Source organism: Salvelinus fontinalis, chromosome 8 (assembly GCF_029448725.1).
Source record: "Salvelinus fontinalis isolate EN_2023a chromosome 8, ASM2944872v1, whole genome shotgun sequence".
In the NCBI taxonomy this organism is placed as follows: domain Eukaryota; kingdom Metazoa; phylum Chordata; class Actinopteri; order Salmoniformes; family Salmonidae; genus Salvelinus; species Salvelinus fontinalis.
Genome location: NC_074672.1, coordinates 24927503 through 25034646, shown reverse-complemented (window position 1 = coordinate 25034646; position 107144 = coordinate 24927503). Strand labels below are relative to the sequence as shown.

The 107144-nt window shown below is 43.7% G+C and overlaps 2 protein-coding genes and 1 pseudogene across 5 annotated transcripts; 1 reads left to right on the top strand and 2 right to left on the bottom strand.

Moving 5' to 3' along the window:
• Window positions 1-8423: 8423 nt before the first annotated feature.
• LOC129860946 (leucine-rich repeat-containing protein 38-like) lies at window positions 8424-26974 on the bottom strand. Its single transcript, XM_055931905.1, has 2 exons — window positions 25083-26974; window positions 8424-11556 (listed from the first exon to the last, which is right to left on the bottom strand). The coding sequence occupies exons 1-2, from the start codon at window positions 25708-25710 to the stop codon at window positions 11309-11311; spliced, it is 876 nt and encodes a 291-aa protein (XP_055787880.1). The 5' UTR covers window positions 25711-26974; the 3' UTR covers window positions 8424-11308.
• A 2230-nt stretch (window positions 26975-29204) lies between these two features.
• Window positions 29205-103639, bottom strand: LOC129860945 (ephrin type-B receptor 2-like). 4 transcript variants are annotated; one of them, XM_055931903.1, is made up of 15 exons: window positions 103251-103639; window positions 64683-64747; window positions 62463-63147; window positions 42140-42295; window positions 39790-40125; window positions 38747-38871; window positions 38494-38656; window positions 38173-38346; window positions 37773-37895; window positions 37171-37418; window positions 35662-35877; window positions 34767-34916; window positions 34311-34504; window positions 33789-33944; window positions 29205-33081 (listed from the first exon to the last, which is right to left on the bottom strand). In XM_055931903.1, the coding sequence occupies exons 2-15, from the start codon at window positions 64737-64739 to the stop codon at window positions 32973-32975; spliced, it is 2892 nt and encodes a 963-aa protein (XP_055787878.1). In that variant the 5' UTR covers window positions 64740-64747; window positions 103251-103639; the 3' UTR covers window positions 29205-32972. The 4 variants fall into 4 exon arrangements, with proteins under 4 accessions (XP_055787878.1, XP_055787876.1, XP_055787877.1 ...); XM_055931901.1 differs by lacking the exon at window positions 103251-103639 and adding an exon at window positions 86919-87131; XM_055931902.1 differs by lacking the exon at window positions 103251-103639 and adding an exon at window positions 86919-87131 and having other exon boundaries at window positions 37773-37886.
• LOC129861448 (putative beta-lactamase-like 1) lies at window positions 93601-102408 on the top strand (annotated as a pseudogene).
• Window positions 103640-107144: the final 3505 nt, after the last annotated feature.

Genomic DNA, 107144 nt, shown 5'->3' with positions numbered 1-107144 from the left:
GTTATGTTGATGAATTAAGTTGAAATAACGAGGAAACTATGTTGACAAAACTCATCTTTGGCCGAAGTAGATGTCCAAAGTAGAATATGGAGTGGGTGTGTTTGGAGTGGGTGTGTTTGCCAGGAGATGTATCTTAATAAGTCAAGAGGAAAGAGGAAAAGATAGCTCAGTGCCATCCATTGAGGTTTTAAGACACCCTTGAAGAATGTAGCCCATAACTTGGTATAATTTCATTCTTTTAGGTTTTCATTTTGTCTTTTACCATATTTTTATGATTGAAATGTTGAACATTTTATGATATTTTTTGTAACCTTTGTTTTTTATTTTACTGTAAATTGTTTCAAAAGGTGTAAATGCACTTGTAAAAAAGTTTGATTTGATTCTCCTACCACATGCTGCAATAAATTGGCCTGTGCAACGTTGTCACTGGAAAAAGTGTCCAGTTTGTGCTGTTCTATAGTAGGTTTACAGAAATGCAATCTTGTGCGACCAAGTGCCAATTCTAATCCCAGGGCAACATTTACGTCTGGACTAACACCATATCTATTAGATTCCCATGATTCCCCCATCATCCATCCATCCATCCCTACTGTCATCATCTACAATGACTCCCGTTCTAGGCCCCACTGTGTTTCAAACCTCTTGCATAATTACTTGGCTGGCCTGATCCCAAGAGTTCATCAGATAACATATACACACACAGACACACAGACACACAGACACACAGACACGCACACACATGCATGCACACACACAAAACCTACATCTTAATGATTTCCTACTTACTTTGGCTGTAGTCGATTCACCAGGAAAGGATATAGTTCCCTTACTAAGATACTAAATGATGTTAGGTTGAAAATGGATTGGTGTATTGTTTCAAATAATGTCGTTAAATTAGTTATACAAGGGCTGAGACATATAGATAAGAGTAAACAGTGTAATAATCACATAATTAAATACAACACATTAATTATAGCATCTCTATGGTAATAACCGCACTAGGTCTCCCCTATAGTATATTCTGCAAGCATAACCCCCCATGTTTCCCCATCTCCCATCACCGTCCAGCAGAATTTAGTCCTGGCAGATGTGAATCTTCGCACAACACTACCCCCATAAACCCCACCCCCACTCACTCCACAGGCTGGTCCTGTGCCACCACATAATCCAAGGCAAACCCACAGGGTCAAAGTAGGCCATCTGTTCCAGCTCACAGATCTGTAACCCTCCACATCTGGACACTGCACGAGGCGAGGCAAGGGGAAGATGGAAGGCCCACTCACCCTCACCCAAACTGGCCCTAATGGGAAAGGATTGATATTGCTCTCATTTCTCTCTCTCTCTCTCTCTCTCTCTCTCTCTCTCTCTCTCTCTCACACACACACACACGCACACGCACACGTACACGCACGCACGCACACACACACACACACACACACACACACACACACACACACACACACACACACACACACACACACACACACACACACACACACACACACACACACACACACACACACACACACACACACACACACACACACACATACCAGTCCTGTCACAACAGCTCTCTGATTTCTTAATGTGTTATTTGAGATGATTATAATCAAATCAAATTGTATTTGTCACATGCAGCAGATGTAGACTTTACTATGAAATACTTGCTTACGAGCCCTTACCAACGATGCAATTAAAAAATTATAATAGAAATAAAAATAGTAACACAAAAGGAATAAAATACACAAGAATGGAGCTATATACAGGGAGTACCAGTACCAGATCAATGTGGAGCTATATACAGGCAGTACCAGTACCAGATCAATGTGGAGCGATATACAGGCAGTACCAGTACCAGATCAATGTGTAGCTATATACAGGGAGTACCAGTACCAGATCAATGTGTAGCTATATACAGGGAGTACCAGTACCAGATCAATGTGGAGCTATATACAGGCAGTACCAGTACCAGATCAATGTGGAGCTATATACAGGGAGTACCAGTACCAGATCAATGTGGAGTTATATACAGGGAGTACCAGTACCAGATCAATGTGGAGCTATATACAGGCAGTACCAGTACCAGATCAATGTGTAGCTATATACAGGGAGTACCCGTACCAGATCAATGTGGAGCTATATACAGGGAGTACCAGTACCAGATCAATGTGGAGCTATATACAGGGAGTACCAGTACCAGATCAATGTGGAGCTATATACAGGGAGTACCAGTACCAGATCAATGTGCAGAGGTATGAGGTATTTGAGGTAGAAGATACTGTATGTACATGAAGGCAGGGTAAAGTGACTAGGCATCAGGATTGATAATACAAGTCAAATAAAGAACAGAGTGGCAGCAGCACATGTTTGTGTTGTGTCAGTATGCGTGTGTATATGTGTTTGTGTTGTGTCGGTATGTGTGTACGTGTTTGTGTTGTGTCGGTATGCATGTGTGTTGTGCGTGTGTGCGTATTTACATTTACGTCATTTAGCAGACGCTCTTATCCAGAGCGACTTACAAGTACATACATTCATACTTTTTTTGTACTTTTTTTGTATGTATGTACGTATGTACAGTATTGTATGTGTGTGGGTTTTGTGTGAGAATGTAGTGTGTGTGAGTAAGTGTATATTATAGTGTGTATATTTAGACTTGTGAGTCAGTGTAAGGTAGGGTCAGTGCAAGTAGTCCGGGTAACCATTTAATGAACTATTTAGCAGTCTTATGGCTTGGGGGTAGAAGCTGTCTCAGAGCCTGTTGGCCCGAGAGCCGATGCTCCGGCACCGTTTGCCGGACTGTAGCAGAGTGAACAGTCTATTGCTTGGGTGGCTTTAGTCTTTGGAAGTTATTGGGCCCTTCCTCTGACAACGCTTGACATAGAGGCCCTGAGCTTGGCCTCAGTAATGTACTGGGCTGTCTACACCATCCTCTGTAGCGCTTTGCTGTCGAGGGTGGTGAATTTGCCATACCAAGCGGTGATGCAGCTAGTCAAAACGCTCTTGATGGTGCAGCTGTAGACCTTTTTGAGGATCCGAGGGCCCATGGCAAATCTTTTCAGCCTCCAGAGGGGGAAGAGGCGCCCTCTTTACGACTGTGTCGGTGTGTGTGGACCATGTTCAAATCAAATCAAATCAAATCACATTTTATTAGTCACATGCTTTGTAAATAACAGGTGTAGACTAACAGTGAAATACTTACTTGCGCGTCCTTTTCCAACAACGCAGACTTAAAGATAAAGATAAAAAATTATATTATAAAAATTGAAATAGAGGAATAAATACACAGTGAATAACGAATAACAATAATGAGTATAAATAGCATGACTGTATACAGGAAGTACCATTACCGAGTCAATCTGCAGGGGTAAAAGGTAATTGAGGTAGCTATGTACATATAGGTAGGTGTAAAGTGACTAGGCAACAGGATAGATAATAGACAGTAGCAGCAGCGCATTTGGCGAGTGTGAATGTGTGTGTGAGGCATCAGTATGCATGTGTGCAAGTTATGTGTGTTGGCGTATGTAGTGTGTTTGTGTGTATGTGTGTGTTGGGGTGTTAGTGTCAGTATGTGAGTGTGTGGGTAGAGTCCATTATGTGTGCATAGAGTCAGTGCAAGAGAGTTAGTGCAAAAAAGGGCCAATGCAGGTAGTCTGGGTAGCCATTTGATTAGCTATCTAGCAGTCTTGTTTAGCAGTCTTATGGCTTGGAGGTAGAAGATGTTCAGGGTCATTTTGGTTCCAGACTTGGTGCACTGGTATCGCTTGCCATGCGGTAGAAGAAAGAACAGTCTATGGCTTGTGTGGCTAGAGTCTTTGTTAATTTTTTGGGCCTGGTATAGAGGTCCTGGATGGCAAGGGGCTCGGTCCAGAGATGTACTGGGCCGTACTCACCACCCTCTGTGTCACGTTCGTCGTATACATAATGAGCGGGCCAAGGCGCAGCGTGAGTAGAGTTCCACATATTTATTAAAGTGAACCTTCAAAAAACAACAAAGAATAAATGAACATGAAGTTCGTAGCGCACATAGCACTAAACCAAAACGAAACAATATCCCACAAACGCAGGTGGGAAAGGACCACACTAAGTATGATCCCCAATTAGAGGCAAAGATCATCAGCTGCCTCCAATTGGGAACCATACTCACACCAACATAGAAATACAAGACTAGAACACCCCCTGGTCACACTCTGACCTATTGCACCATAGAGAACCCCAAGGGCTCTCTATTGTCAGGGCGTGACACTCTGTAGCGCCCTGTGATTGGGTGCCTTGTAGTTGCCGTACCAAGCAGTCATGCAGCCAGTCAAGATGCTCTCAATGGGGGTGTGCTCGCCCCTCTGTTTCCTGTAGTCAACGATCAGCTCCTTTGTCTTGCTGACGTTGAGGGAGAGGTTGTTGCCCTGGCGCCACGCTGCCAGGTCTCTGACTTCCTCCCTATAGGCTGCCTCATTGTCATCGGTGATCAGTCCTACCACGTCGTGTCGTCAGCAAACTTGACGATGGTGTTCGAGTCGTATGCGGCCATGCAGTCGTGGGTGAACAGAGAGTACAGGAGGGGACTAAGCACACACCCCTGACGGGTCTCAGTGCTTATAGTTAGCGTGGCGGATGTGTTGTTGCCTACCCTCATCAACTGGGGGCGACCCGCAAGGGAGTCCAGGAAGTCCAGGATCCAGTTGCAGAGGGAGATGGTCAGTCCCAGGGTCCTGAGCTTGGTGATGAGCTTGGAAGGGACTATGGTGTTGAATGCTGAGCTGTGGTCAATGAACAGCATTCTTGAAAACCTTTTTTAAAAACACAATCCACCTGCATTGAAGCCGCTCAACTATCCAAGACCCCCCACAGTCCGCCCCCAAAAACCTCCACCTCCATCCCCCCTCCCCCCTGGGGTGTCTGGGATGATGATGTGAGCCATGATTAGCCTTTCAACGCATTTCATGGCTATAGACGTGAGTGCTATGGGCTGATAGTCATTTAGGCAGGTTACCTTGCAGTTTTTGGGCACGGTGACTATAGTGGTCTGCTTGAACAGCTGGTCAGGGATAGGATAAAAATGTCTGCAAAGACACTTGCCAGCTGGTTCGCACATGCTTTGAAAATGCGCCCTGGTATTCCGTCTGGCCCGGAGACCTTGCGAGTGTTAACTTGTTTATAAACGCTTTACTCACATCAGCCAGGGAGAGCAAGATCACACAGTCATCTGGAACAACACGGGCTTTCATGCAAGACTCAGTATAAAAGGCATTTAGTTCGTTTGGGAGTTCTGCATCACTGGGCATCTCACGGCTGGGATTTCCTTTGTAATCCGTTATAGTCTGCAAGCCCTGCCACATATAACGAGCGTCGGAGCTGGTGTAATAGGATTCTACCTTCCTCCTATATTGTCCTTATATGGTTGCATTATGTTATCATTTGTTTATCTTGTACATGCTTCGCACTGTATCTTGGTGATGTGATGTGACCCACAGTAATGTGCAACAAAAGCCTAAAGCTTACAACAGGCAGAAGCTCCCTTTCAGCACATAACAGGCTTGAATGTATACAACCTGTTGTTCCATTAATCACACTTTAACATGGGATTGCGTGTACACAGAGGTGTATCAGAAATATTGGCAATGTATAGCATAGGAAAGAAGATCATGCAGGTTGTGTGGGCTCTGGCATTGTGCTTCCTTCTTGTTCTAACCGCTGATTTCAATCATTAACACCGTACTGGATCAATATCATTATCACCGGATTTTAAACTTAAACTGGTTCTAAGTAGTTTGTCACTTATTGGTGTGTCTCGCCCTGACCATAGAGAGCGTTTTATTCTCTATGTTGGTTCGGTCGTGGTGTGACTAGGGTGGGTCATCTAGGTAATTATATTTCTATGTTGGCCTGGTATGGTTCCCAATCCGAGGCAGCTGTTTATCGTTGTCTCTGATTGGGGATCATATTTAGGCAGCCATTTCCCCTTTGTGTTTTGTGGGATCTTGTCTATGTATAGTTGCCTGTTAGCCCTATTGTTAGCGTCACGTTCTGTTTTGAGATTTATTGTTTTTTGTTTTGCTGTGAGTTTCACCTAGAAATAAAAAGATGTGGAACCCAGATCACGCTGCGCTTTGGTACAATCATTATAACGATCGTGACATGGTGCTATGGCAGTCAATCTTGTCATGGCTTTTGTTACAGTGTCCTGAACCTCAAGTCACTTCAATCCCTTTTATGGACCTTAGAGAAATTATTTATACTGTTCAACTCACTAAAGGTGTAGCATTACTTCCAATTTTCTCTGCAATTAACCCTGCGGTGTAAGCTACAGTGGGGGGGCAGTGACGTAGCAATTTTGAAAGCTCTTCCTCAGTGGTAGTTTCGGCTTCCGAACTGGCCTCCAGCCATGTAACCATGGTGACAACAGGAATTCAGAGGATGCGGGAAAATCCAAATGTTCTGCTGTTCTTTCCCCCCTCCTCTCTCATCCGACTTCTATCCATTCTGTATGGTGACTCAGCTAGCTGCATGGCACTGGCAGGAAGGCTCACCCTCCCTCCACTCTCATCTTCATCAGTGGCGTGTTGGTCGGAGGTCTGTTCTGACATCACACCCCACTGTTGATCCATTTGTTTTGTTTGTGTCCATGCCCACAGGGTACAACTGGACTCCGTCCAGTTGTTTTACAGCACACAAGACAGTGTTGTTCATCTCCCTTCGCAAAGACTCTCTAACAGCACGCTGACTCCCAGTGCATGATGCACTATTTCCGTGTGTATAATACTGTAACATCAAGCTGGAGCATAAGACTTGTTGAATATATGTCATTTTTATGATGTTATGAGTTCGATACCACGAAATGAGAAATTTTACAAACATTATCTTCAGAACAATATACACGATTGTGTTATTGGGTTAAACAAAACCTAGAAAATGATAGGCCTATAGTTAATGTTTGTATTTATATTAAGTGATGATCACTAAATCTCTTATGTACAGTTAATCTAGAATTGTTACTGCACTGTTATGACATGGGAATAAGACCTGGCCCTGAATGGAAATGAAAACATCCTTGGCAGCTCTTCAAAATGAAATTGAACAGCTAGTGTTCAAAAACAGCACAAACTTCTATGTCTCTCTGTTCTGTGGCGTGTGATGTGGATGCAGCTTTAGCATTATGGCACCTGTGATTATTGGACCGAAGAAACAGATTTAATTGAGTGTAAAGGGTACCCATATGAGTCCTTTGGTTGGACAGTGACAGCAGCTCCTCACATTGAAATGTTTGTGTACATCCAGGAGCCTGGACTAAAGCAATAATGGAAAAGTGTGGGCCACTATTTCAAGCAATAAAAGTGTCAACACTTTTCATACATTGATTGTTTTTACTTGTTTTGTTTAACAGAGAAAAATATAATTGTATTATACACTGAACAAATATATAAATGCAACAATTTCAAAGATTTTACTGAGTTTCTGGATTTTGGCAGGAACTGGAACGTGCTGTTGTACAGTACATGATCCAGAGCATCACAAACATCCCAAATATGCTCAATGAGTGACATATCTGGCGAGTATGCAGGAAGAAGAACTGAGACACTTTTCAGAAGCTGTGCATTATCATGCTGAAACATGAGGTTATGGCGGATGAATAGCACAACAATGGGCATTAGGATCTCGTCACAGTATCTCTGTGCATTCAAATAGTCATCGATAAAATGCTGCCCATAACATACCTCCACCGCCACCATGGGGCACTCTGTTCACAACATTTACATCAGCAAACCGCTCGCCCACACAACGCCATACACGCTGTCTGCCCGGTACAGTTGAAACCGAGATTGATCCACGAAAAGCACACTTCTCCAGCATCCCAGTGGCCATCGAAGGTAAGCATTTGCTCACTGAAGTCAGTTACGACGCCAAACTGCAGTCAGGTCAAGACCCTGCTGAGGACGATGAGCACGAAGATGAGCTTCCCTGAGAGGGTTTCTGTCAGTTTGTGCAGAAATGATTTGGTTGTACAAACCCACAGTTTCATCAGGTGTCCAGGTGGCTGGTCTCAGACGATCCCGCAGGTGAAGTAGCCGGATGTGGAGGTCCTGGGTTGGCGTCATTACAAGTGGTCTGTGGTTGTGAGGCCTGTTGGACTTACTGCCAAATTCTCTAAAACGGAAATTCCTGCAGTCAGGATGCCAATTGCATGCTCCCTCAAAACTTGAGACATCTGTGGCATTGTGTTGTGTGACAAAACTGCACATTTTAGAGTGGCCTTTTATTGTCCCTAGCACAAGTTGCACCTGTTGCATCATGCTGTTTAATCAGCTTTTTGATATGCCACACCTGTCAGGTGGATGGATTATCTTGGCAAAGGAGAAATGCTCACTAACAGGGATGTAAACACATTTGTTCACAACATTTGAGAGAAATACGCTTTTTGTGTGTATAGACAATTTCTGTGATTTTTTATTTCAGTTCATGAAACATGTGACCAATACTTTACATGTTGCATTTATATTTTGTTTAGTATACAATGTTGGTTCCAAAGTGTACTTATTAGCCGGGTTGTTATTGCAAATGAGAATTGGTTCTTTATTTACACACCTTGTTATATAAGGGTTAAATCAATCAAATACAAATATTCTACATACCCTGAGTGTATAAAACATTAGGAACACCTTCCTAATATTGAGTTGCACCCCCCTTTTGACCGCCGAACAGCCTCCATTCGTCGGGGCATGGACTCTACAAGGTGTCAAAAGCATTCCACAGTTGTGTCAAAATGGCTGGATGTCCTTTTGGTGGTGGACCATTTTTGATACACACGGGGAAACTGTTGAGGTGAAAAACCAAGCAGTGTTGCAATTCTTTACACACTCAAACTGGTGCACCTGGCACCTACTGCACTACCATACCCCGTTCAAAGGCACTTAAATGTTTTGTCTTTCCCATTCACCTTCTGAATGGCACACATACACAATCTATGTCTCAATTGTCTCAAGGCTTAAAAATCCTTCTTTAACATGTCTCCTCCCCTTCATCTACACTGATTGAAGTGGATTAAGGTGAAATCAATAAAGGATCATAGCTTTCACCTGGATACACCTGGTCAGTCTATGTCATGGAAAGAGCAGATGTTCCTAATGATTTGAACACTCAGTCGGCAGTGTACTGTACATCCTCATTCAAAGAAACAAAAAGGTTATGTGAAATAAAAGTTCTAAAAGCAAAGTTCCAGAGCATAATGTGTTTATTTTACTGCTTCATTTTCTCTCTCTCTTACATTTTGTAACATTGCACTTTGCAACCCCGTGTTTATATTTTTAATGTGTTTTTTATGGTGCATCAGAAAAAAAGCCCTTTAATCTGTTTTTGGGATCTCAAATCTCATTGGTAGGTTACAAGCGCCAGAGACAGATATAGTTTGACAGACAACCTCTCAAAACTCAGGTCTTGAAGCATCTGTGAGTATGCTGGTTTTCATTTATGATCTCCCAGTCGTTTCAGGAAGCCAAACAATACACATGCCATCATTGACCTATAGCATTCATTCATCAATTTCACCTGGCTGCTACTAGCTGCTGGTCTATTGAGGTTGGCTCCAGTACCCAGTCGTAATAAAGGCCGACATAGGAAAGGACCGCTAGGCCCAAACATCAAGGATGATCAAGATATTGAAACAATTAACAGATTTTAACCTTAGCCCTGTTAGCTTGGAATTAGAGACTTTGCTCACATCGGATGTAAAATCCCCATACAAACAAGATACTTAATTTGTTTAAAAAAATACAAAATCTGTATTAATATGTCAAATAAGTGTCAAATGTAAAATAAGTTACATTATGCCTGAAACAAGGAAATAGATTGGTCCATTTACAGGTGTATAATATAATGATTTCCATAATTACATTTATGGGTGATAATTGGCAGGATATTTTAGCATATTGTTCTATATAGTATACTGTACCTAACGTGTGACTGCTTTTTAGCCAAGAACACATTTATGCTAGCCTGAGTGCCAGTCTGTTTCTGCTCTCTTGCCTACTCCTTTGGGTGTTGTAACACCAAACACTGTCAGGCTACATTTGTGCTCCAAAAACAGATATTGTATTAATGCCCTCCATATTTACTATTTTTTTGCATTTTTTGAGTTTGTGTCAAAGTTTAGTGTAACATCCATGCTATCCCATTTCTGTGTTCTATATTGTAACAATATAATCTTCTCATTCGGACTGTTCTTTGGTTAACAAAGGTTACGTAGGTTGCTACTCAAATCAATGCAATTGACATACGTGTGCATTAGACTGCTGTGTGCCGGTCCCTTGTCCTCCTCTCTGTCCTTTTACCTCCCAGATCAAGCCAGATCTTAAAGAACCCCCTGGCAGCAGAGGAATAGTCCTCTTTGAAAGGGTGGTGTTTGTAGGCCAAATATAGTACAACTACGATTTCAAGAGAATGCTGAATGATCTCTCCAAAGTAAGGTACAGGTTTATGATCATAATTTGATCACTCTTTCGTTACTAAGATTTTTCCTGCACCGCAGGAAAATGAGCTTTGATATATTTGAGCTTTGATATATTTGATATATACATAAATTCACTAAAGACCCAAAGTAACACACAGTTATATTAACAGTATTGCACTTTCATGTAGCCTACTTTTGGCCAGCTAATAGCCTAACCACCGATCAAGCAACATTATGGACTAAATGTTCAAATCCTGTAGCTGCAGGATTATTTTGCTGTGACAATATAGTGTAGGTCAAATGAAAATCCTACATCTGTAGTAAGGCTGTGTTCAATCAATGAAACGCACACTCTTAGAAACCTAAAAGGGTTCTTCAGCTGTCCTCATAGAAGAACCCTTTGAAGAACCCTTTTTGGTTCCAGGTAGAACTCTTTTGGGTTCCATGTCAAACCCTTTCCACAGAGGGTTTTACATGGAAGCCAAAAGGGTTCTACCTGGAACCAAAACGGGTTATCCTATGGGGACAGCCGGAGAACCCTTTTGGAACCCTTTTTTCCAAGAGTGTAGTACATTTCGTACTTCAGTGATAAGAAAACGTGTATCATTCAAGGTTATTTAACACAATCTTTCCGAACATGGTTTAACCCCTCCTGGTGTGCTGCTGACTGCCACCAATGCAGAGCACAGGAATTCACATGGTAAGAGCGTTCTTGCACAATTCCTAGGCCATATACTCCCTCCTTGTTGTCCATGCCTTGCTCTCCCATTGTCCTGCCCTTCTTCCTGGCACTCTTACGAGGCACCTAGTCGGATCTGCTATGTCTGCACTGATACTGAATCTGGTCCCAGATCATGCTTTTTCTTCACCTCAGTCATTGCCCTCCTCCTCGTCCGCCTGACCAGCTTTGCCCAGTCGCTGGAAGCAGTGGACCATGGAGGCCAGGAAGAAGCTGGCTATAATGGCCACCACAGAGACTGAGATGCCCGAGAAGATGACAATGAGGATGTCCGTAAGAGAGAGGTAGCCCCGGCACTCCCGGAAACTGGCCTCAGAGAGCAGGCTCAGGGACATAAGTCTCCCATCCATGGGGAGGGAACACTGCAACCCCTCCATACCTGAGAAAGAGAGAGAGAGAGAGAGAACAGGATATGATGTCATCAGTCTTGAACACAGTCACTCTATGGACTAATCTCAAATCAACCCCGGCCTACACACAGTGTAGATCTAAAATGATTAGAAATGTATAAGTAACAGCTTAACAGGTAGCAGTGAAGGTAACAGCTTCATTCTTCTATCCAGTCCTTTCAGATATAATGCATGGTGGAGCTGACCTCCCCTCAGATGAATGAATAAATACACAGGGGATTAGCTGTCCTGCCTGCTCACAGTACTGTGTCACTCAATGTCACTTTCAACTGTTGAAAAGCATGCTGACCATACAGTTTGGAATGGCACTGTGGTTGAAATCCACTAAAAATGTCTCCTCCGTGATATCATCTTACTGTAACAATTTACAGTAAGTGAGGACACTGAGGGAACAGTTGGGTGCCATTGTTTTGCCTCAGAGTTGTTTAATATATTAGCTATAGCCCAGTACGCCTACAGTAGTAGCTACTGTGCCTGTTCATGTGTCTCACCATTTCCCACACATTGAGTCACATCAAGTCTAAAAACCCATCCATTTGATCATTTGTCTTTAGTTTTCCCACTTAAAGAATATAACGATTACGAAAAGCTTGTCTCTTGGCAGTATCAAGTGACTGCATTACCATACATCAACACCTACATCAGGGTTTCCCAAACTTGGTCCTGGGGACCCCAAAGGGTACACGTTTTGTTTTTTTGCCCTAGCACTACACAGCTGATTCAAATAATCAAATAATCATCAAGCTTTGATAATTTTAATCAGCTGTATAGTGTTGGTGCAAAAACCAAAACATGCACCCCTTGGGCTCCCGAGGACCGAGTTTGGGAAACTCTGACCTACATGTACAGTAACACACACAGAGCTGAAAGGCCTAATGCATCTAGAGAAGTGTGTGGTCTTAACACATCTCTGTTATAGCTAGGCGATTTGGAGATAACACAATGCTTTTAACAGTCATATAAATACATGTGTTTAGTGCCAAGCTACATTCCTGGTGTCGGAGATTGGTCTGATCTACGAGGCTTCGCTGAACACCTGTCACAGACACACACATCACCCCTATTACATAATTTCTTGATATGATTTGACCTTGGATCCCTCCAACTTTGCATTTTTCACCCCTCCGAGGCAAACATCAATTTGTGAAATTTCTACTTTGCGATTAGATCTATCTGCTTTAGTTTTCACAGAAGAAGGAGAGTAATCTCTTCTCCAACCAGTGTGTCACTAGCAGACACCAGATGACAGATTTAAAGGGGAACAACACCTGGGTATTAATACAACAGAGACAGATGCATTAGTGCTTGAGAAGAACACTACTCAGATTAAATTCTTTGTCCATTGTTATCTTGTCTGTTTTGGAGAAAAACCATCACAACACTTGAAGAGTTTAATTACAAAATGCTATATATCCATTTTCAGAAATGTTGGTAAATTAGCTTTTATTGTTTAAATACATTCTGAAAGACATTGGTGTGTTTTCTTCACTATCTAATTATGTAATGGGGTTGTTCAATGACAGACATGTATTTGTTTAAAATGTATCACTTGATGGTTTCATTTCAGAGAGACAAATAATAATGTTTTTTTTTGCTAAATGCTATAAGTAGTCCTGCTAGGTTTCACACAGCCAAATGTACAAAATAACTACATTTTAATAAAAAACTGTGTAAATGATACATCTGTGACATCAACATTTAAAACATGTTAAACCAGATCCGTATGTAAAACATTTACATTTGACATTTTAGTCATTCAGCAGATACTCTTATCCAGAGCTTCTTTCAGTAAGTGCATTTATCTTAAGAAAGCTAGGTGATACTACCACATATCATAGTCAAATACACAGGATGCGAACAGTGCATTCCAGCTAAACAATGGATTTTTAGCTAGCATTTTGCAAAAAACATTTTCATACACCTAAAATCTATGAATAAAGAAATTTGAGAACAATAATATTTTATACACAGGTGAAGGTACCCATAAGCAATCATTTCTGACGAAAACACACAAATGTGAAAGATTGATGGCAATAGCATTTTGGAAATAAACTCTTCATGTAACGGCAGCCTTCCTCCTCTTCGTCTGAAGACGAAGCTCTGGCGGCTCCTGAATGGCGTGCGGCTCTGGCGGCTCCTGACTGGCGGGCGGCTCTGGCGGCTCCTGACTGGTGGGCGGCTCTGGCGGCTCCTGACTGGCGTGCGGCTCTGGCGGCTCCTGACTGGCGGGCGGCTCTGGCGGCTCCTGACTGGCGGGCGGCTCTGGCGGCTCCTGACTGGCGGGCGGCTCTGGCGGCTCCTGACTGGCGGGCGGCTCTGGCGGCTCCTGACTGACGGGCGGCTCTGGCGGCTCCTGACTGACGGGCGGCTCTGGCGGCTCCTGACTGACGGACGGCTCTGGCGGCTCCGGACAGACGGGCGGCTCTAATAGCTCGGGACAGATGGCGGCTGAGCAGACGAGCAGTGCAGGCGGCGTTGGGCAGATGGCCGACTCTGACCTGCTGAGGCGCACAGTAGGCCTGGTGCGTGGTGCCGGAACTGGTGACAGCTCTGACAGCTCGGGACAGACGGGCGGCTCAGACGGCGCTGGGCAGACGGATGACTCAGATGGCGCTGGGCAGACGGATGGCTCAGATGGCGCTGGGCAGACGGATGGCTCAGATGGCGCTGGGCAGGCAGGCAGCTCAGACGGCGCTGGGCAGACGGGCAGCGCAGGCGGCGCTGAGCAGACGAGCAGTGCAGGCGGCGTTGGGCAGACGGCCGACTCTGACCTGCTGAGGCGCACAGTAGGCCTGGTGCGTGGTGCCGGAACTGGTGGTACCGAACTGGAGACACGCACCTCAAGGCTAGTGCGGGGAGCAGGAACAAGGCACACTGGACTCTCGAGGTGCACTATAGGCCTGGTGCGTGGTACCGGCACTGGTGGTACCGGGCTGAGGGCACGCACCTCAGGGCGAGTGCGGGGAGAAGGAACAGTGCGTACAGGGCTCTGGAGACGCACAGGAGGCTTGGTGCGTGGTGCCGGAACTGGAGGTACTGGACTGGAGACACGCACCACTAGGCGAGTGCGGGGAGAAGGAACAGTGCGTACAGGGCTCTGGAGACGCACAGGAGGCTTGGTGCGTGGTGCCGGAACTGGTAGTACCGGGCTGGAGACACGCACCACAGGGAGAGTGCGTGGAGGAGGAACAGAGTTCTGGAGACGCACAGGAAGCCTGGTGCATGGTGTAGGCACTGGTGTTACTGGGCTGGTGCGAGGAGGTGGCGCCGGATATACCGGACCGTGCAGACGTACTGGCTCCCTTGAGCACCAAGCCTGCCCAACCTTACCTGATTGAATGCTCCCCGTAGCCCGACCAGTGCGGGGAGGTGGAATAACCCGCACTGGGCTGTGTTGGCGAACCGGGGACACCATACGTAAGGCTGGTGCCATGTACACCGGCCCGAGGAGACGCACTGGAGACCAGATGTGTTGAGCCGGCTTCATGGCACCTGGCTCGATGCCCACTCTAGCCCGGCCGATACATGGAGCTGGAATGTACCGCACCGGGCTAAGCACACGTACAGGAGACACCGTGCACTTTTCCGCATAACACGGTGTCTGCCCGTACTCCCGCTCTCCACCTGACTTCGCCACACTCCTCTTTAGCCCCCCCCCCCCCCCCCCCCCCCCCCCCCCAAGAAAGTTTTGGGGTTTCTTCTCGGGCTTCCAGCCACGCTTCCGTGCTGCCTCCTCATACCACCGCTCCTGGGCTTTAGCTGCCTCCATCTCTTCACGAGAGCGGCGATATTCTCCAATGTGAGCCCAGTGTCCTTTTCCCTCCAGAATTTCCTCCCATGTCCAGGAGTCCTGTGTAGTGGGCCGCTGCTGCTGCCCGTAGCTACGCTGCTTAGTCCGAGATTGGTGGGTGGTTCTGTAACGACAGCCTTCCTCCTCTTCGTCTGAAGCTCGTGTTCAACATGTTTATAATAAACAAGACGAAACTGTGAACACTTACAAAATAACAAACGTGGCTTACCGATACAGTCCTAGCTGGTGCAGAGAAAACACAGAGACAGGAAACAACCACCCACAAAATCCCAACACAAAACAAGCCACCTATATATGATTCCCAATCAGAGACAACACAAAACATCTGCCTCTGATTGAGAACCATGTTAGGCCAAACATTGAAACAGACAAACTAGACACACAACATAGAATGCCCACCCAGCTCACGTCCTGACCAACACTAAAACAAGCAAAACACATAAGAACTATGGTCAGAACGTGACACTTCACTTATAAGTTAGGGTTCAAAAGGTTTTGTTATTGTTTTGTGTTCAGTTGCTATATGACGTGTAAGAATGCATAAGCAGAGCATAAAGTATGAGTATTATAGCAGCCTACCCTAATTTGAGAGGATGAAAATATACAGTCACATGATTTCTTACTGCATGAGAATAACAGAAGTGTGCAGAACAAGGACGATACTGATATTTGCGCTCTGGTGATTTGATAATATCGTAATAAGATACAGTAATACACTATAACAGATAAGAATGTAACAGCACCAAATGATATCGTCAAATTGTGAGGATAGATAGATTATACTGTGAATGATTTGACTTATAATGACAAGGGGCATCAACGAGACTGGTTTGCTTGTAAACTAACCCAATCTATTCCACTACTATGAAGTGTTAAATATTTGTTAAATTTTCAATCAGTATTCACTGTTTTTGAAAGAAGTATTTGAATAAAACATTACGTAATCAAAAAGCACATATGGCGTACCTCAGTCATGTTATAATAAAAAGCAGTTTGGGGCGCTTCCATTTTATCCTGCCTGTGTCTGTAGCTGCTATGGCCAGCAGTCAGTAGACATCATTATCAAGTGTGTGTGTGTGTGTGTGTGCATGTGTATGTATGTGTGTGTGTAAGTGTATATGTGTGGTGAGTCACAGTTAGACCAGAAGGGGTTTTCCACATGCGGAGGGACTCAGTGACCTCATCGCTCGGTGAAATTCCAGTCACGTGGTTTTCCTCTCCTCCTCACCGCGCAGCACAACAAGCAAAGCTCACCCCAGACACTGGCTCTTCTGCTCACAATTCAATTCAATTTAAGGGCTTTATTGGCATTGGAAACATATGTTTACATTGCCAAAGCAAGTGAAATAGATAATAAACAAAGGTGAAATAAACAAAAAATGAACAGTAAACATTACACTCACAAAAGTTCCAAAACAATAAAGACATTTCAAATGTCATATTATGTATATATGCAGTGCTCTCTCTCTGTGTCTCTGGCTCTGTCTCTGGATCTATTCTTGTCTCTGCACGCCACAGCCATAGTGTCTTGGTATGGAGAGGACCAGAATACTACATTGTAAATAGATGGACAGAGTCCGCATGGTTTCGGTGTTGGTGGTGATGGATGTGGGGGTGGGGAAGGGTTGAGTATGCCTACATTGTCTGATGCTGCCTATAGACTTAACATCGTCAACAAAATCACTGCATCATATTTGACATGAGTATGCATAGTTTCCTATATTGATGTGTTATATACAGTGCCTTCGGAAAGTATTCAGACCCCTTGACTTTTTCCACATTTTGTTACGTTACAACCTTATTCTAAAATACATTAAATCGTTTTTTTCTTCATCAATCTACACACAATACCTCATAATGACATAGCAAAAACACATGTTTTTTTGTTAAATTATTAAAAATCGAATTTATTAAAATGATAAAAAAATCTAAAATCGAACGGAAAAATCTAATTTGCATAAGTTTTCAGACCGTTTACGCAGTACTTTGTTGAAGCACCTTTGGCAGCGATGACAGCATTGAGTCTTCTTCGGGTATGACACTACAAGCTTGGCACATCTGTATTTGGGGAGTTTCTCCCATTCTTCTCTGCAGATCCTCTCAAGATCTGTCAGCTTGGATGGGGAGCGTTACTGCACAGCTATTTTCAGGTCTCTCCAGAGATGTTTGATCGGGTTCAAGTCCGGGCTCTGGCTGGGCCTCTCAAGGACATTCAGAAACTTGTCCTTACGCCACTCCTGCGTTGTTTTGACTGTGTGCTTAGGGACGTTGTCCTGTTGGAAGGTGAACCTTCTCCCCAGTCTGAGGTCCTGAGGGCTCTGGAGCAGGTTTTCATCAAGGATCTCTCTACACTTTGCACTGTTCATCTTTGCCTCGATCCTGACTAATCTCCCAGTTCCTGCAGCTGAAAAACATCCCCAAAGCATGATGGTGTCCCCAAAGCATGACCATGCTTCACCGTAGGGCCAGATTTCCTCCAGACGTGATGCTTGGCATTCAGGCCAGAGAGTTCAATCTTGGTTTTATCAGACCAGAGATTCTTGTTTCTCATGGTCTGAGAGACTTTAGGTGCCTTTTGGCAAACTCCAAGCGGGCTGTCATGTGCCTTTTACTGAGGAGTGGCTTCCGTCTGGCCACTCTGCCATGAAGGCCTGATCGGTGGAGTGCTGCAGAGATGGTTGTCCTTCTGGAAGGTTCTCCCATCGCCACAGAGGAACTCTAGAGCTCTGTCAGAGTGACCATCAGGTTATTGATCACCTCCCTGACCAAGGCCCTTCTCTCCCAATTGCTCAGTTTGGCCGGGCAGACAGTTCTAGGAAGAGTCTTGGTGGTTCCAAACTTCTTCCATTTAAGAATGATAGAGGACACTGTGTTCTTGGAGACCTTCAATGCGACAGACATTTTTTTGGTACCCTTCTCCAGATCTGTGCCTTAACACAATCCTGTCTCGGTGCTCTACGGACAATTCCTTCAACCTCATGGCTTGGTTTTTGCTCTGACATGCACTGTTAACTGTGAGACCCTATATAGACAGGTGTGTGCCTTTCCAAATCATGTCCAATCAATTGAATTTACCACAGGTGGACTCCAATCAAGTTGTAGAAACATCTCAAGGATGATCAATGGAAACAGGATGCACCTGAACTCAATTTTGAGTCTCATAGAAAGGGTCTGAAAACTTATATAAATAAGATATTTCTGTTTTTGATTTTTAGTACATTTGTAAAAATGTCTAAAAACCTGTTTTCACTTTGTCATCATGGGGTATTGTGTGTGGATTGCTGAGGATTTTTTAAATGTTATAATAACGCTGTAACCTAACAAAATGTGGAAAAAGTCAATGGGTCTGAGCACTTTCTGAAGGCACTGTATATATATATATATCAGCTGCCATGCTACTATATAGTTGGAATTATATTTTAGTTTGTGCCTGTGCGTGCTAGTGCTTACCTGCATATGTACATGCGTGCTTGTCTGCATCCATGGGTTCATGTACTTTGTGTGTGTTTGTTTATGTATACGTTTGTGTGTGTGTCACTCTTAGAGCAATACTGTGAGGAAACATTAGTCTAGACCAGGGATGTGCAACTTCGATGGGGCTGGGGTCCACAAAAAAATCTGAACTCACTATGATGGGCCACAGTGACTCGTGGGTCTGTATACCCTCATCCATACCCACACATGCAGTCTGAGCTGGCCGTAGACTTTTGGGGACCTAAGTGAAATTTGGTTGGGGAGCCCCCCCACCTTGCGACCAAACATTTTAACGCCCCCCCTCTTGACAGCGGAAAGAAAGAAATTACGTTTTAGAGTTAATTTCCTGCAATTTTAGCCATTTTGCCATGGGCGTAGAGAAAATGTTGCGGTTTTAAAGAAAATTTGCTGCAATTCTACACATTTTGCCAGGGGGACTGTAACGGCTTTCTTCCATAGGTGAAGGAGAGGACCAAAGTGCAGCGCCGCTAGTGTTCAACATGTTTAATAAAAGAACAAGTGAAACTGTCACGTTCCTGACCTGTTTTCGGTTGTTTTGGTATGTGTTTAATTGGTCAGGGCGTGAATTTGGGTGGGTAGTCTATGTTATGTGTTTTCTATGTTGGGTTAATGGGTTGCCTGGTATGGCTCTCAATTAGAGGCAGGTGTTTGGCGTTTCCTCTAATTGAGAGTCATATTAAGGTAGGTTGTTTCACATTGTTTGTTGTGGGTGGTTGTCTTCCGTGTCTGTGTATGTTGCGCCACACGGGACTGTTTCGGTATGTTTGTTCGTTCGGTTTTTGTGTAGTCTGTTTTTTCCCTGTTCGTGCGTTCTTCGTGTTACATGTAAGTTCTTACGTTCAGGTCAGTCTACGTTGTTTTGTTATTTTGTAAATCTTTCCAAGTGTTTGTTTTCGTGTTTCGTCGTTTGTCTAATAAATCTTTATGTATTCACAACCCGCACGTTGGTCAAATCCTTGCTACTCCTCTTCGGATGAGGAGAAGGAATGAGGAGAAGGAGGAAGCCCGTTACAGAAACACTACAAACAACATACAAAATAACAAAATGTGCAAAAACCGAGACATACCTATCTGGTGCAGACAACCACAGAGACAGGAAACAAACACCCACAAAATCCCAACACAAAACAAGCCTCCTATATATGATTCTCAATCAGGGACAACGATTACCATCTGCCTCTGATTGAGAACCATATTAGGCTGGACATAGAAACAGACAAACTAGACACACAACATAGAATTCCCACCCAGCTCACGTCCTGACCAACACTAAACAAGCAAAACACATAATAACTCTGGTCAGGACGTTACAGGGACAGAGAGAAGATTTTGCAATTGTATAACTAATTTCATGCAATTCTACTCATTTTGCCATGGAGTAGAGAGAAGAATTTGCAATTTTACAGCTAATTCGACTCATTTTGCTATTGGGTGGAGAGAAATGTTAGCAATTATGAATATGATATCTGATTGAGGGTGACTAAAAAAATCAATGGGGGCTCCCCAGTCGGTAATTTGACCATGATAACTACAAGTTTAGATAGCTGGCTAGACTAACTCAACAATCAAAACATTTTAGCTGACATGGGCTAATTGACTGACTATCAGTGACTCACATAAAAAGTGAAACTGCTGATGCACAACCACATTTCTAAATTGCACCTTGTGTACTGTACTATTCTAGGGGGGGGGGGATCCGCGGGCCTCAGTTGCCCATCCCTGGTCTAGACAATATCAGTGTCAATGGTAAGCTGTCGTCAGTATCAAATGAATTGTAGTAAAACATGTATGCTGATTGTTCATCCTTGACTCAACAGCACTAGAGAACAGCACTCTATAGTATGATTATACAGGTTACCGCTTTGAATCATTCACACACATTCACCTAAAGGCACCTTTGTGAAATATCCTCAGCTACTGTGTTTTAAAGGGGCAATCTGCAGTTCAAACAACAAAGTGGTTATATTCTTCAAGAATCAATGAGTATATATCATTTTTTTTTTTTAAAGCTGTCCCAATCGCAGATTGACCCTATTACTGAGCTTAGTTGCATCTTGATGATACAGTACCTGAGAGCAGGCTACAATGTGTATGTGAAACCAGCACTCACAAAATCAATGAGTAAAGCTCAATAGTTTGTAAATGTCTATTTATGTTCTCAGATGCTATACAGATCAATATAATCTCAATCTGGAACTGACAGAGCAATGCCCCTGATGCTAGATAGCAAAGTGGGTAAAAGAAAGATGTTACTGTTTGGGTCAGTGAAATTACAGTGTCCAAGAGCAAATTTCGTTTTTGACTTATTCCACAAAGTGACTGCGCTTGATTGAATGGTTCTGTGGAAGCGTCCCGGACAGCAAGTGATCCATTATCCTGCGCCCTCCAGCCCCCAGTTTGTTCACAGTTCTAGTTCACACATTGATTGTGATTAAGCCTCAGAGGGTCAGGAATTTAGTAATAAGCGAGTAAAGGGCTTGTTTAATCCATCAAATCTTAATTTCTTATTAATGAATATACACTCCGATCCATGTTTCTAGTCTGCTGCTTTGTCTGAATGATGACAAGATTATCATGGCATGAAACTAGTTTGTCGCCAAGGCAATGGGAAAGATTAAGTCTGCCTAAATGTAAAATATACTGTACATCCACATGTCCTTTAGGATAACATACAGTAGAGATTTTCTAGGGTGAGCCCTACTTAGCAAGGAGCCTAAAGTTGATAAGGCCTATAGCCTTCTGAGACCTGAAAAAAAAGTGTCTGGGATTTCAATATTTTTTCTATAACATAAGTGTTTGGGGTGAAAAATATATGTAACTCCAAAAAATGTGGGAACAAATATTGTTATTTTTATTGTAAGTGCAAAATTGTCCTCTGTAGTGGTCATTAGGATGTAAATATACACAAATTAATATTATAGTCAATGGGTACAGTACTGTAGGTGAAAAACATAGTTGTGGCATCCGGGTGTCCACTACAGAGGACATTTCTTGATAAGCTCTTATTTAGCTCTTATTTAATGTGAACAAAATATGACAAAGTCCTGACAACTCACTTAACTATTGCTGAAATACTCACTTACTAGAAAACATTTTAATATCAAACTCACAAAAATTATAATTAATAATTACACACACTTTTCACATTTCCATAAAATGTGCTAATTTTAACGGCAGCCATCTTTTAAAGAACCAGGAAGATAATGTTGTCAAGGTCACACCCCTACACGTGATATCATTGAAAAGTCCAAAATGTCCTCTCAAAGGGACAGCAGGAATTAATATGGCCTCAGAGACACAGACCAAGAACTGATGTCCACTAGAGAGGACAAAAATAAATAGCTGGGTTTCAGGAGAACAGAAGAGCACTTAGAAAGCACCATAGTGGTTGTGTGTGTGCTGTATGTGTCTGGGCTGACCGAAGGCTAGGCGCTAATGTGCCACACAGAATGTTGTTAGTATAACATTGTGTTCTGCCACGAGTCCTGGTCACAGCTATTGAAAATAAATCCACTGTGAAGATTGTTGATGTGCCAATTTGATAATTCATATGATCCATAGAACATCCTGTTGCTTTGATTAGCGTACTGTAATAACATAGGTTGCCTCCCACTTGGCACCCTATTCCCTATATAGTGCACTACTTTTGACAAGAGCCCTATGGGCCCTGGTCAAAAGTAGTGAACTATAAAGGGAATGGGGTGCCATTTGCGACACACTTATGGCCCTAGTTCCAGCTGAAATAATATTGATGTGTCTCATTTGGACAGACCTTAATAAACTTGTAAGGACATGTATTTAGTAGCACTAGCCAAGCTCTATTGGGAAGCAGTTAAAGGGATACTTTGGGAATTTGTCCATTTTCCTCAGAGTCAGATGAACTTGTAGATACCATTTTGATGTGTGTGTCCAGTATGAAGGAAGTTAGAGGTAGTTTCGCCAGCCAATGCTAACCAGCATTGGCGTAATGACTGGAAGTCTATGGGTATCTGCTAGCATGCAGTTGGACTTCCACGCATAGAATGTCTGCTCAGGTCATTTCTCAGCACTGTGCACCTGCATACAATGTGATGTGTTACAATAGCTCTGGAGAATGACAGTGAGCATTATAGAATGCTGTAGTATCTGGGATCTACATCTGTTTATATTAGTTACTATGCTGTTACTAAGCAGTGATGCATTACGACAGTGTTACGTTATTACACCTAATAGGAAATGCACATGCGCACTAGTGTGCCCGGGAAAAGTAGAGCACGAGAGGTTTTGACTAAACGAAAACTAACTGTACTCCCGTCTCCTGCCTGGTCATTTCTCCACAACATAAATATTACAAATGCGTGCAATGACCTGTCAGCACTGAAAACAAGGAAGATTTCTGTAAACCTTAATAGACATTAATAGCCTCACTGTCCATACTAAACAGTACATAGAGTGGATCAGAAATGTTTATTGTTCGTAATTAAATAAACAATGCAGGTATATTATGATCTATCAAGTGATTCAGATCCTATTGAATGTGATGCCCTAGCCTCATATCTTTTTCATCTTGAAGATCTTACTCGTGATCTACTCCCTTTATATTTTGTCAGACAGTGTATGAGGATGTAAACAATAAACAGTCTTCTTGTTGTGATTTTAGAACGTGTGCGCACAAACACACACCCACACGTAAACACATGCAAACACACACACACAAACACACACACACACACACACGTGCAAACACACACGCAATCTGAGAACAGACTCTAATGAGGCATATGGTTAATTCATTATTCAGACACAATCTGGTATCTTGAATCTGTGACTCTCCACTAGTCTACCACAATTATCTTTCTGCTTTTCTCATGCTTACCAAGATGTCTCAGAGTGATCTTATTCATAACGACATTGACTCGTCCATATCTATACAGAATTATCAGTAGTATGAGCAACAAGCTGCACTTGAAATAAATAAAGATGAGGTTGATAGCCAATAGCTGTTTAAATGATAGACAATTGAAAACAAAGAGGAGGAACCATAAAGGAGATGATTGTGGACTACAGGAAAAAGAGGACTGAGCACGCCCCCATTCTCATCGATGGGGCTGCAGTGGAGCAGGTTGAGAGCTTCAAGTTCCTTGGTGTCCACATCACCAACATACTAACATGGTCCAAGCACACCAATACAGTTGTGAAGAGGGCACGACAAAACCTATTCCCCCTCAGGAGACTGAAAAGATTTGGCATGGGTCCTCAGATCTTCAAAAGGTTCTACAGCTGCACCATCGAGAGCATCCTGACTGGTTGCATCAGTGCCTGGTATGGCAACTGCTCGGCCTCTGACCGCTTGGCACTACAGAGGGTAGTGTGAACAGCCCAGCACATCACTGGGGCCAAGCTTCCTGCCATCCAGGACCTCTATACCAGGCGGTCTCAGAGGAAGGCCCTAACAATTGTCAAAGACTCCAGCCACCCTAGTCATAGGGTGGCTGTTGTCTCTGCTACCGCACGCAGGAGGTACCAGAGCACCAAGTCTAGGTCCAAGAGGCTTCTAAACAGCTTCTTCCCCCAAGCCATAAGACTCCTGAACATCTAATCAAATGGCTACCCAGACTATTTGCATTGCCCCCCCCCCCCTTTACACCGCTGCTACTCTCTGTTGTTATCATCTATGCATAGTCACTTTAATAACTCTACCTACATGTACATATTAACTCAACTAACCGGTGCCCCTGCACATTGACTCTGTATCGGTACCCCCCTGTATATAGCTTCGCTATTGTTACTTTACTGCTGCTCTTTAATTACTTGTTACTTTTATTTCTTATTCTTATCCGTATTTTTTTAAACTGCATTGTTGGTTGGGGTTCGTAAGCATTTCACTGTAACCTGTTGTATTCGGCGCATGTGACTAATACATTTGGATTTGGTTTGATTTGATTTTGATATGTTTATAGATATTGGGCCAAGTAGAGACATTTAATGTAATACTAACCACTGTTACATGCATTACACTATCTGTCTTTCAGTGTACTGTGCAGTCTTACATTATTATTCTATAACTGATTGGCTTAAGGTTTGATAGCTTATAAATAGTTTGAATCAGAAACGAGTGGGCTGCTGGATTATGACAAAAGATTGGTTTTCTATGTCCTAGCACAGGCAAAGATGGTAAAACAAATACGTGCTGTTAAGCAGCTTACATACCCATTGGAAGCTTGTGGCAGTTCTCCGTGAGCCACACAAAAAGTTTGGCAAAGTGACAGTTGCACACCCAGGGGTTGCCCTCCAGGCGCAGCACCCGGAGTGAGGTTAGGGGCTCCAGCACCCCCACATCCAGCCCCTGCAGGCCGTTCCTCTCCAGCTCCAGCTCCCGCAGCGAGGTTAGCCCCAGGAAAGCATCCTCTTCCACCAAGCTAAGGTAGGGGTTGTTCCCCAGACGCAGCTTGATCAGGCTCCGGGACTCCACAAAGGTCCCTGACTGGATCTCTGTCAGGTTGTTGCTACCCAGGTCCAGGAAGACTAGGCGAGATGAGGTGCTGAGGGTGCCGGGCTCCAGCACCGACAGGGAGTTATTCCTCAGGTCCAGGTAGACCAGATCGCTGTACAGAACCAGGAAGTCCGAGGGGATCCAGGGAATCCAGTTGTCGGAGAGCAGGAGGCGCCGGACGTCCAGGGGGATGGGGCTAGGGAGGCTGGTGAGACCTTGGCCCTGGCAGTCCACGGTGTGGTGGTCCGGACACAGGCAGCTGGACGGACAGTTGTGGCCCCGAGTGAGCAAGGTGGAGGAAAGCAAGGCAAGGAAAGGCTGAAGCCAGTTAATGCATGGTAACATTGTCAAGGGGGTGCGAGGTGAGAGGGAGAGCAGGGGTTTAGGTAGGGGAGGAGGAGGTTGGGAGGAAGGGGGTACAGGACAGGACAGGGCACAGGGGAGGGGGTAGAGATCAAGGGGTGGGAGATTAAGGAAGGGGAGGGGGAAGCAGAAGAAAGAAAGGAGTCAATGTCCTGGCGCTGGCATCTCTCTTCCTCTTGTTGTGTAGTCTACAAAGGCTAAGCCATCGAGCGGCGAGAGAGATGCGCAACGGTGTTTTCAAGGAGATCATGTAGCAAGCGGTCTGGATCGAAAAGCAGCCTGCTGGCTTTGAGGGAATAAGGGGAGGAGTGAGAGAGAGGGAGTGAGAGAGAGAGAGCGAGAGAGAGAGTAAGGGAGGGGGGTAAATAGAAACTAGCAAACCAGAGACGTGCGCTGGGGAGGGTGTGTGTTGGGAGTGGGGAGAGCGGGGGACGGGGGGTGGAGGGCGATAGGGTAAGCCAGAAGGTGGTGTGAGTGTGCAGGAGGGTCGACCCTCAGAGTCTCATTACTCCTTCGTCAGAACAATTAACGAGGGACACCATCTGTGAGTCAGAAGAAGAATATACTGTGAGGATCTAAACATTGGAAGGCTAGACTCACTGAAACCATGGGTATTTATATCCAACCATATGGGCTGGGGAGCTACCGACAGTGACTCGTGTCCAAATGACATCAGATAACTCACATGTTGTGATGATGTCACATGGCTCGCAGAATCCCAGGAGGAATATAATCCTGATGACCGTGATCCTTGGGAATCATCATCACATACATCTCCTCCTCAACTGTCCTCTGTCTCACTGTGCTGCACGATCCGGCCATCCCAGCTCTGTTGCCATGACAACATGCTCTAAACATCCACCGTGGTGTGAAGCTGCCTGTGCAGCACAGGCGAATATCCCAAAAGTGTCATATTGAGGAACGCCATCACATGACAGCTTGCCACAGTGGGGTGATGCGTTTGTCTCGTGCCTTTCCTGCGCAACAAGCTGAATGGCTGTCTCATACAATCCACTCCTGTAGCTTTAATGCATGTCCAATACATACACAGTTAGAAAAACATACAGTACACACACTACAGTTTTAACACATCCACTGCAAAAGCCAAGTGGTCCTCAGAAATACTGAACCTTAAACTAAGCAATGTGTTCCCAATGGCAGTTACCTTACCAACGGCAGCTGATTTGCCAGCTGTTGTTGTTTACATGCTATTTACCTTTATGCTACAATACAGTAGTCAGACACCATGTCCACAGACCCGCAGTTACAGAAACAGAAACAGAATGTATGCTATGTCCACCAAGAGCATTTCTTGATACATCAAACATGCTTGATGGGAATAGCATGTCACAGATATAACCGTGGGAAGCAGGTGTGCTGAGGGTGCTGCAGCACACCCTGAAAAATATCAATAAAATAAAATATACATTTGTAAAAAGCAGTTTTTCTTTTGAAAAAGTGAGTTTTTCCCCAGTTTGCTACCGGGCCTTGGTATAACAAATATACAGTCACTAGTAAAAGTCTACACACCCCTTGCACAATCTTGACATTTTACAGCCTTAAAATGAAATAGAAAACGTATTAAATTAAATTAAATTCCAAAGTGGAAGAAAAAGTATATTTAAAAAAATCTTAATAAAAAATGTTTAAAAAAAAAGATGTCTTGATTTCATTTTTCTTTTGATCCTGACAAACTCCCCAGTCACTGCAGGTGAAAATAATTTTGAACGTTAGGGAGGGGGTGCACCTGGAGTTGGAGGTCCCTATAAGAAGGGTAAATTCCAATGAATCCCAGTAATGGAGATTATGTAAATCAGCTAACTGTTAGCTATGCTGTTGTTACAATGTAATTAGTCTTTACCTGTGATTGAAGTTTGTTCTGCTGCTAACATCTGAGTTGTAGTTTCTGCTTGTGCAGCAGTAGGAGGATGTGTGCAGTGCAGCTGAGTGAGCACTCCCGTGTGGGCAGAGGAGCGGGGGAGGGGACATTTTCCAAGATTCAAAAATGTGAAATTAGCGAATTTCATGGGCAATTCTTTATAGAACAGGAGAAAAATTAAACTAAAAGTTGAATAAAAATGGAAAGGGCACTTCACTTATAGGAGGGCAACAGGGCAGGTGCTCAGGCACCCCTAGAGCCATATCTGTGCACGTGCTTGCATCAACATTAATCACTAATTTCCTTGGCACCAACACAGAAATTATTATTGTTATTGACTAGTTGATAAGCCAGTATTCTTTAGTGTAATTGTAGGGAGCTTCCCTGCAGAGGCCATTAGGGCCATTAATGTGTTTCCCCCGATGCAGTTCAGGTTTAGCATGTAAATAAATGTCAGTGTAACCTGATGTGTGGCACCTTGGGTCGGGAACAGCTGCACATACAGGGCTGGGAGGGAGGGAGATGCCATGGAAAAGCATGGCGCCTCACTTTCCAACGGTCATTTTCAAAGTGACCCAAGCATCCAAGACAGTGGGGTTCAGCTGTCACTTCTTTAGTTGCATGTTGGCAGGTGTGACTGTGCCCGCTGGCTGTGTACCCAGCCTGGGTGCCAGACAAGGACAGAGAGCTAGGGCTCTTAGGGGGAGTGCCACTGTGGAAAGTTAGACAGACATCTTGTTCTTCTTCAAAAAGAAACCTGAGACCACCTGTCAGTCGTTCTGTGAGTTCGTGCGTGTGTCCAAACATCACACCTGCCAACTGTGAGACTTGAACAAGGTTGGCAGCTATGTGAGTCATCTTTTGTGATATCTGACTGAAGTCTAGCTACATTCTGTACTATCAAGAATCAGGATCGAGCTGCAGGAATTTGACAGACAAACAGGCAGGCAGGCAGGCAGACACTGGGCAGTTGGGCTTTTGAGGGTGTAGTACAATGTGCCTTCTGAGAAATGGGATACACTTACCCAGATTATGTTTCTGAAATAAAGGAATCCAGAAGTACTTGATCACAAATGTCTTCAGCTGAAGAAATCTCTAATCTAGCAGAGAAAGTTGCACCCACGTCCGTTACATTGACAGATGTATGTATAGATCTGGATTCGTGCCGAGTTTGTTTACATTTGATGGTAAAGAATGACCGCACTCTCTCAGAAAGCACACATGACCACACAATGACCCAGTGAGTGAAAGAAAACTGTTGATGTACAACTTCGAATCAAGCCTTCTAATTCTTGTATTTGGAAATGTAATTTTTGCATTGGCAAATGCTCACCAATGCAAAAACAAACAGACAAGCAACTTGACTGTTGACATTGTTGGACAAATATCCTAGAGTGGTCTCTACTTCCCTCTTGTGTTCAATGTGTTCTTTACAGTCTCAGGACCAGTTATTTTACAGTGGAGATAACACACAAGTAGAAGACATGGTCAAATATAGAAAATAGTAAGGGATAAGATCTTTATTTGATTAAATATAAATGTAATGCAAGATAAGGGGAAAAGTTTTTGAAGACAATAAAAGTACTTTGAGACGGAATGTAACCAACATTTTATTATTATTATTATTGAAACAGTTGTACCGGCTTTCAGTTTGTTGTTGTAGATGTTGTTTTCTTTTGTTTTGTCTTTTTTTATAAATAAAATAGACAAATAACAGTATTACAAATAATTAAAATTGTTACATCCTTCACAGGGTTACAGTCAATGTACATTTATACAGAAAACAAAACGTCCCAATGCAATCACAGTGGTTAGGACTGGACGGGGAGGGGGGGTTGGTAGACCAAGGACGGAGGACAAAAGTGAAAGAATGTGAAAAAGGTACTATAACGGTATAGAGGTATAGTAACAGGACAGTTTTAACATGGGACCAGCATAGGGAATGAGAGTTATTTTTACACACAGAGAATGACAAACTTAAATGTGGTCATATAGAGAGGGCACAACTATATTGACTTGAGGTTACAGTAGAAGCGTTCATTTTGGTTTCTTTTGTTAGCAAATGGCACACACTCAGAGATGGCAGGCTCTTTCTGAGTGTATTTGTTGACAGAAGCAAAAAATAAACAAATAAAGATTTGTTTGATTTGACAGTCTTCCTTCATTCACAAAATTCAGATTGTGTATAGTACATTGCCTCCCCACTTGTTATGCTAGGCCTATAAAAACAAAGTAAATGAGTGTCTGGGGCTATCCTATATGGTCAAATAGCAAAGCTTCCAACACATTAACGCACAAGCTGTACCTTGATGAGAAGCTATGCTAAACAACAGATAATACATAATAAGAGGACAATGTATCTGTAAAGAACTGCAGTATTTGGAAGAACATATCCCTATTTATTGAAGTGGGGAGTGTCTCTTTTCCCCAGAAAAGCAGAGTTTGTTGGTTGGGTAGCAGTAGTATAACATTTTAATAACACTGTTGTCTCATTGAGGTGTCTCCTAATTAGTACCTTATTTATAACTATTAAATGCTATGTGAGATGCCCTATGGAATGGCTGATTGTGATTTATCCATGAAGTGCTGAGACAATGGAAGCATGCAGACACTGTAGCACTCAAGGAGCAGAGGTTGCAATATCCTGGTTTTACTTGTCTAGTATGTTTTGGCTGCTTAGAACAACACTCTTTTCAAAAACATTTAAAACGTTTTCCTGCTGATCCCTGAACCTCAAGTTCAGTACGCTATGGACGGAGTATCAACGTGTAAACTTGTTGTGATTTGTGCTGGCACAATAGGAGGAAGACGTATACCCTACCTCTCAGTACAACAAAAACTGAAGCCCGCCTTTTTAAAAATCTTTCATCCATTTCTTTAAAAAGTCCCCACTTTTCTCTGAGACGATTCATAAACACGTGTTCTAGCTTTTTAAATAGTAACGGAAACAGTATATACATGTCAAGAAGCAGGCAGTGTATGACCCCAGATTACATGACAATTCACAGCTCCATACTATCAAAGGTGATCATATGTGGCAGTATAAAAACAAAAAACAAAAACTAGTTAAAAACAAACCAAATGAGCACAGTGTTCTGTGAAGTCTTTTAAATACCATCAGGCTCCTTTTCTGATCATTTCCCACCTGTGGAGCTTCAGAGGCTGCCATTTTGTTTAAGTACAGTATAGAACACCTGGCTGCATAACCTAAGGCAGGCATTTTGTATGTACCATAAAGGGGAGGACAAGTGCTTTTTCATGACAGGACCAAAGTATATTGGTATTCACATGAGATCCTTTAAACATAGCGGAGGGCAAAAGGAAAGCGTAATCTAAACTTTGCACACAACACTTTTGTAATGGAAGAATTCATGGTAGCGCCCATCCTACTTCATCATTAAGGTGCACATAGAAACATAAAAAAAATACTCACTGAGTCACTGAAGCAAAGATTGCACGGAGAAGAACTCCAAAACAGTGAAAATGACCGACATGGTTCAGTGGCTATGGCAACCTGTGATTCCCAGAAGAGAGAGAAACAACTGAGAGCCCCTAGGCTTTTGGGGACCCTAAACAATATTTGGTTAGCTGACATGGGCTAATTGAGTGACTGTCACTGACTGACAATATAGTGACCTCCAAAATATTGTGACACTGACACATTTTTGTTGTTGTTTTGTCTCTGTACTCCAACCTTTTGAATATGAAATGATACAATGACTATGAGGTTAAAGTGCAGACTGTCAGCTTTAATTTGAGGGTATGTTTCATATGTTTCTCAACACTTCTACATTAATGTGGATGATACAATGATTATTGATAGTCCTGAATGAATCATGAGTGAGAAAGTTAGATGCACAAATATCATACCCTCAAGACATGCTAACCTCTTATCATTTCATATAACATGGGAGGTTAGCATTTTTCGAAGAAAGATATATTTATGCTTCTGTAACTTTCTCACTCATCATTAGTCACAATTCATTCAGGACTATCTATAATCATGGTAGCCTCCACATTAATGTAGAAGTGTTTAGAAACATATTCTATTCTTATTTACAATAAAAGCGACTCCAAAATGACACAATACAATATTTACCATAAATTTCTATTGGGCACAAATTAATCTGAAACACAACCAAAACAAATAGCAAATGCTTTAATAAACATATAGGTGAATATCTCCCAATACTTTTGGTCCCCTAAAATGGGGGGAGGACTATGTAGAAAAAGGGATGTCATTTCTAAACGGTTCACCTGATATGGATGAAAATACCCTCAAAATAAAGTTGACAGTCTGCACTTTATCGTTGCATTGTATCATTTCAAATCCAACGTGCTGGAGTATAGAGCTAAAACAACATTTTTATTTTTTATTTTTTAATATCCCAATAATTTTGGAATTGCTGATGCACAACCAAATTCCGAAATTGCACCTTGTGTAATCTACTTTTCTAACTCTCCACAGTAAGTTGAGACCCCGACTGAGAACCCTAGCAACCATGGGGCCTTATGTGCAGCGCATAGTCTGCAGGCAGAGAGTCAAGTGCATCTGATATGTAACAGACAATGACATGCACAGAACATTACATTTATATTATGGTTATTTTGGGCTGTTGAAAGTAGTATGTTCAAAGGTTTTTAAAAAACTTTCAAAACGTATTTTCAAGAGATTAGAAGTGTAGGTACTGTAGGTAGCAAACAGAAATATAATCGCCACAATTTTCTAACTGTCAAAAGAGAGAATTATTCACAAGAACGCTGAGTCTGATTCTTCCAGAAGATGAGTAATTTCATTTTACATCCATAAATGGAACTGTGGAACTGTATTGTAGTCTGCCATTTTTCCATCCACTCCGTTCAGAGTACTGGTCATATTGTTGGAGTCGCTGATACCCTCAGAACCTCACTGTGAAAGATGAGAGTAAAGTCCTATGAAGTCTGGTCCCAACCTTCTCTTAATAGCCCTTTTAAAGGGCAGTCTTGTTGTTGAGTTTCAGTCTGGGGACTAGTAGAAATCATATCCAACTAATAGACTGTAAACAGTATCCTACTACAAACAGATTGAGGGGCTGCAGCTGTGCACTCAACACAGACAGGCTGCAGTTGGAGACCGGACACAGTCTGGACACAGTCGTAGGCTCAGCACTAGAGACAGACTTAACATACGAGAGGGGTGGTGGTTGTGGACTGAGCACGGCTGCAAACTGACCAGACTGATCGTACAGTACGGGCTGTAGACTGAACTCATGGGAGGATGGTCTAGAGAAAGGGGTCTGATGGGGGTGGAGGGTCACAGTCTGACAGGGAGACCAGGCTGGGGGTCCAGTATAGTCTGGTGTCCTCCCTGTCTAGATGTCAGAGGTCAGACCTCCACAGAGGTGATCTGGTTCATCTGGGCCCGCATGGACTGGACACTGTTCAGGATCTTCTTTTGGTGGCCTGCTAGCGTCACTCCTACTCGGAGGATGTCCCTGTAGAGAGAGAGAAAGCAGTCAGCAACACAGCAGTCTATGACACATTTAGCACAGTCTATTTTTTTAATATTTTTTTAATTTATCCGTTATTTTACCAGGTAAGTTGACTGAGAACACATTCTCATTTACAGCAACGACCTGGGGAATAGTTACAGGGGAGAGGAGGGGGATGAATGAGCCAATTGTAAACTGGGGATTATTAGGTGACCATGATGGTTTGTGGACTGGATTGGGAATTTAGCCAGGACACCGGGGTTAACACCCCTACTCTTACGATAAGTGCCATGACCTCAGAGAGTCAGGACAACCGTTTAACATCCCATCCGAAAGACAGCACCCTACACAGGGCATTGTCCCCAATCACTGCCCTGGGGAATTGGGATATTTTTTAGACCAGAGGAAAGAGGGCCTCCTACTGGCCCTCCAACACCACTGCCAGCAGCATCTGGTCTCCCATCCAGGGACTCACCAGGACCAACGCTGCTTAGCTTCAGAAGCAAGCCAGCAGTGGTATGCAGGGTGGTATGCTGCTGGCTGTGAGGCCAGATTTAGCACAGTTAGCACAGTCTAGAACAGTTTTAACACAGTCTAGGTCTACTACACATTTAGCACAATCTATGACACATTAAGATTAGTCTAAAACACATTCAACACACTCTAGGACACATTTAGCAGGGGGAGGGTGTCTGGGGATGTTAACTTACTCTGTGGTCATTTGGGAGACAACATCGAAGCTGGTGAACTCCTCATTGGCAAAGTTCTCCTTGTACTGGCCCATCCTGATGGCATCCAGCCACTCATCCACGGTGCTGAAGCTGGAGAAGTCAGGCGTGCTGCGGTCTAGCAGAGGTAGGTGAACACTAGAAACAGGAGAGGAACCCGGTGAGAACCCAAACAAACCCAATGACAACCCATTAAGAACCCAAACAAATCCATTGAGAACCCAGTGAGAACCCAAACAAATCCATTGGACCCAGTCAGAACCCAAACAAATCCATTGAGAACCCAGTGAGAACCCAAACAAAGGAGTAAAGAGAAAGAAACAGTGAATCAAAGAGCCTCAGATGAAACAGTGCATGAGTCTGTACTTTACAGCTTCCTTTCCTTAAGTCCTTTGGACTGGACTGGAGAGTCCACTAAAATGTGTGGTCGGCATTGTGGAAAGGAGATGAGGAAAGGATGGAAACTATTTAAGATGACTGAGACACAGCCCGTGAGTGCCTTACCTTGATGACAGCGGCGTCATGGCCTTCAGACTGTTGGGGTTGCGGATCATCTTGTCCAGGTTGTTGACAATCTGGCTGAACTTGGGCCGGTTGTTGCGGTCCTTCTGCCAGCAGTCCAGCATGAGCTGGTGCAGGGCACTAGGACAGTCCATGGGCGGGGGCAACCGGTAGTCCTGCTCTATGGCATTGATCACCTACAGGGCATTGGCACAGATTGATATGAAAATTAAGAGGCCTTGGCCTAAATTGTTGGTCTTCCCATGTGGTTTTAATACAGCCTGAATCAAATGTATAGTGAGACTGTCTCAGTCTACCTCTCTCTAAATGTGTCTCTATGTCTCAATTGCTGCCTCCCCCCTTTTCTCTCTGTTTTCTCCAAATGACTGCAACAATCTGCTTTAGGAGTAAATATTGTAGGTGAAACGATGATGATAATGACTCCTCCTGGATACTCACATCTTGATTACTCATGTCCCAGTAGGGCCTCTCTCCGTATGACATCACCTCCCACATTACGATGCCGTAGCTCCACCCATCACTGGAGGAGGTGAACTTCCTGTACTGAATGGCTTCCGGGGCGGTCCATCGGATAGGGATCTTCCCTCCCTGTAAAGACAGACAAGTGTTCCGTACCAATTCTCTACCCTTCAGCCAGAACCATGCACTTGGTCACTCCCCTCATGCAACTCCCCTCATGCATTTAGAAGTACTGGATTGGTGCAAGTATGCCTGAATGGAGTTACATTTTGGTCATTAAGCAGATCATCTTCTCCAGAGTGACTTAGTTTCCACCATATTTCTTAAACCAGACCATTTATTTTAAATCTATAAAAAGTACTTCAGTGCACACTTCAGGAGAAGGGTAGAAAACCAGACTGCAGCCGGCAAATAAAGCATTGGTTGTGGGTGGATCTCAGTAGTCTCAAGAAGTGGCGTTGTTTCGGTGTCTTCTTCTGCACTGATCTGATAGCACTGGACAGGTAAAAGCAAATCCTTTGTTGAGACACTGATATTGCTTTCCTGTGTCCTATGCTTGCAAATCAGTGGTGATGAAAGGAATGAGCCAAGAAGAGGAAGCCACATTAGACTATTAGGATGCATCCTGCATGTATAATCTCAAACCTGATACATTTCCATACTAGCATACCACTTGCATGCCCAATACATTGCTTCATAATAAGTGGTATTCTAGTGTGTATATTGGAACCATAGAAATATAATCTATTCCTATGATTGGAACAGAGCCATACTCACCAGGACACTGGTGTTTGTGGGGTCTAACTTGCCCAAAATACATTGCTTCATACTATATAGTATGGAAGTATGGATATTGGGACAGAGCCACACTCACCAGGGCGCTGGTGTAGGTGGGATCTGATGTGTCTTCCTCCAGAAACCGCGAGAGCCCGAAGTCAGACACCTTACACACCAGGTTACTATTGACCAGGATGTTGCGGGCAGCCAGGTCCCGGTGCACGTAGTTCATGTCATTTAGGTACTTCATGCCTGCCGCAATGCCACGTAGCATGCCCACCAGCTGGATCACCGTGAACTGCCCGTCATTTTGCTTTAAAAAAAACACTGAAATGTTATATTGCTATGCTATGTTATGTTATACTATGATATGCCATATTGATATGTTAAGCTATATTAAGCAATGTTATGTTATGCTATGTTATGCAATGCTATATTATATTGTGCGCTATATTCTCTGATATGTGTTACACATTCCAAAAAATGTGGCTGGTTCTCATATTAGTTCCCCTAACATTGTTAGCCACACAAATTTGAGCATCTGGTTGATCCTCTCACCTGGATCTGTGAGCTCACCGGATCTAACTAAGCCCACTCTACACACCTCACACCTGGGCCAGCCCGGGAGGGACCCACCAGAGCTAATCATAAACCAAAAAGCTATTAAGTGTAGATGTGAAGGAGAGACAGCCACTGTGTTCTTGAATCCATTGGGTTCTTGATATTGAAAATACAGTAGTTGAAAAATCTGTATGGTTACTGTGATATTTCATATGACCTACAATGCTTCACGTCTAAATATAATTTTGATTCTATTATCTCTGAAATTCCCTCATGAGATTAGGCAGAGATCTAGCCTTTAGGTACTCCTCTCATAATTTCCTAATCTAGTCGCCTTTCCATTTGTTTGCACTGATCCAAAAGACAAGACAGGTGAAAGCCACCTGATGTATTTTAACCTGATACATGTCTGGAAGAAGGAGGAAAGTAGAAAAGGAGAGGAGGTCTCTCCAGAGTATTGAGATGCCCAACTTTGAGGCCCACTGACCTACATATCTAGGACTTTCATTTGGGCCAGTTTGCTACATCTTTCGTAAGGGAAAATCCCCACTGGGCACAGACGCCAGCTCAACATCTAGTTTTGATTTACATTTGGTTGAGTTGTCAACAAACGTGAATTCAACGTGAAATCAACCAAATACCTTACACACCAGGTTGCTATTGACCAGGATGTTGCGGGCAGCCAGGTCCCGGTGCACGTAGTTCATGTCATTTAGGTACTTCATGCTTACATGTTTTATTTGTCACATGCACTGAATAAAACAGGTGAATGAGTTAAGACAATATTTACTAAATAAACTGAAGAACTTAACATTTCACCATATCATTGGATTAGTTCAAAATGCTCTTACATTGATGACTTTTTGCAAATCCAATTACTTTCCCATGTTGATTCAACGTCATCACATCGATTTGTGGGGTTTAAATGAAGTGGAAACAATGTTGTGGAAATTGCAAACTTCAGAAGCCTTTTTAAACCTCAAATACACTAGGAAACCTCTCCTGTAACAAGGTAATCAAATTAAGATCCTACATCTGTACTGACCCTGAGGAAGGAGTCCAGCGATCCGTTCTCCATGAACTCAGTGATGATCATGACGGGGGCGCTCTTGGTAACCACGCCCTCCAGGTGGATGATGTTGGGGTGGTCAAACTGACCCATGATGGATGCCTCAGATAGGAAGTCCCGCCTCTGGCGCTCTGTGTAGCCCGCCTTTAGTGTCTTGATGGCCACCAGGATCTCTCTCTTCCCAGGGAGACGCAGGTTCCCGCTGCACACCTCCCCAAACTCTCCTGAACAATAACAGGTTCAGGTTTCAGATATACTGTCCATCAGCAAAGGACTCTGATACACCACTGTAAGATTTATCCAAGTGCTATGACATGGGACTGTAACTTGGATATCTTAAATGTACTGTAAGAAAATCTTCCAAGACGTATTATTGGGTTTAATCCACACTGTATATCAATATAACATTTTATAGGCAAGTTTCCCAGACACAGATTAAGTCTAGTCAAGGACTAAAAAGTGCTTTCAACTGAGAATCTTCATTGAGAATGCTTTTTAGTCCAGGACTAAGCTCAATCTGTGTTATTATGTATATGTACAGTATATAGGGTTTTCACCTTCACCAGTTGATTTTTTACCTGCGCCAATGACTTGTTCGATCTTGACACAGGAGGTGTCAATCTCTTTGGCAAACTCCCTCACTGCCTCGTTGGGGTCCTCATAGGTGAAGGGGTCAATATAGATCTTCATTCCTGGAGACACTTGGAAGGAGAAACAGAGAAAAAACAGAGGATATGCATAATATACAACCTGGGAGTACGTATTGGCTACAGAAAACAGTAGCTGGAACTTTGCCTGGGTTAGACCTGATACAGGTGGTTAGATACAGTAGTAACCTTTAACTTCCAGTATTCTACATCTAATGGAAATGTCACCACTCTCCCCGGGATGGTAGTGGTATTCCTTAACAAATGTTTCACTCCACTATTCAACCCATTTCCCATGGATAGAAGGTTGTCTGTAAACCATGTTACTCACTGTGGCCACTGGTGTAGTGCTGGACCTTGTCTGTGTATTCAGATTCTGTTCTCTCAGAGCTTCTTCGATTGCAGACGATGACCAATACGACGACAGCGATGATGAAGACCACACCTGCAGCAGCTGAGCCAATGATGAGGGGGAGCTTCTCCTGAAAGCTGGACTTGTACTCCTCTGCAAATACACAACAAAACATACCCATTCCTCTTATTAACGTCTACAAGGTTGGCCTACTCTGTAATGTTGAACTTTTGGGACTACACCATATACTCGGCAAGATAATTCAAAAGTGTTTGAAAAACACTGGTTCGAATGGCATACCTTCGGTCATGGTCTGAAAGTACATCTTTCCGCTGAATCGTCCGAATCCGGCCACAGTTCGAGCCCGTACCTGGAAGACGTATATAGCTCCGGGCTTCAGGCCACGGATGACTGCTGTGTTGGTCTGACTGCGCACCACCGATGAGTTCCACTCTGCCATGTTCTGGAACACACAGACACACACACAAAGGGTGTAAGACTGGATCTGCTCACTGTTTGAATTACAGCAGTAAAACCTGTCAACTGACTTTACCTTATCATAGTACTGCAGCTCATAGTCCAGTATGAGGCCGTTGGGCTGGTCCGGTTGGGACCAGGAGAGAGTGATGCTGTCAGGTGTCCGGCTCACCTGGTGCATAATCGACACGGCCGATGGTGCTGTGAGTGAGTGAGTGAGATAGAAGGGTTAAGGTTAGTGACATTACTACAATACTAGGAAGAAGCTTTCAAATCCCCTGGTAATCAAGAACAAGACTAATGATGCAGCAAGGAACAAAGAGCCAGGAACATCAGAGATGGTTTATTGAGTATTATTACAGTCACCCATTCACTGAAAATACGAATAGTAATAATGTATTTGTTTTCACTCTGGTGTGTGAAATATTCACTCAGTAGGCAAACACACAGACACACACACACACACACACACACACACACACACACACACACACACACACACACACACACACACACACACACACGGTCTTTCCTAATGAGGGCTTAATTAGGGCATGTTTATGTAACATTAGTGCTTTCGCTTATACCCTGTAAAATCACAGGGGCTCATGGGAACCTGAGTTTGCTCTTTTCACAGTCCCATCCCAGACAGTAATTAGGACTGACAGCTAGTGCAGTGGAGAAAATACTACAGTGTTAAGGGCAGAGAGTAGAAAGTGTATAGCCTGACCCTAATACCAACACTACCTAACACCCAGTCCATTTGAAATTTGAACCTCAACAAATAACGCTGTAAATCATGTCTGAATACTGCATTTCAAGTGCCCTAAATGCAATTGAACTCACTCAATACTAATAAGGGTCACACATCTGTCACTAAATTGTTCAGGCAGACATCATAAACATTGCTTAGGCATCCTTACACAGACATTGTTCATTGGTACTACATAACATATAGGTTTACTTATACAAAATACCATCAAAATATCTAAACCCATATTAGGTGTAATATTTCCTGTGCCACTCCTTATCAGACTGGACACACTCCTGATAATATCTCTTCACTGAACTTCACACAGTACTTTGAGAGGAGAGTGAATGAATTGCTTTCTTCCTTACCAGCCTGGTTGGTGGTGATGTTGACTGAGGAGTAGTGTGGTGAGTAGGGGCTCTGGTCGGAGACCCCGTTGACTGCCTGGATCTCAAAGGTGTACTGCGTGTGGGCCAGCAGGTCACTGATGTGGACGCTGGTCTCCGTCAGGCCCAGTTGGCGAGGGATGAACTGGACGTTGTCCCCGCAGCGTGTACAGCCTCCCCGGCCCCCTCCACAGCTCTTACAGATTATGTTGTAGACCACATCCTTGCGGCCCCCGCCATCGCGCGGCGCACTCCACTCCAACCTCAGGGACGTCTCGTTCACGATCGAGATTACGTTCTGGGGCGCGGAGGGGATGGCTGTCAGAGGAGAGGGGGGAGATAAAGAAGAGTTCAGGGAGGATCAGTGATGATGAGGTTTATACTCCAGACAGTGGTCATAAGGAGCTACAGGGGATTCAGCGTCTGATTCCAACCCAACCCACACCCTGTACTATAGCTCTCCAGCATCAGGGTTGATGACCACTTGTTAACTCTGTAATAAATTAACTCTGTGTGGTTGGAGTAGTATACAGTAGGTCACAAAACTAGTCTCCACATTTCAATATTCGGACACCATTTTTTGTGTTTTTGTTATTTTATAAACAATACAAAACATACACATGCAAACATCTACTACATCACTCCTGCCCAGACCCACTAGTACACCCCCCCATCTCTAGCGCATGCATCACTTCCCAACCACATGGCCTGAAACTGCATTTTGTTTCTCTCTGCAGCCCACACACTTTTAATATTTAAATAATAAATCATTTGATTTTTCCTTTGTGATAATGATGGCAGATTGATAGATTTCAAAGTTTTTAGTATATGTTTTTTCAAGATGAGTGCTGAGAAGAGAATGGTCCAACCCATTGTGTATGTCACCAGACCCCAATATGACATGTCTTAAAATATGCAGACAGACGGATTAAAAGGTTAATACTTCTAACAGCCAAATTTCTAGCTCCGCCTACAACTTCCGGACTTTCTAGAATTCCCTGAAAGCATGGATTATTGAGTCATCATTAGTTTTACACTTAAGACATGTCTCTGTCATTGTGCTGCAGAATTTGTGAATTTTGTATCTTGTATAATAAATTCAATACATTACTTTATACTGGATTAAGCGTACATTTTCCTTAACTTTCCCTCCATCTTGTGCCAACATCAGTTATTTTTTAGTCTTGGTTTCAAATGTTTATATTTTTTTCCTAAGAGACAGTCAGTTGGATATGCTCTCTGCAAGGTTGTATATATCATATCATATGAAGATATTTTTCTGACTCAAATAAGATTACCTCAAGGTTGCTCTGATGTCCAAAAGATTTCAAATAGAAATGTTGTGATATGTAACTTTTATTCGGACACTAAATTCTCCAAAGTATTTGCATGAGCTCCATTCAAGTCCATCAGGCTTCAGATCAACTTTTCTATAGAAGGAAGAGAGAGCGATGAAAAGAGCAGTGTGGTAGTTAACTAGCGTCCTGGTGGAATCTGAGAGACACAAAGAATGCCCCTGCATGCTCATTTCTGCCTCTTCAATTAGAGAGAGACCGCTGAGGGCCACATCTCCATTGTGGCCCTGGCTACATCCCAAATGACACCCTATTGCCTTTTTTTGTGCACTACTTTTCATCAGTGCCCATAGGGTATCCATAGGGCTCTGGTCAAAAGTAGTGCACTATAAAAGCAAAAGGGTGCCATTTGTGACCGAGACCACATTTTCACATTCAAAACAGCTGCCCCCTTCATAATGGACAGGCTTATGCAAATCTCTCAGGATATTTTCTGAGAGACTGGAAGAGAATGGAAGGGACATTCCAACAGTTCAGTGCTGTTGGAATGAAACATAACCCTTGCTTCACCCTTGGGCACCTAGAAGAATGCATTTTTATGTGAAAATGTACGAGTGGAGCTGGAGTCTTGGTAAAAAAGTAAAAGTTGAAAAGATTTGGCTTGAGGTTAGCACTTTTGTTTGTGCTCATTGCATTATGTACAACATATATCAGAATCCTTCTGTCTTTGCTTGACAGGTGCTTTTCTATAGTGAATGCCACAAGGCCTGCATTTACACGATTAGGGTTGAGCTGATGGATTCTGTTAGTAAATTCATAGACAAAATGAAAATGCAATTCAACAATTGATAATGTCCCATAATGTCCTGGGAGCATTTGTCAATTAATTATTTAAAATGTGAATGTTGATACAATTCTTATATACACAAAAGCCTACTAAATAGACTGCTGTATGATAATCTCTACTGTGTCTTTCCTTAACACTGTGTAGTACCACCCATGGAGAGTATGTGGAACTGTAAGGACTAGAAACCTACTGGTGCAGGGTATCTGCGGGGGATCCGAGTCACTGCGGTAGTACCCGTTGCGGCACACACAGTTGGTGGCCCCCTCGTTGGTGGTGCGACTGTTGATGGGACACTGGAGACACAGGTGGTCCCCCTGGGAAGACTTAAAGAACCCTGAGCCACACGCTGCAGATGAGAGAGTGAGAGAGAGGGAAAGACAGAGGGAGTTAGAGAGAGAGAGAAAGATATAGAGAGAGAGAGAGTTAGAGAGGTTATGAATTAACTTATTGTACTAAAGTGACATAAAATGGCATACTCCAGACATTTTACAGCATGACAGCTTGAGAGAAAAAAGGTACAGAGTCGATAGAAAGACAAATTCCCAGACATATAATAAAATATTGGTCTTGAAATGCACAGACATAATAAGCTTTGGCATGTCCTTCTTCATATGGTTAATAAAATATAACATCCAGGAGTCTGAGGCTTGTTGCTATTCAGGTTTTTGTCTCATGGCATTTGAAACTCTGGAAGAACAGAGCGAGGCATAGTCAAAGAGACGTTGAAATCTGGAGGTCTGGAATTGAATGGCTATACCATAAAAGTCAAAAGGTGTATAACAGGGATAGAGAGGGATAGGGGGAAGTAGAGTGGAAGAGCCAGTATAAGGGTTATACATATTCTACAACTGTGTTGAAATAGGGTTTAAAGAGAGAGAATGGGATCAGTAGCAAATCTTATTGGGATCGGTAGCAAAATATTACCACTATAGGAGGCTACTACTCTGAGGTTACTACTCTCCATCATATATTCTCCTCCATGATTTCCTACAATGTCTCACTGTACACTTGTAGTTTGTGTAGAACCCTTTGTTCCAAACAGCACATACTGCTAACCAATATCCTACAAAAACCATGGAGTGTGTCGTCTGAAGCAGGGGTAAGTGATCTTTAATTTTTTGTTTTATTAAACCTTTATTTAACTAAGTCAGTTGGCCATCCCCAGCTTCCAATTGGCTCATTCACACCCCCCCCCCCCCCCTCCTCCTCTCCCCTGTAACTATTCCCCAGATTGTTGCTGTAAATCAGAATGTGTTCTCAGTCTACTTACCTGGTAAAATAAGGGTAAAATAAATGTGTAAAGGTTACTGCAGCCTCCAGCTTTGCAAGCTAATCCAATCAAGATGGTGTGAAAGTAATTAGATGCCTGACTGGCAGTTCCTCAACTTTCTGGATTTGTCCCAAATGGCACCTTATTCCCTATATAGTACACTACTTTTGACCAGGGCCCATAGGGCTCTAGTCAAGAGTAGTGCACTATAAAGGAATAGGGTGCCACTTGGGACATATTCTCTGACTGTCTGACACTGGCAGAGATGTGGTAGTCTATCCCAGACCTCTCTGGGGTGCATTTATCCAGTCTGTGTCATGCCAGTGGGAACAGATATATACAGTAGCATATTTATTATACCCACTATCACCACATTATTCTCTTGTATTGAAAGAGTGTTTGCCTCTTTTAAAACATGTTTCATCTTGTTGAATTCATTTAGGTTTTGTCTTATTTCCCAAGAGGTCTAAACACTCCCTAACAAACCCACTGGGCACAGACGTCAGTTCAACGTCGAGTTTTGATTTACATTTGGTTGAGTTCTCAACTAACGTTAATTCAATATGAAATCAAAAAAAAAAAAACCCTGTCATTGTATTTAGGTTTAAAGTTCCTTAATTAAGTTGATTACTTTTTCCAATCAGTTTTCCAAGTTGATTCAATGTCCTCACATTGAATTTTGTTGTTGAAATTACATGGAAACATCGTTGATACAACTAGTTTCTGCCCAGTGGGAGGTATCTCACATCACCCCTATTTGAATAACTGTCCTGTCTTCCACTTCCACAATGAGAAGCTCTAGGAATCCTAGGCGGTCAAAGGACAGCCAGTGTGACGAGACAAAAGGAAGAGTCTGTTGGCAGAGGGACCCAGGGAACCCCCATGGCTAGACCCAGATAGAGAGGAGGAGTGAAGGGGGAGAAAATGAGAGGGGATTGACAGTTCTATGACAGAGAGTCATTCAATAAAGATAGAAAGTTGCACACTCAAATATAGTATGGACCAATGTCATCCCAGCCCCTATGAAATTCTATTTCTACCACGACACCACCCTCCAGAGACAAATGTGTTATGAATCCTACAGTACAGTAATGAATAGCAAACTAAAGGCTCAATAACAACCATCATTAAATCTTGTGGAGAGCTACTGACATATCTGAAATGGGTCATCTGAGGCTGGTGGTGGAACATTGATTTTGCCTGTTAGAAATGGATGAGCGTACCGTATCACCAAGCATTCATCGCTCTCTATCAAATTAATTTCAGATACTGTAAAATATGGATAGAAGTGGAGGGGGCTCAACCAACAACTCTGAGGTGCAACCACATTTTGTATCATCCACTTCTTATATCCCTCCCTGCTGCTCCCCCTATGGACATTCCCTCTGGGACATTCTAAGAATTTCACTGTACCCTGCAATTACAAATACCCTGTGCATGTGACTAATAAACAAATAAACTCATTGTCACGTTCCTGACCTGATTTCCTTTATTTTGTCTTTGTTTAGTATGGTCAGGGCGTGAGTTGGGGTGGGCATTCTATGTTATGTGTTTCTATGTTGGGTTCATGGTTAATTAGCCTGATATGGATCTCAATCAGGGGCAGGTGTTTTACGTTTCCTCTGATTGAGAACCATATTTAGGTAGGCTGTTCACACTGTTTGTTTGTGGGTGATTGTTCCTGTGTCTGTGTATGTCGCAACACACGGGACTGTTTCATTTTTGTTTGTGTATGTGTTCTTTCCTGTTCGTGCGTTTTGTTCTCAAGTTCAGGTCTGTTCACGTCGTTTGTTATTTTGTAGTTTATTCAAGTGTTCTTCGTGTTCGTCTTTAGTTAATAAATTCATTATGTATTCAACCAACGCTGCATATTGGTCCGATCCTTCTCGCCTCTCCTCGTCAGATGAGGAGGACGACTTAGACGAGCGTTACAGAATCACCCACCAATCAAGGACCAAGCAGCGTGGGAAAAAGCAGCAGCAGCGATCGCAGGATTTCTGGACATGGGAGGAAATTCTGGACGGTAAGGGACCCTGGGCACAAACTGGAGAATATCGCCGCCCTCGTGAAGAGCTGGAGGCAGCTAAAGCCAAGAGGCGGTGGTATGAGGAGGCAGCACGGAAGCGAGGCTGGAAGCCTGTGAGTCAAGCCCAAAAATTTCTTGGGGGGCGGCTACAACGGAGTGTGGCGAAGTCAGGTAAGAGACCTGCGCCAACTCCCCATGCTTACCGTGGAGAGCGAGAGTACGGGCAGACACCGTGTTATGCGGTAAAGCGCACGGTGTCTCCTGTATGTGTGCTTAGCCCGGTACGGGTTATTCCACCTCCCCGCACTGACAGGGCTAGATTGAGCGTCTGGTCGCGTCTGGTCTCCAGTGCGTCTTCTCGGGCCGGCATACATGGCACCAGCCTTACGCATGGTGTCCCCGGTTCGCCAACACAGCCCAGTGCGGGTTATTCCACCTTCCCGCACTGGTCGGGCTACGGGGAGCATTCAACCAGGTAAGGTTGGGCAGGCTCGGTGCTCAAGGGAGCCAGTACGCCTGCACGGTCCGGTATATCCGGCGCCACCTCCCCGCCCCAGCCCAGTACCACCAGTGCCAACACCACGCACCAGGCTTCCAGTGTGTCTCCAGAGCCCTGTCCCTCCTCCACACACTCGCCCTATGGTGCGTGTCTCCAGCCCGGTACCAGCAGTTCCGGCACCAAGCCTCCTGTGCGTCTCCAGAGTCCTGTGCGTCCTGTTGCTGCTCCCCGCACTAGCCGTAAGGTGCGTGTCCTTAGCCCGGTACCTCCAGTTCCGGCACCACGCACCAGGCCTACAGTGCGCCTCAGCCGGCCAGAGTCTGCCGTCTGCCCAGCGGCACCTGAACTGCCCAACGCCATCTGAGCTGTCCGTCTGCCAAGCGCCGCCTGCGCTGCCCGTCTGTACTGAGCCTTCAAAGCCGCCCGTCTGTCCTGAGCCTTCAGAGCCGCCCGTCTGTCCTGAGCCTTCAGAGCCGCCCGTCTGTCCTGAGCCTTCAGAGCCGCCCGTCTGTCCTGAGCCTTCAGAGCCGCCCGTCAGTCAGGAGCCGCTAGAGCCACCCGTCAGTCGGGAGGCGCCAGAGCAGTCCGTCAGACGGGAGCCGCCAGAGCCGTGCGCCAGACGGGAGCCGCCAGAGCCGTCCGCCAGACAGGAGCAGCCAGAGCCGCCCGCCAGCCATGAGCAGCCCGAGCCGTCAGCCAGCCATGAGCAGCCCGAGCCGTCAGCCAGCCATGAGCAGCCCGAGCCGTCAGCCAGCCATGAGCAGCCCGAGCCGTCAGCCAGCCATGAGCAGCCCGAGCCGTCAGCCAGCCATGAGCAGCCCGAGCCGTCAGCCAGCCATGAGCAGCCAGAGCCGTCAGCCAGCCATGAGCAGCCAGAGCCGTCAGACAGTCCGGAGCTGCCAGAGCCCTTCAGACAGTCCGGAGCTGCCAGAGCCGTCAGACAGTCCGGAGCTGCCAGAGCCGTCAGACAGTCCGGCGCTGCCAGAGCCGTCAGACAGTCCGGAGCTGCCAGAGCCGTCAGACAGTCCGGAGCTGCCAGAGCCGTCAGACAGTCCGGAGCTGCCAGAGCCGTCAGACAGTCCGGAGCTGCCCCTCAGTCCGGAGCTGCCCCTCAGTCCGGAGCTGCCCCTCAGTCCGGAGCTGCCCCTCAGTCCGGAGCTGCTCCTCAGTCCGGTGCTGCCCCTCAGTCCGGTGTTGCCCCTTAATCCAGTGGGGTTAATTTGGAGGGTGGCTATTAGGAGGAGGTTACGAAAGCGGGGATTGACTATGGTGGGGTGGGGACAACGTCCAGAGACACAGCCACCACCGTGGACAGATGCCCACCCAGACCCTCCCCTAAAGTTTTAGGTGGTGCGCCCGGAGTTCGCACCTTGAGGGGGGGGGGGGGGGGGGGTTCTGTCACGTTCCTGACCTGATTTCCTTTATTTTGTCTTTGTTTAGTATGGTCAGGGCGTGAGTTGGGGTGGGCATTCTGTGTTATGTGTTTCTATGTTGGGTTCATGGTTAATTAGCCTGATATGGTTCTCAATCAGGGGCAGGTGTTTTACGTTTCCTCTGATTGAGAACCATATTTAGGTAGGCTGTTCACACTGTTTGTTTGTGGGTGATTGTTCCTGTGTCTGTGTATGTCACACCACACGGGACTGTTTCATTTTTGTTTGTGTATGTGTTCTTTCCTGTTCGTGCGTTTTGTTCTCAAGTTCAGGTCTGTTCACGTCGTTTATTTTTTTGTAGTTTATTCAAGTGTTCTTCGTGTTCGTCTTTAGTTAATAAATTCATTATGTATTCAACCAACGCTGCATATTGGTCCGATCCTTCTCGCCTCTCCTCGTCAGAGGAAGACGACTTAGACGAGCGTTACACTCATCTAATATAATAAAATACAAATTAAAGAAAAGGTACAACGCTTGCTCAACATTAAAAACATATAATTGTATTTAAATCTGTAATCCTTAATGGTGAAACAACCACGCCTGTTTGCGATATTGCAAAGACAAAGAAGTTAGTGCAAACACCAAACAGTTTTTCCCCTTCTGACATTATCGCATGCGCAATAGAAGGGCACAATATGTACTGCATTTTTTTACCATGCTGCGAGACGCTCCTCAACAAAAACTTATAACAACGGTGGTGGGGCGGCACTTCATCAGAACCATCATCAGGCCGAAATGTCAAGCTATTAATAGTTGCTTAAATAAAATCAGGTGTTTTTAATGGTGAAGTACTATGAAATACAATGGTATTGTACAATAATAATTAAATAATGTGTCTGAATGGCTCGATCAGAACTAGGGCTATGGTGGTCATGAAATTTTGTCAGCCAATGATTGTCAAGCAAATAACTGCCGGTCTCACTATAATTGACCGTTAATTAATATAAACACATTTAGCATCTCCTGGCTTCCACGCATAGCCTACAAGCTAACCGATGCAGACCTTTGGAACATCTACATTTTAAAAAGTCTAATAAATCCATGTAATATAGCCAACACCTTCACAATAAATCCATGATTTATTTTAAACAGGTCTAAAGAAACATGATATGAAGAAAATGTCTATTTGAGAAGAACAGAATAGCATACTCTGAGTTGTCCTTATGTTAGGCCCTGATCTGGCTATGCCATATGGATGTGGGCTACACTAGTTCATTTAGCAGTTCTATGGCATTATATTATTTTATCCAATTGCGAGGTGCATACTGAAGATATTGGAATAAGTGTCCACACTTACTTTTTCAGCCAACAAGATGAGTAGGCCTAACGAACAGCAAAAGCACTAGCCTCTGTCAATCTACTATCTCCCATAGTACAAAAGTTGACCTATTGTATTCTGTGAGAGAAATACATATTCCTCCGTCCATAGTCAGATGCAATAGATCCCAAATTAATACAACCACTAGCATCAAAAAACCTGTTTTAAGCAATGTGCCTCGTGCAACAGATGAGAACATTTAGCTTAAAATGTTGATAAACTATTAGGCTATTTCTTCACATTATAAGTGCAGCAATGCACACATGGCAGTAGGCTATATGCGCGTATGTTCCAGTAGCAGGAAAACACCATTTTCAAAAGTGACCACAAATGCGATTATGCATGTAATGGTTTTATTATAAAGGTGCATTTTTATGGTGAAATGATCTTCCCCAAACTTGAAAGTCACGCGCTGTGTATGTATGCCAGTTAGGCTCTACAGCCGTTGTAAAGCAGATTAATGTGCTTCATTTTATGAAGTTACTTGGCCACTTTAATTGTGATACATATTTTATCTAAATATTTTAGCAGCAGCATACCACTCTGCATCCCACTGCTGGCTTGCTTGCTTCTGAATGCTAAGAAGGGTTGGTCCCTGGATGGGAGACCAGATGCTGCTGGAAGTGGTGTTGGAGGGCCAGTAGGAGGCACTCTTTCCTCTGGTCTAAAAACAATATCCCAATTCCACAGGGCAGTGATAGGGGACATTGCCCTGTGTAGGGTGCTGTCTTTCGGATGGGACGTTAAACAGGTGTCCTGACTCTCTGTGGTCACTAAAGATCCCATGGCACTTATCGTAAGAGTAGGGGTGTTAACCCTGGTGTCCTGGATAAATTCCCAAGCTGTCCCTCATACCATCACGGTCACCTAATCATCCCCAGCTTATAATTGTCTCATTCCTCTCCCCTGTAACTATTCCCCAGGTTGTTGCTGTAAATGAGAATGTGTTCAGTCAACTTACCTGGTAAAATAAGGGATACATTTTGGTATTTTTTTTAAAGGCTACATGAGGTGTGTGACTGATTTGCAAAAAAAAAAAGAAGCATGCTGTTTTCCATTAAGCTGGGCATCATTCACAAGTGATAGGCTAATATTATCACACTATTCTTAATTTAATCTTGTCTTTACATATACTAAATAATATGTGTGTGAAATTTGTTTTGATATATAATGGACCGTTATCATGCACCTGCCTCGAAACAGGGGCAGCGGAAAAAATGTCTATGCACTTAAATAGCAAATGGAGGATGCTTTTCCTCCAGGTAGGATATACTCCTGTTGTAAAGAGAAGCAATGTACTTAATATTAGGACATTTTAGCAATAAATATAGTAGGCCTAGCCTATAGAAAGCTGATGGGATCCTCCTCTTTTTAATAACGGCCATCACTCGGTATTCTCACACAATTGCATCGCCTATAGAAATGTTGAGCAATGGGGTATCAAGTGTGTAATTAGATTTTCGATTACAGGGACAATAGAGTGTGGGGTACCAGGGAAGTTAGTAAGTTTGGTAGGCTACTAATGACCATCAGCAGCATCAGAGCTTGGAGAAGCCTAATTACCGTGACTAAACGGTTACGTGGAATTTGACATGACACGTGACCGCCGGTGGGGCGGTAATACGGTCACCGTAACAGCCCTAATCAGAACCTTTCTGCTTATCGGCGCACACACACAAAAAGCAGTTCCATATACGGTTGTGAAAAGAGCAGTCTTTAACATCAAGCTGATTGTACTTTTATGGCTCAGCAGTTTCATGCCCTGAGTAAAGAAATAAGTAGTGTTAACTGTCCATTCAGGGAACACCTCCTCCGTTTTTCATATATCTATTCATCTGTGTTTCCCTTTAATATTTCAGTATTCTCCGGCGCCTGAAATACCGGTCTCAAGAGGTCATTTTCCTGCTTCCTTTGTCACCTGTAATAAGAACCCATTTATTTTTGCTGTTATTGTAAAAAAAGACTTGTGATTTTTACATCTCTTACTAGTGTACTGTGGTGTGAGTGTGTCTGTCTGTCTGTGTCTGTGCACGCCTGTAAGTGTGTATGTGTATTGATGCATGTGTACATTGTGTACAGTGTGTGTGTGTGTACAGGTGTGTACACTAACGGGTGAGTGATCCGTAAATGTGTGACCACGAGAACGGTGTCAAATCATATTAGACGTAGAAACAGAGGCTTTGGCATTCCCACTGAAGTAAGGTGTGGCGAGTAGGTGTTAAAACATGGTTCCCTTCAAAACATGAGAAAATAGAGTATCAATTCGGAGTAATGAAAGCTATTTACACAGGCTAAATAGTCAAACAGACAAATCATATACACTACAGTGCATAAAGTAAACCAACGTATTGTATTATACCCAAGGTGGCTTAGCAGTTCAGACGTCTTTTCCGTATTGTCTTGTCGTGTCCTGTATATATATATATTTACACCTTTTCTTCACATATCTTTTATTTATTTTATTATCCAAGAACTCAACTACAAAAGCTTTCCTGCAAAAGCTTTCCTGCAACCCGCTTCACCAATTACAATAAGTATTATTTACCTCAATCTGAAAATCCATCGTGGAAGATAGCCAGGGGCTAATTCAGAAGCTAGCCTGAAAGCTAACCAGAAGCTACTCCGATAGCTAGCCAGAAGCTAATCTGTAGCTGCCCCGAAATTAGCCGGTTTGCTAGCTAGCGTTGGTGTTTCAGCTGCCCACGTTTTGCGGTCATCAGCTATTCCTTTAGCTCGATAATCTACCGGCACTTTTGTGCAACGCGACTCGGACCGGAGCATTCCGGGACTTTTTTTCTCTCAGTTTCCCCGGATTCCAACCGCAGGCTCTGGACACTTGCACCTTGATTTCGCAGCTAGCTAGCTGCATACCGTGTGACTATTGGCTTACGTCGACCCCGGAGCAAACTCAAATCATGCTGGAGCTAGCCAGCTGAGGAGTTCCATCACCATCCGGACCCGTTTCTTTTGTTGCTGCTGCAGATACGGAACCCCACCGGGCCTTCACGACTGACTGCCGACGTTATCTGCCCGAGGGATTTATCCAACCGGCAAATCCGTCCCGACGTTACCTGAACGCTCACCTGAGGCCCGCTAATCGTTAGCTGTCCTATCGGCTGCTATCTGAACAAAACCCCACTACACGGAACCTACCGACGGAAACGCACGAGGTATCTACAAACAGACCTCCATCCTATGCTGTTACCGATAGCCATATACCCGGCCAGCTGTCTGGATCGCCACGACCCCAACCAACCTCTACTCACTGGACCCTTACTGATCACTCGATTAAGCATGCCTCTCCTTAATGTAAATATGCCTTGTCCATTGCTGTTCTGGTTAGTGTTTATTGGCTTATTTCACTGTAGAGATTCTAGCCCTGCTCTCTATACCATATCCAACCTCTCAGTTCCACCACCCACATATGCGATGACATCACCTGGTTTCAATGATGTTTCTAGAGACAAGATCTCTCTCATCATCACTCAATACCTAGGTTTACCTCCACTGTATTCACATCCTACCATACCTTTGTCTGTACATTATTCCTTTAAACTATTTTATCGCCCCCAGAAACTTCCTTTTACTCTCTGCTCTAGTAGCTCTAGGCGACCAATTCTCATAGCTTTTAGCCGTACCATTATCCTACTTCTCCTCTGTTCCTCTGGTGATGTAGAGGTGAATCCAGGCCCTGCAGTACCTGGCTCCACTCCTATTCCCCAGGCGCTCTCTTTTGATGACTTCTGTAACCGTAATAGCCTTGGCTTCATGCATGTTAACATTAGAAGCCTCCTCCCTAAGTTTGTTTTGTTCACTGCTTTAGCACACTCTACCAACCCGGATGTTTTAGCCGTGTCTGAATCCTGGCTTAGAAAGACCACCAAAAATTCAGACATTTTTATCCCCAATTACAATATTTTCAGACAAGATAGAACGGCCAAAGGGGGCGGTGTTGCAATCTACTGCAAAGACTGCCTGCAGAGTTCTGTTATACTATCCAGGTCTGTTCCCAAACAATTTGAACTTCTACTTTTAAAAATCCACCTCTCTAAAAACAAGTCTCTCACCGTTGCCGCCTGCTATAGACCACCCTCTGCCCCCAGCTGTGCTCTGGACACTATATGTGAACTGATTGCCCCCCATCTATCTTCAGAGCTCGTGCTGCTAGGCGACCTAAATTTGAACATGCTCAACACCCCAGCCACCCTACAATCTAAGCTTGATGCCCTCAATCTCACACAAATTATCAATGAACCTACCAGGTACCACCCCAATTCCGTAAACACGGGTACCCTCATAGATATCATCCTAACAAACTTGCCCTCCAAATACACCTCTGCTGTTTTCAACCAAGATCTCAGCGATCACTGCCTCATTGCCTGCATCCGTAATGGGTCAGCGGTCAAACGACCTCCACTCATCACTGTCAAACGCTCCCTGAAACACTTCAGCGAGCAGGCCTTCCTAATCGACCTGGCCGGGATATCCTGGAAGGATATTGATCTCTTCCCGTCAGTAGAGGATGCCTGGTCATTTTTTTAAAATGCCTTCCTCACCATCTTGAATAAGCATGCCCCATTCAAGAAATTTAGAACCAGGAACAGATATAGCCCTTGGTTCTCTCCTGACCTGACTGCCCTTAACCATCAGAAAAACATCCTATGGCGTTCTGCATTAGCATCGAACAGCCCCCGTGATATGCAACTTTTCAGGGAAGCCAGAAACCAATATACACAGGCAGTTAGAACAGCCAAGGCTAGCTTTTTCAAGCAGAAATTTGCTTCCTGCAACACAAATTCAAAAAAGTTCTGGGACACCGTAAAGTCCATGGAGAATAAGAACACCTCCTCCCAGCTTCCAACCGCTCTGAAGATAGGAAACACTGTCACCACCGACAAATCCACTATAATTGAGAATTTCAATAAGCATTTTTCTACGGCTGGCCATGCTTTCCACCTGGCTACCCCTACCCCGGACAACAGCACTGCCCTCCCCTCTGCTACTCGCCCAAGCCTTCCCCATTTCTCTTTCTCCCAAATACAGTCAGCTGATGTTCTTAATGAGCTGCAAAATCTGGACCCTTACAAATCAGCCGGGCTAGATAATCTGGACCCTTTCTTTCTAAAACTATCTGCTGAAATTGTTGCCACCCCTATTACTAGCCTCTTCAACCTCTCTTTCGTGTCGTCTGAGATCCCCAAAGATTGGAAAGCAGCTGCGGTTATCCCCCTCTTCAAAGGGGGGGACACCCTTGACCCTAACTGCTACAGACCTATATCTATCCTACCCTGCCTTTCTAAGGTCTTCGAAAGCCAAGTCAACAAACAGATTACCGACCATTTCGAATCACACCACACCTTCTCCGCTATGCAATCTGGTTTCAGAGCTGGTCATGGGTGCACCTCAGCCACGCTCAAGGTCATAAACGATATCGTAACCGCCATCGATAGGAAACAATACTGTGCAGCCGTATTCATTGACCTGGCCAAGGCTTTTGACTCTGTCAATCACCACATCCTCATTGGCAGACTCGACAGCCTTGGTTTCTCTAATGATTGCCTCGCCTGGTTCACCAACTACTTCTCTGATAGAGTTCAGTGTGTCAAATCGGAGGGTCTGTTGTCCGGGCCTCTGGCAGTCTCTATGGGGGTGCCACAGGGTTCAATTCTTGGACCGACTCTCTTCTCTGTTTACATCAATGATGTCGCTCTTGCTGCTGGTGATTCTCTGATCCACCTCTACGCAGACGACACTATTCTGTATACTTCTGGCCCTTCTTTTGACACTGTGTTAACAACCCTCCAGGCGAGCTTCAATGCCATACAACTCTCCTTCCGTGGCCTCCAACTGCTCTTAAATACAAGTAAAACCAAATGCATGCTCTTCAACCGATCGCTGCCTGCTCCTGCCCGCCTGTCCAACATCACTACTTTGGACGGCTCTGACTTAGAATATGTGGACAACTACAAATACCTAGGTGTCTGGTTAGACTGTAAACTCTCCTTCCAGACCCACATCAAACATCTCCAATCCAAAGTCAAATCTAGAATTGGCTTCCTATTCCGCAACAAAGCATCCTTTACTCATGCTGCCAAACATACCCTTGTAAAACTGACCATCCTACCAATCCTCGACTTCGGTGATGTCATTTACAAAATAGCCTCCAAAACCCTACTCAATAAATTGGATGCAGTCTATCACAGTGCCATCCGTTTTGTCACCAAAGCCCCATATACTACCCACCACTGCGACCTGTACACTCTCGTTGGCTGGCCCTCGCTTCATACTCGTCGCCAAACCCACTGGTTCCAGGTCATCTACAAGACCCTGCTAGGTAAAGTCCCCCCTTATCTCAGCTCGCTGGTCACCATAGCAGCACCTACCTGTAGCACGCGCTCCAGCAGGTATATCTCTCTAGTCACCCCCAAAACCAATTCTTCCTTTGGACGCCTCTCCTTCCAGTTCTCTGCTGCCAATGACTGGAACGAACTACAAAAATCTCTGAAACTGGAAACACCTATCTCCCTCACTAGCTTTAAGCACCAGCTGTCAGAGCAGCTCATAGATTACTGCACCTGTACATAACCCATCTACAATTTAGCCCAAACAACTACCTCTTTACCTACTGTATTTATTTATTAATTTATTTTGCTCCTTTGCACCCCATTATTTCTGTCTCTACTTTGCACTTTCTTCCAATGCAAACCAACCATTCCAGTGTTTTTTAGTTTTTATTTTACTTGCTGTGTTGTACTCACTTCGCCTCCATGGCCTTTTTATATTTTATTTATTTATACATATATCTGTTTGCCTTCACCTCCCTTATCTCACCTCACTTGCTCACATTGTATATAGACTTATTTTTTTTCACTGTATTATTGACTATATGTTTGTTTTTACTCCATGTGTAACTATGTGTTGTTGTATGTGTCGAACTGCTTTGCTTTATCTTGGCCAGGTCGCAATTGTAAATGAGAACGTGTTCTCAATTTGCCTACCTGGTTAAATAAAGGTTAAATAAATAAAAATAAATAAAAAATTATACTGTATAGTGTGAATAAAATATGACATGATCATTATGGAGGCAATACACCATCCATCCATAAAGACCCAGAGGAAGGTTCAATGAGTATGTTAGTGACTGACTCACAGTGGTGGAAAAAGTATTCAATTGTCATACTTGAGTAAAAGTAAAGACACTTTAATAAAAAATGACTCAAGTGAAAGTCACCCAGTAAAATACTACTTGAGTAAAAGCCTAAAAGGTATTTGGTTTTAAATATACTTAATATACTCAAAAGTAAATGGAATTGCTAAAATTATTTTTATTTATTTATTGTTATTGACGAATAGCCCCATGGGCACACAGACAGGTTTCTGGGCACGATAGAATAGATTCAAGATGTATAAATTCAACATGAGCATTGTTAAGAGCTAGTAATGAGCATTGTTAAGAGATTTACAAACAAATAATTTGTGTTTAGTGAGTCTGCCAGATCAGATGCAGTAGGGATGACCAGGGATGTTCTCTTGATAAGTGTATGAATTGGACCATTTTACTGTCAAAATGAAACAAATATTTTGGGTGTCAGGGAAAATGTATGGAGTAAAAAGTACATTGTTTTCTTTAGGAATGTAGTTAAGTAAAAATATAAATAGTAAAGTACAGATACCTCAAAAAACGACTTAAGTAGTACTTTAAAGTATTTGTACTTAACTACTTTACACAACTGCTGACTCATTGGAGTCCACAGCTGCCACAAAAACGCTGATTATTGTGGTGAAATCTACAAAACACTGTCACTCTCTTTACTGGGAAACTATGCAAAATCTGTTTCTATTTGCGAGTCCCTTTGAAAGGTTTTTCATTTGATTTTATCTAACTTAATGTATTGTGATCAACCCGCCCATGTAACTATCAATATTCTGTTAAGTTTGAGCATCATTTATGATAATCACTCTAAGTATTATCATTATTAGGATGTTTTTGATGTTGTTACAACTGTCATTATCACTTCAATGGCTTTATGTGCTGTGGGTGTGAGTGCCCCTCTGTTCCCACCAATGTGGTTTTGGCAGCACCTATCTGAGCAGGTGTGAGTTGATGTACAAGAACAGTGAGCACACTGTCATTTACTGACACTGTTACACAAGGACATTCCACTTCACTGTGTGGCTATTCCCAGCCACGCTACATTAATTAGCCTATATGGTCAACGACGTTCATAAACTTTTGGTAGGTGAGGGTGTGTAATTATCATGTGTACATCACTTCATAATGAATAGGTCACCGCAAATAATGATTGCTTTACAAATATTGAGTCCAGGGCATGTTACAGGATGGATAAGAGAAAAAAAAATGTTTTTTCTCTCTCTCCTTTGTCTCGTTCTGGTGCCCAACTTCTCTCATCGTGGCCCGGCAGAGAGAAAGGAGAGCCGGGAGGAAGTGAGATCGCCACTGACAGGAAGTGTCTGTTCGAGGCAGATCCTTGGATAGGCAGCTGGAGCCGGAGGGACGACAGCTCCGCTCCTCGAGAAACCTTTGATCAATGAGTCTGTCGGCGATGACAACGGCACACATGCACTCCATCAAAAGGGGTTGCCCCCAGTAACAACTGTGTGAACAGCCACCAATCAGCAGAGATTAGGTCTGGCTCTCTGTCCTATCAGGCTGTTCAGGAAATGTAGACACTGACAGGATATCTAGGCTGGAGATTCTACTGTATGTGAACTGGAAGTTAGAAAGAGGAAATTGAACTAGGTTTTGAAATAGAATCGATATGGAGATATCGCCTCCCTACCACTGAGGAAGTACAGTTCCCGCTCAGCCCAGTCAAAACTGTTCGCTGCTCTGGCACCCCAATGGTGGAACAAACTCCCTCACGACGCCAGAACAGCGGAGTCAATCACCACCTTCCGGAGACACCTGAAACCCCACCTCTTCAAGGAATACCTAGGATAGGATAAAGCAATCCTTCTGCCCCCCCCCCCCCCCCCCCTTAAAAGATTTAGATGCACTATTGTAAAGTGGCTGTTCCACTGGATGTCATAAGGTGAATGCACCAATTTGTAAGTCGCTCTGGATAAGAGCGTCTGCTAAATGACTTAAATGTAAATGTAATGTAAATGAGATATCCGTGCAGGTAACCTACAAATACTCTATAAGATTTTAAGTGCTTAATTAGGTATATGAAATATGGGAATAGACATGTCACTTTACAAAATATCTATAGATTGAAAAAAATGTAAAAGTGTTGGCTTACATTATGTGATGCTACAGTAATTTTTTTTACTGAAAACACCTAAATAATCATGTTCGTTTAGACACTTTCTCTTTACAAAATGAAATAATGAATGAGTCAACCTGATGTGGCTTCCTATTCTAGAGCAGTCAACATTTTACTTTGCCCTTATCAAGAGTTTAACAAAACAGGACATGTAGAAAAGGTCAATTTTTAAACAGTGCCTGACTTTGGTCCAGTAGCAGGTAGAGAAAAGCCAGTGCCATGCAATGCCGCTAACATTCTGTGGGGACATTCTCGTAATAGGTCGAGAAGCTGTTTGTGTTTCCCGACCATATAGGCTATAAATAGGCCCACTTGCAAGCACACACAACACACAGTCTGCACTAATAGGCTCTGTCAGAGACGAAGAAGAGGCACTTGTATCAGAGAAGCTGATTTCAGGAGCGGCAGGGGTACTGAAAGCAATATCCCGATAGGTCACCTCCACCATTATCACTCTGTCTCCTCTACATAGCCAGCCCTGTGAATCTTGTGGGTAAGTCAAAACATACAGATGCAGTCAAATAGTCAAATATATTGGCAACCAAGAAATTTACAATACAGTGCGATGGAGCAGAATGTTCTGTTTTGTCTTTTCAAAACCAGTTGAATGGCTATTTTAACCCTGTAGACTCCTGCAATTTACCACAGATAAATTACCAGTAAACAAGAATCCCTTGCCTCCAACCACATTCATTTGAAGTTAATTTAGTCCAGGCCATTTTGGTGAATGAAAAATCTAAAGTTCAGTTAAGATTTTCTTGCTGCTGTATAGTTGAAAATCAAACAAAATACGCATGAGCACCAAAAAAAAGAAATAAAAGAAAGTGAATTTTGAAGAAATAGTGAATTGTGCAAGGGTGCCAATATATTGGTCGCATCTGTATCAACTGTGTGTGTGAGAGAGGGGGAGGACAGAAAGAGAGAGAGAGAGTAAAAGAGAAAAAAAGGGATGTGTATAACTCAGTTTCTGAGGGAGTCTAATGCACCATGTTTGTAGGATTGGTGGTGAATTGAGACGACAGTCTTTGCCCCTCATGCATTTACAGATCTCCTGACCCGTTAGTAAACATTTGGGCTTGGGAGTCTGCCCTAACATAGTCCGACATTTTATTCTCAGAAAGACTTCCTTTTCAATGGCTTGCCTCAAATTACTATTTTACACCAAATAATCTGAGTGTGGCAGAGCATTCCATATGACCATCTGTCTGTTGGGTGGAGAAAGAGGGGTAAACACTACAGGGTGTTGCCATGTTGCATGTACAGAAGCAGTCATGCACATCTCTCACATAAAGCATAGTGTACTCTTTGCAAATAACCCTACAAATGTTTTAAAAATGTTATACAGAATTGTATTGTAATTTACAACGTAAGAGTTGTAAATCTGATGTTGAATGAGAGGAACCTAATTGAGCATTTGATTTACACTGCGGGCAGTAGGTCACTTCTCTCTCTATCATTATGCTCAATAACCATTGAATTCTCTGTAGAAGCAAAAACTCACAGGACAAGATCCACTGTTGCAGGAGATAACCCTGGCTTCCCCACAGGACAGTGTATGCCTACGGTGTATGTAGGGCTGGGCGATATGGCCAAAATGTCATATCACAGTATTTTTCAAATGTTTGACTGTATTTTACGGTATTTGCTGTGCTATTGCCTTTAGGATGTAGGACTGAGGAGCTGTGGTAATGCAATCTCTATTGACGTCTTTCCTCCAAACATATGGCATTTCTGGTCCGAACATTGCTTACGTAAACCTGGATGAATCCAGTGATGTCCAAAAGTATTGGGACATTAACCATTTTTTTGTTGTTTTGTCTCTGTACTCCAGCACTTGGATGAAATGATACAATGACTATGAGTTTAAAGTGCAGACTAGCAGCTTTAATTTGACTGTATTTTCATCCATATCGGGTGAATTGTTTAGAAATTACAGCACTTTTGTACACTGTCCCCAATTTTAGAGGACCAAACATATTGGGACAAATTCACTTATATGTGTATTAAAATAGTCAAAAGTTTAGTATTTGTTCCTATATGCTAGCACGCAAGGATTACACGCAAATGCATTTTGGATACATTTGCTGTTTGTTTTGGTTGTGTTTCTGATTATTTTGTGCCCAATAGAAATGAATGAAAATCACCCTCAAATTAAAGATGACAGTCTGCACTTTAACCTCATTGAATTTGAAATTATGCAATGACTAAGTGCTGGCGTACAGAGCCAAAACAAAAAGTTTCACTGTCCCAATACTTTTGGAGCTCACTGTAGGTTATTAATATATGAGTCGGCTATGGACTATATATAAAAGCTAAGTATGAGGTATAAAAGTAAGTATGATGGTGCCTGGTGATAAGAAGTCTCTGTCTTCATTCAATTGTCATATGAGGCCTGCCATGTCAAATTACAATCACAAATGGACTCTGGAATAATTACTTCCTGAAGGACTAAACGAAATGTCACTGGGTATCCCTGGGTGTAACAATATGACTAAAGTGCAGTGATATCATTGGCTACCCCTGGCTATTTAAGTGCTCCTCCCCCCAAAGATACAAACCATCACACCGTGAAACATAGCAGAATGGGTCGTCGAGGGCTTCATTAGCAGTGCTTGATATTTCTAATCAAATGACCAGGGACACATGAAAATGAGCCCTCCCATGCTCATAATTAGTCAATTATGGCCGCCATTAAAGCAGGGAATTATAGGGGATTATTGTGGGGGGAAATGAGTGAGACATACTGCTGCCGCATGGCAGCTGAGGATGTTAGCCATCTCCATCCATCAGCTCCCCCCATTTAGAGTCTGTCAATGGCAGCAGGGAGGGTGCTGCCAAAAGTCTCTCTTCATTCTTACTCCCCACTCGTTCAGTGGAATCATATCCGCCGGTACAGAGAAAGAAAAAGAGGAGTAACAATTGTCTGTTGTCTAGATGTGTCTAACTGTGTGTGTGTGTGACAGTGGTGCCGTGGAGAATAAATACATACACACCGGTTACGCATACATACACACCGGTTACGCTTTTTATTTTGCCTGAGTGTTAACCCACTTTTATTGAAAGTATAGGAATTGTTACTTTACTCACCATGAACGGCAATCAGCGTTTACACACCTATTTTTTTTTAACACTACATCGCTAGTGTGTGTGTGTGTGTGTGTGTGTGTGTGTGTGTGTGTGTGTGTGTGTGTGTGTGTGTGAGAGTGAGTGAGTGAAAGTAGGACGCTGACATTTTCCTTGTCTCTCCCTACACTAGGGGTAAGGGAAGAGACAGGGATAGTGCTTTCTTGGCATACAGTGAGATCTCTCTGAAAGTAAGGATGCAACCTGGACTCAGGTGTAGACGTAACATAGTAAATGTAAATCTGAGACACTCCAATAATAATAATGTCATAATTTGCCGACCCATCCACCCTGACCAACCATCCGACTTTCGTTTTTTGCCTTAAGTAATCTTATGTAACCTATCATATTATACTGAACAAAAATATAAACACAACACGTAAAGTGTTGGTCACATGTTTCATGAGCTGAACTGAAAGATCGTATACATTTTTGATACGCACAAAAAGCTGATCTCTCCAATTTTTGTGCACAAATTTGTTTACATTCCTGTTAGTGAGCCTCTCATTTGCCAAGATAATCCATCCACCTGACAGGTGTGGCATTTGAAGAAGCTGATTAAACAGCATGATCATTTCACAGGTGCACCTTGTGCTGGGGACAATAAAAGGCCACTAAAATGTGTAGTTGTGTAACACAACACAATGCCACAGATGTCTCAAATGTTGAGGGAGCATGCAATTGGCATGCTGACTGCAGGAATGTTCACCAGAGCTTTTGCCAGAGAATTGAATGCTCATTTTCTACCATAACCTAACTCCAACATCGTTTTCGAGAATTTGGCTGTACGTCCAACCGGTCTCACAACCGCAGACCAAATATAACCCCTCCAGCCCTCCACATCCGGCTTCTTCACCTGCGGCATCATCTGAGACCAGCCACCCAGACAGCTGATGAAAATGAGGAGTATTTCTGTCTGTAATAAAGCCCTTTTGTGGGGAAAAACTCATTCTGATTGGCTGGCCCTGGCTCCCACTGTGGGAGTGGCCTATTCCCTCCCAGGCTCACCCATGGCTGCGCCCCTGCCCAGTCATGTGAAATCCATAGATTCAGCCTAAATAATTTATTTCAAAGGACTGATTTCCTTATATGAACTGTAACACAGTAACATTTTTTAAATTATTGCATGTTGCGTTTATATTTTTGTTCAGTATAATTTGAGTGTGCAGGATTTACATTTACTATGTCACATCCAGTCTATGAGACCAGGCTGGCTGGGACACAGGTCTACGGTTTAGACACCTCTAATTACCATCAACACTCTACCCTTTACAGTACGTTCTTTATCCATCTTTCCGGGTATTAATTTCATTCCCCTAGTGATACTTCTGTAGTTAGTAAACCAAAGTCCTTACGTCCATGACACTTTATGTCTCTATCCTCTGGTTTATCACTCATCTCACTAGTAAAGATAATGATTATTTCTATATGGGAGGAACTTGGAAAACATAAGTGAGACCACAACAATATTTCTTTCCTTCTCATTCTGCAACATTAGTAGACCCTAAGGCCAAAAGCCCACAGTAGCAGTAAACACATTATGTCAGCAGCTCTCACCTCGACACACGGTGCCGTTCTCCACCACCTCGTGCCCAGCCTTGCACATGCAGCGCCCGATGGGCACCATCCACTCCCCGTCCCCATTACAGTAGAGCTTGATGGGCACGTCCACCTCCTCCCCGTTGGGCACACACGCGCCCCGCGCTGCCACCAGGGAGGTGCTCTCCGCCCCCGACAGGGTCTCGGGGAACACGGCGCCGTTCAGGACCACGCGGGGGCACTTCCTGTAGAAGATGCGCACGGCGATGAGCGACATGCAGCCACCATAGTCCTGGAAGGCCAGATAGAAGCCTTGGCGTGACACAGGGCCGAAGCTTCGTACCTCCGTGTTGATTTTCATCACCCGGACGCCCAGATCCACCTGGGAGAAGCTCTCGTCGGCTGCGATGGTGTCGACCTTGATCCAGGGGTTTTCCATCCAGGCCGGGGACACCTTATTGGCCGTGTCTGAGTCCGTCTCATAGTAGTAAAGGTTAAAGGTCTCCTTACAGGAGCCGGGGACGCTGGGGATGGAGCTGCAATCCCGCACCGAGAACTTCATCTCCACGTGGATGCGCTGGGCCCCTCGCCGGCTGATGTACTTGGTGCGTACCCAGTTGTTCTGGTTGTTGTCAAAGACATTGCACACCTGGTAAGTGCGGATGGTGTTCATGTTCTCGTCGTATCCACTCACCTCCTCCCACTGCCAGGGACAGACAGAGCAAGAGGTCAGTTTAACATCCATGACCAGTGAAAACAAGTCATCAGTCAACATATTAATTTAACAGGACATTTGATTACTGGTCATTTTATTACTGGTCATTGAATTACGGTTCAAGGGAATAAAACCCCCAAAACCCATATTATGGTTATTATCACAATAAATGTGGTAACAATATGATATGACCATATGATATGAAATATAATTGAAATACAAAAATCATCCAATTGGACACTTTCGGACAAGTTTCTAAGTTACAAAATCCAATTGAATAAACTGTCAGATAACATTGTTATCAGATAAGATTGCTATATTTCTGCATTTTATTTTAGACCTTTGTCCATGTAACTTTTTCTGCATGTGAAAAATGAATAAATTAGAAGGGCAAATGAGCCAGACTTCACACCTCTTCAAAATTACTAACACAGTCCGTAGCAGTGGAGGCTGCTGAGGGGAGGACAGCTCTTAATGGCTGGAACGGAGCGAATGTTATGGCATCAAACCATGTGTTTGATGTATTTGATACCATTCAACCTGTTCCGCTCCAGCCATTAGCACGAGCTCTCCTCCAATTAAGGTGCCACCAACATCCTGTGGACCGTAGATACCAAACATAAAATAGTACATTTTCATGTCAGACAATTGTCTTCCTGGGCTACATTGTTCGGAGGCCTGCACAAAGAGCTGACAGTCAGATTATTAAGCAATAATACTCCCTTGAAGTATTACTTGGTTTGCGGCTTGACCTGCTTCACATTGTTTATCTTCCTTACATCACACACAAACTTGATAAATGATTAATTTCAGTATGACAAGAAAATCCTCCTTCAACATAATAAATAAAACAACTTTGCAATTCCTCAAACTCCCACCTTTCCATTTTACAGAAAAGGCATCCGTCGGCAAATTTCCCCCAAATCACTTTGACTTAGAAGTTTATTTTGATTAACTCTAACCCCTACACCAGGGGGAGGTTGGCATTTATTGTCATGAATCTTGCCTGGAGGCAGCTCTACATAGTGGTCACTAGCTGGCACAGCCACAAAGTCAAAAAATTGGATTATAAACCTAACTCTAACCTTAACCACACTGCTGACCCTAATGCCAAACCCAAACCTTAAATTAAAACCAAAAAGCATATTTTTGTTTTCATGCATTTTTACGATATAGCCAATTTTGATTTTGGAGCTGGCCCATCTAGAGGAAATCCCTCAGTTCTGCCTCCAGGGCAAGACTCATGACAATAAATGTCAACCTGCATTTCACACAAGCTGTTTGGTGGTATTTTCCTGCCTAAGACCTGATATACAGTATTACTGCCCCTAATTGTATTCTCAACAACAGTGCCGCATGAACATGGTGGTAAACAAATAGAGGTAAGTATTAATTCATGATATACTGTTGTTGTTGTTGTTGTTCTACATTGGCCTTCTCATGTTGCTGCTACTGGAGACGATCCAAAAATGGATCTGCAAAATTACTAAAAGTTTTAAAAGTTAGTAAAATGTTCTACTCACCCCCAATGCTGGGTAGATAGTCCATCCCAGCTCTGCTGTTGCCGTCGTAGAGTCCATTAGTATTTCTACAGAGAAATCAAGAGGTACAAGTTCATGTACTATTAAAAAGCACAACTGCAAAACATGGCGCCCCATACAGCAAGACACATGTTATTGTCATTGTGAAATACTGTGAGGAGAAAATAGTCTGTTTCTCTACCTCTTCGCTTGATCTCTGGAGTCTTTACCTGTATATCTCTGGAGTCTTTATATGTACACTACCGTTCAAAAGTTTGGGGTCATTTTGACATTTCCTTCTTTTTGAAAGAAAAGCACATTTTTTGGCCATTAAAATAACATCAAATTGATCCGAAATACAGTGTAGACATTGTTAACGTTGTAAATGACTATTGTAGCTGGAAACGGCAGATTTGTATTTTTATGGAATATCTACATACGCGTACAGAGGCCAATTATCAGCAACCATCACTCCTGTGTTCCAATGGCACGTTGTGTTAGCTAATCCAAGTTTATAATTTTAAAAGGCTAATTGATCACCAGAAAACCCTTTTGTAATTATGTGAGCACAGCTAAAAACTGTTGTTCTGATTAAAGAAGCAATAAAACTGGCCTTCTTTAGACCAGTTGAGTATCTGGAGCATCAGCATTTGTGGGTTAGATTACAGGCTCAAAAGGGCCAGAAACAAATAACTTTCTTCTGAAACTCGTCAGTCTATTCTTGTTCTGAGAAATGAAGGCTATTCCATATGAGAAATTGCCAAGGAACTGAAGATCTCGTACAACGCTGTGTACTACTCCCTTCTGTAGAACAGAGCAAACTGGCTCTAACCAGAATAGAAAGAGGAGTGGGGGGCCCCGGTGCACAATTGAGCAAGAGGACAAGTACATTAGAGTGTCTAATTTGAAAAACAGACGCCTCACAAGTCCTCAACTGGCAGCTTCATTAAATAGTACCCGCAAAACACCAGTCTCAACGTCAACAGTGAAGAGGCGACTCCGGGATGCTGGCCTTCTAGGCAGAGTTCCTCTGTCTAGTGTCTGTGTTATTTTGCCTATCTTCATCTTTTATTTTTATGGGCCAGTCTGAGATGTGGCTTTTTCTTTGCAACTCTGCCTAGAAGGCCAGCATCCTGGAGTCGCCTCTTCACTGTTGACGTTGAGACTGGTGTTTTGTGGGTACTATGATTGGTAGGGGGACCAGCGGGTTTCGGAAGTGGGCTTTTGGGGCAGTGATTTGACACTCCGGGCAGCTGCGACAATAGTCTTGCACGGCCATCCTCATCCCGGACCAGTGGAACCGGGGGGGGGGGTGATCCGTTACCGAGTCTTCTCCATTCCCAGGTGCGCCCCCAACAGATGGGTGTGGGCCAGCTGAAGAACGGTTCCCACGTACTGTCGGGCAGCAACAGTACCTCTCGAAGTTCCCCTTGTTGGCGCGACACCTGATACAAAAGGTTATTCTTGATTTGGAAATGGGGGTATTGCCAGTCACTCACCCCCGGAAGTAGCTGGCCATCCACCGCTATCACTTGGTCTGCGGCGGATTTCAAGTTTGGATCCTCCCACTTGGCAGTCCCGAACTGTCTGCTCAGTTGGCCTATGGAGGGTGTCTTGGCTGGTCCCTCGAAATCGATGAGGGGGAGGATGGGCTCCTCCTCCAGTTGTTCACCAGGGGGGGGGTCGGGGTCTGGCGCCCCCTCAGACTCTGAACCTGTACATACGGGTTTGTCAACCGCTTGTTTCCAGGCCGTGCAGGCGACGGGTCGTCCTCGCTCTCGTCTACCGCCGGCTCGTACCTTTTTCCTCAGCTCATGCCTCCACAGGGGACAATCTCGTCCCACGAGGAGGGGTATCGGCAACTCCAGTTCGGCACCCACCATCATCTGGCAGCTCCCTTGTGGCGTCACGATGTTGGCCTGTACGGTCATATACCGCTTGGTGTCACCGTGGACACAGGAATTGGACATCTCCCTGCCACGTTTGGTCACCTGGGCCAGCAGGTTCATGGCTACGAGCGTAACTACACTCCCGGAGTCTAATAGAGCTTCACTCCTCCTTGTAGCTTCCTGATTTCCTCAACAAGGTGGACATTTTGTAGGCGCTGTTCCTCCAGCGTTTGTTCCTGAACTGCCTGTTGTGCTTGTTGGGCCCGGACGAACTGAACTATCAACTCGTATGTGCTGATGCTGCGTAAACGACAACCCTGAACTGACCACATTATCAGCCCGCATTCTCCACCACTTGTGGCAGACCAGGGGGTTTAGTCAAGCCGTTTACACAGATCAGACGCGGACAGAATTGTATAGTTCGGTTTCAAGGGTGTATATTTACATAACAAACAAAGAGAAAATAATAGGCTCCGGGATACCGTCTTCTGGGCTCCGGGGTTTTGTAAGTTGCTTTTCACTATACTCTTTCTCCTCTAGCTTTTGCTTACTTCAATAAAAATGGCCTCCATCTACGCAATCAACAGTAGCCCAGGCCAAGGCTCCTTTCACTCACACTCGCTCTCTTCAGCAGCAGGCGCATGTGACGTGAGCAGCCGGAACCAGTTTCAGCTGGACATAAGCTATATGTTTTATTGTGTTGCAATTGGCTGACACAGATAACAAGCTCACGCAGTTTTCATTGACTCGAGGACGGGTCCAATCGGGTCCAGTCAGTACATTTATTTTAATTGCACATACCCGAAACTCATGGCAATTATATCAGACCCGACTCAGATCCAAGACAAAAGTTGTTACGCCCTAACCATAGAGAGCCTTTTTATTCTCTATTTTGGTTAGGTCGGGGTGTGACTAGGGTGGGTAATCTAGGTTGTTTTATTTCTATGTTGGCCTGGTATGGTTCCCAATCAGAGGCAGCTGTTTAGCATTGTCTCTGATTGGGGATCATATTTAGGCAGCCATTTCCCCACTGGTTTTTGTGGGATCTTGTTTATGTGTAGTTGCCTGTGAGCACTCCAAAGCTTCACGAGTAGTTTATTCTTTATTGTTTTTTGTGCGGTTCACTTCAAATTAAATATGTCAAACCGATTTCACGCTGCGCTTTGGTCCGAGTGTTATTACAACGATTGTGACAAAAGTCTAAATTTAGGAACAGGACCCGCTTGAGTCCCAGGTCAGATCTCAGAATTTTGTGCCTGTTGGACCTGTGAAGACCTCTATTGTGCAGTCGCTCTAAGGGGGACACAGGGACATTCTGCTGCAACTCAACCACACTTGCTACAGAAGGAAGGGTCATGGATGACTCTGCCCGGTGACATCTGCTCTCTCTTGCTCTCTCTCTTGTCCTCATCCCCCCCTCTCTCTCACTCTTCCTCACACACATACACACACAGCAACACCAAAACATACAAACAGCGCCACCAATCTATAACTATAACCAATCCATAATAATTGAACGTCAGTATCCAGACACACACACACACATAGTAAAGCTCATAATCTCTCATCTTACTACCCCCACCGGAGGGGGTTGTGGCAAGTAGGCCACAATTCGCCCAGTGTAGACTGACTTTGCTTGTGTAGACTGACACATTTTCAATTATTCACAGGGTCCTATCAGTGCAGTGCTGCTGAGTGAAGAGATATATTTAAGCCTTATATGGTGGAAGGGAATACAGGGATGGGGACAGGCTACAATATACTTATACAGTGGTAGAACATGGGTTGTTCTCTGACTATGCAGACTGAGCACCATTCTCTCTCTAGCAAAATTTAACTATATGGAAACTGTACTTTGGGGGGAAAGGGTTAGTTGTTTATCAAGTGTTTATCCTCATGATAACACACTGCCTGGTACCCCCATATCTGCTGTTGAGGACAACGACTTATAGAAAGCCATGAGCATTAATGGCCAGTCCACAAGGACACTGAAATACAGTCTGCCACCCTAGAGAATCGACACTCGAGTCGCCATGCTAGGGCCAGGATTTCGCACGGGCAACCAAACCCAACCAGGAAAATCTCCTGCTTTTAACCATTAAAAAACAAACATCCCCCCCCCCCCAGTCAGGTCACATGTTCAGGAGAAAAACAGCCCCAGATGATCTCTCTTTAGCACACCTCTGTCTGAAAGTCTCAACTGATGGACAGAGAGGAGAGATAGGACACACTGTACAGTACATTATGATATCCATTATTGGAGGAACCTCTGAGTCTGGTTTCTCTCCAGATTTATTTTGTCTTTGCCACTGTGCTGCTGCTTGGTCTTTGGGATCTAGGCTGGGTTATTGTTGATGTAACAATGATATATAAATAGACTTTGATTGATTGACAGATTGCTTTGTTACACCATTGGTTGCTGAAAGGGCAAAGACCATGACTGACCCTGAGTTCTTAGAGATGGATCACAAAATCATGTAGTTACTCTATACTTCATCACGTCTAATGATCATTGATCTGAGATTCTTGTAACATCCTTCTAACAGTACATGTGAATCAATATGGACCTAGCTAACCACCTACTGTACTATTTGATTATAGTGAAAACACAGAGGCAGAGTGAAAGTACAAACAGATAGGCAAACCTACTGGCTGCCAAACAGAGCCAGCTCAGAGTGCTCGGTCATGACATTGAACAACAAAACAGGTGGAAAAAAAAAAAATCGATCGCACAACCATGCAATCTCCATAGACGAACATTGGCAGAAGAATGGCCCGTACTGAAGAGCTCAATGACTTTCCAACAAGTCAGTTTCCAACAAGTCAGTTCGTCAAATTTCTGCCCTGCTAGAGCTGCCCGGTCAACTGTAAGTGCTGTTATTGTGAAGTGGAAACATCTAAGAGCAACAACGTCTCAGCCGCGAAGTGGTAGGCCACACAAGCTCACAGAACGGGACTGCCGAGTGCTGAAGCGTGTAGCGTGTAAAATTGCCTGTCCTTGGTTGCAACACTCACAACCGAGTTCCAAAACGGCCTCTGAAAGCAACGTCAGTACAAGAACTGTTCGTCGAGAGCTTCATGAAATGGGTTTCCATGGCCGAGCAGCCGCACACAAGCCTAAGATCACCATGCACAATGACAAGTGTCGGCTGGAGTGATGTAAAGCTTGCCGCCATTGGACTCTGGAGCAGTGGAAACGCGTTCTCTGAAGTGATGAATCACACTTCACCATCTGGCAATCCGACGGACGAATCTGGGTTTGGCGGATGCCAGGAGAACGCTACCTGCCCGAATGGATAGTGCCAACTGTAAAGTTTGGTGGAGGAGGAATAATGGGCTTGGGCTGTTTTTCATTGTTCATGCACCTTTGTTCCAGTGAAGGCAAATCTTAACGATACAGCATACAATGACATTCTAGATGATTCTGTGCTTCCAACTTCATGGCAACAGTTTGGGGAAGGCCCTTTCCTGTTCCAGCATGACAATGCCCCAAAGCACAAAGCGAGGTGTATACAGAAATGGTTTGTTGAGATCGGCGTGGAAGAACTTGACTGGCCTGCACAGAGCGCTGACCTCAACCCCATCGAACACCTTTGAGATTAATTGGAATGCCGACCACGAGCCCGACCTCAATAATGCTCTTGTGGCTAAATGGAAGCAAGTCCCCTCTGGGAAGGCTTTCCAACATCTAGTGGAAAGCCTTCCCAGAAGAGTGGAGGCTGTTATAACAGCAAAGGGGGAACCAACTCCATATTAACGCCCATGATTTTGGAATGAAATGTTCGAGGAGCAGGTGTCAACATCCTTTTGGACATGTAGTGTATTTTTTATAACCAGAAATAACCAGAAAGTCTTTGTAACCAGCATTAGCACAACAAATTCCACATTAGAATGTTATAATGTCTGCAATATATGCCACCAAACATTAAACTAGACAAATATGAACCAGGATCTAGTGTCCATTACTATATCTGTGTCAATTACATTACCACAAATAACCACAATGGTCAACGATTCCAGTAAGCCACCTGTGGTAGAGAGGCAGTGGAGTAACAACAAAAGATTTAAAACTTCCCATAATCAACTGATCAGAGAGGCTAAAGGACCTCAAATAAAATGTCATTGTATTTGTCACATGCTTCGTAAACAACAGGTGTAGATCAACATTGAAAGGCTTACTGTACTTAGAGAAATAATAGACAAATAATAAAATGAAGAATAAATGCACAATGAGTAACGATAACTTGGCTATATACACGGGGTACCAGTACCGTGTTGATGTGCAGGGGTACGAGGTAATTGAGGTAGATACTGTATGTACATATACATGTAGGTAGGGATAAAGTGACTAGGCAACAGGACAGATAATAAACAGTTGCAGCAGCGTATGTGATGAGTCAAAATAGATAGTCCCGCAGGAGGCCTTTTGCCTTCTGGTAGGCCGTCATTGTAAATAAGAATTTGTTCTTAACTTACTTGCCTAGTTAAAAAAAGGTTTAATACAATAAAAAAAGAAACAATTATATACTAAAAGGGTCAATGCAGATAGTCTATGGACTAGATAGAAATAGTTATTTAAATAGGTAACCAATAGCTACCCGGACAATCTGATGGCCTGCTCGCCGTGTGGTAACAGAGACAACAGCCTAATACTTGGGTGGCTGGAGTAAATTTTTAGGGCCTTCCTCTGACACCACCTGGTATAGAGGTCCTGGATGGCAGGGAGCTCGGCCCCAGTGATGTACTGGGCCGTATACACTACCCTCTGTAGCGCCTTGTGGTCAGATGCCAAGCAGTTGAAATACCAAGCAGTGATGCAGCCAGTCAAGATACTCTCAATGGTGAAGCTGTAGAACTTTTAGAGGTTCTGAGGGCCCATGCCAAATCTTTGCCGCCTCCTGAGGGGGAAGAGGGGTTGTTGTGCCTTCTTCACAACTGTGTTGGTGTGTGTGGACCATCAGAATTCCTTAGTGATGTGGACTCCGAGTAATTTGAAGCTGTCGATCCGTTCCACTACATCCCCGTCAATGTGGATGAGGGCGTGCTCAACCCTCAGTTTCCTGTAGTCCATGATCAGCTCCTTTGTCTTGCTGATGTTGAGGGAGAGGTTGTTGTCCTGGCGTCTCTGACCTCTTCCCTATAGGCTGTCTCATCGTCGTCTGTGATCAGGCCAACCACTGTTGTGTCGTCAGAAAACATAATGATAGTGTTGGAGTTGGGACAAAGCACGTACCACTTAAGGGCCCCCATGTTGAGGGTTAGTGTTGTTGCCTACCCTCACCTTCTGGGGGAGGCCCGTCAGAAAGTCCTGGATCCAGTTGCAGAGGAAGGTGTTCAGTCCCAGGGTCCTGAGTTTAGTGATGAGCTTGAAGGGCACTATGGCGTTGAACACTGAGCTACAGTCAATGAACAGCATTCTCACATAGGTGTATATGACATCACATGTAACGGCATTCCTCCTCCTCTTCAACCGAAAAGGAGGAATAGTGATTGAACCAATGCGCAGCAGGTTGTGATGACATAATTTAATCAAGACACGACAAAAACAACGAAGACAGAAAACGAACTATACTTGAATTAACAAACAAAATAACAAAACGATGAAGACTGACCTGAAACATACGAACTTACATAAAACACGAAGAACGCACGAACAGGGAAAAATAGACTACACAAAAAGAACGATGTACAAAACAAACCGAACAGTCCCGTATGGTGCGACAAACACTGACACAGGAGACAACCACCCACAACGAACACTGTGAAACAACCTACCTAAATATGACTCTCAATTAGAGGAACGCCAAACACCTGCCTCTAATTGAGAGCCATACCAGGCAACCCTAAACCAACATAGAAACAGACAACATAGAATGCCCACCCAAACTCACGTCCTGACCAACTAACACATACAACAAACTAACAGAAATAGGTCAGGAACGTGACATAACCCCCCCCCTAAGGTGCGAACTCCGGGCGCACCAGCACAAAGTATAGGGGAGGGTCTGGGTGGCCATCTGACCACGGTGGTGGCTCAGGCTCTGGGCGAGTTCCCCACCCCACCATAGTCAATCCCAGCTTACGTCTTCCCCTTATAATGACCACCCTCCTATTACACCCACTTAATATACATGGTACCATCAAGATAAGGGGCAGCACCAGGATAAGGTAGCGCAGGACAGAGAGATAGCTCAAGACAGAGAGGTAGGTCAAAATAGAGAGGTAGCTCAGGATAGAGGGGCAACTCCGGACTGAAGGGCAGCTCCGGACAGAGAGACAGCTCTGGACTGAGGGGCAGTTCAGGATTAATGGCCGCTCTGGGCTGAGAAGCAGCTCATGGCTGGCTGACGGCTCTGGACGCTCATGGCTGGCTGACGGCTCTGGACGCTCATGGCTGTAGGGCAGCTCATGACTGGAAGGCAGCTCATGACTGGAAGGCAGCTCATGACTGGAGGGCAGCTCATGACTGGAGGGCAGCTCATGACTGGAGGGCAGCTCATGACTGTCTGGCGGCTCATGACTGTCTGGCGGCTCTGGCAGATCCTGTCTGGTTGGCGGCTCTGGCAGATCCTGTCTGGTTGGCGGCTCTGGCAGATCCTGTCTGGTTGGCGGCTCTGGCAGATCCTGTCTGGTTGGCGGCTCTGGCAGATCCTGTCTGGTTGGCGGCTCTGGCAGATCCTGTCTGGTTGGCGGCTCTGGCAGATCCTGTCTGGTTGGCGGCTCTGGCAGATCCTGTCTGGTTGGCGGCTCTGGCAGATCCTGTCTGGTTGGCGGCTCTGGCAGATCCTGACTGACGACTGGCTCTAGCGGCTCCTGACTGACTAACGGCTCGGGACAGACGGGCGGCTCTAATGGCTCGGGACAGACGGATGGCTCAGACGGCGCTGGGGAGACGGATGGCTCAGACGGCGCTGGGGAGACGGATGGCTCAGACGGCGCTGGGGAGACGGATGGCTCAGACGGCGCTGGGGAGACGGATGGCTCAGACGGCGCTGAGGAGACGGATGGCTCAAATGGCGCTGAGGAGACGGATGGCTCAAATGGCGCTGAGGAGACGGATGGCTCAGACTGATCCTGTCTACCGGAAGGCTTTGGCTGCTCCTGTCTGGTGGAAGGATCTAGCGGCTCCTGTCTGGCGGAAGGCTCTAGCGGCTCCTGTCTGGCGGAAGGCTCTGTAGGCTCATGGCAGACGGGCGGCTTTGCAGGTTCATGGCAGACGGGCGGCTTTGAAGGCTCAATACAGACGAGCAGTTCATGCGGCGCTTGGCAGACGGACAGTTCAGGCGCCGTTGAGCAGACGGCAGACTCTGGCCGGCTGAGACGCACTGTAGGCCTGGTGCGTGGTGCCGGAACTGGAGGCACCGGACTGGAGACACCAGGGACAGGGCACACTGAATTCTCAAAGCGCACTATAGGCCTAGTGCGTGGTACCGGCACTGGTGGTACCAGGCTAAGGGCACGCACCTCAGGACGAGTACGGGGAGAAGGAACAGTGTGTACAGGGCTCTGGAGACGCACAGGTGGCTTAGTGCGTGGTGCCGGAACTGGAGGCACTGGGCTGGAGACACGCACCATAGAGAGAGTGCGTGGAGGAGGAACAGGGCTCTGAAAACGCACTGGAAGCCTGGTGCGTGGTGTAGGCACTGGTGGTAATGGGCTGGGGCGGGGAGGTAGCGCCGGAAATACCGGACCGTGCAGGCGTACTGGCTCCCTTGAGCACCGAGCCTGCCCAACCTTACCTGGTTGAATGCTCCCCGTCACCCGCCCAGTGCGGAGAGGTGGAATAACCCGCACTGGGCTATGTAGGCGAACCGGGGACACCATGCGTAAAGCTGGTGCCATGTAAGCCGGCCCAAGGAGACGTACTGGTGGCCAGATATGTAGAGCCGGCTTCATGGCACTTGGCTCAATGCTCAATCTAGCCCTACCAGTGCGGGGAGGTGGAATAACCCGCACTGGGCTATGCACCCGTACAGGAGACACCATGCGCTCTACTGCGTAACACGGTGTCTGCCCGTACTCCCGCTCTCCACGGTTAGCCTGGGAAGTGGGTGCAGGTCTCCTACCTGCCCTTGGCCCACTACCTCTTAGCCCCCCCCCCAAGAAATTTTTGGGTAGTACTCACGGGCTTTTCAGGCTTCCGTGCTAGATGCGTCCCCTCATAACGCCGGTTCCCTTCTCCGGTTTCCTCTGCTCTCCTCAGTGCCTCCAGCTGTTCCCATGGGAGGCGATCCCTTCCAGCCAGGATCTCCTCCCATGTGTAGCAACCTTTACCGTCTAAAACATCCTCCCAAGTCCATTCCTCCTTCTTGCGCTGTCCCTTCCTCCCTTTACACCGCTGCTTGGTTCTGGTTATTTGGTGGGTGGTTCTGTAACGGCATTCCTCCTCCTCTTCAACCGAAAAGGAGGAATAGTGATTGAACCAATGCGCAGCGGGTTGTGATGACATAATTTAATCAAGACACGACAAAAACAACGAAGACAGAAAACGAACTATACTTGAATTAACAAACAAAATAACAAAACGATGAAGACTGACCTGAAACATACGAACTTACATAAAACACGAAGAACGCACGAACAGGGAAAAATAGACTACACAAAAAGAACGATGTACAAAACAAACCGAACAGTCCCGTATGGTGCGACAAACACTGACACAGGAGACAACCACCCACAACGAACACTGTGAAACAACCTACCTAAATATGACTCTCAATTAGAGGAACGCCAAACACCTGCCTCTAATTGAGAGCCATACCAGGCAACCCTAAACCAACATAGAAACAGACAACATAGAATGCCCACCCAAACTCACGTCCTGACCAACTAACACATACAACAAACTAACAGAAATAGGTCAGGAACGTGACATTACAACAGTAAACATTTTATAGTCAAGCTCAGACAAAACAATTGGTCTGCAAATCAGTTCTGAACACGGGGAACCACTGTTGCTTCCAATTAGGCCATTTTCCTGGTGCTCAGTTCCTGTTACTATCAGTGTGGATTAATGAGGAGCTGTGAGGAAGTGGCGAGCCAGGTGTTGGTGCTGCCGCTAAATGGGAATAAAGAGGCCAGGAGCAGTGACCCACTAAGAATTCCCATGGACTGAGCCAAGAGGGTTAGGGAAGGGAGTGGGAGTCTGAGCGGAAAGGATGGAGAAGGGAAAAGACGGGTCTATGTGGATGCTAGCTACAGCTCTCCATGTCATACAGTAGCTAACACACAAGGCTCAACACTGAAGGCATGCACAATATGATGAACTGTAGCTGCATTAGGGGACAGGGGAAGGGGGGTGACATTAGTAACTGCGTGTTGCCCTTCTTTCGTGACTAGACATGTGTCATCAAGGCTCTTCAGTTTCAGTCCAACTGAGTGTGCACAGTATGTTGCAGAGATCGTGTTACACACAACACATGGAAGGCTATGTTAAAGCGGAGTATTATAAATTCTGTAAGAGATAAAGAGGTTATCTAAAAAAAAAAAAAAATCAAAAAACGTAATACCTAAAATTGCAATGCTATGTTATGTGTGGTAAGGTTAAAAGGGTAGGTTTTGAAGCTGTATTTGCTCAAATAAGACTATGCACGACAAAGCTAACTCACCTGTAATGTGTAACATAAACAAATCCACCATTATCTACCGCCCAATAAGTAGTTTTAAACCAGAATTAACAATGTGAGAGGGAGAGGGGAATACATTTGTGGTGGTCTATCTGCCTCTCTCTCCCTCTCCTTCTTTTTCCATGTCCCCCTCCCCACCACATGACTCCATCTGTCCCTGCATTCCTCCAATATAGAAATCACTCTATCCCTCTCTCGCTCTCTTTCTCTCCATATTTCAATGAAAAGTAGGGCAACGAGGAGGAGAGAGTAGGGCAACTTAGTCCAGCACACATAATCCTTGCAGGCTGCGCCATGCTCTGTACGCCATACTGGATTAAACCCAGGGGACACATCCCTGGGCTTCACTCACTGGGTTTTATGTCACTGTGCTTCCCGCCGCACCCGCAACTCTCAGTCGCACATTTCAAATGTATCCATTTTATGTCCCTGATTCTTCTGCTGCTTTTATATTACCACTGGAAGGGAATTTCTCAGAGTTGTGTCATGTTTCACTATAACATGCACAGAGACCCGCCTGCATTGTAGAACGCAACTATATGGACCAGATCATCTTGGCTCATGCATGTTCTGCAAAGGCAAACAATCGAATCAAAGTGCAATGTATATACCCAATTTGGTTATGCTGGTAAGAAATAGTGAAACTGTGCACTGGACAGTTTAGAGTTTACAAGTTTTCACAAGTTTCAAAGATTTTTACCAGACAGGGAATGGAGCTTCTAATATCAAAATAAATAAATTACATCTAAGCATGTGATATTGCATTCAGAGTGGGCATACTCAAGACCACAGATTGTGAATTTAAAAACAGTTTTATGTAATATGACATCTTTAAGATCATTGTCTACTTTCCCAAGAGGAATAATGGTAGATTTCATGGATAGCTCTTGAAACTTGCTGAATAATTAATGGCAGGTTAACTAATTAACAGCATAGCCTTGATCCGAGTGACTTGCTCCAGTTGAAAAGCTTTCACCACCTCCCTGCCTGCCCAAGTGCCTATATTCTCAGTAAGGCTATCATTCCACTGTGTCAAGACCTAGAACCGAAAAGAACACCAGCAGAGCATTTCTTCACTCTTCTTCTCTGGTATTGGCATTTGTGTGAAAGGCACATTGGATGTCCTTCATTGCCCCATTCCAAGCCACATCAGGAAAAGAGTTGTGTGCATATGTAGCAGAAGTGATCATGCGTACATTGAAGTGAATAGAAAAACGGAATACATTTCATCCCAAATAGTGAGCATGTATGATCAATGTGGTAGTGGTAAAGAATTTGACAGACCCATGTGGTGCTCCATTCCTTTGGACAACCAGATGCAGTCAACAGGTATCAACCATTTTTGTTTGTGCGTATTCCAGCCCGAAATGTATCTTATGAACTTTAAAGGACATCCCAACAAAGCATTTCTTTCAGCTTCCATGTCCCACTTCAATGTTGATTAAACAACTACTACATAACGAATGAAGCCAAGCCATCACAAAGTTTGCAAACAAAAACAAGCATGACGTAAGTGATGTAAATGTATCCAGGCATCAAAAAAAGACTTAACTGGAAGTGAATGCAACACATGGCTTATCTGAGTTCTTTCAAATCCTTTCATTTGTGGTATGTGGAGGCAAAATACTGTATTGGTCTTAGGTGTTAAGCCAATGGGGGGAAACCTAATCAGTAAAGTTACAGTCAAGTGAACTGAAAAAAACAAGAGAAGTTGAGCAATGGGGAACATTTTTTTAAATAGGCTGAAGTACTGTATATCAATTTCCATTCCATGGACAGACAGACACTGCATGCACTGATTTATAAAGGAGTGTCCCAGTTAATGACCTTCTTTAGTATGCAACTGCTCATGGGAGCAGCATCGACATTTTCACAAAGAATTTGTCTAATGGGAGAATTGGGACCCATTGATTTTCAAGTGCTCCATTTCTGTCAGTCTCTCTGTACTGTGAGAGGGTTGATGAAATATTGGGGTGGAAAACACTTGACTGATGAGGCTTACAGCACTGACACAATACACTGGATCAAGTACATTGAACTCAAATGAATTTGCAGTTGCAGCTGTTAACAGATTAACATTGCAACACAAAATGTAAGGCTAAATTGTATCAAAACCTGAAAGTGTTTTCTGCCAGAGAAACCAAGTCCTTCCTATCAGTAACATTCATCGAGTCAAAAAAACATTGTGACTACATGAGTTGAGGGCCTGAAATCGTATGTTCTCCATGTGACTGACGTAGATTACTCTATGTTTGAATGTTTACACACACAAGTACCTCAAGTTAGTATTTGTCCTTGTATGGTAACATAAACAGTACTTGGGATGATGTTTTATTTATTTAACTAGGCAAGTCAGTTAAGAACAAATTCTTATTTACAATGACAGCCTACCCCGGCCAAACCCTAACCTGGAAGATACTGGGCCAATTGTGCACCGCCCTATGAGCCTCCCAATCACGTCCGGTTGTGATACAGTCTGGAATCAAACCAGGGTCTGTAGTGATGCCTCTAGCACTGAAATGCAGTGCCTTAGACCACTGCGCCACTCAGGAGCCATGTGACAGAATGACGTAAAAAGGATAAATAGAAATTGCAAACAGGTAGGCCCACTCTGGAAATATGGTAGTTCATTTAAGAGTACAAGAGTACAATAAAAAGGAGGTTTACAGTTCTTCTGCTGATCTTTACAGTTATCCTGCCTCCGTCACTGGAGTGCTCACCTCAGTAAACCTCAGAATATTGTCATTCATCAGGATTTCCCACTCTCCAATTGTCAATTACTTTTCAATGATTTTCAAGGAAGAAAATAAAGTTTCTCCCCCACCGGTGATCATATCAAGTCTCAACTGGACAACATCCTGATCCTGTTCCAATGCAAAATGAGTGCTAAGCCATGTATAGGGGCGGCTGGTGTCACGCCCTGATCTGTTTCACCTGTCCTTGTGCTTGTCTCCAGGTGTCGCCCATCTTCCACACTTATCCCCTGGCTATTTATACCTGTGTTTTCTGTCTGTCTGTGCCAGTTCGTCTTGTTTGTTCCAAGTCAACCAGCGTTTTGTCTCAGCTCCTGCTTTTCCCCAGTCTCTCTTTTCTCGTCCTCCTGGTTTTGACCCTTGCCTGTCCTGACTCTGAGCCTGCCTGCCGTCCTGTGCCTTTGCCCCCACTCTGGATTACCGACCTCTGCCTGACCTGACCTTGGCCTGCCTGCCATCCTGTACCTTGGCCCCACTACTCTGGATTATCGACCCCTGCCTGCCTTGACCTGTCATTTACCTTCCCCTGTTGTTGCAATAAACTGTTACTTCAACACAGTCTGCACTTGGGTCTTATCTGATAGTACGAACTGGCCATGACTGACCCAGCAGACCTGGAACAGCTCCGCAATGCTATCTCCTCCCAAGGAGCTCATTGGTAGACATGAGGAGATGCTTCGTGGTCCGATGGAAGGGTTCCAGGACGTGGCCGAACGCTACGACCTAGTATTTTACGCTTTGCGGGAGCAATTCCATGGGTTGCCTACTAAGCAGCCTACCATGACGGTAACCTCCCAGACCCTCAGTAACCCGGCTGGTAACAGTGCCGTCACCCCGGTTTCCCGGGAACCCCGCTTACCTACCCTGTAGCGCTACGATGGAGATTCCAGAACCTGCCGAACCTTTCTCTCCCAGTGCTCCAACATTTTCGAGCTGCAGCCTTCTTCGTTCTCCTCGGACTGCTCGAAGATAGCATACATTTAACGCTGATGTCTGGGAGGGCACTCGCCTGGGCCACGGCAGTGTGGGAGCAACAATCCACTGTCAGCCTCAGTCTGGAGGTATTTGTGGCGGAGGTGAGAAAGGTTTGCGAGGCTCCGGTGTCTGGGAGAGAGGCTGCCTGGAAGTTACTTCAGTTTTGACAGGACTCCCTCAGTGTGGCAGACTATGCGGTGGATTTCCGCACGCTAGCAGCGGAGGTTGCCTGGAACCCGGAAGCACTGTTCGAAACGTTCCTGCACGGATTATCGGAGGAGACCTGACCTTGGGCCTGCCTGCCATCCTGTACCTTGGCCTCACTACTCTGAATTATTGACCCCTGCCTGTCTTGACCTGTCGTTTACCTTCCCCTATTGTTGCAATAAACATTGTTACTTCAACACAGTCTGCACTTGGGTCTTACCTGAAACCTGATAGGCAGGTGGCCTAGCAGTTATAGAGGCAAGCCAGCAACCGGAGGGCTGCCAGTTCGAATCCTGGACCGACAGGAAAAATCAGGAGGAAAGCGAGCTGGCAACAGGAGGGTTGATGGTATCAAATCCTAGATGCCATTGCCTGCCGTTGTGCCCTTGAACAAGGCACTTAACCCCCCACAACAGCTTCCCAGAGGAGTTGGGTTAAAAGCAGAAGTCAAATTTTGGTTGGACCTTATAATTGACCAATAATGTGATCTTAAAGGTGCAGTCAAAAACGTGATTTTCCTGTGTTTTATATACAGTATATTTCCACACTACAAGGTTGGAATAATACTGTGAAATTGTGAAAATGATGATGCCCTTTTAGTGTAAGAGCTGTTTGAAAAGAACACATTAAATTTCAGCCTGTTTTGGTGGCATGGAGTTTTGGCCTGCCTAGTGAAATCACCAGGAGGTAAATTAGTTAACAGACCAATAAGAAAGGGAGTTCCATACCTCTCTGCCAATAACAGCTAGTTTTAATTTTCCCCTCCCCACTTAGACCACTCCCAGACAGTTCTAGTAAAATTATTGCTTGAGAAATTGCTCTTTGCTTAGAAGTTGTTGTTTTTTTGCCATTTTAATTAAACATACACAGTAAGGTAATTAATTGTTACCCAGAAATTATTTGATATTGAGATAAAACGACTGCATTGGACATTTAATCTTAATGTATAAAGACAATGATTTACTAAGCCTTTGCCACAATGAAAAGTTATGCCTGTTGTTATCCAGAGGGAATAAAACATGAAACGTAGAGAAGGAATAAGGTATTTTGGTAAGGTGTAGGACTATCCAATTTAGAGACATTTTTTAGATACAAAATGTGTCAATGTTCCACAGGTGCAAACCCTTAATAAATCTGTCCAAGAGGCAGATTTGCTTCTTTGGCGCATGTGCTTGTCCTTCTTACCTGGTGAATGGTTGTCAGGCTATAATTCAACATGGTTACAAGGATAGACCCATAACAAATCTATAATCATAACTAGGGTATATAGCCCTATATAGGATGCCGCGAATCTGCGCATGGGAGTCCTAGAAGGCTACAAGACGAGGCCCGGAAAATAACTGGCAAAATCTTTTAGGGAAGTACTTTTCCCCGAAAATCCTCTTACTGAAGGTATATCTATAATCCATAACTCCTTGTCCAGCCATCCGGATTGTATAATGTGTGGATATCTGTAAAGAAACCGTCTGAGCCTATCTTTATCCAAACCAGCACCTATAACTCGGCTGTGGTAGACAGCTTGAAAGACATTCTTCCACGTAGCCTACCACTGTCTACCCCAGCTGAGTTATAGTGGGAAGAACAAGTATTTGATACACTGCCGATTTTTCAGGTTTTCCTACTTACAAAGCATGTAGAGGTCTGTCATTTTTATTATAGGTACACTTCAACTGTGAGAGACGGAATCTAAAACAAAAATCCAGAAAATCACATTGTATGATTTTTAAGTAATTCATTTGCATTTTATTGCATGACATAAGTATTTGATCACCTACCAACCAGTAAGAATTCTGTCTCTCACGTACCTGTTAGTTTTTCTTTAAGAAGCCCTCCTGTTCTCCACTCATTACCTGTATGAACTCGTTACCTTTATAAAAGACACCTGTCCACACACTCAATCAAACAGACTCCAACCTCTCCACAATGGCCAAGACCAGAGAGCTGTGTAAGGACATCAGGGATAAAATTGTAGACCTGTACAAGGCTGGGATGGGCTACAGGACAATAGGCAAGCAGCTTGGTGAGAAGGCAACAACTGTTGGCGCAATTATTAGAAAATGGAAGAAGTTCAAGATGACGGTCAGTCACCTTCGGTCTGGGGCTCCATGCAAGATCTCACCTCGTAGGGCATCAATGATCATGAGGAAGGTGAGGGATCAGCCCAGAACTACACAGCAGGACCTGGTCAATGACCTGAAGAGAGCTGGGACCACAGTCTCTGTCACGCCCTGGCCTTAGTTATCTTTGTTTTCTTTGTTTTCTTTATTATTTTGGTTAGGTCAGGGTGTGACATGGGGGATTTATGTGTTTTGTCTTGTCTAGAGGTTTTGTATGTTTATGGGGTCTTTTCTAGTCTAGGTGTTTTGTATGTCTATGGTTGCCTAGATTGGTTCTCAATTAGAGGCAGCTGTTTATCATTGTCTCTGATTGGGAACCATATTTAGGCAGCCATATTCTTTAGCAATTTCGTGGGTTATTGTCTATGTGTAAATTGCCTGTGTCTGCACTTTTCGTATATAGCTTCACGTTCGTTTGTTGTTTTGTATAGTTTGTCAAGTGTTCTTCGTTTCGGAAAATAAATAGAAGAATGTATTAATATCACGCTGCGCCTTGGTCCTCCTCTCTTTCTCCCGAAGACGAACGTGACAGTCTCAAAGAAAACCATTAGTAACACACTACGCCGTCATGGATTAAAATCCTGCAGCACACGCAAGGTCCCCCTGCTCAAGCCAGCGCATGTCCAGGCCCGTCAGAAGTATGCCAATGACCATCTGGATGATCCAGAGGAGGAATGGGAGAAGGTCATGTGGTCTGATGAGACAAAAATAGAGCTTTTTGGTCTAAACTCTCCACCATCCCTACCGTGAAGCATGGAGGTGGAAACATCATTCTTTGGGGATGTTTTTCTGCAAAGGGGACAGGACGACTGCACCGTATTGAGGGGAGGATGGAAGGGGCCATGTATCGCGAGATCTTGGCCAACAACCTCCTTCCCTCAGTAAGAGCATTGAAGATGGGTCGTGGCTGGGTCTTCCAGCATGACAACAACCCGAAACACACAGCCAGGGCAACTAAGGAATGGCTCCGTAAGAAGCATCTCAAGGTCCTGGAGTGGCCTAGCCAGTCTCCAGACCTGCACCCAATAGAAAATCTTGAGGGAGCTGAAAGTCCGTATTGCCCAGCGACAGCCCCGAAACCTGAAGGATCTGGAGAAGGTCTGTATGGAGGAGTGGGCCAAAATCCCTGCTGCAGTGTGTGCAAACCTGGTCAAGAACTACAGGAAACGTATGATCTCTGTAATTGCAAACAAAGGTTTCTGTACCAAATATTAAGTTATGCTTTGTAAGTCGCTCTGGATAAGAGCGTCTGCTAAATGACTTAAATGTAAATGTAAATGTAATGCTTTTCTGATGTATCAAATAGTTATGTCATGCAATAAAATGCAAATTAATTACTTAAAAATCATACAATGTGATTTTCTGGATTTTTGTTTTAGATTCCGTCTCTCACAGTTGAAGTGTACCTATGATAAAAATTACAGACCTCTACATGCTTTGTAAGTAGGAAAACCTGCAAATTCGGCAGTGTATCAAATACTTGTTCTCCCCACTGTAGGTGAGGGTTTCTTTACAGATATCCACACATTATACAATCCGGATGGACGAACAAGGAGTTACGGATTAGAGATTTGCCTTCAGTAAGAGTATTTTCAGAATCAAGTACCCCCCTAAAATATGTCACAAGTTTTTTTCCAGGCTCAACATTGTAGCCTTCTAGGACTCCCATGTACAGATGCGGGGCATCCTATATAGCTTGTGACATTTACATATCACTCACTGTTGAGTGTCTCAGTCATGTAAGCGTAACCATGTTCTCTGAGTTTTGCAAGCCCACCATAGGGCAGAAGGAGAAGTAGGTCATGGGCTGTTTTGATGCTCAATATTTTCTGTCACTGCTCCCAGAGGGGAAAGGGGAAAGAGTACTGCACTGAAGAGAAGCATAACACTGAATATTGATTGTCCTGCACAACAAAATGTCTACAAAGAGCAGAAAGGCTATTCTTCTGAATACATAAGTGAAGAAAATGTGATTAAGGGATTTGATTGAACTTATGTTTAATATAAGTGTTGTGTTTTGTCTGGAACCAATGGCCAGGTATGGCCTGGGCTTAAGGTGAACCAGAATGGACTTAGCCTGGCGCATGTCGCAAGACATTGCTAAATATCCCGCTGACTAATGCATGGCATGACTATTTGCAGCACATTTGTTGTGATATTGCAGAGCTAATTTTTCCAAAAAAAATCTGCTATAATATTTGACCATGGTGAAAAGTGTATAGATAGACCAAAGAGGTGGATGGAAAGAAGAACCACAGAACTGCTGTAGCCTACTGCTGCTGTGAACGAGTACATACTGTATCACACAGTCCTAGCCTGTAGGCCAGGTGTGGAACAGCAAAGACACCCAGGTACATGACTCTGCCATTACCATGCCAAAATTTACAGTTGCACTCCTCTCCTCTGGATAAAAAATACCTAAATTCACATACATGGGTACCATCTGCATCTAACTGTTTGTTATGTGTAACCAACCACAACAAAGAACCCACTCAGTGAGATAAAAAAAAAGGAAGCCATGTCTGTGAAAGAACATAGTGGGGAGAGAGAGTGAGTGGAGTGGAGTGAGAGAGAAAGAGAGAGAGAAAGAGAGAGAAGCAGAGAGAGAGAGAGAGAGGGAGAGAGAGAGGGGGGGCAGTCTATGCAGGCCAGTGCTGAGTCGATAGCTCTTGACATGGCTGAAATCGGTCAGGTCTGCCCCGCTTACATAAAGGCTTGGAAACATGGGAGAGAGTGCAGCCCAGCCAGGGAGCGGGAGGGAGGTCTCACTGATGATACAGCGGGACAAGAGAGGACAGCAGGCTGTGAGAGCAGAGAAAGCAGATGTCACATGGGCCGAGAGCTGAGAGACGGATATCACATGACCCCATACAAACTTCTTATTTTTTTGATTGACTGACTGAAGCAAGAGAATATGATCCCTTAGTAAGAAGGGGGTGAGGGGAATAATTAAAAGGCATCTAGACTTATAGATTTTAGAACAGTTTTTGTCAGAAGTCTGGTGACATTGTAATAGGCTTGGCATATGCTTGATGTTTTGCACATAAGCACAACAGTCAGACAGTTAGGCAAACATACTGTTAATCAGTAACACATTTGTTTAGAAATTTTCTGTGATTTCTTATCGCATATCTTGATGTTACAAGTTTTAACATGTAAGGTAAAACTTCTCATGAACGTGCCTTTATCCCATGTAGGCTCTATACTGCAACTTTCAAATGTACTTTCAATGTTAAAGGTGCAATTACGAAAATCATTTCGCCATTTCTTGGTTGCTAAAATTAAAATAGTTTGCCCCATTTCAGTTTATGTGACAAAACAAGCAATGTATAGTGTAATTTTACCATCTAAACCGCTGTGAAATATATTTTTAATAACCAAAGATATTTTATTTTCAGCTGTTTGAAGCTGGTGTGCAAAACCGAAAGTAAAAGACACAAAAACGAAACATAATAATGGGAAGAACAGAAATAGAGCACATTAAATAGATCTACCCCTTCCTAGACTTGCTTTGAATGAGAATGACACATCTATAACTCACATTTCTATGTACATTTGGTCAGGTCGCCCAAAATGTTACCATATTGCAGCTTTAATCACGGATCTAGTGAGTGTCTATGCCATCACAAGTTGTTACACTGTTGTTACCAAAGCAGTAAATGAAGGAATCTTGAATATGAATGGGCAAGACAAAAGATTTAAGTGCCTTTGAACGGGGTATGGTAGTAAGTGCCAGGTGCACCGGTTTGTGTCAAGAACTGCAACGCTGCTGGGTTTTTCACGCTTAACAGTTTCCAGTGTGTTTCAAGAATGGTCCACCACCCAAAGGACATCAAACCAACTTGACAAAACTGTGAGAAGCATTGGAGTCAACATGGGCCTGCATCCCTGTACAAAGCTTTTGACACCTTGTAGAGTTCATGCCCTGACGAATTGAGGCTGTTCTGAGGGCAACTACATATTAGGAAGGTGTTCTTAATGTTTTGTGTATAGACAGTCTATTTGACATACTCTACTTTCTATTATCGAAGGAATAACACAAACGACTCGCCATGAGCATGGGGTTACAGGGTTTGTTCACTACAAGTATGCCCCTCCCCTCCCCCCTCCACAGACACACACACACACACACACACACACACACACACACACGCAAAAGCAAACACAGCTAGGTGTCTAAACGACATTTTCTACCGTATTATAATTATATGCAATGAAACATGTTCATTGCTACAATATTTATGCCTATAGTTCGTTTATGAGTCAAAACTTGTGGTTTGGACTATTAAAATGACTGTAGCACTGTTTTACCTATCATTGCTAAAACGATATACTGCATTTCTTTTTGAGCATTTAATCTAATATAATAGTTTTTTCTCTCAACAGAATTTCATCAGGTTTTGATGCATACAAACATCGGCGTTCCAATGTGACAATCCCTCAGAAAGCCTGTATTTACTGTCATCATTTTTTTTAAACAATCAAAAACACCATCAGAATACCACACCATTCCTGTATGTAGGCTACATGGTATTTGCGGTATACCTTACGCCTACGGAATGAATAATTGACACTGTATAATTAATAGATTTTTGCTGAGAGCTTATGACAGTCGTTCATGCACGTTTTAATTATGCATTCTGACGAGATAAAGAAAAAGCAGCGTTCTTACCTTCGACAGCCCCTACCATTGGAAATATCCATACAAAATATAAGATATCCATAACAACTGAAATACTTGGCATTTTGGCTGTAAGAAGCCACGGCATTCATAGAAAACAGGTCCACCAGCGGGCCATTGACAGCGAATTCATCTACAGAAGCGCAAAACCACACACAGCCAATGGTTAGAACGAACCGCGTTTGCAGGGAGAACACGCATAATCTAAACGTTTGGGCGAAACCAACGGGATTCATACAGGGGGCAATGTACACTACATGGCCAATAGTGTGTGGACACCCCTTCGAATTAGTGGATTCGGCAATTTCAGCCACACACGTTGCTGAAAGGTGTATAATATCGAGCACACAGCCATGCAATCTCCATAGACAAACATTGGCAGTAGAATGGCCCGTACTGAAGAGCTCAATGACTTTCAACGTGGCACCGCCATAGGATGCCACCTTTCCAACAAGTCAGTTCGTCAAATTTCAGAGCTGCCCAGTCACTGTAAGTGCTGTTATTGTGAAGTGGAAACGTCTAGGAGCAACAACGGCTCAGCCACGTAGCGGTAAACCAGACAAGCTCACAAAACAGGACCGTCGAGTTCTGAAGCACGTAGTATGTAAAACTCGTCTGTCCTCGGTTGCAACACTCACAACCGATTTCCATACTGCCTCTGGAAGCAAGGTCAGCACAATAACTGTTCGTTGGGAGCTTCATGAAATGTGTTTCCGTGGCCTAGCAAGATCATCCTGCTCAATGCCAAGCGTTGTCTGGAGTGGTGAATAGATCTTCACACTTCACCATCTGGTAGTCCGACAGACGAATCTGGGTTTGACGGATGCCAGGAGAATGCTACCTGCACAAATGCATAGTGTCAACTGTAATGTTTGGTGGAGGAGGAACAATGGTCTTGGGCTGTTTTTCATTGTTCGGGCTAGTGCCCTTAGCTCTAGTGAAGGCAAATCTTAATGCTTCAGCATACAATGACATTCTAGACCCACAGTTTGGGGAAGGCCCTTCCTGTTTCAGCATGACAATGCCCCCATGCACAAAGCGAGGTCTATACAGAAATGGTTTATCAAGATCGATGTGGAAGAACTTGACTGGCCTGCATAGAGCCCTGACCTCAACCCTATCCAACATCTTTGGGATGATTTGAAACGTTGACTGCGAGCCAGACTTAATCACCCAACATCAGTGCCCGATCTCACTAATGCTCTTGCGGCTGAATGGAAGCAAGTCCCCGCAGCCACGTTCCAACATCTAGAGGAAAGCCTTCCCAGAAGAGTGGAGGCTGTTATAGCAGCAAAGGGGGACCAACTTCATTTTAATGCCCATGATTTTGTAATGTGATGCTCGACAAGCAGGGGTCCACATACTTTTGTAGTGTATCTGTAATTTGGAGATGGCTGCAATCTTCCTTTGCAAGATTCCTCTGATATGTGGTTTTAATAATTGTTGTAATTAAATAAACTCAATGTACACTATTATACGGTGGATTTCATCTTTTTTTGTGTACATACTAGCAACAATACTACCACCACCACTATAAATAGCCTACCACCAGTTGTAGCTACAATTACATAGAGCATACATTCATAAAATATATGAATAAAGATGTTCAATTGTTTGTTTTGTTGATTGACTGAGCCTGTCTTTATAGGACATGTTTTGGAACACACACACACACACACACACACACACACACACACACACACACACACACACACACACACACACACACGTTAGGATCACACTGTTGAGTGGAGATAGATGCTGCATTGTGTTTCTTAACTAATGGTCATTACAGTTTTTTTTACGATTCTTACACACTAAAATTGAACTTTTCCCACAATTAGCAAAACCTTACACTCAAGGAGCAAAACACAAGGCTAGATTTGCACAACTGTAAGCACATTGTCAGCTTCACACTATTTGCAAAACATTACACACAGTGATTTGCAAAACACTAAACACACTTGTATACATAAGACACAGAAGTATATCATAATGTCACTTCCTTGCAATTCCAAAACACTGACTGTCAAATTACCACACCTGTGAGCCAATCTGTTAAACACAGCCATCAGGTGCACAAACACATGATTGCTAAATTGTAGACACACCAATCAGGTTTAAGCACTATAAAAATACAGCAGGTAGGTTCACCTGCCTTCAACCAAAATGGAAGGAGTCAGAAGAAGAGTGAGGATGAGAGGAGGAGAACACAGAGGAGGAGAACACGGAGGAGGAGAACACGGAGGAGGAGAACACGGAGGAGGAGAACACGGAGGAGGAGAACACGGAGGAGGAGAACACGGAGGAGGAGAACACGGAGGAGGAGAACACGGAGGAGGAGAACACGGAGGAGGAGAAGGAGGAAGAGCCAGAGGTCGAGGAAGACCTGAAGCAGGAGGAGAACGTGCACAAAGAAGAAGAGGACCAAACTTATCAAATGACATTCATGCAACACTAGTGGACCATGTTGTGAACCACGGCTTGACGCTGAGGGAGGCTGGACTGAGAGTTCAGCCAAATCTTAGCAGATGTACAGTGGCATCTGTCATAAGGACTTTTCGACAGGAAAACAGGTAAAAGATCTGTCTACAGTTACAGTAATCAGCCGCTTATTGTATGCACCATATCCGCACTTGTGATACCCCTTCCTGTGACATTGTACAGTAAGTTACATGTATTATTCTCTAAATAGGATTGAGGGTCGGGAACGACAAGGAGGAAGGGGGCCCATATTCACGCAAGAACAAGAGAGAGAGATAATAAACATGGTTTTGGCCAATAATGCTATCAGGCTCAGAACTACAAGCCAACATTATTGGTGACTATGCCATTTTCAATAATGTCCATCAGGTCTCTCAGTCAACACTGGCACACATCTTGAAAAAACATCAGGTTCAAATGAAACAACTTTATCGAGTGCCTTTTGAGCGGAATTGAGGGTCAAACGGCTGCGGCATGAGTATGTGGAGGTTTGTATTGTTCACTTTAACACTGTGATGTTGCATACTGCACACATGACTTCTTTACATTGACTGTATACTAGACCTATCCTGAACTACACAATCTTGTCTTTCACTGTATTTCAGGGAGTTTTGCAGATGGATGCTGAGGAAATCCGGTATGAATTCATATATAAATAGATGAGGCAGGATTCAACCTCACAAAAGCAAGAAGGAGAGGCAGAAATATCATTGGCCACAGGGTTATAATCAATAATCCAGGGCAACGTGGGGGTAACATCACCCTTTGCGCTGCCATTTCACAGCATGGGGTTGTCCTCTGTCATGCCAAAATGGGCCCTTACAACACACCTCACATTCTCTCATTTTTGGACCGATTGCACCACATCGTCACAGCAGGTAATGAAATGCACCAGATGCAATACACGGTCTTCTGGGACAATGTGTCATTCCACCGCTCTGCTTTGGTCCAGAACTGGTTTCAACACCATCCACAGTTGACAGTACTATACCTTCCACCATACTCTCCGTTTCTAAACCCTATCGAAGAGTTTTTCTCTGCATGGCGGTGGAAGGTTTACGATCTCCAGCCCCAGGCTCAGGTACCCCTCATTCAGGCCATGGAGGACGCCTGTGACCAAGTAGACGCCGCAGCTGTGCAAGGATGGATTCGACATTCAAGACGGTTCTTCCCGCGTTGTCTTGCTAATGACGATATTGCTTGTGATGTTGATGAAATTCTCTGGCCAGATCCAGCTAGGCGAAGAGATAATGTATAGTATGTTTACTGTAGTTTTTTCGGTACAATATTGTCAGTTTTTTTCAGATTTTGTTTGTTATTTACTGTAATTGTAACCTGTACTGGATACAGTATTTTACATTTGTCTGTTTGCTGAGCTAACAGTGTTATGCACACTACTGTAGTATTATGAAAACTTGGACATGTTTTGTTGTGATTCTCCATGTTGACATGTTGACTGATTTGGGTATATGGAGAGAAATAAATTATATTTTCCTCAGTCTGCAGCATTGGTCTTGTGTAGTGTTTGTATAGTTGCACTTTCTCTGTGTACTTCATTTACAGTACTCTAATCACTGACAATTAGACTTGCTAAAAGTGTTTTAGGTTAGCAACAGCAGTGTAACTGGTTCAAAAAGATTGAAGTCATATGAAATGTGTTTCGTATGGTAACAAAATATTATTTTTATGGAGTCGTGTATAGTTTTGACAAGTGTTCCATTTTGCAAATGATCTGAAGTGTTGTGCTACTTTGGTGTAGGGTTGTGCTAATTGTGTGTCGTGTTTTGACAAACCAGGCACTGTTTTCAATTGTGCTTAAATAACTGAAAACTAAAGCCAATGGCTCTTTGAAGCAGCTGCATGAACATTATTACACCGCTCTGCTCAAATATGATCACTTTTCAAATGAATCAGCAGTAAATGTCATTTTTATAAATGTATATATTTATACTTATGATGATCTGTAGGTGAATAATAAACAAAAGCATGTCAACTATTTTCAAATGAAAAGGTCAGACTTCTTTGGATTCTCCTGAATGTACAATATCCTTCAAGAACAAGGGTGCCACCCTGAGTAGGAAATAGAAACGACATGATATGAGGTGTGTTTTTTAGACATAATGGTTTCTGGAGAGGTTGGGAGTCAGGTTGACTGACTACAGGGGCTTTAAAATCATAGAGAGGGTAGACTATTGTTTGAGTCTGCTTAGTGTGATGGATCATCCAATTGGAATGCTAGGATTTGGTATGGTCAGTAAGAAACAAGTGGCTCATTGTCAAGTGCACACTTGGTCTTTGACCCTAACCTGAGAACATCAACAAAGCAATGCATCCTGGAATTAACCCCTATTTAGTCATGGATGAACACTTTCCATTTCTCTAATCAACAAGACTTAAAGTAATGTGACAGACATGGAGCGCAGGGCACCTGATATCAAGCCTTAAAACCCCCTACTGTAAGAACAGTACATTCATTTCCCAACAACACCTTAATTACGTAAGATCTGCCCATCAATACATTTATTATGATGAGATAATTATGATAAAATAAATAAATAATGATAAGATTGTTGGATACAGTCCTAATTTATTAGCTTGAATAAATATGTATTTAAGATGATATTTTGTAGTAAAAAAAACACCGGCTATTTCTATCTGTTTCCATATTGCATAAAGACAGATTAATACAACCAAAGAAAAAACAATTTAGAATGAAAACAATTAAACCACCCACTGGCCACTGCTTTAATAATTTGAACGTTGATCCTATCTGAATACTGTATACAATGGGCCTTGATGTACTAGCATCATTTAGCGGCTAGGTGGATCTACCACATCACATCTGTTTGGATTCTGAATTATACATGTTTGATGCACAGGGACACATCAAACACATTGATGTGCTGATCAAAACCACATGCATGTCTATTGTCACTGTACACTCTCAGAGAGTATGCAGCAGGCTGGCACTGGATCTGTGTTCCTGTCCTGCCTGTGGACAGCTGAGATTCGCTCAATGTCAAGAGAAATAACAAAATAATGACAAAGCATCTCAGTCGCGCTTCTGTGTATTTCAAATTTACATCTAGAATATTTGCATACATTAATCATACAATGCATTTTGTGGAAAAATTGATATCTGGCATATTTTTCGGGTATTGCAATTCAATTATATAGCAGATGAATGTGAAACATGCTGCTGGGATTTCAGTTGGAAAACCAGGCTGATTCACAGCAAAACAGAGTAGAGCTTCGGTAGATAAAGATGTAAGGAAGATAAAACAGAGCGCCTGCCAACCAGCGAGGGCGGGAGGAAGTGAGGAGGGGGGCGGGGGGAGGCAAAGAGGGAGTGGGTCTAGGGTGAGGAAATAGAGCAGAAGATTATGGGACTGACATAAAGGGATCCAGCATAACTCAGTCTCAAGATGAGTGAGGGCTGGAAACAGCAGATTAGAGGAGCCAGAGGTCGTTCCCATGGAAACCTTTGCACAGGGAGATCAGCCACCCTCTAGTCTGACAATGCGAGCTGAGCACAGATTGTAGGTCACACATGGCACCAACAATCCAGTCAGGTCTAATCTGTCTTGATTTATGGGTCATAAATTGAACTTGGAAGCTGGTTCCCTCTCTGGCTTCCTTCACCGATAACGCTCATTTCTTTATAAATTAATGTCGATCCTGCCACACAGCCAAGTTTAGCAACACAACCTGACTAGATAGGGAAGTAAAGTCGGCCACAGATCTTTTAATGAATGTTATAAAACTGATCCATGGTCAGCTCATACCCTCAAATACAAAGGGATAAAACACACACACAAACACACAAACACACACAGACAGATACTTTCACACATGGTAACACGGTGTACAAAGAGCTACACAACTAGCGTGGTCTTGGATAAAGGTCTTTTTATAGAATTCAATAGTCTTCGGACTTACATCATGCATTACGAAAAGACACACACCCACTCACTTCCCTGATTTTCCCCGAGGCAAATGCTGAAGACTCACACTATGATCAAACAACACCCCTGACCTTTTCCTGCCTGTAATGACAAAACAAAAACATCAGGGATTGGATCATTATGTGAAAAAATTGGGCCTCCAGGCAAAAACCAGTGCTTGGGAAATAAGTATTTACTAGACAAAAAATTATTATAATTAATTAATTGCAAAGAACAAGGTTGAAATGGTCAAGGTAACTTTTCGGTGACACCTGAGGCAGAGTGAGATAAGTCAGAGTGAGGCGTGAGGTGAAGAGGTGACAAGGTACATAGTGGATGTCTGAAGATATCCGAAGAGGTCCTAATATGGATGCCGTACTTAATGCCATACTCAATATATTTATTTTTTCAATATTTCACCGCCACAAATCCTAACTGTTTTCTGAAATGAGAAGTACAGTAAGTAAACACTACACTGACTATTTCCAGTCCCACGCACCCAGTGAACTTGTCCTTGATAATGATGCGTACTGAAGTGCGTCTGGCCTTTCAGGCCTCTGCACTAAATTGAAAAAAATTGACCTTGCTGATGGAGGTGACACGAGCCTGTTCTGGAAGACATTTCCGGAGCTAAATGGTCTCTACAAAGACTGCCTCGCAGCTGCAGGAAGAAGCAAATACGGTAGTTAAAAAGTACTTTAATATCTTGTGCCAGACATTGTTCTTCTGAGAATTCACCATCTTTTTATTTAAGATTTTCCATAAACGCTGTTTAGAAGACACTAGCAGAAATAGGCAGTCAGTCGTGCATGACTTGTGCCCAAAACCTATATTCTGTAATTTTTGCATAATCCAAAATCTTAATTTAAAAAGTCCATATTAATTAAGGAATGATATAGAACATATAAATGTCAAGATGATTGTAACTGACATCTCACTTTGACTCCTGTTTGATGGCAATGTGAAGAGAAACTATTCACGCTGCATGGGGTTAATGTCTATCTGTCTGTCAGTCCTGTCTGTCAGTGACCTTCCACTTTCTCCTGCTTGGCTGCAGTGATGAGGTCACAGCAGAGATAGGAGGGGTCAGAAATGGACAGCAGCAAATAGCATCTTCCTCTTTTCACTCCTTCCGCAAGTGGCTTGGCTTGTGGAGCGAGGGTGGAGAGGTGTCTAGAAAATCTCTAATTTGCATTCTCTGTCTCTCTTTGCATTTTGGTACAGTCCATAATTACTCACATAAGCACATATCTAACACAAATTGTGAATATAAGACAGGCTCTGAGACTTAGGAATTCATACTACACTCACATGCAGTAATCCATTCTGAGGATTCAGAATGGGAAAAAAGGAGCTATCGAGAACCTAATAAGGTTCTTCGGCTGTCCCCATAGGAAAACCCTTTGAAGAACCCTTTTTGGTTCCAGCTAGGACCCTGTTGGTTCTACATGGAACCCAAAAGGGCTCTACCTGGAACCAAAAGTATTGTCTTATGGGAAATGCCGAAGAACCCTTTTGGAACCCTTTTTTCTAAGGGTGTGGTTTCACTTTGTGTTTTGTCTGTAGCTACTGTATGGCCGACTGCCTGTGATACAAATTAACTTCCAAACGAATAATAATAAAGTTATGTTAGGAAGTTGGATGTCTTTTGTTCTGGTGAGCAGCACTTCCTTAGTAGTAGAATTTAATTGAATGTTCTTGAAACATTTGGGAAAATATCTGGACGTGAGATGAATCTTCATAAAAGTCAAATATTTTGTATTCTCTCATGATGGCTCCATCAGTTTAGCTGCACTTCCATTCAAAAGGGTTCACATATCTGGGTGTCTCAGTTACCCGCCATTTGAAAGACCTCCTAAAGGCAAACAAAGTTACCATAACATACCAAACTAGACTTTGAGAGCTGGATGCTTCTTTCAAGGTTTATCCATCTATTTCAATGTGTTCCAGTTTTTCTTACTAAATCCTTCTTTAACAATCTAGATGAAGTTATTACCTCTTTCATTTTGAATATGAAAACTGCTTGCCTGACTGATGTTGTTGCTTTTGTTGTAATTATTTATTTAAAAATATTTGATTTGCATCCATTATGTGTGGATGGCTTGGTCCCGCTGAGAATCTTCTATCATACCTGTCCATATACCTCTGAGCTGTGTTTCTTGGTCCTGGCCCTCAGGACATATCTAACCTCTCATTCATTTTAGGTATGTGGAGGCATGGCCTTCTAACAATGTAAAAATGTCCATGTCCATTACCCATCTAATTATATATGGGCTGTTCCACCAGTTTGGTGCCTTTTGAGAAGTGTAACTTAGTTAAATTACTTATGATTTCAATAATTTGAACATTCTGTCATGAAGTGCATAATGTCCAACTTAATAAAAAACAAGTTATCCCATCTCAAGAGGTTAAATTTAAAAACAGACTATAGTAAGTGCCTATTAAGTGCCAAATAAAGTAACAGGGTTGACCGTAACAGGGTTTCACGATTTCATCTTAAATCAGCCATGAATCCCCATATGACAGGGGTAATGAAAGCTTGTTGTTGTGTGCAACAGGGAGTGGCAATTAAATGCAAGCTTTACAAAAAAATATGTTTAAAACATTGTGTAATGACCCATCTGACTGTATGAATTAATCTGATATTGTAAACCATGAAATGTATATGAAATATGAAGAAAACTGAAGAAGAAAAAGTATATATATAAAGAAGTGTGTGTGCGGGGTGACATTTGTAAACAAAGACACTGCATAACATTTGCTATGGGGGGGTTGATTTAATTCCAGCCTGTAACAGACAAGTTCTACGATAGGCCAAGGTCAATAAAGACCTGGTATGGAAGGCATGAAACACACAGTTATCCCAAAATAGACATCAAATGTATAAGGGTCATAAAGACTAAAAAGTGCTACATTTTATTTATTTTATTTCACCTTTATTTAACTAGGGAAGTCAGTTAAGAACAAATTCGTATTTACAATGACAGCCAACCAAAAGGCAAAAGTACTCCTGCGGGGAGGTTGGGTTGGGATTAAAAATAAAAATATAGGACAAAACACACATCAAGACAAGAGAGACACCACAACACCACATAAAGAAAGACACCACAACACTACATAAAGAGAGACACCACAACACTACATAAAGAAAGACACCACAACACTATATAAAGAAAGACACCACAACACTATATAAAGAGAGACACCACAACACTATATAAAGAGAGACACCACAACACTAAATAAAGAGACACCACAACACTACATAAAGAAAGACACCACAACACTACATAAAGAAAGACACCACAACACTACATAAAGAAAGACACCACAACACTACATAAAGAAAGACAACACAACACTATATAAAGAGAGACACCACAACACTATATAAAGAGAGACACCACAACACTAAATAAAGAGACACCACAACACTACATAAAGAAAGACACCACAACACTACATAAAGAAAGACACCACAACACTACATAAAGAAAGACAACACAACACTACATAAAGAGAGGCCTAAGACAACACAGCATGGTAGCAACATCACATGACAACAACATGGTAGAAACACAACATGGCAGCAGCACAACATGGTAGCAGCACAAAACATGGTACAAACATTATTGGGCACAGACAATATCACAAAGGCAAGAAGGTAGAGGCAACAATACATCACGCGAAGCAATGAACAGTGGGACTATATATGCTGCATGCATACAAATAAGTCAAGCCCTTAAATATACTAACCAACACAATATAAAAACACACAATAGTTGTATTCAGAATACCTACTATTAACCTTACAAAAAAAACACAGAGACTGAAAAAGGATTGTCAACCGCAAACGGAATGTTCATGGACTATAGCTGGAGCGGGGCTTTGGAGACAGCAGGACTGTACCGGGCTTGCTGTCTCCTGGCTTCAGGAAATGCACCACCATTTTGAGAGAACACGTGGAGGTGCATTGTTCATAGTCACACCTGGAACCAGTCAGAGCACAGAAACAATTCATTTAACCTGACCAATGGGAGAGCATACACAGTTCACATGACTACTGTAGTTACTCTAACTTGGTCAGGCACCTCCACCCCTTTACAAGCCTTACTTTAAATTATTTTGATAAGGCCTCCTCAATTTCTGCACTAAAAGCATACATCAGTTTAGATTTTGTAAGAGCTGTCATGGAATATCTAGAACCTACTCTGAGTAAACTAACAGAGGAAAAAGTGTTTTGTTAGACACAATAATATTGTCCTAATAATATTGTTGCTGGCTTAACTCAGATCCTGGAGAAATCCAATCAATCCTTACTGGTGCTTAATGTTGCTATCATGGTTGTTATGACCAAATCCAGTTTTAATCTTTCATGATGTGATGAGTGTGCCACAGCCTGGTAATAGCCACAGTATCTACTGCCCTCTTGTGGTCTGATTGGAACACGTTATGACTCGAATGCGTCATGCCTGATACATTATGTAGGAAGCTACTGTATCTGTCTCTCTTACGTATTTGAGCTTCCTAACCATCTGCTTCATACCTGTACTTGTATAACTCATAAACTCTTCCTCATACATATGTACTTATATCTAGTGCTTTCATAAACCTTCTGCAGTCAGCATATGAAATGCCAAATGTCTTTTCTAAGACTGAGAACAGAGAACTACTTCTCAGCATCCAGTGAAGCCTGCAGGACAGGGGTCTTCTGTGTGTTTACATCAGAAGAGTACGTGTCTCTAATAAATCCAGTTTGCTCCGCCTTTATTATTTTGGGAAGAAGGGTGTTTAGTCTTTTGGTGAGCAATTTGGTAATGATTTTGTAGTCAAAGTCGAACAAGTTTACTGGCCGGAAGGACGAGCAGGAGAGAGGGCCCTTGTCTTTTTGAGAAACACTCTCAAAAAAGCAGGCTGTGTACATAGGGTCTGGGAAAGCTCCGTTTTCCCGGATTGGCATGTACATGGGCTAAGCTGGGGCCAAAAGGCTTTGTAGAACTCTCTGGGAAATGTGTCTGGGCCTGGGGACTTGTTAGGTGGCATGGGGATAATTGCCTCTAGGACCTTCTCAGGAGTGAGTGGGAGTTGAGATGTTCTTGGTTGGTCTCTGCATCTGTATGTTATCTCTCAGAAATATATCATTTGCATAAAAAAATCATGAAAGTTAAATGTATCTTATTTGGATCATATGTGACCCCGTCATCTGTTGTTTTGATGGCCGTGATTGTACTACATTTTTGAAATTGGTATGCAAGTGATCTTTTAGGCCTATTGCTATACTCATGGTATTCTATTTAGTAAAGAAAACAGGGGGTTTTATCTCTCGAGAATACTCCAAGTTTAGTTTGGCTTTGGCTGTTTTAAGTTGACTCCAGGAGGCACTGTCTGGGGATTGTTTATGTACTTTTTCGCAGCGTTCCAGGCCCTTCTCAAGATCTAACCTGTGTGCTTCCATTGCTTTTTTCTTAGAGGAAGCATATGCAATCAGATGACCTCTTAGTGTGGCTTTGGCAGAGCCCCACATTGTGGCTGGAGAAACAGGAGATGTTTTATTGTCTTGTGTGTAGTTGTCTATCCATCTAGTGACAAATGTATGGTACGCTTTGTTTGATAGCATGGAGATGTTGAATTTCCAGCTCTTTGACCTCGGGATGTTTTTACAGAGGTCAAAGCGGAGGCAGAGAAAGGCGTGATCTGAAAGTGCTATGGGTCTGATTGTACAAGTGGCAGAATTTATGAAAATATTAGGGATAAAAATGTAATCTATACGGGAGTAGGTGTTATGGACATTGGAATAGTATGTATAGTCCATAGATAAGCCATTATTCTCTCTCCAGATATCTATCAGTCCCATCTCTATAATAAGAGAGCTCAACATCTTTGCCGATCTGGGGTTTGTGGTTGGGACTTGAGATGATTTGTCCAGTGTTGGGTTGAGGGTACAATTGAAATCTCCAACCAGCACATCAAAGGAAACACAATGCTCATTGAACAGGGTTATCATTTTCAACATTTACATTTAAGTCATTTAGCAGACGCTCTTATCCAGAGCGACTTACATTTAACCTTTTTTTTTTTTTTTTTAACTAGGCAAGTCAGTTAAGAACAAACTCTTATTTTCAATGAAGGCCTAGGAACAGTGGGTTAACTGCCTTGTTCAGGGGCAGAACGACAGATTTGTACCTTGTCAGCTCAGGGATTTGAACTTGCAACCTTTCGGTTACTAGCCCAACGCTCTAACCACTAGGCTACCCTGCCGCCCCAACATGGAAGCAGGAGTATCTGTGTTAGGGAAATATATATATATATATATATATATATATATATATATATATATATATATATATATATATATATATATATATATATATATATATATATATATATATATATATATATATATATATATATATATATATATATATATATATATATATATATATATATATATATATATATATATATATATATATAAGATAGTAATTGGTTGCCCATACAGTGACCCAGTTATCATAATCAGTTTGGAAAGATGCAACGTTACACTTGAATAAATATGTGTTGGAATTGAATGCATATTACATATGTCATACAAATGTAATCCTTCTTCCATAGCAACATATACAGGCAGTGGTAATCTTGGCACCCAAAACCAAATCTCAGCTACAGTGGCTGTCACGTAAAAAGGTGAATTCTAATTTGTCTCTAGCTGGTGTAAATCCTCGTCCTCAATGCTGTAAATACATCACTTAAACCAGAGGCAAACCTAATGGCTTGGTGGAAGTAGAGCGAGACAGTGTGATAGATTAGTGTTATAGAGAGACAGTATTACATGTCAAACGTACATGGCCAATTTCTAATTAGACCACATCTACAATCATCAACAAGTATTTCTCCATAGATCTCTAATGGTCACACCAACAATGTGTCTGCTCTTAAATCCCAAGTGTAATTAAGATAATGGTATAGATGGTTGATTTGTGTAGTGAATCAATTTTCCCTCCCCCTGTTTGTCGTGAACTGATTTGATTGCTGAGCATGAGAGCTGAGCTTAAGGGTTCCCTCCTCTCCTAGACCTTCTCCAACATGCCTTTACAGCAGAATCTCTGCAGATTATGACATCACAGCCCCTAGTTGGCGGACAGGGAATAGAATCACCCGTTCAGGGATCACCGGCTGGGATTAAGTGTGGGTAGATAGCAATGGGTAGTACATTTGATTGCATTAGCACCTGGGATTGACAGTGTTCTGGTTTGTATTGCTATTGGCTTGTATTGCTAGATATTAGGGACTGTTGCGTTAATCAGACACTTCTTGTCCACTAATCATTTTATCCTCATCTGCCAAGGAATGCTTAGTTAGGTAAAGTCTTTGATTGAGGAAAATACTTTAAGAGGTGCAATATCTGTAAAATAACTGGAGACCAACTTGAATGTATTTTCCATCCACAGGTTGCAGGAGGAATAACACTAGGCAATTGTTTTCCCCGCAGCATCGCTAGTCTCTCGAATATCTTCCCCACACTGATGCTGTACAAGCTATGGGAGGAAGGGAAGGTGGCCTTCTTGGATGACTCTCTGGAGAAATATGCAGCAAACTTCACCATCAAAAACCTGCTGGGGAAGCGGCGGGATGATGTGGATGTCAAGGTTGGTTCAGAGATACCCAGCCTCACTCAAACCTCTGTCACCCTGATGGCCGGACAGCTCTCTTGTAAAGGCACTCTTCCTCTTCATGACTAGCTTACCCTGGCCATTACGTGATTAGAGAAGAGAGAGGCTATACTTAGAGGTTAATGAGCTCATGGCTTGTTAGCCTTTTCTCCTGACCAGATCCCTCTGTCTGTGCCGTATTGTACTGTGCTGTACTTTCACTGGATTAAACCTGAGGAAAGTTCCCTTGTACATTCCTTTGACTCCAGAACTCAGTTTTGTCATTCATTTGACCATAGCGTTTGACTCCCAAATTTGTGTTTCCATTTCAGGGTTACCGAGGCAGCTTCGGGCAACAAATCTACTGTGGGGTGGAGACACAGAGGTTGCTATAGATCTGTTATGGGATGATGTCCTAGTGGCAGACCCAAGCACCAAGTAGGGTACACCTAATTCCCATTCCTGTCAACATCTTATCCAGTACATTTTTGTAAAGGGTGGTGGGGATTTCATGTGACTGAGACATTACCAACGTTTCCTCCTGCTCCCTTACATGTCACTACAACAACGTGGCCTTTTCCTTATTGGCTAACGTCTTGGCCGAGAAATTCTCGTATTCGGACTATCAGCGCTGGGTGTCTGACAACATCCTGGAGCAGCTGAGGATGCAGGAGACAGGCTTTGCCATCACTGGCCAGATGTACTCCACAGCATGAGGGCTTACAGCCGGTCCCTCCTCTAACAAGACACCCTAAAGACCCTGTTGACCCCTCTGTTCTGCTGTCACAAGGGCTACTTCAACAACTACACTGGCACACCCTGGGAGGTCAATGAGCAGCTGGGCTATGAGGTGGTCCGTAAGGACGGAGAACAGGACGGCTACGCCGCCACCTTCTCCCTGGTTCTCCGGCTGAAGGTGGGCCTGGTGGTGCTGATGGCCGGAGTGAGGCCGCCAGCAGCAGACAGGGACCTGGTCATGCAGGCCTACAGTCACTTCATCCCTGCAATGGAAAGCACCTTCAGAGACGCACAGCGCAAACTCTCCCTGCCGCCCGACCCCCGACCCCACGCCCCACATGGGCCTCTTCAACTACCAGAACACAACCTTCTTTGAGCTCAAGGCGGCTTGGATGGGGTGCTGGTCATTCAGCAGTTTGGGTCCCAGGTGGACACCACAGTGCCAGCCAAGTACAGGACTATCAGGCTGGACTTCTTGCAGGAGAGGGTGTTCAGGGTGGTGTTCGATGGGGAGTACCACTGCAAGCTGAAGGTCAATAGCATGTCAGTGTTTCTGGAGAGCCAGGACAGGCAACTCTTGAACTTTACAATTTCAACTCCCCTGGACTCAACACTTACAAAATGCTCCGGATTGCTCGCCGCCAATCTTCAACGGTTAAACACTGAACACTGAACTGCTTTTTATGGTGAGGAATAACATGGAATCCTGAATTTCGAGTGTATCATTTCAGAGACATCTGTTACAAAACACCAAAAAGTGTAATGACATTACACCAAAAAGTGCAATGACACACACTTGTAGTCTGAATTAATTTATCAGCGTCTTGCTGACAAATAAACCTTTTTTGTAAAAAGAAAAGTTGGGACACCTGAAAAGGGTCTGAAATACAGGACGCAAATACAGCTGTCTGTGTCTGTCCCGAGCTCAATGGCCAGTTTAAACAATGTTGCAAGCTTTCTAGCGAAGCTCAAAACAGACAGAGAGAGAGACAGACAGGCAGAATAGAAAGAAGATGGTTTAAACCATGACAGAGTGGTGGGGGTGTTAGTTTAATTTGGAATAAGCTATTTCATATTTACCACTGTACCAACAAAATTGCATTTTAAACAAATACAGTATGAGCATGGTTAAATTATAGAGCCCCCCCAAAGTTGCAATTAGAGAAACCCCTGTCTCATATCCTTTATAAGAGCCCAGATGGAGTGCAGTCCACAAACTGATTTTGTGATCAAGAGAGAAACAGAACATATCACAGAGAAAGAGAAAGATGAAGACTGCCATATATATTGCCCTGCTCCTTGTGGCTTTTTGCCAAATGTCTAATGCTGTTCTTGCCCAGGTAAGTACCAATCCTACTTGGAGAGAACTGAGCTTTAATAAAAATGTAGTGCAAGGTCATTGTAGTAAATGAAAACTGAAACAAAAACTAATCATAAAAAAAATATGTTTTAAATGGACATAAAATGATTAAGAAACCTGTTTGAAAAACTACGTAAAATAGGCCTACCGGGTGGCGCATTGGTCTAGGCTCTGTCGCTGCCGGCCGCGACCGGGAGGTCCGTGGGGCGACGCACAATTGGCCTAGCGTCGTCCGGGTTAGGGAGGGTTTGGCCGGTAGGGATATCCTTGTCTCATCGCGCTCCAGCGACTCCTGTGGCGGGCCGGGCGCAATGCGCGCTAACCAAGGGGGGCGGTTAGCGCGCTAAAACGGTGCATAATGACTTGGTAAATAATAATGTCTCACGGTGCATAATGACTTGGTAAAACCTCACATTACAGTGAGTCTTCATATGCCTGTGTTGTGTGTGTAGCTATATTTGTATGTCTTGAGTCAATACAAGACAATCCTCCATTGACATCTTCCTCCCACCTACCGACACATTGGTGCGGCTGGCTTCCGGGTTGGAGGCGCTGTGTTAAGAAGCAGTGTGGCTTGGTTGGGTTGTGCTTCGGAGGACGCATGACTTTCGACCTTCGTCTCTCCCGAGCCGGTACGGGAGTTGTATCGATGAGACAAGATAGTAATTACTAGCGATTGGATACCACGAAAATTGGGGAGAAAAGGGGGTAAAAAAAATACAAATTAAATAAATAAATAAGATATAAAAACAAATATATATAAAAATAAAAACTACGTAAAATAAAAACCATAATCAATTAGATTCAGTTTTAGTATTTTTTTCATCTTAGTTTTGGGCAAAAATCGAATGGGGTTTTTAAGCTAAAAAAAGGCTTCTGAAGCTGGCGGGTAAATGCTGCCAGGAGATGGCGATGTTTCAAATAGGCCTAGCTTGTGCATAATGGCCGAGATCAGTAGAGCATGTTGGGGGGTGATGAAACAACAGAAGCCCATTCAGTTTCAATGACAAATCGAAGCTCACTATAGCTTCAAAACCCCTACTGGATTGGCTGTTGATAAATAGTACTACCTAGCATGCTAGCTAGCTTGCTAGAACCCACAAGAGGGTGAAGCTAGCGTGGCTATCAGAATAGCCAATTACCGGGAAGAGAGAAGATGGCGAAGCGTGCAGACGGTAATTTATCTTACTCCGAGTAACCTAAACTTTTATCCTTCTCAAACTTACTTAAATGTAACAAAACTCAGTTTATAGTTAACACAACAGAGAACAACACTCAGTAGACTGCTAATTTAATCTGAAACTTGGCAAAAAGGAAGAAAAATATGTGTGAAAAAGCACTCAGATAATATTCCTGAGCCTTCTTGGATGGGCACTTCTAATGTAACTCTATGGCAGCACCCAAGGGGCTTGCATTTTCAAGCTCTACCTTTAGACATGGCGGTGACGTAATGTCCCCATGAATGACAGAGCTCTGAGCCAATCACGGTGCAACTCTCCGTATATTTTCTGCCCTGAATGACAGGTCGCCAGTCCATACACCTGAGAGACACCGCCACCAGACTCCTCAGGAGAAGAAATGGAGGAATCTGGACATTCGGTTGATTCTGATTCTCCAGTCAGTAGTTCTGCACCCAAAAATACAAAGAATTGTCTTTGTGCGAACTCCAGGTCAATTGAATCGATGAAGTCACTGCAAAGATAAATGAAAGAGCTGATGGTCTGGAGAAAATGATACTTGAAAACATAAAAAGGAGAGCATCAAAGATCTTAAACTTGCAAACACTGCAACCTCTGATAAATGTACTGCACAGGAGAAAATCATTGCCATCATCCAAGAGCAGTTGTCAGAAGCAGAGCAATACCGGAGAAGGTGGGGGCTACAGCTTTAAGGTGTCCTGAGGACCAAGGTGAGAATGTGATGCGCAAAGTAAGTGACATCTGTAACCGTGTGGCCCCGGACTTCCCAGAAGGATATATGGACATGGCTGTGGATGTCGCTCATAGTATTGGGAAGAAGCAAGATGCCATCGGCAGCTGCTCGATCCTCATCCAGTTTGCTTTCGCACCGCGACAGATGCAGTTTGGAAGAAAACAAAGGAAAGTGGTGAGGACCTGACTGCAGCAGACAAGGCAGCAAAGGCAAAGTTGTGGCCTCTTGTCCAACAGGCCCGAAATCAAGGAAAGGGTGGATACTACAAGGGAATCAGAGCCTTTTTCGCAGATGGAAAAGGCTCTGATTGGCTCGACTGGGGGTGATTTGCTCCACTGGTAGGCTTACAAGTTAGCCCCTTCCTCCACAATAAACTAGTGTTCTAGTTTTGAATTGTGGTGTTATGGTTTACAAGTGGACTTCTGTTAATACATTTATGAAGCATCTTTCTATAGAGAGGGTAGAGTTGAGATTGCATATGATTTTCCTTTCTATTTTGTATATATGGACTTGAAGTTTGTAAATCAATGCCAGGGGGATACGAAACTTGTTGAAGTGGAAAGATTTTCTATGTTTTGTAAGGACTTCAATGCAGATCTTGTATTCGTGCAAGAGACACATTCATGAAAAGATGACTATATTTTTTGGAAAAATCAGTAAGGCAGTGAAATTTTCTTGGCCCACGTAATTAATCATTCAACTGGGGTTGCAATTTTAGCGCACAATTTCAACTGTTGTTTTTTACTCAAATGGAAACCAATGGACATTGGCTAGTGGACATAGAATTTTTGTTGTGTAATGTACAGTACCAGTCAAAGTTTGGACACACCTACTCATTCAAGGGTTTTATATCCGTACTATTTTCTACATTGTAGAATAATAGTGCAGACATCAAAACTATGATATAACACATATGGAATCATAAAGCAACCAAAAAAGTGTTAAACAAATCAAAATATATTTTAGATTTTAGATTCTTCAAAGTAGCCACCCTTTGCCTTGATAACACCTTTGCACATTCTTGGCATTCTCTCAACCAGCTTCACCTTGAATGCTTTTCCAACAGTCTTGAAGGAGTTCCCACATATGCTGAGCACTTGTTGGCTGGTTTTCCTTCACTCTACAGTCCAACTTATCCCAAACCATCTCAACTGGGTTGAGGTCGGGTGATTGTGGAGGCCAGGTTATCTGATGCAGCACTCCATCAATCTCCTTCTTGGTCAAATAGCCCTTAACCAGCCTGGAGGTGTGTTGGATCATTATTCTGTTGAAAAACTAATGATAGTCCCACTAACCGCAAACTAGATGGGATGGCGTATCGCTGCAAAATGCTGGGGTAGTCATGCTGGTTAAGTGTGCCTTGAATTCTAAATAAATCACTGACGGTGTCAACAGCAAAGCATCCCCACACCATCACACATCCTCCTCCATGCTTCAGGGTGGGAACCATACATGCAGAGATCATCCGTTCACCTACTCTGCATCTCACAAAGACACAGCGGTTGGAACCAAAAATCTCAAATTGGGACTCATCAGACCAAAGGACAGATTTCCATTGTTTGTGTTTCTTGGCCCAGGTTTGGTTTCTTTGCAACAATTTGACCACGAAGGCCTGATTCATGCAGTCTCCTCTGAACAGTTAATGTTGAGATGTGTCTGTTACTTGAACCCTGTGAAGAATTTATTTGGGCTGCAATTTCTGAGGCTGGTAACTCTAATGAACGTATCCTCTGCAGCAGAGGTAACTCTGGGTCTTCCATCCCTGTGGCGGTCCTCATGAGAGCCAGTTTCATCATAGCGCTTGATGATTTTTGTGACTGCACTTGAAGAAACTTTCAAAGTTCTTGACATTTTCTGGATTGGCTGACCATCATGACTTAAAGTAAAGATGGATCATCATTTCTCTTTGCTTATTTGAGCTGTTCTTGCCATAATATGGACTTGGTCTTTTACCAAATAGAGCTATCTTCTGTATACAACCCCTACCGTGTCACAACACAACTGATTGGCTCAAATGCATTATGAAAGAATGAAATTCCAATTTAACAAAGGCACACCTGTTAATTGAAATGCATGTCTCATGAAGCTGGTTGAGAGATTGCTCAATGCT

Bases quoted from the DNA above. Each gene is read 5' to 3' on its own strand.
- LOC129860946 (XM_055931905.1), bottom strand. From the start codon at position 25,710: ATGTTACCATGCATTAACTGGCTTCAGCCTTTCCTTGCCTTGCTTTCC. The intron at 11,557-25,082 runs GTATGTAAGCTG...TCTCTTTCTCAG, and splicing joins CTGCCACAAGCTTCCAATGG to GTATGGAGGGGTTGCAGTGT.
- LOC129860945 (XM_055931901.1), bottom strand. From the start codon at position 87,015: ATGCCGTGGCTTCTTACAGCCAAAATGCCAAGTATTTCAGTTGTTATG. The intron at 33,945-34,310 runs GTAAGGCACTCA...TCCTGTTTCTAG, and splicing joins ATGACGCCGCTGTCATCAAG to TGTTCACCTACCTCTGCTAG. The intron at 33,082-33,788 runs GTAAGTTAACAT...CTCTCTCTACAG, and splicing joins GTCTCCCAAATGACCACAGA to GGACATCCTCCGAGTAGGAG.